The 144,179-nt window shown below is 38.2% G+C and overlaps 2 protein-coding genes across 2 annotated transcripts in view; both read right to left on the reverse strand.

The window, feature by feature from the left end:
- Trx2 (Thioredoxin 2) overlaps nucleotides 1–4,535 on the reverse strand; it is a 7,338-nt gene extending 2,803 nt beyond the window's left edge. Inside the window, exon 1 of the mRNA XM_065231283.1 lies at nucleotides 4,396–4,535. Coding sequence (XP_065087355.1) covers nucleotides 4,396–4,419 — 24 coding nt within the window. The 5' untranslated portion in view covers nucleotides 4,420–4,535. The remainder of the gene's footprint in view (nucleotides 1–4,395) is intronic.
- A 13,742-nt stretch (nucleotides 4,536–18,277) lies between these two features.
- Nucleotides 18,278–120,875, reverse strand: LOC135709081 (protein rolling stone-like). Its single transcript, XM_065231275.1, has 6 exons — nucleotides 120,058–120,875; nucleotides 76,131–76,454; nucleotides 58,625–58,847; nucleotides 41,166–41,285; nucleotides 29,635–29,815; nucleotides 18,278–18,997 (listed from the first exon to the last, which is right to left on the reverse strand). Exons 2-6 carry the CDS (start codon nucleotides 76,224–76,226, stop codon nucleotides 18,721–18,723), a joined length of 897 nt encoding a protein of 298 aa, XP_065087347.1. The 5' UTR covers nucleotides 76,227–76,454; nucleotides 120,058–120,875; the 3' UTR covers nucleotides 18,278–18,720.
- Between the last annotated feature and the right edge of the window lie 23,304 nt (nucleotides 120,876–144,179).

Below are 144,179 nucleotides of genomic sequence, written 5' to 3' on the forward strand. Positions count from 1 at the left end.
ACATGGCTCATCGCTGCAATAATTGTGGCACGCAACACGCACCCGAAGCATGCGAGAGGATGGAGGACGCTGATTCAAAATGCGCTAATTGTGAATGCCAGCAAGCCTTGTCCAAAAACGTGCGGAATTCATGGATATCCGCAAAAGGGCCTCCACGCAGAAACAGCGAGGTCGGAAGAAGGTTCCGGCTCGCAACGAGCAGAATTTCCCCGCCATTATCCAACGGCGTCCGATTCCGATTCTTCCACCGCTTGTTTCCGTCAACTGCTGAGGTGCCAAACCCTTCGGCTAATCCGCGTCGATGCGGCAACGGCTGCATACCCTCCCCTGGGACTATCCTGACGTCGGGATGATGAAAACGAAGATCTGCTCACAACATAGGAACTCATTACCATCATGGCAGAAGCAATAATCATCAAGCGCTCCTGCAGGACAAGAAACCGAGCAGATTCTTGCTGCATCACGTTTCATCGACAATCATGGACCGTGAAGCCTTCCAGATCGCCAACTGGAATGCTTGCTCACTTAAGAGCAATAGCAAGAGCATCGAGTTCGTTAATTTCCTCAACGAGCGTAGTATAGACATTGCTCCGAGACGCCCGAGGTGAACGTCTTCCTTCCCGATTTTCGGCTCGTAAGAATGGTGAGGAGTGGCCATCGCTGCCAGACGGTACAATCGAAACGGAAGTTCATGCAAGCATCGACATCTTCATCAGCAACATGAGCCGCAACATCTCACAACCTGTGGCCTACCAGGAGCTGAGCTCGGACCACTATGGGGCTTATTACGGATGTCACTTCACGGTGAAAACTTGTCACTTGTCGTCACGGTGAAGTGATTCCCATTTGATTTGTACGGCAATCACGGCTCTTATTCTGAGTATCACTTCCTTATCACCGTGTAGTGACACCCGTAATAAGGCCCTATATGATGGTGGCCGAAGCAGGCTTCTCTGCTAACAGGTCATAAGCCTCCCGGCGCAACTACCGATGCGAAACAGTTCCAACGCTGCGTTGACACTGCTGTCGACTATGAGGAACATCCGGACACCCCGAAGACGTTGACCGGTGCCTGAGTTCCATAGAGGAGGCGATATCCCGAGCCAGGGAACAACATGTACCAGTTTCCAGACAGGTGAGCAATACTCTGAATCTTGATGGACCCACTAAAGACATAATAAGACTCCGTAACGCTATGCTTCGTCAGCTCTCATAATCTCGGACTGAACATGGTTATTTCATACGATATTGAAATTGCTGAAAATGCAGCCAACCTTCATCAAATTCCTAACCATTTTCTTGTGGAATTTGAGATTACGGCCGATGAACTGTTGACCTATATGAAATCATCTAAGAACGTGAAGGCCCCAGGTTTCGACCAAATTCTGAATCTGGAACTCAAACACTTGAGTTCCAGATTCTTCAACTAACTGGCACTGATTTTTAATCTGTGCCTTAGACTTAGCTACTTTCCTCGTGCTGGAAGTCAGCTAAAGTCATCCCCACCCGGAAGTCTGGGAAAGATTCGTCTTCACATTTAAGTTACCGACCCATCAACCGGGGTTATCTAAGGGCAGTATACCACCGACTCCTGGCATCTGCCTATGAAAACAATTAATTGCTCGAGGAACAGTTTGACTTCGGTCGATCGACTGTTCACCAGCCAACTCGAGTGACAAACATTTTCTGACGGAACAAGTCTGTATCTAAAACATCTGCCAAGAATGCTTGGACGTTGAAAAATCGTTCGACAATGTCTGGCATGATGGCCTGGTCTACAAATTACAGCGATACGGTCTTCCAATCTTCCTTGGGAAGATCATAAAAAACTATCTTTCGAACAGGACCTTCCGAGTCTCTCTGAATGGCATCACATCGGTGCGGATGTTCCACAAGGAAGCATCCTTGGACCCATCTTTTTCAATCTGTTTACCTCCGATATGCCGTCTCACCCTGATGATGGATCGTTGTCCCTGTTCGCAGATGACACATCCATATCTATAAGGGTTGGGTCATTGGAACTCTGACCACCAAACTTCAGAGAGAGGACTGGATGTCCTGTCTGATTATTTCAACAGCTGGAAGATCCGTATAAACGTGGACCACATTCCATGGTTGCAATTGCTCATTTGGAATAAACAATGTTTCCCGAAATTATTAAAGTTACTTTAAAAACAATCTTCGGTGTCAAAATCTGATTCAATTGGCACTTTGATATATTGAACATTTTTCGAGGAATCAGACTTAGCAACAAAAAAAAAATGTCCCGGAGGTGAGGCTAAAAATAAGAATCCCGTCATGAAGAAATATGGAGAATCCAAAATCTTATCTTATCTTTCTTTATTAAAGAGACTTTCAGCCATCGGCTGGTTCATGTCTGCGAATCCAAAATTGCTACCGTCTATGCATCACCTAAACCCGGTTATTTTAATAATTGTATCTTTTTTAAGTTCAGCACATTTTTTTTAGTTTGACGTAGGTACTGAAAACTTGGTCAGGTTTTTTTTTTTGTTAACTAGTTCATTTATTTGGAAGGCTCAATACTCGCGGCTTACCCGTGGTTAGAGGGGTACATTGTCGAAGAATAGGGTCAGGGGAGTAGCTTGGAGGTGAGGTTTCGTTGTCTCATCAGAGCGTTGTCGCCAGTATGAACGGTAGTGCGGTTCTAGTTTCGTCTGGAGTTCGACTGGCTATGGTAACCAATTGGCGATGATGAGACTCATCGAGGCGGGTTCGTTCATGTCGTTTATATTTTCCTTTTCCTAATTTAGAATCTTAAAATTTTAAAAGTTCGTAATTACGCTGATCGAAAGGTTATTTCCATTTTACGTCACCCGCCCAAAACAATGAAGGAGCTAAATAAAATTTAGCCAAGTTCAAAATCGGCACTTGCTCTGCGCTTTATCATAAATCTACATCTATTTTTTGTTTATTCCCTAATTTTTATAGTACATTATTTTTGTATAGACACTTGTTATTAAATGATTGCCTCTCTTCCCCCGCGCCGGGCTATTTGAGTGACGTCGAACATAAAATAAAAGTAATATTTGCAGCAGCCTTATTGAAAAAAAAACCGATGCATGTGACACAAATCTACGTAGGTAGGTAGGTACACTTTTCAACTTACCAAATTTAGTTTTATGATTCATTCGACGGCCTCACATCGTAAAGAGTGTCGTGTTGTCGGGTGAAACTTGAAATATTTTTTTTGCATGAGATGCGAAATCCCATCATGTAGGACATGCAGGATTATAATGATTATAATGAAAGGCGTGTTATATAATTTTACAGGCGACAGGTTCGAACTCTGATGCGGCAGACAAAACTGAAAGTATCTGTATTGAGTAGCAAGCCCAAAGATACTCTTAGCCCAGGAAGGGATGTTGATAAATTTTACAATCCTAGAAATTCTTTGAACGAACCGCCGTTTGTTAGTTTTGCAGGCACTGACAATAACAAACTTTTACAAACTCCACTTTACGCTACTTGAGGAAAACTTGACCTTGACCTGATAAAAGGTTCTACCAGCAGGGTATCGTAGACTAAATGAATTACAATTACAAAAAAAAAGAAACTTCAATCGATCAGGAATCGTTTAGTTGTGTGTGTCAGAATGTATGCTAATTAGGGTGTTGATTACTAACTTCATAGGAAACTGTTAGATTCAGTAGTTTAACCGCACATTTCTGCAGCAACAAGACAACAACTCAATCACTTATAGACATGCACCCGTAAGCCGGGTAGAAATTCCTACCGTCAAGCGTGACAAACAACACCCCGGTTCAATAAAAAAAAAATATACAATGCATCTAATGCAAAGCGCGGGTTGAAGGTAGTTGTTTGATTCCATGCACTCTGTTCAAACACACACATTTCATAGAGCAATTATTCCGTGTGCCCCGTCGGTCCCGCCTGATGATGCCATAGCAGCAGACTCTGATGTGCCTTCTGCACATTGTACCTAAGTCCGCTGTTATTCGTCCGTCATCGAAATGAACGACCTCGATGTTAGACGACGCGTTAAATGGGCGCGGGGGAACGCTTATCTTAAGTGTGTGTGAACCCAAGACGTGGGAGAAACCCATCGAAATTGAAAACTGTTGCGGTTTGGTTAACCTTGGGACTTTGTACAAATTAACGATTGAAATAAACTAGCTAATTGAATTTTCAGAGATTCTTATGCATCCGATGGGACAATCTCAATATCAATTGACTCCCCCCGCTCCCCTCTTTGCCAACAATATTGAGACATGGAGATTGTGCATGAGCATGAGCTTATCCGAATAAAAAAAAATGCATTCGTCATGCCACGATGTAGCTTTTTGTTCATAATCACCCATAAATTACACAATATATTTTCACCCACTTGATGATTAAGAAAGTTTGAATACTTACAGCATCCTTGACGACGTACACCATTTTAGATTCGGGTGCCACTAGCGTTTGAGATAATAGTAGATAAGTTGAAAAGCACTTTCACTAGACGGCCCTTTAAGGAAAATAACCCACACACGTCTTCACCGGTCGATTGACACTTGACTAATGTTGAAAAATTACGACGACTGACGAAACGGCGAGATGACATGACACAGCGGAAAAGTTTGCGATTCAAGATCAATATTCATAGGTGCACGGTGTATTGATTTGTGTTTGTATTAATGTATTAAAAATCGACTGACGTTGAAAACATTAAATTCAACGCTAGATAGAAATACGAAGAAGAAAAGGAAGGACAAATAAAAAGAATGAGAATGAAGGATAATGAATTATTCATTCAACTACTCAACATTTGCTTTGTATTTCTTATTGTGCAATGATCTAAATTATGCTTTTTTAATTTCCAACCCGCTCAGAACGCAATCATGAAACTATCCTTATATAAACGTCATTGGGTCTCACGCTATCTCCAAAGTACCCATTAATGAGTAAAATTTTACTCATTTTCAAGAAAAGTCAAAAATGGGTATTTTTTACCCTTCTTGCTTTTTCCGAAATGTATGAAAAGTACCCACCTGTCATGTATCCCTTTAAGAAAACCTGAAATCCTATAGAAACAATTCATGCTCTTTATTGGACATAATTATTAGCACAATATCACACAAATAATCAATAGCATCCACTGGGCATCGGTTTACGAGGTTTGCTGCTCATTCAACTGGTTCGGACCCTTCTGTAAACTTCATTTCTTACTCTTTGAAAATCATCGCTAACCTGAAACGGAACACATATTTAGAACAAATTCAGTTTTCATCATAATTGCAGATACAATTCTTTCCTCGTTAGAATCGATATTAGATCATGCTGAGGATCATGCCCCAGGAATGCTGTGCTGTTCTTCAGATTTGTTATGGAAAGTGACGGAAACAATAAAACTCGCAGCCGCAGCATTGTTGTTAAATAAACATTTTCACGTCAATCAACATCGGTCGGCTCGGTTGAAACACAATTTCATACTACGCCGTATCGTCACGTAATAGATGCACGTGAAATTCAAGAATGTTCATAACTTTTGGTTGTTAAAAATGATAAAACACTCTGCGCTTCCAGTTCACCAAAGATGTCGTGACAATAATTTAATGTACATTTTTACCCATTTTAATTGCAGTAGATATGTTCAAAAATGGGGAAAAAGTACCCGCTTTCCGGTTTTCGAAAATACCCATTTTTTGACATTTTTGAATAACTTCAAAAAATGAGTACAAGGTACTCATTTAATGGGTACTTTTCAGTTAGCGTGCATGGGGCAACAGGCAGCTTCCTGGTGTTAGGCCGTTCGCAATGCTGAGTTTCAAAATTGTTTCAAACTACTCGTCAATTCTATAATTTGAAACTGTCAAAAATAAAACTGCAACACGATCAGCGCAACGCACAGTTCTAAAACATGTTTGTAATCATCAAGTTCCATAAACTTTACTGTTCTCTATGAAGTTCTCCGTTTTTTTTGTGGAGCTCTTCGAAACATCTTCAACACATCCAAAGAAATTTGAAACAGAGTTCCATTCGTGTTTCAAACTCGCTCAGAAATAAAACAGAATAGTCGAGCAGTTGCAAATCTGGTGCAAAATAGTGCTCGAATAATGAAACTGCAACTCAGCATTGCGAGAGGTGCCTTTCTGTTCTAGTTTCAAATTGAAACAGTCCTTATAAAATACAACAGCATTGCGAACGGCCTTAGAAGCAAAAATATTGTAAACATTGCTGGGCACTCAAGTGACGACGTCACTCTACCATAACATTCCATGCTGCGAACAGTGAGATTTACGTCACTGCGAACAGCTCTTTCGTGTAAAAAGATAACCATGGCAAAGAAATACGAAACCACTAAACATTTGTACATTTCACTAACACCAATAAGCCTGTTGGCTCAGACCTTATATAAAGGCATTGGTATAGAACAGGTTAACGACAGGTTGACAGAGACCGCCGTTAAATTAAAGGAAAGATGAAGAAGTTACAAGTTACCTGCACGGAGAAAAAACACTACGCAAAATCTGAGTACTTTTACTTAATTTTTAGTTGAGCCTCTCACTTGCACTCGTTATTGTTGTCAATAAGGAACGAAATAGTTCAGCCCAATAAGTTACTTTTTAGTAAGTTGCATGTTCCAAATTTACGTGAATTAAACTTAATTTTGGGTAGAATATACCTAGGAGTATGTTTTTTTGCTGGTGTTAAATGAAAACTACTATATACGATTTTCTCCAATTTGGGTTATTGCGAAGATTGTTGTCTTCGGTTATTGGGCTGAATCCGGAAATTGAAGGAAAATTACTTAATTTGGAGTAGTTTTTCATCTCCGTGTAGGTTAATATTTTTCGAGCTATTGACCAATGCACGGAATGAACTGCATGAAAAAATTTGACGTTTGAGCGGTGCCGTGTTTACTAAAATGAACACATGAATAATACTCGCGCAACATTTTAAAATGGCCTATCAACTTATGTACACAAAACTTGTTAGGCATTTTTCCCGCGAACCGAAGTACGCTCATGTAAACCAACAACACCATCGGGTAGGGTGAATTCTCCCCTTCCCGATAGTGGTCTGGTTTGCGTGAGTGTTCTTCGGTTCGCGAGAAAAGGGCCTAACAAGTTGTTTATAAAAGTTGATAGGACCTTTTCTAAAGTTACGCGAGCATTGCATCATGTGTTCATTTTTAGTAAACACGGCACCGCTCATAAGTCAAATTTTTTTGTGAGTTCATTCCGTGCATTGGTCAATTCCAGGAAAACTTCTCAAATTTGAGGAAAATCGATGAAAATTAATCTCAGTTCAGGAGTATACTACTGAGTGATGTCTCTTTAAATTTTAGGAGCGACCTCGTTTTTGCGAGTGAACGATACTCAAATAAGAGGGAGATTTATTTGCCGTGCTTTCATCTGCTTTGAAGTTATAACTTAGTACTTAGAGCAACCGTAACGGTGGTTGTCATTTGCGCGACTATTTAAACTGCGCATAGCGCTCTCATTTTAGTTTAGTCACTCTTCTCCACACCGGTCGCTGCTATCGCGGTTATCAATTTACTCGCCGTAGTCCGTACCGGTAGTGAGCATTTTGACATTTCTACGAATAGCAACCTTTCTCCCGCGCTGCTAAATTTGGTAACGCGCTTCTCACCGAGAAGCCGACTGCTATTTTAGTTACTCGTATGGCAACCCCCGATACGGTAGCTGCGCTATGATGAAGGCTGCTAAAATGAGTTTAGCAGCGTACCGTTACGGTTGCTCTTAGTACTAGTTAAAGCGCCTGGATAAATTCAGTCTCTTTAGTACTAGTATACTCTCTCTGAGTGAGATTGAACGGTCGTGAAGACACTCTAAGTTGTCAAAATTTACCTATTTTCTGACAGCGGCATGCATGGTTCAAACACGGGTTTATTTTACCCATTAAAAGTATTCACTAACCACCGTGTAACGACCGGTGTGTGTATTGGATAACTCTGCTAAATCGTTCATAAACGATTCAGCAGAGTTATCCAATACACACACCGGTCGTTACACGGTGGTTGGTGAAAACTTTTTAATGGATAAAATAAACCCGTGTTTGAACCATGCATGCCGCTGTCAGCAAATAGGTAAACTTTGACAACTTAAAGTGGGTATTAAAATACCCATTTTATGAATCAATTTCAAAATAATTTTTACCATACCCATGAATCATAAGTTTTTACTGGCCGAATCCCTTGAGTTCATTCAAATTTCAGAAAGAGTTTGTTCGATGTTTAGAATCTGTTTTGTTTAATGTTTTTAGTTTGATTTCTAAAGAATTAGTCTACATATATAAGAGATTTCGAAATCCTAGTGTCTTGATGTATTTTTTAAGTGATTTGTCAAGTCAAGTGAGAGACAAACCTACTTCGTGCTGAATATTTATTTGGAGAAGAAACAATCAAGAGCAAATTTTCATTACGTCGAATGTAACAAAGCTAAACAAAGTTTCATTATGTCGTAAGTAACATTCGCACCGATCCGAGAAAAATAAAGTTTTGCTTTGATGACCGAAAAGTTATTCCTATTTCCAATTAAACACATATAATCTCATAGTGATAGCAATGTTTAACATATTCAGCCGGGTTTTAATCATACAAAGGCAAATCGCTAGCTTTCATGCTAAGAAATACTGGTTTTTGAGTCAAAAGTTATTATACGTCGTTTGGTGGCCCCTATTGTTACTTAAGTCAAAGTGTATTTACCAGGATATTCGGGAGAATTATCAATTACGTCTCCTTACGTGCAGCCCATTCATCATTTTAGGACCACCGAAATCATCTTAGCAACCAACAGTTCGATTTATTCACTTTAATAATGAGAAAGCGAAACGACGAACGAACACTTTTCACGGGTTTCTCAGCGCTGTTACTTAAGGCAAACGGCATCTCCATAGAAATCGGGTGACTTAAGTAACATCGAAAATTATTTTGATCGGAAGGTGATTACGTCAAAAAGCAATTTGACTGGTAAATAAATTTAAAAATGGGATTTGATCCTATATTCGGACAGTATATAGTGTAATAGCAGGAGAATCGATTGACACTGATAGCTCGACTTTTTTTTACCTTTGTTACATTCGACGTAATGAAAATTTGCTCTTGAACTTATCGTCGAACTTCGAACTGAAATTGATCGCAGAGTTTCGTGATTGTTTTTTTTTCACAACATTGATAAACTTAACCACGAAGACTGCAGATTGAAGGTTAAGATCCAACTACAGACCCAGGTAGTTGTCCTCTGGCAGATCCGAATAGCCCAGCGATTTTTTTTAAATCACTTGTTGTGATGCTACATGAATGAATTTGAATCTGGGGCTAGTATGCGTACACTGGTGGTTACGAAACTCTCCTCTGGGCGATCCGGAACATCCATAAAAGTGGTCAATTTGTAAAAATGATCGAAATATCGATCTTCGTATGCTCCTCTTATAAAGGGCATTTTTGGGTGCCCATCTGTATTACTAGATTACATATTTTAGCTTGTGAATGTATCAAAAAATGTTGAAACCTTTTAGAAGTTCTGATTGATAGAAATGTGTTAAAAGATCTTTAAGAGTAAGTTTCGCCAGCTGCAGGGAAATCTAATAGATTTCAGGAAAATTTACTTCAGCGAAGATCAAGAGCTTCAGGGCAGTTCCATTAAATTCAGGAAAATTTAAGCTTAATGTCCTATGAGTAAGTTACGTGAACTTCGGGTAGGTTCTGACAATGTTAGGGCAGTTCCATGAATATTAGGAAAACTGTGAGAACTTGAGGGACGTTCCTAAAACTTTAGTTTCGTTTCTAGAACTTTGTGGCAGTTCCATTTATTTCAGTAAAATAGAGGAAACCATCAAGAAGTTCCGAAAATTTTGAGGATAGTAAAAAAACTTCAGGGAAAGAACTTAAAAACATTAAGAAAGCTACACAGTAGAAGGAATTTTTGAAGGGAAGTTTAAAGATCTTCTGGGCAGTTCCATTAATTTCTGAACAATTCCAGGAACATCATCAGGAGAACATACGGGAAGTTCCGTAAACTTCAGGAAACAAAGGAGATCCTCAGGAGAGTCGGAGGAATGAAAAGAAGTACTGAGAATTTCAGGAAGCTTACAGGAAAACTGCGGGAACAAAAGGGAAGTTCCGAAAACTCCTGGAAATTTTGGTGAACTTCAGGATTTTCAAGTGATTCCAAAAACTTCAGGAAACTGCAGGAATTTTTAAGACAGTTTGAGAAATTCAGGGATGTTCAGAGAACTTCAGAGAAGTCAAAATGATTTCAGAGGCGTGGCGGAAAATTGACATTTTAAAGAACTTCCAAGTATCTCAAAGAAATTGGACTAGAGAGCTTTAGGGAAATTTCAGAGATATTAACGGCACTTCCAATAACTTCACAACTTCGTGAAATTCAAGAAATTCCAGACTTGCAGGAAAGTTCGAAGATGTGTATGGGAAAGGTCCGATGAATTCCGGTCAATTACATAAACTTCAGAAAAACTTCGAGAAATTTTTGACAGTTCTATTTAGTTCAGGGTAATACCACAAACGAAGTTACAGACGACTAACTGGCGAAGAAATCCATTAAAATAATGTGGTTCACTGTAATAGAATTTTCTTGGAAGCTTGTGCCATCATCCACCAGATGGGTTAGTTTTTTTGTTTTGATTTGAACAAAGTTGATTTTGTGTACAATGATTCTTTGACAGTGTGCAAAGAGTGCGTATCATTTTGTCGTTTTTTTATGCATTGCAGTTTTGAGTAGAGTGAATGAGATAGAACCAAAACATTCTAGTACATTTGGTGAAAATGCTAGTTCAATCTAATAGTAGTGTTGCCATGTGGTACAATCCAGTAGTAGTGGTGTTGCCATGTGGTACACTGAAAAATTGCAATAGCAGGTTAGTCAGCAAAGTTTTCGAGTCGCTCCGTCTGTCACTTCGTTTGTGGTAATACCAAGAACTTCAATAGAATTGAGAGTACTTCAGGAATGCTTCGAGAGCAGAAGTACTGATTAAAAGAAACTAAGAACAGTTCGAATAATTCCAAGGAAATTGAAGAATGTTTAAGAAGTTCCAAGAAACTCAGGAAATTTCCGAAACTTCATCATAGTACCAAGACCTTTATTTAAATTTCAGAAACATAAGTGATGTTACATGAGCATCAGGAAAATGTGAGATCATTTAAGGGAGTTCCATGGATTTCAATGCAGTTTAAAGAACTGCAAAAAATGCAGGAACTTCAGCAACGATCAGATTATGTTCAAGAAAATCGCGAGATCTTTTAAAATGTTCAGAAATCTTCACGATCGTCTAGAGACCTTCAGAGAAGTATATAGATTTTTTAGTAGTTTCATTATATTTTGGGAAGTTCTCGGAACTTCGTGGATGATTAGAGATCTTCATATCAGTTTCATTTATTTAAGGGAAATTGTAGAATATTTCAAGGAATTCAAAGGAATTATGGGATATTTCAAGAATTTCATACATTTTGCGATGCTTCAGAAACGATGCGAGGTCTTCAGGAAATTTTATAAATATGATTAAAATTTCCGGAACAATAGAAAAAAAAATGAACTTTAGGAAAGATTCAAAAGCTCACGGAAGTCCAAATAAAACTAGGATTTTTACGCGAATTGTCTAGTTTTGTGGATGTTCAAAATCTTCCAGAGAACCACACCGCTACCTGATTGCACATGCTAGCCCTACATCCTAATTCATACATGTAGCTTGAGAATAAGTGAATTGTGAAGCTCTTGAATCTTTTTTATGAATTGATCACTGCTTACGCATGGTGCGGACCTCCCGAAAGACCGAGTTGTGGCCAGCAGAGTTCGCATGCTAGTCCCAGATCCAAATTCATTAATGTAGCATCAAAAAATTTTTTTTTTAATTATGGAGCTCTAGAGGATCTTTTCTATGAATTGGCCCCCTTTATGGATATTCCGGCACATACTTGTTTCAAATCCAAATTCATTCATGAAGCATAACAACAAGTTGATTAAAAAAATCTAGATCATTTTTAACTCATTTTCCACATTTATGGATTTTTCGGGTCTTCCAGAGGAATGCTTTGCTGTCCCTTGGTTCCACATTTTTGTCCCAGATCCAAATTCATTCATATATCACAATATTCAAATGAAAAACTAAACAAACATTTCTTAGGTAGCAACGCTTGGGCCGGTTGCTATCGTGCTGCTATGTTTGTCGACCCGCTGTTCACCGAGAGGCAAATTGTTATTTCCCGCACTTGAATAGCAACCCCCAGTGCGATTACTGCATTATGGTTGAGGTTGCTAAAATAGCTTTATTTAAAAACCACTAACGTAGAGTGCGCCACGCGAGTTCGAGAAGAAATGTCAACCAAACCGTTTGTTTACATCAGAATAAGTATTTCCCCTAGGGTTACCATATGGTATCCTAAAGGAGGACATGTCCTCCTTTTTCAATAATTTTTCTACATCCTCCTTTTGCCCGAAAATGTCCTCCTTTTTAATCCTTGTATTTTTGCCAGTAACAGATTCTTAAAATTGTTTTCAAAGACCGTTGTTTGCAGAGCTTATTTGTTTAATTATATCGCAACCTCATCTTATCTAGCAAATGCCATTAGATGGTAGGGTAGGACTAAGAGTATACTACAGCCACAAACGAAGTGACAGACGACTAACTGGCGAAGAAATCCATTAAAATAATGTGGTTCACTGTAATAGAATTTTCTTGGAACCTTGTGCCATCATCCACCAGAAGGGTTTGTTTTTTTGTTTTGATTTGAACAAAGTTGATTTTGTGTACAATGATTCTTTGACAGTGTGCAAAGAGTGTATTATTTTGTCATTTTTTGTATGCATTTCAGTTTTGAGTAGAGTGAAAGAGATAGAACCAAAACATTCTAATACATTTGGTGAAAATGCTAGTACAATCCAGTAGTAGTGTTGCCATGTGGTACAATCTAGTAGTAGTGGTGTTGCCATGTGGTACACTGAAAAATTGCAATAGCAGGTTAGTCACCAAAGTTTTCGAGCCGCTCCGTCTGTCACTTCGTTTGTGCTACAGCTGTCAACCCCACTACATTTAGGCTGCGATCCATTTGGTGATTATTTTCGAAGTGTCAGTGAAAATTCATCAAATGGAACACAGTCTGTGTTCCATTTTTCTGAATGCTTACATAAATTTGATATTTCGAAAATAAATTATAATGTTCGAAAATCTGTCTGTTGTTGACCGTGTGATTTTCGAGGTGTTTGTCAAAATTGATTCCTAGGCTGAACATTTTCTATCTGTAAAATTTAAGCTAAAATTCATCAAATGAATTCAACATGTGTTCGATTTTGACGTTCTGGTACTATGGTATTTTAGGTATTTTTTGTTTAGGCCGCTACCATACTAAGAGCGAAGAGGCACGCGAATCGTGAAATCGAATGTAAGGAATAATATCAATAATAGGAACTCTTTTGTATAGAACGCTAAGCACGCCTCTTCGCTCCTACTATGGCAGCGGCCTTATAGTCCTATGCTGAATCAATTGTAAAATTAGCAGGTTGCTTAGATGTTCCATGAACATGGTAAAAATTGGGATGATTCTAAGGCTGTAACGCTGTAGTTTTCATGCAAATCAGCTAGACTAGATCATTAACAAGTATCAAAAATTTATTATGAAGGCTAGTTTGATACATTTTTCAAAAGTATAACGAGAAGATGAATTGAATTGGTAAATACTACAATTTATGAACAATCATATTCATATATTATTAAAACGATTGATATTATTATAACGATTGATAAAAACTCAGTGTCCTCCTTTAATGTTAATAATGGGAATCATTGTCCTCCTTAATCTCCAAGCTTCAAATGAAATGTCCTCTTTTTCAAGTTTTTGATATGGTAACCCTAATTTCCCCCAACGCAAATAACAGCATGTTTCATTCAAAATCTTGCCAATTTCCATCGGTAATTGTCTTATTGTACGATTTTCCACAAATCTGAACTGATTTGCACCTTAACTATTCACACACAAGAAATCCGGAAGATCATAACCACTAAGGCACTTTTCTAATTTTCAATTTTTCTCAACAAAAATATTCCTGAACACCAGCAGGATATTTTCAAAAACGTTACAGAATTAAATTTTTCAACTGTAGATTAAGTTTTGCAGCATCTCAGATGAATCAAGTTATCAGGAAAAGTAAAAAAGTGTTCCGCTTCCTATGTCTCAAGGCAAAAATTTATGCTCACAACACTCTTTTTGACGTTCTCCTATTCACCACCAGAGGTTGAATCGATCGTTTAGTTTCTATTAAAAAGGCCTATGGTGATACAGCTTTGTCACTATATAGGCGAGGAGGTCGCGGGGGGGAAAAGTGCGGTTTTAGAGCAAATTGTAAACAAACTCGGTCGCTGTCCCATACAAAAATCCAACATGGCTGAATCATGAATTTGACACATTAGAACACCTATATGTAGTCACCTTGGTTGTAACTATAGATACTATAGATTTGCTTTGCACTTCATTTTGAACTTTTACGCACGAAACAAAACAAAACTGCACAACGAATAGACGAGTGCATGGATGGATTTAAGTTCACTCACTCGACAAAAAGTGACACAACAGCGGGGCCCTGTTTACTAAAAATTAACACATGTGTTCATTTTTAGTAAACAGGACCCCGCTGTTGTGTCACTTTTTGTCGAGTGAGTGAACTTAAATCCATCCGTGCACTCGTCTATAGCTCTATAGACGAGTGCACGGGTGAACTTTTGTTCATCTACTGAAAAAAAATTGACACAACAGCGGGGCCCTGTTTACTAAAAATAAACACATGAATAATGCTCGTGTAACATTTGAAAAGGGCCTATCAACTTTTGTAAATAATTTGCTAGGTCCTTTTCACGAGAACCGAAGTGCGCTCACGCAAATCAAGAGCACTATCGGGAAGGGGAGAATTTCCCCTACCCGACAGTGTTGTTAGTTTGCGTGGGAGTATTCGGTTCGCGCGAAAAAGGCTTAACAAGTTTTGTGTACAAAAGTTGATAGACCCGTTTCAAATGTTACGTGAGTATTATTCATGTGTTCATTTTTAGTAAACAGGGCCCCGCTGTTGTGTCACTTTTTGTCGAGTGAGTGAACTCAAATCCATCCCTGCACTCGTCTATGATGGCATGAACTTTTTTCACGGATGCCAGTATGATCATTTATTTTTTATGGTTGCCAAAACAAGTTTTTGTGCCTCCGCTTATCTATCGAATCTATAGTATCTATAGTTGTAACTACCCATAAATGGGTAAAATTTTACTCATTTAATGGGTAAATAGTCACAGTTTCCCTCGAAACAGCTTACTTTGTAGTAATTATTTGGTATTTTGCGGTTACCGTGTAGATGAATGTGAAACGTCATTTCAAATATAAGGATTAAGGTGATTCCCTGTAGCGTCCTTTTTCATGTTGAAACATAGTTGAAACTACTACCAAAGACGAATACTGAGATGAAACAGTCGGAAGAAAAACTTTCTATTTTAGTGTCCTCTTTCACGGTCCCTTTCATCCAATGAATATCCCCCGTATGCAAGGTAATTTTGTGGTTTTTCTTCCCCCTCGGTGCACGGTAAGAAAAAAGTGCCCAAAATTAAGTTACTTTCACTCAACACGTGGCTTCAGTGGGGCTACTGTGTTACCTGACTTATAACGAATATACGTTGTATACGAGTACCCCGAATACAACGTATGATAGCATTTGCAATGTAAAATTAGACGAACTATACGTTGTATTCGGGGTACTCGTATACAACGTATATTCGTTATAAGTCAGGTAACACAGTAGGTAAAATTAAATTAAACAAGAAAACTCAATTTTGAGTAATCCTGATGAAGAATCCATTGAGTAAAAAATACCTAACGGTCAATCACATGGAATAGGTGAAAAATACCCAACGTTCCAGCATGCAACCGGTTTTCGTTGCAACTTTTTTTGTCACTACCCCCTATGGATACCACACAAACGATATCATAGATGGCACGACGATACCGCATAGAGTTGGGATGATATCCTGAATTGGTGGTTAGGCGTTTCTTATGTTTATGCGGGATATGTACCAAACACTAACAAAGACTAATGCGAGGACTAATTGAGCAGGAACGAAGGCGATGGAGCACGAACAAATGACAGCGGCAGGTTGCTATGATTTTGATCCAAAATTAAGTTAAAAGTACCCAACGGTGAAAACAAAACGGTTGAGTACTATTAACTGAAAATTGAGTTCTTTCTTACTTTGAATCGCAGCGTGTTTTAGTTAAACGGAATGTATCGAGAAATATTTCAGGATATTATTCGTAAATTACTATACGCAATACAATTTACTAACATGTACATTTTAAACAACTACGGAAAGTACTAATTCAATCAATAATGAAAAATACTACGTTTTGAGCTAAACGATGATTAACAGAAAATTAACTTAAATTTGAGTTCATATATTATTACTCAATAGATGACCTCAAATGATAGAACCCAACGGTGAGTTTTTTTAAACTTAATTGTGAGTATTTTTTTCTTACCGTGTAGAGATGAAATTTTGCGCTCATTTAGATCAAAACAATCACACCAAAATCAGAGATGTCCCATTTTTTAATTACTCGATTAACAACTAATCGATTATTTTTTGTTCGCTGTGCTGTCATGTTTCCACCAATGAGAGTGCAGCACATGTTTGAAACGATCGGTGATGATTCTCTGGAGATGTTAATGCTTATATCGGAACGTTTGGAACCAGTTACATACAAGAATGATCAGTAGGCTGATTTGACAGCACGTCCCCCCCAGGATATAACCGATTACAAAAATTTTACTTTTCGGTTCGTTAATCGATTAATCGATTATTCGAATGAAAATCGGCCATCACTACACTGAACCAAAACATCCGCAATACTTCGAATGATTATTGCATTGCTCGAGCCCTTTAACAATATGCATTCGAAATTCGGATGATTTTCCTATGGTTGAATTCGTCGTCAGATGATGAACATCCATATGATTGTCATCCAAATACAGGATGATTTTCGTTTGAAAATTGGCTATAAAACATACGGCACTCAGAGGGCAAACAGTTAAGAATAAAGTGACATGCAACAAGAGCTTTTAATTAGATTTATAATTTGATTATATAAATTTCCATACTCAATAGCTATTATGGATACAAAAATTCTTCGATGGTAGAGGAAACTTCCTCCACCACGAATTAGCCAGACATTGGTTTTCACGGTTTACCTATGTTTGTAACAGCTCTGACAGCGATGGCTATGCTTCCACCTCGTTTGTCAGCTCAGATCAGCAAATGACGTTCGATAGAATTATTTACATCATCGTTTTGAATGATTTGCGTTATGGGGCTGAACCAATACCATATGCATTTCCATTTAGTATGACAATCATTCTGCAGAGAGCATTACGCATTTCAACTGAAGGCCCTATCCCTTCTCATAACAATTTTCATCCTGCAGTCGAGAGGAGAATCATCTGATTTCAAAACAATCGTTATCCGGTTGCAGCTATCATTCGAAAAAGCGGTTTTGATGTTTCGTTTTGAATGGTCTGAGGTTTCACTCGATCAGAGGATGGTGTTTATGTACAATTTAGATGAATGTGAAACGTCATTTCAAATATAAGAACCGTTCAAAAATAATGATACAATTTGAAAGGGACCGGGACTAATCACAAATTACGTCCCCACGGTAACTGAAATAAACACGAGTGTTCACCGGTTGGAAACACCTTAAGGGCCTTTCTTAAATAATGAGATAATTTGAAAGGGACCGTCAAATTACGTCACCACAACTGAAAAAAAAAAATGAGTGCTGAACGGTTAGCTTTAGTGGTCTATTTGGGTCATGTTAACACAAATTTTCACAAGTGGATTTTCAGTACATTACAAATACATTTCAGTTATCAAAGTTCTAGCATAGAGGCAACTCTAAGACCAGAAGGTCCCGAAGAAGCGTGCTCAACTTTTTGGATCAGCTCTGGTACTATCTTTGGTTCACCCCTCGAAACATGGGAAAATCCACGAACCCTTCATTTTATCAGTCAAAAGCGGATAAAAAAAACATTGTGTAGTACTAGAATTTCGTCTAGAATGGGGTACGTTAATCGATTTGCTTGGGACCAATTGGTTAGTCAAGTAGTGAGCCAATTTCAAATTGATAGTTTCGTATTGATTGTTGGTTCTAGTGTAATTGAGAAAACATAAAATGCTGTTGTTTTCGTCTCTCAAATGTAAGACTCAAGAATGCGTGGTTAGTGGATTAAATATGTTCTATAAATTACATTTAATATATTACGTAGCTGTGAACTTTTATTCGTTTTAATACATTTAATTGACAATACTTTTTTGCTACAAATACACATGATTAACCACTTAAATATGTTCTATATATGTTTCATCTTTCATGCATTTAATCACAGATTCACTTATAAATTTACTTTGCTTGAATTAAATTCAAGCCGACATGCATGCTGACTCTCATTCTCACAATCGTACCTAATTTCTAATTTTCTTTGTGAATTATCTCCGTGCCCCAATCGTTTCGCTACGCACAACAACGTGACTAATGCCTTGTTCAGACTACAGAGTTATAACATGTTACAATAGTTATCGACAAGAAAAATGTCATCAAGATACTAGGCTCATAACATGTTATAACTGCTCAGTCTGGCCAGTGTTTAACCGCATCGGCTGGGGGATTCCTGGTTTCCAACCGAAAATAAAATCCTAATATTTCTCCGTAATGGTATAACCACGATTGTCAGTTCCGTAGACCATCGAAATGCCGTCACTGGATTTTCCCTGATTCAGGTTGATGGTGGAATTGGTCGGTAGGATGGTTTTAGGATTGATGCAGCGCGCATAGACGAAGCTCCGGAACTTGTACATGAAGAACATCAGCACGTGGATGATCACGGCCAGTACGATCGTTCCCACGACGGTGACCATTGCTTTGCCGGGTGAGCGCCAATCCAGCACGTTGTAGATGTATGGGCGGTCATTCCTATGAATGCAAACAAAAAAAAAGAGAAGGGATCAGTTCCAGGCTGACAATGAATCTTCTTGCCAGGCAAGTTGGTGATAATATTTTGGCATGAACTTGAGAAATTATGTAGTTGACAAAAACTTGTTTTCTAGGTCAGTGAAAGGAAACTTGATTTGTACATTCTCGTCTTGCCAAAGTGCTGTTTCAATTATTTGTTAAATTTAATGGCACGGTCGTTCTGGTTTCAAGTATCTGTACCCATAGTTAAAGGTGTTCAGAACAGCACAAAGAAAGTCAAGGTTATTTTACAACATTCGATTTGTTTTCCTGTTCAATCCGGTGCATACAAAATCAGCTGTTTGAAAAAGAAATCGAAACGTAGAATGATCTAGTGGTGAATTTTATGCAACTTCCTATGAACTACTAAGAGGTACCTAATTGCGCTTTATCGTTTCAAGGAAAATGAAAATAAGTAGACCAATGCACTCTTTTGCTTGCGGGTCGTTTCTATGCGTCTTGAGCTGAGCGACTAGCTTTAGGATACCATCGAACTGGTTCGGCCTGGCCTAGTTGCATGAATGTATACATATATACTGTTTCTACTGACATACGGGTGCAATTGCATTTGATATTTGCATCTACAGTGATGCAGGCGCTCTGTGTGAAAATTTCACCATTATACATTGAATCATTATTTCCAGAATGTACCATCGGACATTGTTCAAGAACCAGTATTTTTTCCCATTAAATATTGGAAAAGGAGAACGGAAGTAAAAAAATCAGTTTATATTTAAAAATTGATTTGTATCATGGCAAAAATGTGGACCCGAAAAACCGAAAAAATCTACTTTTTGGTTTTGTCTACACACTCAATCTAGTCTAGTAAAATCTTCAAGAGCCTACTTCCTCGGCATTTACTTTTGCTGATATATCTTTAAAATATCTTGAAGTAATTAAATTGGGTTTTTATTGGGTGCGGAATGCTTAAATAAAACAGCAAAAAAGGGCTATCTTCCTGAAGATAACCATTTTTGCTGTTTTATTTAAAATATCTGTTTGTTAGCTGAGTCTCAGTAAAATAAATTGCAGATCTACTAGGCTGTTGAAATGTCGGCAAATAAATTTAAGTGTGTAGAGTCCAACTTTTTTTCCAAAAAAATTTCATGTAAATTTAGTCATAGATTTTTGATAACTTTTTCCAAAACATTTAAAAATTTGAAAAAGTGCCAGAAGCGGTTTTTTGGATGTGAGCTTTCCTTTAAGTTTATGTTGGAATTGGATGGAACCAGATTTCCTACACAGATAAAACAAATTTCAACAACTAATATAAAATTGTCTTTTTAAATATGCAAAATATGACTCAACTTTTACACTTTTTAATTCGCATCGCATTCGTATTAAGTTAGTTGCACTCATTTGTATTTAGGTGGTAAAAGTCCAAAGACCATTGTTTGGAAGTATTGCCACCACGGTCCGTTACCGTATTTAATAGAGATTTGGGATTGATCTCGGCCTCTTAGATGAAAGTAGCCCTATCTCCAAGAATCTGGAGAGAACTGTCCTGACAAAGTCCTTGCAGCTGCTGAGGATGGGAAGGATTGACAATTGGAAACTTACTTAAGAGCAGTGTCTGTTTTTATCATTTACCATCACATGCAAGGAGTATCGCTTTAACCCAGTGTCGATGAATTGCGTTTGTTTTGAACATCTTCGTAGTTACGAAACGAGCGAAATGAACAAATGAGTTTATTATACATCAACGAATACGCGTTTGTTGATATTCACCAGTGCTCGATTATCAAACCCAAAATTGTCAAAATCAGAAGTGATCCTCAAAAGCAAAATAATCAACGACATTTTGGGCAAAATGATTATTTTGAATATTGTCGACCACACTGCCTAAATCATCGATATTATCATCAGTTCAGCTTGAGGCAATAATTTGCCGTCGACTTATGTCTAAAAACCACGTTCTTCAGCGCTATATTTGTTTAAAATGAAAATAATCATTTTGCATTTGATCCTCAATATCATCCCGACCAAGATGAAGACGAATATCAATATTTACAACAACAGAGGCGATAATGAGAATCCAGCCACGAATGAAGAAAAACAAATGTTATTTTTGATACTCAGAGGTTGCCTAGATCAAGGGAATTTGTTTATATCAAAATTCAAATTCATGCAGGTAGTTGGTCTATCTGTTAAGGTTTTCTTCATTTTCAGCTAAATTGAGTGTAGAAGAAAGGATTTTTATCAGCACTGCTTAAGAGATATGCAGAGAACTCTACGACGTCTCATAAGTGTCACAGGAGTTTGGAGATTTCTAAAGTGGGTAGAATAAGGCATTGTGCTACCGAGCCTGTCAACTCAACATTTACACTTTTTAATAAGAACTGTTCACTTTATAAAACGGACACCGTCTAACCATTCAGGCTGATGTCCTCTGCTGTCCGAAGAAGTCGTCTCCACTCTACTCGATCCATTTTCGCTGGGTTGTCGTCCAGCATTATTACGACGTGCTCAGCCACCGTAGCCGCCCAATTTTTGCAATGTGGACGATGGATGGTTCTCCCAGCAGCTGGTCCAATCCGTGGTTCATTGGCCTCCTTCACGTTCCGTCTTCCATCTGCACTCCACCGTAAATTGTCCGCAATACTTTCCATTCAAAAACAACACGAGCATAGTCCAGGTCTCGTGGCCGTAGAAAACCACCGAGCTAATCAGCGTCCTGTAGATAATAAACTTTGTGCGGTGGCGAATTTTATTCGACCGGGCGTACAAAGTAGGCCCGATTCCCTGCCATAATGCGTCTTTGAATTTCTCTACTGGTATAATTTTCTGTGGTCACGAACTCGTCAGGGTGGGAGGTTAACATTCAATGACATTTATATAAGGTCTGGGCCAACAGGCAGCTTGCTGGTGTTAGAAGCAAAAATGTTGTAAACATTGCTGAACATCTCCGAACAGATAGAAATACGTCACTGCCATCATACTGAGAACAGATAGAAATACGTCACTGCCAACAGCTGATTCGTGTAAAAAGATAAACATTGCAATACAATACGAACACCACTAAACATTTGCACATTTCACTAACACCAATAAGCCCTTTGGCCCAGACCTTATATAAACGTAATTGGTTAACATTGTCTTTCCTAGAACCTCTTCCTCTCATGTCACTATTATCTGCTTGACCGTCAAGCAGTACAGTTCGGTTTCTACTTGCTCTCTCGAGTTGTTGGCTACGTTCGTTTCGATACTGATCGTTCTCCTTTTTCGCCGATTTTGGTAAAGCATCGCCCGACCCCAGCATGTTGACGCGACTGCTATTCCGGTCGGGAAAGGATCCCGAACGGACACCGCCATCACACAATTGGCATCGAAGAAGCTATTGGCCAACAATCGTTACGCCATCCTGGAAAACGGCGATGAACCGAAGGTGGAAAAGAAGGAGAAAGTTCCACCATTCTTTTTAAAAGGATTCCAGGAAGGCTTGCGGGAGAAATTCGACTTTTACATTGGTAAAGGTCTCAAGTGCACCATGCGCTGATGGTTCCCAGCGATGAACCACTACAAGGCCGTTGAGGCGTTGCTGAAACAGAAAAACTTATTTCTACACGGCCAATCATACCAGCTCAGCGACTGAGAATAATTAACTCAGAGAATTTTCTTTCCAAACGAAATTTACTCAAATTTGGAAGAAACTACAGTTACTCATAAGCTATGAGTAGCTGCAGTTTCTTCCAAATCTGAGTAAATTTCGTATGGAAAGAAAATTATTCTCAGTCGTGGAGTTGCTATGATTGGCCGTGTAGTATTTCTCCCACGATATTGAGGCGACCAAGCCGGTGGTATCATAGAGGTAACTCTAAGACCACTGGGTCCCGAAGAAAATCTTTATTATTTTTGGCTCACTCAGTACCAGAACAACGGTCCCAAGCAGTCCCAAGCTATTTCACTCACCCCTGCATGTTCTGCATGAATCCACACACCCCTGATGATATCTGTCAAACTTTCATAGCGAATCAAAACAAACATAGTGTAGTAATAGAATTTCAACTAGAATAGGGTACGTTAATCGTTTGCTTGGGACCAATAGGCTACTAAAGTGGTGAGCCAATTAAAAATCGTTAGTTTCGTATTGATTGTTGGTGGTATTGCGCGGCTTTCCTGACTTCCTGACATGAAAACAGTCACACTGTCAGATGAATTGAAGCAACATGGACTCAAGCCGATCCAAATCTTCAAGATGAATCTTCATGACGCTTCACGTAAGTACCGTGACCAGCTGTATCTGGTCCATATGGAAAGGAATTCAACATGCTTGAAGGAACCCAGAGCATTCGAGCCTCTTTCCACGTGGTGGTGATTTGGGAACAGTGCATGCCAGTCTAATGCGTGGCTTTCCGCTGCAAAAATTGTGGCAAGCAACACGCACCTGATGCCTGCGAATTATTGAAGGAAGAAGACCCCAAATGTGCCAATTGTTATGTATGGTTGTCCGAAGAGAGCGGCATTCATTGCTATCCGCAATAAAGCCCCTACGAAGCATCAACATAGCCGCAGAAGAGTGCCAGAAAATAACGGGCAGAACTTTCCTGCTATCCTACAACAGCGCCAATTTCCGGTGCTTCCACCACTTCCACTCAACAACCGTTTTGCTGGTGCTACATCGGTTCTGCCATCAGCTGGGGTGCATAACACTCCGGTAAACTCAAGTCGTCACCCATGTGTGGCAGCATCCCAAAGCACGTCTCCACCTCCGTGGCTATCGTGACAGTATTTAGGTGCTCCCCCTTCACCAGCGATCGATCGAGAAGGCAGACACTCTGCCTGCTTACATTGGCGGAACTTGTTGCACTCGTGACAGAAGTCATCATGATCCAGCGCACGGGAGGACCTGAATAGAACAGCTTCATCAATAAGTATGGATGGTGGAGCCATCAAAATTGCCAATTGGAACAGTTGCTCGCTCATGAGCAAGAGCATTGAGTTCGTTGAATTCCTTAATGAACGCAACATCGATATCGCCATCATCACCGAAATGCAGTTGAAGCCCGAGATTCACGTCTTTCTTCCAGATTTTCGGCTTGTGAGGCTGGATCGAACCAGTTCCGGGGGAAGAGGAGTGGTTATCGCTCTAAGGAGAAACATCGACTGTCGGTTGCTGCCGAGCTTCCAGATGAAGGTTATCGAAGCCGTAGCTACTCCTGACGGCTCCATCACCATCGTTGTGGTATACTGCTCCAAACAAGCCAACATCAGAGATGGGTCGGCAGCAGACCTGCGAAGAGATATTGTCAAGCTAACACGACGGCGGGAAAACTTCATCATCGCTGGCGACCTCAACGCCAAACATCATGATTGGTGCACCATTCGGCGCAATCAAAACGACACCATCCTGAACAACGACGTGCAGGTAGCGCAATACAGCATCTTGAATCCGGACACTCCCACCCGGTTGAGTAGGTCCGGTGCCCACGCTACCATCGATATCTTCATCAGCAACATGGGCAACAACATCGCTCAACCTATCACCTACCAAAACTCAGCTCGGATCACTATACTTTGGTGGCCGAAGTTGGTTCCTCGGTGAACCGATTCGAAGCTTCCCGGCGCAACTTACATCGTGTCAACTGGGATCAATATCAACACTGCTACGACACAACCCTCGACTACTATGTCCAACCGGAGACGTCCGAAGACGTCTGCAATCCATCGAGAAGGCAATATCCTGGGCCAGGGAACAACACGTGTAAGTATCCAGACAGTTGGGCAATACTCTGAACCTTGACAGATCTACCAAATATGTTATAAGACTCCGTAACACCATCCGAAGGCAGTACCAACGCTCTGGTCTGCCTGTCCATAAGACCAATTGCAATCGCCTTACCAAAATTATCCAAACCAGGATGGTTGATCCCAGAAATAACGACTTTACTAGTAAGATCCGCTCTTTCCCAAATCGTGCTAAGCCGTTCTGGAAACTAACCAAAGTTCTTAAAAATAAGCTTAGGCCCATTCCGCCACTGGAACTGATACCGCTGAATCGTTCCGACGATAGGAAAATCCGCGAACGCCCTCATTTCTAGATCAACAATTGAAATAGGCGGAACAACCAAATATAAACAATGGCTTGAAACGCAAATTCTTCGAGAATCAAAGCACATCCAAGCAATCTAGTACAATCATCTGATAGAGCAAACTTCCTTTATCGAAGCGTGGAAGTGTTTTAATTTTCGAGAATTTTGTGTTTAAAGCCATTGTTTACGTTTGGTTGTTCCGCATATTTCAATTGTTGGTGTAGATTTTATCTGTCAATCTTTCATAGCGAATCAAAACAAACATAGTGTAGAATGTTGACTTGGGACCAATAGGCTAGTTATGTAGTGAGCCAATTTGAAATCGTTAGTTTCCATCGGTTGGTTCTACCCGAGGTTCTACCACCGTCGAACCGACGTGACAGCTCATAGAAGCAGCATTCAAATTCTTGCCCAAAACGCCATATTTGAAATACGTTCACCCCATTTAAATACGTTCTGCCATCTAGTCATCCGATCGCGTCATAACGTACACTCAAAGATAAATTAAATCAAAAAAGCTTTAAAAGTATGAAGATTCCCGCTTCACCTTATTGAGTCCGAGCCATGATTACTTCGGCAGTAGTCATGCATGATATAATTCGAAGTAATCTTTCCAGTATTAAATTTTATTCTTTTCGAATATAAATATATAACCAAAAGAGATTAAAATTCTATCAAAAATTATTTAAATAGAATCAAAAATGATTAAAATTTATTCAAAAAAGATTATTTTCAATCTAATCAAGCATGATTAAACTGGGTTTAATATCAGATGATTATATTTTAGAAAGAGAGTATTAATTTTTAATCATTCGATATGATTAAACTGAGTTTAATGTCAAATTGATTAAATTTCAAGCAAAATGGAAATTGTTTATCAGTGTAACGTGAGCAAGGAGACAAACACACGTAAAATTTGTATTGACTTGGTTTGCGTCTGATCTTGTTTGACATATTTGGTAGTCTGTATGGCAGATAGAATCGCTCATTTGACAATTTGTCGGTTCGTCAGTGATTCTATCATGTTATACTTAAAATTCAAGGCAAATGCTTGATTGTGATTTTGTAAACAAACAATTTGATCGTCGGAAAATTTCCCCTATCTGATGGTATTGTTAGTATGCGTTGGCGAGCTACCAGTTACGCCAAATCGACGATCAAATGCATTGTTTACAAAAGCTGATACGTCCCTTCGAAAATAAAATCGAAAATAGGTCATTTTAAAATCATGATTATGCATGTTAAAACATATAATGTCACGATTGAACTTGATTTTTGCTTAGTTTTTTGGAGTCATTCGAAGAACAATCAAGAATAGTTAGTCTATTGTCACTTCGTTTGTGGTTTTACTGAGATCTCAGCAAACATTTCATTTGTTTGCTAAGATTCAGCTGAGCATTATCCGAGACTCAGCAATCAAATGTCACTTTTGCTGAGATCCCAGTGAAACTTTTTTTTGCCGAGATTTGCACAGCCGAGCTCGGTAGAAAAAACTAAAATTAAAAACTTAATAAAGGGAATTAAATTGTTGAGATATTGTTAAAAATCTAACACTGCTTCTTAACCCCAAACTCCGCCTAATAATTCTAAGTTCGGCCTAACATATTGAAACGAGATTCAAAAGTCTTCAAAAGTTCACTTCGGCCTATCGGATGAAGATAAACATTGATTCGGTCAGAGCACTTCTTTTGATTTTGAGAATAATGGGTGCTAACATTCATATTACGCGTTCTCATTGACTTTGTTCGGTAGCTTTTTAACTAAAGTATCATACCAAACGCATAATTGACTTAACACTACCAAAAATTCATGTAAATTTCCGTGCCCTGAGACCGACACATGCAACCGGCCCAAATGACATAAGAATCAGTTGAAAGAAACGAGAAAATTAATTCAATCAAGCGTAATTTTCGTCGAGCTGCGTATGCTTCGGTTTAGTTACGCTTAATTTTACATGAGATGTTTGTTAACGTTACATAATTTACGTCAAAGATGGATTTCGTCTCGTGTAAAAATAGTTATTTCTAAGTGTGTTGTTAACTCTGAAATCATGGATTTATTTGACGTTTTCCACTCGATAGGCTCAACATGGGCGATTAGGCCGGAGTAGTTCTCTACCCTATCATATCTTTCATCACTTGGGTTTTCTCGTTCTGTATTTAACGCATACGGTCCAATATGTTTCTAAGATACTAAGATACTTGTAATAGAACAGAAAATAGCTATTATGAATCGTGTCATCTTCGATAGCAGCTGATACTGTCGTTGCTATCGCAGCACTACGGTACTGGTTTTCTCGCTCGATTCCCCGAGTTGTATGATGTAGAATAAGTAGAATAAGTATAAGTATCGAGTGCTAGCCCTAGTATTTAGTTGGGCAGTTTATGTCTTCTATTGCCCGAAATCATGACATAATCCTGTGCTTATGAAGTAACATTCCCATTCAAAAAATCAGAACCAATTGACAGAGGTTCGTCGCCTTTTTACATCACGCATCATCATCTATACGGCGCGGCGGTAAAGTAGGTATGACTCTTATTCAATCTACCTCAGTAAGCTCTTTCTTTTCGACTGAATGAATGATTATCTTTTGTTATTTGGCGGTGGCTGCAGCAAGGAATAATGCTTCACTCCTATTATAGTAAATGTCCCATTCATTAGGCTCCCAGCAGCTACATACTGCACACAGCACCGCGCGATCATCGGCCAGGATAGACTTCATTAGACATAATAATGCCACGCTACTTTGCACTCGTCATATCTCCACCATGGAATCTCGGACAAATTTCTCATTACTGTCCAGCTACCCTTTAATTACGTAATGCAATAACCAACATTCTCCGAGTTCAAGCTCTTCATGGCGCTTAGTCAGCAACCTATCGACCAAGTACAGTAGTACACACAATATCAACCATAAAGTACCTCTACATAGAACGACGTACCGACACGCAAAGGTAACACCACAGACAAACGGACATAACTGTCATAATCACATGCATCGCAAATATGGTTTTGGGAATGTGCTCGTATTTGTCATGGTGGCGCTACTGAAACGTTGAGCAAGCAACCACATTTCGAACTTATCAGTGATGTCAGTTCTTTTTCAGGTCACTTTAGTAGATGTCAGCTCTTGAAAATGATAAGTGATCAAGGCATCTTACTGGAGACATATAATATATCTGACGAATACAGAAAAAAAGTTGTTGAATATTGCATCCAAACTGCTGCTCATTGGTCATTTCGCTTGTGTAATATTACGCTGAACGATGTACACAGAATTTGAGAAATACTTCAAGTATCCGCGTACATTGTACAAGTTACACACTTAGAAATACCGAAACACGTGACGGAATCCATGTTTGACATAAAGGATGAGATGTAAACAAACATGTCATGTAAAATTAAGTACTTCGAGACTGAAAAGTTCGTTACTCGACGAAAAGTACGTTTGATTGAGCTGAATTTCGTGTTTATTGTGACTCAGTTTTATGTTAAAATTTACAGAGCACCTTAATTTATATGAATTTTTCTAAGTGTGTAGGTAAAGAAGTGTGCGTTTGACTAGTACTGTTGCATTAATGGCCCTTCGTTCATTGTCAACTTCTATTCAATTTTCATACTGCCATACTCTAGCGGAACTATCTACCTACCCTCTTCAGACCATTCTCTAGCTAATAAATTATCACACTGAAGCTTCATGTTAGATAGCATTTCCAACCAACCAACCTCCCTAGTTTTTTTCCTTTATTAGAGAGACTTTCAGCCGTGGGCTGGTTCGTCTCTTCTCCAGTTATGGATGTTCAATACATCACAATGAATATCATTGATTGATACATATTATATTTGTTTTCTGTGTACACATTAAAGTGATGAGCGGTGGTAGAAAGGACACTGATTAGTGATGCATTACCACGTTTAAAAACTTGTTTCCAATAAAAGAAAAAAGCACACTAAACAAACAGAATAAATTCCTAAGAAAGTTTGAACTTCTGTGTATATCTCCTAAAGATCCGTATTTCGGCGAAATTCAATCAAACCGACATCACTGTCTTGTTTTTATTCAACACAGCTGGTGACAGATTGACGGAAAAGCATGTAGTGTAAATATTGCATGAACGAGTGGGATGTTAGCGTGCCTGCGAAATATGCTTGACGATATTTTTGCAGAATTTCCACCCCTAGAGTTAGGTCTGTTTGTCTGTGGTAACACCTTAAGGCAAATTGCTGCCGGATCGTGGATCTGTACCACTGGCTAACTGGGTTATTAATTTTTACATTGGAAAAAACGTCCACCCGTCTGCTGAAATTAACCGTTTAACGAGAACATCAACCCTACGAGCGCCGGCCCGAGCAAGCGAAGCTTATGGATATCAACCATGTTGCACACAGCAGCAGCGGAGAGGTAGTTTACGGTGTTGTCGAACGTGGTTTACTACAAGCAATCATTAGTCAGCTGATGGTACGATTGTTGTAAAGGTGCAACATTTTAATGCTTCTACTGGATGTTTCGATTCGGTTCAGATAGATAGGTACTTAGTAGGATTGCATTCAGGGCGGTGTGATACTTACTTGCCTGTACCGTCACACAGGTAGTAGATCACCGAAAATAGGCAATAGAACAGTCCGAAGCCGATCGGTTGCACCACGTGCCATATTCGCACCGGGTAGGCCACGATGATAAGATCGATCAGCATGAACATGCAGTTGGCAGCGTGGATCAGGATGTTGTTGGCGTCCACCGGCATCTCGTCTGTGGGGTGGGTATAGGAAATTTTAGATGTTTTACATGTCGAAGAATAGGAGTTTAAGTGTTTAAACATTTACCTCAAGTTTTGAATTTTGATTAAAAGAAGGATTTTTTTGCATACTTCAAAATCTCAAGAAATGGTCAAAATATCTTATTAAATATCTCGGTAGTGTTCCCATGGTGCTCCTCTGACAGTTATTACATAAAACTGTGTGTACCAGTCGATTTGTTAGACCAGTGGTTTTCAACCGAGATTAATTTGGCCGTCATAGAGGGAATTGACCTTCTTTAGCTCAGTCAGTAATTTATTTATTCGTCGTCAATCAAACGTAGACCAGTTTAAGTTATAAAAAACACTTAACATCTATTTTAATAATCTCTGACTAACCTCGAAAAGAAGCGTTTTTTAAGAGAATTTTTGATCATTGTCAAATCAATTGTTTCATAATGTTCATTATAACAAGACATCATTCTATTTAAAGGCGTGTTCCTGGCATAGTTTGTTCTTTGATTGTTGATATAAAACATGTTTATGTTTCTTAAGGAACGAGTGGAAGCATACAAATTTAGATTTTCTAAAATCTCTGTGGCATTCACTTTTTGTGCTACAACATCGTTTATAAAAACTATCATTGCAAACTGTCTTCGCTTTTCAAGTGGATCCAAATTGATCTACATACATTGAGACTCACAAGATGGTAAGGGTTAACTCGTCCAGCCTAACTTTCTTAGAGCATATAATAGAAACTGTTTTTTAACTGATTCAATGCGGTTAATATGAGTATCTTGATATGGAGCCCAGACTATACTACAGAACTCAAGGTGGGACCTAACATATGCAACGTATAATGTTTTGATTGTGTATGGATCATTGAAATGAAAGCTAAACCTTTTAATAAACCCGAGCATGTTTATTTTTATTTATTTATTTATTTATTTAATAAGTCATCTGACAAAGTTGTCTTAATGAATAAACTATTCGTCTTAAATAAGGTTCAGTCTTCTTACTCTATTCACAAATTGAGGTGTAGACATACCAACATCAAACGCGGACTCGACGGATACAAACATAAGAACCATTGCACAAATAGGCTGGTTGTAGCCATAGAGAGTACGATGAAAGCTCGGTTGCATCAGGGATTGCTGACGTAACATCCTACCTGGAGCACGGAAATCAAGCAGTGACAGAAGATGAGAGCAATCGACGTCACCGTTGAGTAATTTAGCTATAAACGTAGCTTGTTGTAGCTTACGTCTTCGATCAAGCATTTCGAGGTCAAGCAGACGGCATCTATCGGAATATGCTGGAAGGTTCAAAGGATCACGCCACGGTAGGTTTCTGGTAGGGCTCAATTCTTAGATTCCATGATACGTCGTTTGGAGCCCATACAACTCAAGCATTTTCTAGGATCGGCCTTACTGCTTTAGACAGTGTGGATCCGTGAAATCCTTGGCAATCTTAGAGATGAAGCCAAGTTGACGATTAGCCTTGGACATAATCGATGCATAATAGGAATGAAAGGAAAGCTTCGAGTCCAATACAACACGAAGATCCGTCACTTGATCCACTCTGCTAAGAACAGTACCATCGATGTGATATTCATAAATTAACGGGTCTTTGGACCGATAGAAGGTCATCACATGACATTTTGCGACGCTGATGACAAGCTTGTTCGAGCGGCACCACTGAACGAACATGTTGAGCAACATTTGCAGGTGACAACAGTCCTCGATGCAGCGTATCACCCACCACATAGATTTTCAGATCATCAGCATATACGAGCTTGCACCAATGTTGCAAATTTTCGCATCAATGAAAACTCAGTACCATTATTTGAGAGATACAACTCACAATGTTCACTTTCCAACCAGGCTCTCACTACGAATAGGACAGAGGCAATAACAAAAATATTCCGACTCAACTCAGTGGGAGAACAGACAAATGCTGAGAATGTGTTCATCTAACCAGACTTTCTCTCTCTCAGTAATTGAGCTTAGTCGTTCTGATTCACCATGCTTTTAACTCGAGGTCTGAGTCAGAGTGTGCTGATAGAGACAAATTGAGTTAGAGTGAGTCTAAATGTTCGTTGAAGCAGATGTACCTGGGTACGTTGATAAAGGGGCAAGGGAAATAAAACAACTTTATAGTAAGCGTGCATAGGGGCGACTGTTGAACCTGAAAATAGATTCAGTGTCATGTCGGGGTCGCCACATTTTTGCAATAAACGCACAATGCATGGATGAGAATGAGAATGTTGAAATTATTCTTTCGGGTAAGTACAGAAACAATTATTTTTAAAACTGAAAAAGAAATATAAAAAAATCTTTTATGATTTGCATTACAAATTATGTAACGTATGTGGGGAAAGGGGGATTTTTCGTTACTTATTATTACATAGGGGGCGGGTAATATAGGGCCAGATGGAACAAGAGTGCCACCGAAATAAAAACTGTATATTTAACATATTCTACATACAAAAATACATATTCAAACGGCGCCGGTGGTGTAGTGGCAAGCGTGATTACCTCTCACCCCAGCAGGCCTGGGTTCAATACCAGTAGGCGCCGCCGGGATTGTGGCTTGTGGCCAAGGGTAGATGCAGCGTCATTGAAGAATAACACAAACAATAACGGTCCCAAATTACTTTCTTGCGGGACACCGGACGTGCTAGCAAATGGCGATGAAACATAAGATCCGTGTTCAACGAACAGCGTTCTGCCAGTCAAGTACGATGACAACCACGACACCAATCGATTTGAGGCTCCCAACCGTGATAGCTTGCAGAGCAACACTTTAGGACCAATTTTGTCAAAAGCCGCCTTTAGGTCCGTATAGATTACGTCAACCTGCGCTTTATCTTCCATAGCCGAAAAACATGTAGTAGTTAGATCCAGCAAGTTAGTAGCAACAGACCTACCGGGAATAAATCCATGTTGATCTGACGAAATGTGGTTTTTTGTAGTGCGTAGAATATAATCACTGACGATAATCTCGAGAAGCTTCGATGCGACTGGTTATCCCACGGTGTTGCCTTTCTTGTAGATTGTGTTATTATAATGTTCAAAAAAGCTTAATTTTGAATCTAGTATAACACCTATATCTCTAACTTGATTTGGACCTTTTAACTCTGTTTGGTCCTATTGTTACATGTTCTTGCCTAATAATTTGCTTTCTTGTAGATGAAATGGAATTACATTTTTTCACATTAAGCTTTAATAAACTTTTTGTGCACCAAGTGTAAAAGTTATTAATTTCTTGTTGAAATACTACAAGATCAGACGTTTCACGAATTTCCAGGAAAAGTTTCATGTCGTCTGCATATATTGAGACATTCAGAATATTCAATATGTGCTCTACATAATTAACAAATAGAATAAACAGTAATGGTCCAAGATGGGAACCTTGTGGCACACCAGATGTTACATTGACTACTGACGACAAATCTCCTTCAAATCTAACTCTTTGTGTCCTACTGGTCAAGTATGACTGAATCCACTTCAATAAATGTTGACTAAAACCTTACTTAGATAATTTGAATAATCCTGATGAATGTGGGCGTCGCGTATTAGTACAAGACACTGAAGAAGTCTGCACATTGTAGACGAAATACGCGTATCTGTCAAGGATGAGTAAATAAGGTAGTGGAATTAAATGGAAATTACTAATCCTTCTCTCTCTCATTATAATTTGAATAGCAAAAGAGAGATATCAACCCTATCAAACGAATTACTGAAGTCAGTATATAGTGCCTCAACATAATGTCTCTTATCCATTTCGTTAAAAAAATGTTACAAAATTCAACAGATTAGTAGTCGATAAAGGTCCTTTAACAAAACCATGATGTTTGCCTGTAATTAAATGCTTAACTTGTGCGAAAATATTTTGATGGCAAGACTAGACTGAAGGCGGCCGGGTTCGATTCTCGGTCTGGTCCACAGAGGAGTAACTGGATCAAAAACCTGGCCAAAATTATATTCACTGGTTTTGAGCAATTTTCTGTTAACTGTAACTTTTAAAATCCATCTACTTAGCAGTGCATATCTGGCCTTTCATCATCCATACGAATAAAAAAAGTAATGGGTTTTGAAACTAGGATTTTTTTATTCTTCTGCTTAATATAAGGATTATTTAACAAAAAGAGTAAAGAAATTATCCAAGAATCATTGCCCTGAAATAAAAAATAATAATAAAAAATAACGAAAGTTTTAATAACATAACTTGCGATTTCTTACGTTCGATTAGTTAGAATCTTCGTCTGAATCGCTGCGAACTTCGTTCTCTGCAGTATTTTGTCCACCTACGATGGCATTCACTTTGAGCATTTGCTGGGTTTCAATGCTGAACGGCTTGCTTTTTTCTGATAGGATTCTCACGACTTGAACTCAAAAAGGGATCCGAACTTAGTAACAACCTATTCAAAATGTCTCGGTTGCATGCTGTTCGCGAGAACTTTCTTGAGAAGTGTTGTCGTTATACTCTAAAATGCTTATTACGAGCTTCAGCGGCTTCCTAATACATTAAACCAATGGGTAAACGTACATGCTCCATAACACTCTTGCCGTGTACCAAGATTTTATGAACAGTAGGTGTCATGGGATGCTAAATGCATAACGATACGTACATCCGGGCTGTGTCAATTGCATATACTGCAAATTTATCAGTATCCACGCTATAGCCACATGTTATTGTTTCAACGATGACCTTGAACCGATAAATCAATCCTTTATCAATCCCGATTATTTCGGCCACTAAATTGACGTCCTCAAAAAACCGCCGTATTACCGTTGTTTGTGTTACCGCAACCTGTTTTTGGTACATCTACCAGAAGTCCTAACTTTGTCTTTATTTCAGCTTGAATCTGCTTTTTTTTTCGATCTGCAGCGATCCTTTTATCTTCTTCCGAACGTGCTTGTCATTTAAGTAGAAGCAATTTATAGCCTCAATAAAGTATCAACTCAAAAAACGAATTCGCGCATGCAAAGTCGACAAACCAAATTTGAAGGTATCTGGATCTTCTTTCTTTAGTTTTTCTAAATCGTTGAAAGTACATGCTAGACGAGGTGTTGGTTGCCGCATTACATACATTGGCGTCAACCATGGTGGGTTGAAGTGTATACTTTATTAAAATAAGGCTTCCATTGGCAGAACGGTATTCTGATCTTGACAGTTGATCAATTTGGTTCTCTACATGTGTGATTTCGTCATTAGTGCTTTCATTAGTTTTACGGAGAAATCGGTCATGAATAGGACGAAAATATCGTGGTGAGGAGAAGGATTCTGCCACAACAATTTATGATTGTTTTCGATATTGGCAAACAGTCTCAGCTCGCTGGCTCATCTGCGTTGCGTAAGTCAATTCCTCAATAAGAACATTTTCCAGCACCTGAAGTTCTCGTTTTTTACTCATGGGAAAGCTTAATAATCCCTTCAGCCATTCCGAATGCTTTCGAACAAAAGCCTCTTTATGATACGCGCAACGAAACCGTTTTTGTTTAAATTCTGATCTGAATATTGTTAACTTACTTTTAGCAATGTGCAACTTATCTTCCGGGCAGTTGAGTTCAGTTAAAAGTTCATTTTCCATGCAGGCCAGTTTTTCATCCAATAAGCCATCCCTTCGTTGCATTAACTTATGAAGATAGTGTCTTGTCAAAATTTTGCAACCTTCTCCAAATCCTGTAAGTTCAAGCACAAAGAGCTTAAAATTACTAACAATTCTGATTGTTATATATACAAGAACATTACTTCAGACTCCAAACAAACTGAGTACAACGCGATAGAAGCATGCAATGTTGAACTTTGATTAACTTACTTTCATCGCTGCTCATGGTTATAAGTCATGTAATTTGAAATTTCATCACCACTTTTCGAGGCGTAAATTTGTAGCTGTTAAAACTATACACTGATCAAACGTTCAAGATTAAAGAAGGACAGAATTAGTGCTCGGTAATTTTGTCATAGGTTTCTGCAGTAAACCGTTGTGTTACGGAAGTTTTCTGGAAGTATGACCTTATAAAGGGATAAAATTTTGCCACGAAATGATGCAAAACATGCCATTTTCAAATGGCTCGCAATCGCCAATCCGGACGACTCCGGACGAGATTTGAATGCCAATGTGTTCATAATAACGTGAACTTTCATTTGTCCATAGAATATATGATCTGATCGCGCAAGATTCTACAACTTTTTCATGTCTGAAACAGCACAAAAAAAACATAAAAAATACATTTTTTTCATATTGTTGAAACAATAAGACATTATTTAAATTTAAAGGTTTTTACCACATAACTTGTTAGAAAAGAGCTCAAAGTAGCCATTTTATTATAACACTTGTCTCTTGATCAAATTGTTTATATCTTGTAGGCGTAATTATTACATGGTTACTTTTTGGAAAACAAGAAGCTTCGAATTTCTTCAGTTTTTGAACACGTCTCAAAATTTGTAAACAAAATGTAACGTTTTTATTCCGTTGCCACTTTATGCTGAATACATTGAAATATATAAAAAAAAATATAGGAGCATGAAAAATCAAGAAAATCTTGTTTACTTATTTTGGCCAGGTTTTTGTTCCAGTTACTCCTCTGTGCGGTCTAGCGATTTGTCGGGTTGGAGAACGCTGAAGCTTGACACCGTTGACGCTAATTTCAAAGAGTTTAGCGACAGTCCAGGCGTGGACCTGCCCTCATGGCAGTAACAGCGTTTTAGTAACAGCACTGATACTTGTCGTGGACATATTTTTAACTCTTCATTTGTTCCAAATTCAAAATAAATTACATTTCATTTTAACCTAGATGCTCCAGTTTCAACAGTAGCTTATCAGCCTTAATTTTTATGATTTATATATCTAAGTGTTTTTACATTGTTCCTGCCTAGGTAATTCAGTATTTTAAACAGGTTTTCTATACCTGCATGTCAGTATAAAAATTGACATCTTAAAACTAAAAACTAATACTAAATCTTATTTAAGTATAAAGGGAATTAATCGTTGCAATTAAAGATTTTTGCCTGAAATTATTGCCTGGTAGTGCAACAACCCTAGTAACACGCTTATCACAAATCGGTTGTTGAAACTCTTAAACGACTTATTTCAGTCATAATTAGGTTGCTGCAACTTTTCACGACAGAAGTGTGCTACTCGGGAACTAGACCATATTAGCCAGCGTAAAGCATGGCCAGTTTAAAAAGTTGTTTAAATATTAGAAGTTTATTCGTCAGGCAAATTTTGGATTTCCTGTTTATAAGAGGATAAAAACATTTTATGTATTTGTTACATTTGGCTTGAATGCCCTCAATGTGATCTTTAAAAGTTAATTTTGCTTCAAGATATTTCACTTGGTTTGACCAGGAAATTGGAACTCCGTTAATAGTGACTATGTGACTACTACTAGGTTTCAAAAAGGAAGCTCTAGGCTTATGTTGAGTCTTGGAAGCGTTGGGAGAAATATGCCATTTTTGAAAATAAGAAGAGAAAATATCTAAACTTTTCTGCAGTCTGCTGCAAATAACACGAAGACTTCTTCCTTTAGCGGAAATGCCTGTGTCATCAGCGAACAAAGGTTTGTGGCAACCCTGAGGCAAATCAGGGAGGTCCGAAGTGAAAATGTTATACAATATAGGCCCAAGAATGCTACCCTGAGGAACTCCTGCTCTAACAGGTAGTCGATTAGATTTGGAATTTTGATTATTTACCTGCAGAGTTCTGTCCGTTAAATAATTTTGAACTAATCTCATAATATTGAGTCAAAAATTAAACTTTTTCAATTTAGCAATCAAACCTTCATGCCAAACACTGTCGAATGCTTTTTTTATGTCTAGAAGAGCAACTCCAGTTGAGCAGCCTTCAGATTTGTTTGAATGAATTAAATTGGTAACTCTTAAGAGTTGATGAGTAGTTGAATGCCCATGACGAAATCCAAACTGCTCATCTGCAAAAATTGAGTTCGTATTGATGTGAAGCATCATTCTATTTAAAAATATCCTTTCAAAAAGTTTACTTATTGAAGAAAGCAAACTTATTGGACGGCAACTAGAAGCTTCAGCTGGATTTTTATCCGGGTTCGAAATTGGAACATCGCATTTTTCCATTTATCAGGAAAGTATGCCAAATGAAAACATTTGTTAAATAATTGTTCCAAGAAACCAAGGTACTCTCTGGAAGGTTTTTGATGAGAGTATAAAAAAAATGCATCATCACCTAGAGCTTTCATATTTTGAATTTGTTTTAGTTATAGATCTTAATTCGTGCAAATAAATCCCTCAAGAATTATCGAACTTATTTTCCTCAGTGAATATATTCAGATAATCCCGAGCAACCTGATTCTCAATAGGACTAGTAAAACTGAAATTATGGGAACTCTCGAAATGCGTAGCAAGTTTCTTAGCTTTTTCTGAATTGGTGATCAAAATTTGACCACCTTCTTTAAGCGTTGGAATAGGCTTTTGAGGTTTTCTCAAAATTTTTTGAACTAGGGTCTAATTTAGAAACATTATTTTCAAAGTTTTTTTCCTCAGGGCAGAGACTCGCTTTTCAATTTGTTTTTTTTTTTACAAATCCCGCCAGATCACTTTCATTACAGGATCACGTGTTCTTTGATATTGCCTCCTACAGACATTTTTCAGACGGATCAAGAGCTGAAGATCATCGTCTTTTATAATAGTATCGAATTTTGGTACTGAGGCAGCTCTTGCTTCAACTATAGAAGTAGTCAGAGATTCAAGAGTATAATCAATTTCATCTTTGGTTTGCAAAGGAATGTTTGGATCAAAACTATAATCCATAAATGTTCGATATTGCTCCCAATCAGCTCTTTGGTAATTGAAAGTAGTGCTGTTGGGATTAGAAATTCTTTCTTGGGATATTTCAAAAGTTACTGGAAGGTGATCAGAACCGAAGTCAGCATGGGTCACCAATTGGCTTAAAAATTGTCATGAATCAGTTAAGACCAAATCAATAGTTGAGGGATTTCTAGCTGAAGAAAAGCATGTTGGGCTGTTTGTACATTGAATAGTGTAATAACCTGCAGAACAATCATCAAACAGAATATTACAATTGGAATTGCTTTGAGCATTATTCCATGAGCGGTGTTTTGCATTAAAATCACCAATAATGAAGAATTTAGACCTATGACGAGTAAGATTCTTAAGGTCAGTCACCCTTGAGAAAATTCTTTTGCTGGCCTACGTATTGGAATGGCAAATAGGCAGCTATAAAAGTAAGTTGTCCAAATTTTGTTAGCCGGCGCCGGTGGTGTAGTGGTAAGCGTGACTGCTTTTCTCACTCCAACGGGTCTGGGTTCAATCCCAGCCGAGGTCGGTGAGATTTTTCTGAGGCATAAAAATCTCTGGTCACGTCTTCCTTCGGAAGGGAAGTAAAGCCGTTGGTCCCGGCCCATGTGTGTTGAATGGGTGCGATATCCTACGCAGGTGTGGAACCTGCCTTCCTGCACTCGATTGCCGTCAATGGATGGCAACCGATGTCCGTCGGTGATTGGCACTAGATTGCGGAACAGAGACCGACGTTGAATAAAGGAAAAAAAGACAAATTTTGTTACGACAGAAACTCCAAAAGTTTCAAAAACTTTGGTTTCTAACGAAGAAATAATTTGATGTTTGATACGTCTATGAACAATTATGGCAATGCCACTACAGGCTCCATCAAGACGATCATTTCGATAAATAAAATAATTTGGGCCCCTTTTAATCTTACGATCAGGTTTAAGGAACGTTTCAGTTATAACGGCGATATGCACATTATGAAAGTTCAAAAAGTTAAATAGTTCGTCCTTCTTATCTTTAAGCGATGGAGCATTCCAATTCGAAATATTTAATGATTTAAAATCGATTACTAAATTTCACAATCATGACAATATTGTTCGCAAATTTAACTCCAGTTTGAATAGCAACAAACATGGGGTTAGTTTTTAACATATCAGTAATCATGGCAATTAATGATTTCTGTAAAATTTCCATTTTAGGAGCAGTAATGCTTGCTAAGTCAAAATTATAAATTATTTCCGTTAGAATTTTGATTTCTACCAGCTGCAATAGATTGATAGAATGGGGTGCAGGTATAGATGAAGAATTTGAAGCAGGTGTGATATTTGTACTTTCGGAATGTAGAATTTGTTCCTCACTGACCGTTGTTAACAGCAGAGGAATTTACACCCATTCGGGAACGAGGAGCGTTTCCTACCTACGCTTAGAACGAGATTGTAGGATCGCTTTGCGAGTCTTACATTCCCAAAAGTTTGACACCACAATTTGAACATTTAAATTTATTAGGATCTTCCTTCACAGGACAGTCGTCCTTAGCGTGAGAGGAATCACCACAATTCATGCATTTAGCTGGCATGTAACAATTTTTGTTCCGTGACCCTATCCCTGGCACTTACGGCACTGAGAGAGGTTTTGGAAATTTCCGCCAGTCTTCCTGAAGTGTTCCCACTTTACTCGGACATGGAGCATAAGGCTAGCTTTTTCTAAGGCCTTAAGGTTGTTTAGTTCACTAGACTTGAAGAAGACGTTTGAATCCATCCAAGATTTCAGCCAATACACGGAATTCACCCCGACGGCCAATTTGAAGTGAAAACTTAAAATGAACGAAGTTCAAAAGTTCCTTGCAAATAGCATGGAAATCGGAAGTGGTTACAACAATAGGGGGAACTTTTTCCCTTTTTGACATTAAGCCAGGAATGTTAAGTGGAATTTTTCCTGGATGACGGATCATTCTCATCATCCGTAAGCATATCTAATAGATTGCTCTATTGAATTTTATCAGAAGGGGGATCAAGCGATTGCCCTTTTCGTTTGCGCTTAGGCGCCATGGCGGCTGAACCAAGTTTCTCCAAATCGACTTCCATGCAGATTACTATAAGAATTCGAAGGTTTGCACCGATATAGGTTGAGATAGATAGGTTGAACACTGAAAAGTGCTATTTAAATTTGTTTTAGCTTTAGGTAGTATTAACACTTCCTTCAGCAAAAAGCAAATAGATCCGTACGGCAAGAGAGCACGATGCAGCAACAACGATACTGATTTTTTTTAAATAAGTTTTTCTTCTAGGGACACCGTGCGCCACTTCCAATATGAATTATCATTCGGTGGGTAAATAAAGTCATCGAGCAATTTTTTTTTGCATGAGAATGCATCGAGTTCAGCGCTCAATCACTCCAAACCCAGATATTGGAACTTGTACTGTTGATATTATTTGTTTTCCTTTGCACGAATACAGTCGTTCAAAGGCCATCATAAAAAAGACCATTGTCTCAGTATAATCGAGAGGTCCTCGAGATAAAGTAAATTCTTCTGTACTACGTTGTCATGCACTTGACTACACCGTAACCTTCACTTACCGTTATGCAATATAGTCCAGTAGACGATCGTAATGCAAATCGATAGGATTAGCGTGATGTTGTGTATCATCCAGTAGATCTTGAAGGCACGCGGCATTTCCTCGCAGTTGCAAATTTTATCTGGAAATAGAAAGAATGCGCATTGAGAGCTGGCAATGAATGTAACGAATAGTGCAATTCAAGTGAATTGCGTCTATTAGTCCAACAAACACTTTAACATGGCATGAGTTGTATTGATAGTTTGCTTGACCTTTAGGCAACACGCGACGAGGGTTGAGTTGAGTAGAAAAATCACTATTCTTGGAAATGTTTACTCTTAGAAGACGGTGTTTCCTCGGAATGCTAACTGCAAAGCGGAAATATAGATAAATGCAAAGTTGAGTGGCTTTAGGTTCGTAAAATGTGATAATTTGGATCTGGAGAGACTGCCTTCAAGGACTTCCGCGGCCCCGCACAGACAACAACGGCTAACACGGTTTCGCTTATACAATGCCATTTTCGCGTTCTTTTTACGAGACGCGATTGAAATCTCCACAACATCAAAGAGATCCATTCATTTGCATCTGGAATGGTACGATCCATGGGCTAATGGATGTGGGGACATATTTCCCATGGCATTGCAAGCACCGTCCGGTCAGGTATCGATACATGGGTTTGGCCTTCGGAGATAAATTGCTACAAGATTCGAGAGCAAATCAAACAGCACGAGCTCTACCGTACGTTCGCCCGTTGTCGTTAAAGGCGAGGTCCAACCATGGTGCGTCATTCTGTGCCCCATTGATTACCGCAAGCGCCATCTCTCATTGTTTACGTAAAGATGCCACGACATTGTTCGGTGACCTTTGGCCACTTGATGTCTATTGATTCGCGTAACCCGACTGAAAGCATTCCTCGGTGATCTTTGCTGGGGATAGTGTTTTTATTAAGTATCTACAAGACCTTAGTTGGTGAGATTTATTGGTGCAATATGCTTTGGATGGGGTCACTACTTGGTTTTGCTTGCGACTACGAAGCAACATTTCGTTAAGATTTTTGAAAGTGCTACTCAGATGTGAAATAAAATCCAGATCATCCATCAACTTAGCCTCCGGCAGTTGCGTAATATTTTTCGCGAAACACTGCCCATTTCCCAGGTGCCATAAAATTAGATGCTTCTAGTCTCTTTCGGTGATAATCTCACCATCAGCAACAACCCAAATGATACCGAATTTGCATAGTATAATTTCAGAGTAACGTAGGCTCAAAAGAGACATTCCCACCGTCAGCATCATCACCAGTAGCATCCAATGAAGCGAAAGCAACGAGCCAGTCCCCAAAAACAGAGCTAGAGTGTGTCAACTTCACCGGAATCGTGACACAGATTTGGTCGATAGAAGTGTGGTCGAATTTTTGCAACTTTGGAAATCAAAAGCCCAATCGATGGGGTGCTTGAAAGTGCTATATAATAAAATATTCTAGCACTAATTTGCAAATCTTGTCGTTATTGGTTGACGAGGAAGAGTGGCAGAAAAAAATCAATCCTAAGCTAGGGGAAATAAAAGATGAGCCATATAGAGCACCGAAGGCAGGCCAGTTATCCTTGACCAGGTTTTGAAAATGCCAAATTAGCAGCAACATTGTGTGTCGTCAATTTATGCAAAAATTTCGATATCCTATCCTATCGTGGCCCTGACTGATTGCATAATCTGTCGTGGCTGTGAGGTTAGACTGAATTCCTGCTCCCAATGTGATGTGGAATCAAAAAAGCAAAAAATTGGTGGGGTTGTGTACAAGACACGACCGCAGGGTTGACGTAGACTACGTTAAGCTGCGTTTTTTTTCTAGATATTGATTTAAAATACAGTAGAAGTAACCTATGATTTCGGTCCTATGTACATATTTTGGATTTCCTACTTAGTAAAACTTGGTTAAATTGAGGAACTCATAAAATGCGAATACATATTCTATTTCATTTGGTTCCTAAATTACAATCAGATATGAGTAAGGCTTTCTTCAGGTGATTCATTGAAGCGTCCAACAATGACCGTCATGATGGCTGATATTCCCTATCACTTCAAGATTTCTAGGACATAAATCTTCGGTTGTGACATCACTCATGAAATTGAAAGTCCTTGTGCACTGGACTGCAACAAACGTGAAGTTCCAGTTTCTTTGTTATAAGTTTTGTGAGAGCTGATATCTGTACTGTTGACATTTTTATGTGGTAATGAGATTGATCCTCAGCGATTCAACTTCAAAACGCTAAAAATAAATGCACACACAAAAACGGAGTGCACAATTTTGCATCAATGTTATGCAACATTTCATAGTTGATCGAGATGATATTAATTAGCTATGAATCCCTCCAATAAGTTCTAGGTACATCTTTTATCTACCAATTGAACAAATAAAAAAATACTAAGGCTGTGTTCCATTTGGAAAATTTTCACTTAGATTTGATAATAAATAAAGGACGAAAAAAAAACTTAGATTTGACACTTCGAAAATAAATTAAGATGTTCGAAAATCCCTCTGTTGTAGATCGGCCGATTTTCGAGAAAGCGTCTGTCAAATTGATTCCTTGTCTATCAGAAATAAGTCTGCTAAAATAGCAGGTTTATTTGAAAAATTTTCATCTGTTAAATTTAAGTAAAAATTCACCAAATGGAACACAGCCTTAATAACTTGAGCACAGGATCGTTTCTTGTTGTGTTTGTCGTATTAGATGCTAGATAAAAACTTCTTTTATCGATATGTGTGCTGAAAATACCTGGGCCGAGTGGATTCAAGGTGAAAGTCGACGAAAAGAATCTTATCAGTCTTACTTAGGACCTAATGCAATGTTCAGCTTGAATTGTTTCGCTGAGCTGTAAACAGAAAATCGATGAAGAGAATCGAGCATTACAAGTAGGCGCTCACTGTCGAATTTCAGAACCTAGCACTGAAAATAAACTCGACGGTACCTCTATTTTTACTAAGAGATAAGCATTGCAAGTCCCTCCTCACAGATACGAATTTTGTTCATTTATATCAAAAATATAAATGTTTATACTCTAAACATATTAATTATTCAAAGTAAATTGAAAACATGTTTAAAACGAAAATATTTATGTTTGAATTAAATTCAAAGGCATGTTTATTTCAACAATATCAAAATCCATTGTATTTGACAGCTTTTGTCACCATGTCTGTGTTTGACTGACGATGATCGGTTACTGTACGTGACGAATAAGAATGGAATCATTCTCCAGTGGGACCTGGTCAAGCGGAAATGGTTGGCGGAAACAATAAAGGTGCAGAAGATGGTAGTTATTTCACTAGGCATTTCGCACGATCTTAAGTTTTTGGTAGTGACCGGATTAGATCAAGAGCTAGACGAAGCGACAATGGAGCTGGACGAAGCGACAATGGAGCTGGTGATACTCTGATTGGAAGAATTCCTATCAGTTATATTCCTGTACGAAAGATAGGACTGGCTCCTGGATGAGATGTTCTACGTGGAGACATTATACAGTCATCAAACGCCGGGTACCAGCATTGATGCCATGTCTCGAAAACGTTGCATTGTGGAAGAATCGCATTTGGTTTACAACTGTCTTCCCAGCTTGAGTGTGTCAAGTTGATCGGAAACGAACGTTTTATTTTATCGCGCATTGATGATTTATAATAATAAATAAATATGTTTTTTTTTCTTAACATTAAATACGTTTAAGATAAACTCTAAAATCATGTTTAAAATAAAAATATTTATTTTTGTTTACAAAGCTGTCAAATCAAACAAAAATATTCACGTTTATTTTCAACTTGAATATTTTTAAAATAAACGTATAATGATTTTTATTTTAAACATTGATATCACATGACTTTGAACATAACGTACGTTTGAATCAATCTATTTTATTTTTGTGGCCAGAACAAACTGAATTTACGTTTATTTTTACCTCAAATATTTTTATTTCGATGATACTTTTTTCTGCGTGTACTTGATGAATTATGCAAAAAAACTGGGGTTGTATAAAACGTTCTATAGTATAATTTTCCAAGTAGGAGGGACTTTCATAGCTAATCTAAAAGCATAAATAGAGGTACCGTCTGATAATTCCGGAGTGATTTGAGATTTGGGCGTAATTGTATTTGTAAACGAACACGTCAATTGCCAGTTTCCCTTGAATAAAAGCTCAATCCCATAAGCAAAATATACCAAATGATAGAGGAATCAGTCCTCTACCTCATAGTGTTATAAGTTTAGCAGCACTGTTTTATAACTTTTCTGATTCAAGCAGCACGATGTGCAACCAAATTGTACTTGATTATGAGGACTGGGTTTGGGGAGAACGTTAATTTCATGAAAACAGTGATAAAATTATCACTTTTTATTTGTTCATTTTAAAAAAAGTTTTTTATGAAAAATTGAAAAAAAAGTTTATTGCAACAGCTTACGAAAGGTATTTCCTATCGATTGGTGTATTCGGATTTTAATTTCATCTATAAATGACAAAGCTTATAGCGTTCAAAAAAATTACAGCTTTTCGTGACGGTCGCAATTTTAGATTTTCGATTTACCCCCAGTACCTTCCCGTAAGACGTAGTGTGCATCAAAAACATGTACGGAAGCAGACATAATATGTTAACAGTTGCGGGAAAGCATTGGCGACACTAAACTACCCGGATAAAAAGAACCATAGACATAACAATTTACGCACCATAGATTCTAGTGTACGTTCTATTGAAGTTTTATTGCTTTTGACAAAAAAAGTTGGAAGGGTTGTATACTAGATACGACCGCAGGGTTGGCGTTGGATAACGTCTGTTATGTGTTGTACTTAATTGAGTATATTATATTTTAGGAATATTCCTTAATAACTCTTTTGCGAAAGTTTGGTGGCCCTGAAAAGGGCCGTTTTGTTGGGCTGATGTTGTTGACAATGATGGAACGGGCGACCTGGTTGGACGCTTATATAGTAGAACAGAAAATATCAGAGGTGTCATATACTCCCATCTGATGTCTCGGTTGGAGAAAGTATAAGAATATAAAAAAATCAATCGATTTTCACCATCTTTAGACAATGGTTTACTTTCAACCATTTTCAATAGTTTACAGAATGAAATCAAAAGTTTTGAATCATTCAGCAAATTGCTAGAAATATTTCCAATCGATTGATGCCATTATCTCGTAAATCTATCGAGAGACGGTTGAGTTATTATCGTAATCTTTTAATTTTTCGTAACGCATCCAAAATGACTGTTTTCAATTTTGTACCCCCGTATGTTGCCGAAAGACGTTATCCAACGTCAAAAATATGGTTGCTACAACAGATTTTATTGCATTGTAACTATTTTTGTATGGCAAAGTTTTATTCGGATGGGAAAAAATACCTGAAAAAGTCGTATTGCGAAAAATGGAAGGCACTGATTTATTGAGTTATTGTACCAACGAAATAAACATGTTTCACCTTTGATAAGCTATAAGCCTCCTAATTGCATAGTTCAAATCCGTCACTAAAAATTGACCCCCGCCATCGATTAGGCCGGATGCTAAGTGTCATCGTCACAGAATTTTATCGATGTGCTAGAATTCTTGCACCAAACAACTCCAATAGTATCCAAGTCGATAATGAAAGAGCGTTGCTCTATCCAACTTCTTCCGTACACCTGTATTGTAGCTACGCCTTTCCTATGCTGCCTACTAATTATCACCCGCCTGGTTCAACTTGAACTTGAATCTGGACGGCATGGTGCATGGTTTAGCTTTTTCCTATAACCTGCCATCAATCGGGGCACACGTTTTGACGTAAAGCCGTCTCCTCCGCCGTTGGCGCGGGGTGGAAGTGGAGTGGTGTTTGGTTTTGTATTAATATTCAGTGGACTACGGATTGGAGTAGAAAAAAAAAATCACAACACAACAAACCGGAGAACGAGGAAAACATTTGTATCTCCATGGCCGTTTTGTCGTCATCGTCGTTCGCTTCGATATCAGCGAAAAGATCGATGGCTTCAAGCACGACGATGTAATTCAATGGCTTCGAGACAATTAGCGGAGAAGCTGGTCTCCGGTACAAGAAAAGAGTCAAGTTCAAGGTCGCTTGCGGTCGTATACAAAGAAATGGATAAAACTGAGCGAATCAAAACAACACTGGGTACTTCTCTATCTCCGCGCTATCGCTAAGTGTAGAAACCGATGAATGGAACGGGGAAAAGTAGATATTGCGCCAATTTAATGCCGTTTTAGCAAAAAGCAACTGGCAGACCGATGTCAATGTCAATTGCACAGATGGTGCTACCTATACGGAAATTTCGTATGCCACAGTTTTTGTTCCGGATCAGAGGATAATTTTACTAGATAGACCTCAACGAACGTGAAGAAGCAAACTCGTTTATGTCTCATACGTCTCATAGGTAGCAAAATCGTTGAATCTGTTGTCGATTTTTTTTCCTTTGGTTTGTTTTTTTCCGTCGATCTTGTTTTCCGTGCTGAGCACCAATGCTACCGACGTGCCAGGAAGGCAGCTCTCCCACACCTGGACCCTACCTATCGACCCATCAACTCATGAACCGGGGACCAACGGCTTTACTTCCCATCCGAAGGAAGGCGTGATCAGAGATGTTATGCCTCAGAACATCCCGACGGCGCCGACTGGGATTGAACCCAGGCCTGCTGGGGTGAGAGGTAATCACGCTTACCACTACACCACCGGCGCTGTCTCAATGTTGTCGATTTAACCAGATAATTATATTATAATTACTTTTAAATTTCGGGGCAGTTAAATATTTTTTGTTCGATGGGACTTTGAGACAAGTGTATTGAGACAAGTTTGTGTGTGTGTGGAATAATGCTTTGGAAATGAAATAAAATCATATTTGATATAATTGTATTTCTTCTTATTATTCTACTTAATCAACGTCACATCAGGAATTTCTCACCCTTCAAATCTAGACCAACAATTGAAATAGGCGGAACAACGAAACGTAAACAATGGCTTCAAATGCAAATTCCTCGAGAATCGAAGCACATCCAAAGGGGGCGACCCAGGCGTAGAGGATAAGATCCATACCTCTCACGCCAAAGTCACGAGTTCAAATCTCACCCCCGGACAAGTCACGAATGACCCAAGAGCGTTAAAGTGACTATAATAAAAAAAAGCACATCCAAGTAATCTAACACCATTATCTGATTAGAGCAAACTTTTTTTTATCGAATGACATTGTTAGTTTGCATGGGAGCGTTTTTATTCTCTAGAATTTTGTGTTTAAAGCCTTGTTTACGTTTGGCTGTTCCGCTTATTTCAATTGTTGGTCTAGAAATTATAGCCAATGGTGCTACAAACAAAGTTTGTGTGACTGCGAAATGTTGTTTAGAGGTTTTTTTTGTAAATAAATTTATTTTTACAGGCTCAATCGAATAAACTGTGCAGAGCCAAGTTATCATTTGCGTTATACATCATTCCTGTCTTAAATCTAAAGTTAAAGGAATTGAACCGAATAATCGCGGTCGTCTCGAGGTTAGTGGAGACAGTTTCAAGGATGGGGAGTGAGAGAAGGAGGTTTGAAATTTGATTTACGATCTAAATATTGCATTATTCCTCAAACATGAACTTATTCCTATTCAACTTGATATCAGCAGTGTAATTAAACAATTATTAGAAAACAAACGTTTAAATGAAACTCACACACACAAAATTAATCAAACTTACAATCTAAGGTAAATATTCTTCAAGAAAACCTATATGAGTTTTATAAACTCCAGATCGCGTTCAGCCAATTCGTCATATTAAATCATACATATTAGATTACTCATCCATGTCATAAAAAAATAATAAACAACAACAACCCACTTTATAACACCTCGACACGAATAGATCCATGCATATCGTCAATCACATCACGTTTCCGTTGGTCATGAAAGCCATTCTAACGATCGTTCTGGTTGAGCGCAATGTGCCAAAATCCGATTAAGAATAATAATCGCTACCGGTGTAGGGTTTACATCTAATGTTTGGCCTTCTAAGCACAACCCGTACTTTACCTATCTTTTGCGAGCGGATTTTAATATGATACGGAATGTTTCTGGCTAGATGACTTCTAAATTTATTTGCCTACCATATTTGATAAAGAGTCTCTAATTGGGTTCTTTAAGGGTATTGAGATAAAGGCACACACTTAGAAAAAACCATGTGAATTTACGTGCTCTGAGACTGACATATACGAGCTTCAATTTTGAAATAAAATTGAGTCATAATAGACGTGAAATTCAGCTCAATCAAACGTACTTTCGAACTTTTCAGTCTCGGAGCACTTAATTTTACATGACACGTTTGTTTACGTCTCATCCTTCTTTATGTCAAAGATGGATCCGTCACGTGTAAGATTAGGTATTTCTAAGTGTGCACACTTAAGGCCCCAGCGTAATGACAGCGGAAGCGGAACGGCAGCGGCAGCGGAAAAGCCCAATCTGAATAAGCCTACTTGTCGGATTGAAAACTAGTTAGAATCAAATCGACTTCGGTTAGGCATCTTGATGCCATTTGTGACAACTGTCAAACTTCCGCTTCCGCCCACATTGCGCTTGGGTCTTTAGAAATAACTTATTTTACACGTGACGGAATCCATCTTTGACATAAAGGATCAGACGTAAACAAATATTTCATGTAAAATCAAGTGCTCCTAGACTGACAAGTTCATTACTCGACGAAAAGTACGTTTGATTGAGTTGTATTTTGTGTCTGTTATGACTCAACTTTATGTCAAAATTGACGCTCGTATATGTCAGTCTCAGAGCACCTAAATTTACATGATTTTTTCTAAGTGTGTGCATATGCGTAATCTGCATTAAAAATGGAACCGTGATTCAAAATGTCATCAATTTTAGTACACTGAGACTATTTCAAATAACTGCGATTACATTAGCAAAAAATCTCCATCTTAGCGCCCCTCGTAGATGGCTCGGCTTTGTATGGAAGCGAGCTGTCAATTTGTTAGTTTACGCACCTAGAAATAACTAATTTTTGCACGTGATGGAATCCATCTTTGACGTAAAAAAATAGACATAAACAAACATGACATGTAACGTTAAGTATTCTGAGACTGAAAAGTTCGTAGCTCGATGGAAAGTACGTTTGATTAAGCTATATTTCGCGTCTGTTATGCCTCAAATTTTTGTCAAAATTGGCGCTCGTATATCTCACTCTCAGATCACCTAAATTTACATGAATTTTTCTAAGCGTGTAGTGTCAAACAATGAAGTTATTTTTTGATTTAAATCTTGATTCAAAAATCGAGACGAAAGTCTATTGGTTCGAACTAAATATCGTTGTGCTCAGATAACGAAGCTCTTGCAGATGATGTATAAAAACCGAAAAAAGAAATCAAAATTAAAGAACCCAATTGTTGATATATTGTTAAAATCTAACATCTTACACTTAGAAATAACTACTTTTGTCCGAGTCGTAATCCATATTGGATTTAAATCATGGAACGTAAACAAACATTTCAAACCGAAATATAAGCAAGTCGACGAAGAGAACGTTTCTCGATGAACATTTCAAAAGGTCCTATCTGCTTTGATCGATTCTCTTCATTGACTTTCTCTTTTGAAAACCACGCCTACACACTACGAAAAAGTAATGTAAATTTCAGTTCCCTGAGACCGACACATGTAAGCGACCCTTTTGACATAAGAATCAGTTGAAAGAAACGAGAAAATCAATTCAATCAAACGTTCTCTTCGTCGAGTTGTTTATGTTTCGGTATGAGAACACTTAATTTTACATGCAATGTTTGTTGGCGATCCATGATTTACATCCAATATGGATTACGTCTTGTGTAAAAGTAGTTATTTCTAAGCGTGTACGCAAACATATTTCGTGCACTTTTTTTTTTCTTTATTAAAGAGACTTTCAGCCTTGGGCTGAGGTATTTCGTGCTCTTTTTGCCACACAGTTTGATAGCAGAAGTTATTGTCTTGCGCTTAGAACTTTGAACACAGCAAGGAACGCTTGTGCTAAATTGAATTATTAACGAAAGAGATAGTCAATGAAGAGAATCGATCAATGCAGATAGGACCTTTTGAAATGTTTATCTAGGTTTGATTTAATTAATTTTTTCGTTTCTTTCAACTGATTCTTATGTCAAAAAGCTGCTTACATGTGTCGGTCTCAGGCAGAGGCCTTACTGGCGGCCATGTTTTTAATGCTATCATCTGCTCTTGTCTTTCTGCTTCTAACACGATTTTCCGTCCCTTTCCACCATGTATACACGCAGGCAAAAGAACGTAAGAATTCCATAAGAAACACTTATGAATTTTAGCCATAAGAAATGAGTGTGAATTTCATTGCTTTGCCTTATGGAAAATAATGTTGGCAAAAAAAAAAAAATAATAAATCGGAGCAGACTGGAACCGGAAAATGGACGTTGAGGTTAGGGGGCCCGTGTGTTGACCACTCGCCTTTCAACGCTTGGGAAAATGAAATGGTTAAAGGCGTTTAAGAGCTACCTCATGTTACCACCCGAAAATCAATCATAAATCACGCTTATGAAATTCATATAAGTTGTTCATAAGTCGAGCCTTATGAAATTCTTAGGTCTATTTGCCTCAGTGTACGTCAGGCAGACCGTATTTAAATAAGGCCCATGATGTTGCCTACTGTCAAACGTATATATAGGATTGATACGTGGTTGCTCGCCTCCTGGTTTCAGGGAATCGAAATTTACATGACTTTTTCGTAGTGTGTGCTTCTTGATTCCAAGTTCGTCGTACGTCCTAACGCAATGAAACGCCATTGGATTTTAAACGTTCTACACGCTATTTGGAATCTACCCAGTGACTGGGTAGATGGCACCCATTCATGTGTCCAGTAAGGAGTTGTCAAAATCTGGGTAAACTAATTTTGTTCTGACGAGTAGAATCTACCCAGATTCTGGGTAAATAGTTCTAATCGAAATTTTCCTAAAGTTAAAAATGGCGCAGGTATGAAAGGGAGATTGGTGCGCTGCCAGTAAAAGTTAAGATCTATAAATCAGATGCTAAACAATATACAGATATGTAACTGTTTTATGGCGAATGCTTCCAGAAGCTTATGTATATTATTAGTTTCTGGACTTTGAACATTTTCCTAATGCTAGGTTATCGAGATATTCTGTGACGCTTTTCTCGATGCCAAATGTTTGTAGTAGTTCCTAATTTATAGATCTCTATTCAAATTGAATCTCAATAAATCGTTAGCATTTGTAACGGTATCGGTTTTTGGGGATTTTATAACTAGTTCGTTTATTTGGAAGGCTCATTTTTGGGTATTTCAATGTCGTATTCCATAGTTTATATTATTCCGACAATACGACATCAAAAATCAATAACAGGCTAGAGGAACTAGTCGGGTGAGGTTATGTTTAATAGAGCTATTGCAGCTGTCATGTCATCTAATTTCTATTAAAATGCGTAAAGCTTACCCTTTTATCAAATGTCAACATCTGAGTAACCGTTACCCAGTTTGTGTCTCAGGTACGTTGACCCAGATTTGGGTAAATGCATGTTTACCCATTTTTGGGTAGGTTCAGTTTTGACCGATCTAGATTCTACCCAAATTTGAGTAGTTTTGAAATAGCGTGTACGAATGAACGTAAAAATGGAATGGAAAAATGAATTCTCTTGGAGTGCTCCTTTTGTTTTTGAGAAAAAAGGGTGTAGGTAAATATTCATTACTTGCACGTTTGAAGACTTTGTGTTGTAGCTTTTGAACTAAAGTACATAGGTACCTGGGGTAACATACACCGTTGGGGCAAGATGCACATTTTTACAACAAAGTAGTTACCATAAAAGTTAAATCTATGTTTGCTTTGGGCACCGTATCAATTTGGCAGCTCTATGTTATCAGATAATGTAAATAAAAACAAAACCCAGTTTGCATTGAATATATGTAGTGCAATTTTGTCATCCACATTATTAAGATTTTTTAGTGATTCAAACATTATTAAGCGTCTGAGAAAGACATTAAGCATTTGATTGAGATTAGAGCTACATCTTTCTGATAAAATACCGGTATATTTAAATATGAATTTTTATTTTATGATCAAAGACATTTTCCTTATCCATTTAAGGCAAGATGCACTCCTAAGTTCGGGGCAAAATGATCCTTTAGTATACAAGCTTTGTTTACGTGCTATTTTTCTTCAGATATGGTTCGCAACATTCCGAAGTCTATCTAGCGGCCATGGACCTTTGAACAACTACGATTGGAACTGGAGTCAGCCAAAAACGAAGACGTTCTCCTGCCACAATTGGTGATGATAATTTCTAAGACAGGCAAGGAGCCCAAGTAACATTTAACGTTTTATGAAGTACTACAAGTCTTCTATAAAACAACATTCATAAAACCCTGGTCAAGAAAGCTTTGCCTTTATAACATCCACCATGACCTCATTAAGACTAGAATCTTTAATTAACAGTTGAGCCTTACAAATAAATTAAATGGATAAAAAAAAAGACTAGAATCTGTCTAGTTGGCCAACCCTGAAGAAGGTTCTAAATAGTGCATTATGGAGACATTTTAAGAATGACTTGCTGCAAAAAAGTTTTATAACCGACAAACCGACATGACACTTAATTCTGACTTATGCCCGAAAATCGTAAACGGCCGATTTAAATGTGCAGTGATCCGAACTGCAGGGCTGGTAGCGATCAATGCTGTCAAAAATAGTGATTTTAGTGACCACGTTGAAAAAATAAGTGACCAAATAGTGACTTAAAAATGTAAAAAAAGTTACTAAAAACCGACCTAAGGAAAGAAAATGGGTCGTTCTGATGGCATACAAAATACATGTTTTATGTTTTAGACTTATTCAATTAGAATCTCATAAACACTTAAATATGTATGTACGATAGGAACCTTTAAAACGAAAGATTCAATAGAAAGTTTATGACTTAACCTGAAAAACCGTAAGTTCTCAGGGAATTTTATTTCTCCTGAGAATACCTGGAAGTCTCAGGAAATCTAATCATTACTAAGGAAATTTTAAAATTATCCACTAAAAATATTTCAAAGAAAACAATGCATTTTAAAACAAAAACATTTGATATTCTTAGTAATTTTCATTCACACATTGAACTTTATAGCTCCTTCATGAAAAAAATATCAAGTTCAATCTACTTTCATGGTAGTTCTAAAGAATTTTAGATTGCATGTGAACCCTGAGATAGTTTTGAACAGAATTTCAAGAAAACCCGGAATTTAATTCGAGATAAATTTTAATGAAAATTCATAGGAATTTCTCCTCCTCTGAACTTCAGAGGAAAATTCCAAGAGCATTCTGAGGATAATTACATGAAATTTGCGAAAGACAACGAAATCGGAGCATAAGTCCTCGTATGTTTTGGTGAATACTTACGTGGTGAATGGGATGCTAAAAGAAGGATTACAATTTAATCTGAGAATAACTCCAGAAGATCTTTAAAGAAATTTGGAAAATAATTCCAGGAGAGATTGGCGAACAAATTAAGCGGATAAATCTAAGGAATTTGTGAAAACAAATGAAAATGAATTTTTAAGAGACTTTCAATGTGAGTAGAATTCCAAGGAAAGGAGTGAGATTAAAATGGAAATCTGAAATGAATTCAATGAAAAATTTGAGAATCTTTCCATAAGATTTCTTACTGAAGAGAATTTCAAGGTAATTCCTAGGAAAATTAAAAGAAAATTGAATTCGGAGAATAGTTTCAAAGACATTTTATGGAATATTTCAAAGGTATTGCGAGAAGTATTCTAACTATATTCTTGTCATATTTTTTTTCCAGAGAATTCAGAGAAGCGTTCCAAGTGAATTTCTGAAATAGTTCCATGAGAGTTACGGATGAATTCTAGCGTAATATTAGGAGAACTTCACGCGAATTTTCATGAGAAATCTCCGTTGAGTATGTAATGAACTATTCTGAGGTCTTTAGAACAGCTTGAAAGTTCCCAATACACCGTGCCCAATATATTCTCATACACCTTTTCATCTTGTCGCAGTGGTGAAGCTACAGTTCATACACTTTATATGGATTGGTGTAATCTTGCACTGTGTTTACACAAACCATTGACGGTTCTGTTTGCTTATTTTCATTCAGTATCCATCTTTTATCAACGATGAAGGAATTTCGTGCTGTGGTAATAAAAAAGTTTTTTGAAGGAGAGCGCCCTGGCGCTATTTTCAAGAGTTTGCAGAATCTGGGAGTAAAGCGGAATTTTCGGTATCGAACCATTAGAAGGTACCGTGAGACTTCCTTGTTAGATGACCGGAAAAGATCCGGCCGAAGACGTTCAGCTAGGACTGAACGAGTGATTAAGACCGTCAGGGAACAAGTTCTACGAAAATCACAACGCTCTGTACGTAAAATGGCCGCTGATCTCAATGTCTCGAAATCGACCATGCACAATGTACTCAAGCAGGACATGGGATGCCAAGCTTTCAAGAAACGTAAAGTTCACGGAGTTTCGGAACCTTCCAAGATGAAACGGCTTGAAAGAGCAACTCTCCTACTATCGCGGCACGCTGGACGAGACTTTTTCTTTTCCGATGAAAAGTTATTTGTCCTGCAGCAGTCTCACAATGTCCAAAACGGCAAGCGCGGCAAGCTACCGCTTGTTTTTATCGAGAAAGGGGTTAAGATCAACGCTTTATATTATAAAATGGAAGTTTTGCAGAATGTCGTGAAACCAAACTTAGAAAGAATGTAGGGGAAGGATGATTACGTGTTTCAGCAGGACGGCACGCCTTCTTATACAGCAAACTTGGTCCAAAACTGGTGTCGAGCAAATTTGACCGACTTTTTGGCCAAGGATGAATGGCCTCCCAGTTGCTGAGTCTCTAAACTTTTTCAGAGAAGTTCTTAAGTTTCCACAATTTTCCTAAGTATCATGAATCTTCTCTAAAGTTTTAACATTGAATTTCTCCTTTTTTTTAATGTATGTAATTTTACTGCTCTGGAATATCTCTCTCTAAAGTGTTTGCAGTTCTCATGAAACTTGTTACCCTGAATTTAATTGAACTGTTCTAAAAATGTTGAAGCGTCCGTGAGCTTCTGGATTTATGTGAAAACCTCAGTAATTTTCTTAATATCTCTAAAGATCTCTGACAATCTGGGAACTTTTTTTAAATTTCCCGCTAATTTAGTGAAACTAATGGAACTGAACTCCCCTCAAATTAGCCTTGTTTTTGGAGCTTTACTAAACTTATTTAAAATGCTCCCGAAATATCTATATAAGTTCCTGAATTTCTCGAATCTTCCCTTAAGTTCCATAGACTTCATGACGTTCTCGAAATGATCCTGGCGATCTCTGTATTTAAAGGGTGATACGGTCAAAATTTGGTCAAGGGAAAACGCGTGTAAATCGGTGAAATCGTTTATTTAAAAAATCAAATTAAATTTCTTTTTCAAGTTCAAATAGTATTAAATTCAGGAAAAATATTCAGTTAGGCTTCCGCTTTTCCAAATCTGAATTGCCGGGCCTTACGCTTGACCCCTGCCATCAGATTTTGTACAGCCACCTTGTCCACCTTCTTCGCCGCAGAAAGCCAGTTTGCCATGAACTGCTGCTCGCCCTTAGCAGTTTTTTTGGTCTTCTTTAGGTTCCGCTTGACAATAGCCCAGTATTTCTCAATTGGGCGGAGCTCTGGCGTGTTGGGAGGGTTCTTATCCTTGGGAACCACCTGCACGTTGTTGGCGGCGTACCACTCCATGGCCTTTTTACCGTAATGGCAAGATGCCAAATCCGGCCAAAACAGTACGGAACAACCGTGTTTCTTCAGGAAAGGCAGCAGACGTTTATTCAAACACTCTTGCACGTAAATTTCTTGGTTGACAGTCCCGGAAGCTATGAAAATGCTGCTTTTCAAGCCACAGGTACAGCCAAACCAGATATTTCTTTACGAACTTTGACAGTTTCATGTGTAATTAAACTAAAACAGATTGTTTATTGCCGTTATAAAGCCACAATAAATCAGAGTGAAAGGCAAAAGGCTGTTAAATTGTTACTTGGGGAGTCATATTTCCCCATTATTGTTGAGCATTTTGCCTCCCAAAAGGGTGCATTTTGCCTCATCACTATGCTGTGTCTTGCCTTTTTGTTGTAGTACATTTCACCCCAGCAAGGGTGAATTTTGCCCCGATTAGTGGCATTTCTAGATTATTTTATTTATTTCTCAAATCAATTTTAAAGGTAATTTTTCAAAGTTTTCATATACAGTTGTGAATATAAACAACTAAATAATGCTTAAGAGAATTTCGGCAATACATGATATTCACTATTAAGGTTAATTTAAACGAGAAAACAGCTTCATTTTCTTAACTGGTGCATTTTACCCCAGGAGCCCCTACAATATCAAATATATAATTAACTCGATAGGCCCAAAATGGGCGATTAGACCGAAGTAATTTTTTACTCTAGATCATATTTCCTCCATCGGCTTATGATCGGTACGGTGTGGCTTCCATCCACATAGTCCGTTATGAAACCCACGTGCAATTAGATTTTCGTATCGTTTCGCAAAGTGAACAATGAAACGCTTTTTGGTTTAGCCAAAGTGGTGCTTTTGGAAGCGTAGAATTCACTCAACAATGTCTGCGGTGACCACCGGGGACCACCCGTCTTGCCATCACTTTTTTGTCGGTCAGTTCTTTAAAAAGCATAAGGCGGGTGATGGTGATGAAAAGTTCCGACAACCGACACCAGTGTCAATTAGCATTAAGGCAGTAAAATATTACGACAATTTTGATTCATGAAAATGAATAAATGCGCAAGGTTAGAATTCGAAGCTGGTTGATTGTTTATGTGGATATTAGTAACTTGTAAGCCTTATGCTAAACATATAGTTGTTCCGGTTTTGGTGGGTTCAGTATCGGTCTTAAAACAAATCTGCTGATATTTAAATTTTCAATTTAATTCTAACTGTTTATTGTACACGATTTCCTAAATAAAATTTGCAAATGATTAAAATTACCCTTTAGAAAATTTAGAGCAGTTATTTAACAAAGAACTTTTAAACACCGTGAAGTATTGTTTTCAATTGTATCAGATGCAATTTCTGCTGCTGTATGGTTCCAGGGTCTTCATGGAAATGAGCTAGGAAGCTCGCCGAATTCATAAAAGCATCGGTTAGTCAACCACTGCAAAATAACAGCAGATTCTCAGAGTTCAGTTTTGTAATTACTGTGAGAAACACTTGCTCGACTCGTTTGCATTGTTGAATTAGTGGCATGGTTTTGCTTTTACAAGGCCGATGAGCAGTGGCCGGCACTTCCCACACTTTCTTAACTGTGTTCACAATAGCAAAATCTACAAGATCAACTTTGCTAGCACTAAACCTGCAAATTGATTTTGCTTATGAAAATTAATTCCTATCATTATCGGTAGGTATTTAAACGCGCGTCAAACGATCGTTTGTACGTGACAAATGGTTAACCTCTGCCACGTTATCTGTCGAACTACAACAATACAAACCAACGGACTCACCTGAAAATTCCGGATGGAAGTACCACCGGGCGACTAGAATGGCTCCCATGACTGTTGTTCCCATGCACATCATGATGCCCCAGTGTGTCAGGTAGATGAAGTATTTTGCCCAGTCCTCGATGCTGGTGCTGACCACGATGGAATTGACGACCACGGCCGTGAAGAAGACGGCAAGCGATAACCGGTACAGCAGAAAGAAGGTTGACTTTGTCCTTGATTGCCACTGTTAGGAAGGGAAAGGGAGAGATGAGGAAGTATGTTAGTGTCTAAAAATATAGAGGTCAATTATCTTTATTTGCTATTAAATGGTTCATTTTTATATTGCTGATTGCATCTGAAAATGGACTGCCCCGAAAATGTAAAAAGTGTGATAAAAGTGCACGTTTCCGTCAAATCGTTTTGGTGCCTTCGCAGCACTTATTGTTTGCATCATAAAGAATAAGTGCACCGAAGATACCGAAAGACGATTGGACAGAAAGTTGTACTTTTTAATAAGTGACAACGCGCTTGTTAGTCCAATTTGGTGTAATAATTGAATGACAATTCACCAAGCTTAGAAATTTAACCAGTGTTTTCCAGAATGTTTATGCAAAAGCAAATTATTTCTGTCAATACGTTTCATATGTAGATTGTCGGACTTAACACAATGTGAGTTGAGAGAGAGAAGGATTAGTATTTTCCATTTAATTCCACTACTTTATTTGCTTATCCTTGACAGATACGCGTATTTCGTCTACAATGTGCAGACTTCTTCAGTGTCTTGTACTAATAGTCGAGTATTAGTACAAGACACTGAAGAAGTCTGCACATTGTAGACGAAATACGCGTATCTGTCAAGGATAAGCAAATAAAGTAGTGGAATTAAATGGAAAATACTAATCCTTCTCTCTCTCATTATACAGGTATTCCACTAAGACGCCCACATTCATCAGGATACCATGTGAGTTATTTGGGTCGCGTTTCGCTTTGCATATTTCGCGCAAAAAATAACAGGCTTGGGTAGTGATTCGAGGACTTTGAGCGATACATTTCGTCACGATTCATTGAAAATAATATTTTATTCATGAATACGTCGTTTCTTCAGCTTATGAATGTTCAAGAACTAATTTGGTGTAGGAATTAGAACTATTTACACGAACCATGCCTAAAAAAAACTGTGGTGAACCGCATCGGTACACGAAAACCGCGTGTTTCTACACGGATTAGCTAATTTCTTCGTCATGCTGGTTTTATTTATCAAGCGAATAAACATAGGATTCATGAAAAAATCCCACATATAAGTGAACCGAGCGATAAAAGCTGTCCTGTTCTCCAACCAAGTCTGAACAATAATACCTTACTATAGATATTCAATAAAATATGTCTTGTGGGGTTGAAACTGTATTACAGAATGTCCTAACAATGTTAATGTCTACTCTTCACAAACCGTGTCTACTGTTCTCCTAAATTTTAAAATCCATCAATATAAGTTACAACATACCAATTTTTTAGCAAAGATTTTTCAATTTTATAAGGTCCTTTGAACAGAACTGGTCCTTTAAACTTAGGTGATTATTTAACCGTTTCATCTGTTTTCATAACTACGAAATCACCTTTATAGTCATCCCATTTCAACTTTTTTTTTTATGTACTATTTTTATTATAAACTTGGATCTTCATGTTCTGTCTTTGAGTATTCTCACGAAGTTCTTGTAAGTTAATTGATTCTGAATTCGGTTGTCTATTTATAGAAAACATTTCAAAATTATGTATTGCACAGTTGAAAGTATTCTGTTGAACTCCGAATAATAAAGTACTTAGATAATTACCAATTGATACATCAGGCTGCAGTTCATCTTTTATTGATTATGCACTTGGAAATTGTACGTTTAACGTTAGCAACATCTTTCAATCTTCTATAGGAGGTGTTAGCGATCATGATTTGATCTGCTTCGATTACAGAGTTAAGGTACCTCATCAACCTCCAGCTGTGTATTGGACAAGAGAATATCACAAGATAAACACCGATAGTTTAATAGCTGGCTTGCAAAGGTACAATCTTGATGCTATTTATTACTGCAACTCAGTTGATGGAAAATTACAAATTTTAAACGATATGCTTTATTCTGTCATTGATGATCATGCCCCGTTGAAAATGAAAACTACTGTTGATCCTAGTGCTCCATGGATTAATCCATACATCAAAAATCTCTTCCAAAAACGATCTGAAGCTTATGATAAATGGAAAACAGATAAACCCAGCGCAGCAAAATGGAATGCTTTTGCAAGGTTGCGAAATAGGTCAAACCGTGTAGTGAAACAATCTAAGTACACTTACTTCTCTCGGCTCCTTAACCCTTCTCTTTCTTCCAATAAACATTGGGAGAATATAAAACGTTTGGGACTTTCAAAAACTCAAAGTAGAGCAGGTGGTGGTGATGTGTGTAACATAACTGCCGAATCATTGAATCAGTTCTTCATGTCAAATCAAGCTCCTATTACTTTTGATGAACAATCTGTGGCTGGTAGGTCCTCGTCGTCTTCTTTTTCATTTAGGAATGTAACGAATGAAGAAGTCCTGACCGAATTCAATTCCGCGTCCAGTGATTCTATCGGCTTTGACCAGTTACCACTCAGCGTTTTGAAAAAAACTCTTGTTGTCATTCTTCCTACCATAACGAACTTATACAATCACATTATAACAACTTCAACATTTCCACAGCTTTGGAAGATAGCACGTGTTGTACCTATTGGCAAAATTGATAATCCAATGAACAACAAGGACTACAGACCGATTAGCATCCTACCTGCTATTTCCAAAATTTCTGAAAGTCTTCTGACTAAACAATTAAACGATTATCTGATTCATAATACGTTACTATGTCCTTTACAATCTGGTTATCGTAAACATTGCAGTACTACAACAGCTTTGATTAAAATAGAAAATGATATAAAAACTGCGCTTGACAAACGTAATCTAACAGTTCTAGTTCTTTTGGATTTTAGTAAAGCTTTCGATTCTATCAATCATAAATTGTTATGTCGGAAGCTTCGTAGTTTTTCCTATCTCGATACAACTTCTGTAAACTTACTTTCCTCATATCTTACGGGACGAACGCAATATGTTGAATTTAATAATACAAAATCGGAACTTTTGAATGTAACAAGTGGTGTGCCACAAGGATCTGTTCTAGGTCCACTGTTATTTTCCATGTTCATCAATGACCTTCCAAGTATTTTAAATTATTGTGCTAACTAACAAAGGGGCGCGCCTTTGGAGGGTGGAGGGGGGGGGGGTTGAGTTTCGAAAGTCTTTGGATACGGTTGTGTTTTAAGTTTGTTCTCTGTTTTGTGCGTGCATTCGCTTTCACAGTTTTCGGCTGCATTTGCCGGATTAGCGCTGGCACTTTGCCTCCCGGACGATTATACATACGTGTGTGAGTGGTGGTTTTCTCGCTTTCCGAGAAGTTTTATAGCGAATTTGTTTATTAGCGGGGTTGGAACCGCGAAACCGAACTTTTTGTCAGTGCGAACCTCAACCTGAGGTGAAAACCAACGATCAAAGTGACGTTTGTCATAAAACAAGCAGAGCCGATTTTGATACCCGATCCAGGTTGGAACTGAATAATAAACAAATTCGCTATTAGAATCGAGAAAGAAAACATGATTCATCATGTTTGCAAGCAACAGAAGATTTGACGCTATCTGCGTTGTTTGATTTTTTTACCTGGTCCAGAAATTTGTGGCATCGCGAGTGATAATTTTAATTTATTTAAGCGGTGATGATGTTGCTTCACTCGCAACTATTTTTGAATAAAAATTAAGTGTTTTCGAACGAAAGTGTACCAAAAGTGCTTCTGAACGTGTTTAGCAGTTGGGTGTGGTGAAATTCGTGCATTCCCGGTTGATTGTGGGAATCCGTATCACAAAATTGCCCACCGATTCCTTCTTTTTTGCCGTTCGACGACGACGGGTGTGCTTTCGCGAGAGTGACGTTTATTGGATCCGTTTTTTAGTATGGGTGTGTTTTTTTATTTTGTAACTAGCGTAAGTGTGCCTGCGATTTGCATTGAGTGTCGGAGATTGTGAGTAAGCTGAAGGATGTCTCGCTGGATACACCCAAGACTGGTAGCTGGTGGCCGTGAAAGGTTCCTGGGGAAAGCACTAGATGCGACCCTCCTCCCAGATGACCATGGCAATACAGGAAGTATTACAACAAAGGTAATTGCTATTATATATATTGTAAACAGTGACACATAGTGGACATGAAGAACCAGTGGAGGTGCCTGGCACAGGTGTTTATCCTAGACAAATGGTAAGTTACATATTCGCTGTTATCGTTGTCGTAGGCGCCGTCGTAGTCGCTGTCGTAATCGCCGTCGTAGTAGTAACATAGAGGTAACCCAAGTAACAATTTTGGTTTTATGAGGGTTCTGTAGACCATGATTTAGACTTGTAGAATGCTATAAAACTGCGATAAAACCTGCAATGTTACTTGGGAACTCTAAGACCAGAAGGTCCCGAAGAAACGAGCTCAACTTTTTGGCTCAGCTCTGGTACTATCTTCGATCGCAAGCTAATCGATTCACCCTTCGAAACATAGGAAAATCCACTAACCCCTCATTTTATCTGTTAAACTTTCATAGCGAATCAAAACAAACATAGTGTAGTACTGAAATTAATACTAGAAAGGGGTACGCTAGTCGATTTGCTTGGGACCAATAGGCTAGTCAAGTAGTGAGCCAATTTAAAATCGTTAGTTTCATATTGATTGTTGGTCGTAGGCAGTACCGTTGGTATATTTAAAATTAACCATCAACCGCTGAAAATATGAATTATCGCGTATTTCTGTTGTTCATTAATGGCAAGTGAAATTCGGGAACGTAGTTTCATTTGAATAGCTTGTTTAACCAGCTCTTAAACAATCGTCACGTCGGTCATAGTTTGTTATGATTGCCTGAACCATGCGTAAAGAGAAAATCGAAACATTGAACGTCGCGTGAAACTGGATCTTAATGAAGGCCTAAGTACTCTTTCTTAGCTTTTAGTTTTAGGATTTCAAAGATCGTCGGTTGCAGTGGCTTGCTTACTGAGCAGAAAAACGCGGTCCCAGGTCCTTTCATATTAAAAATGTATGGTAAGATCGCTTGTTTATCTTGTATTTTGCAAAACTTTTCGTTGTCGTCGGTGCCGGGTTTGAATAGTTATAAAAACTTAAGTGACGTTATAATGTGATATGAGGAACTCGGTGGCCTTAGAGCAACCGGTTTTGCTTACTGAGCAGAACATCATGAGTCTAATCTCAAGCCCATCCACATTCAAGATTCGGCAATCGTTTTATTTGTTATCCAGACTACATGGTAATAACAGCAACTCGATGATTAAAAAGGAGCTCGTGTGCCTAGTGGCAAACGTTTTTGCTTACTGAGCAGAAGACCGTGGGTTCTATCCCAAGCTCCTTCGCCATATATGATTGTTAGGACATCAATTCAGCTTATCGTTTATCAAAACGAACCCTGCTGCAAATCCAACCCTTTTATCCAACATTTCAGTGATTTCTCGTGGAAGTGCAGAGGTGTTCTCGGCTTCCATCAAAGCGAGTGTCACGTCAACACATTCGTACCCCTTCCTTTTTTGACCTGTGTTTGGGCGCGGCCGGCGCTGGTATTGCCTAGTTTTAGATCACCAGTTTTTACTCATTGAGGATGATTGCTAGTCCCAAGCATCGTCTATTGGTTCTCTGTGTAATTACAGCTGGTCTGGCAATAACAGAGTAGCAACCGTGGGCGGTCAATCATGCTCATGCTCATGCTCATAGGGGCGCGCCTTTGGAGGGTGTTTCAACACTCCGAAGGGTATAAATAGCGGGAGCTTTCAATTAGAGTCGGATCCTTGCGATAAATCCAAGAATGACAACTGTAAAAAAATCGAATACTTCATAATTTATCAATAGTGATGGAGTAATACGACATGCACTAAACTAAGGACACGAGATATACTACAATAGATCAAATTACTGGTAGCAGTGGTGTTAGGTCCCGATAAAAAAAAAAGAGTTTTATTCATCCGCTCTACTTGCCCATTTGCTCATAGAGTTTGTGAAGCAGTTTTTAAGTGTTCAATTTCAGGCATATTTATAAAATCTGCAAACTCTTTGAAAGTGTAGCAAGCACCTCTATCAGCTACAATTCGGCAAGGTTTAGTATAAAAATTCATATAACTTTTCAAATTGGAAAGTACTTCGTGTGAGTTTGTTGTTTTAGGATGTGCTTTTGTAAATTTTGTAAATGCATCCACTATCACTAAACTATACTTGAAGCGATTGGAAGAAGGTATTTTTATCGGTCCGTAATGGTCTAAATGTGTAACCATTTTAGTTTATTTGCTTTATAATAAATTTTTACAAAGCCTTCTTTTTTATTTACTGGACTATACACAGAAAAAAATTCTGAATTTTAACTATCGCGTAAAATCTCCCCTCGTCTAATTTTGTGTTACAGTTGGCATAAACAACGAAATCGTTTACAAGCTTGCATACAATATTGCTAATTTAAGCGATATTGCGCTTAAATTTACACGAAATATTGTGTAAATTTATGCCAAATCTAGCGTTAATTTTATGTGCGCTATATCTCGCAGAAAATTACATAAATTTTTCAAACGGTGTAAAATATGCATGTTTAACATTTTTTTTTTTATGATTTCTGATATATTTGCGCACACAATTAAACCAATAATATTTTTAATTTAATTTTTTTTTCACTTCCTATATGTCCAGAAATATCACGAACTATCATTTTAATTTTAATTTAATTTTCTTGTGCTATTAAAATAATTATTTCAATTTCTTATTCACAAAGAACGTGAACAGTTTCACTTACCGAATTATTTTTAATATTAATCTTATCAAATTTATTTTTCATACTGTTTCTTACTTTAAATTATATGCATCTAAATACAATCTACATATTTTGGCATTAATATCCTTTTTAGATAAAGTTTGATCAAAGCATTACAGTCCGTAAATTTTTTGAAATATGTATGAAATCTTTTAATTACATATAAAATCTTTTAATTGCATATACCACTGCAGCACTGCAAGAGTTTCTAGTTCAAAACTGTGTAATTTTGACTCAAACTCATCAGTTTTTCTACTGAAATAACTTACAGGATGAAAACTTGCTTGCTTCACAATGTAGCTATGTTTCAACGTTAGGATCATAAAGTACTAATATTGGACTAGAAATCAATTTGTTCTTTAGAGTTGGAAAATATTTCATATGATCTTCATTAGAAACAAATTTTGGAATATTTTTTTAAAAGGCCATACAATGGTCTCAATTGTAGCAAAATTTTGCACAAATTTCCTGAAATAACTAGCTAAACCTAAAAATCTTTCTACATCTTTACAAGATTTTGTAAAACAGCAAAAAAGGTTATCTTCCATTTAATTCCACTTAATTAATTTTGGTATCCATGACTACGTATGTGTTTGGTTTTGATAAGTTCTTTAGTGGGAATGACACTGATGAAGACTGCACATTGTAGTCGAAATACGTATGTGTCATGGATACCAAAACTAATTAAGAGGAATTAAATGGAAAATAACCTTTTTTGCTGTTTTATTTGAGCATTCCGCTAACAACTCAATTTCATTACTTCAAGATTTTGTAGTCAAAAAATTATGTATACTTTCCACATGCGATTTATTTGATTCATTTTCTGCCAGATTTATTAATTGTATAGCCCAAATAATCTATTTCACCAACCAGAAAACGACTTGTTTCTAAATTGATGTCAAATAAATTTTTATTTAAAATATCAAATACGTTTTCTAAAGTTTTCAAATGTTCCTCGAAAGATACACTAGAAATTGAAATATCATCAATATAAACAACAATTTTACCATCTTCAATCAAACATTTAAACATTTTGTTAATACATCTTTTAAACACAGCTGGAGCATTACACAATTAATTCAATTTGTTCGTTATATTGCTTTACAACCTGTTATGTTTCTGGAATGCACTAGGCGTTGATTTCACTGACTATCGCTTGATAGCTGTGCCTGAAAATAATAAATTTCAATATGTGCCTCCCTTAGATCAGCCGGTTAATCTAAGGGAGGCACATATTGAAATTTATTATTTTCATTGTATTGTTCTACATTTTAGATTACTATTTTCAATTTTATTTTATTTTAAACCATTTTATTAATTTCACTTGAACAGCATATATCCTCATGGACTAACCAACGTTGAACTTCAAGTAAAATAAAAATAATCCATCCATTAAAAAAAAAAAAATAATAATAAATAAAACGCAGAACGTACTTGAAACATTGGATTCATCAATAACAATTATTCATGTTATTTCAGCTCTTCGTAGAAGAAATTCTGAGAACCACTGTATCGTTTTGCTATGGAATGGCTGTATATATAAATATATAAATACAAAAAAATAATTAATTAATTAACTTTCTACAGGATCAACTTAATCAATATTAACCGGATTATTTAAATTTTTAAATTATATTGCATTACTCATCCAAATTAAAATGAAGCTTATGAAGCAGAGCAAGCAACAAGAATACATAAGATTATATACATATATTTATTTTACAGGTTATTTCTCGTCATGCATGACATCATTTAAATGAGATTGGATTCCCTTTTTATTTTTAGTCCTGTTAATTATACATCATATTTTTTGTCATTCTTGAAAAATATCAAGTAGGTATCATTCGAGCAAAAAATATTTATTTGCATAATATAACCTAGACATTTCAGTGTTACATCCACCTTATATTGGGAGCTGAGGAGACATATAGCTGCATCTTATTGTATGTAAAATATTTATTATTTTCATTGCAGAATATCAGTTTTTTATCCATGAACTGGACGATGGTATGATTGACAGCCGGAGTCTAGGAGGGAATAAACACCATAATTTTTTATCCTACCGATTCGATTGTGGTGGTGTGAATTCTACTCCAACAGTTTCAGTGAGATTGACGCGCCCTTCTTAACAAACCATCCTGTAGGAAGCTTAATAAGTATTGCTAATTGCGTTATTCGATTTGTTGGATCGTATCGTTGGAAGGAGATTCCCAAATTCCCGTGGATTTCGCGTAAGTGCGTCTGCTTACGGGTCTACCGCTCCGTTTTTGGCCCTTCATATAGCGATATTATGAATTCAGATCGGTAGCTCAAATTGATCTTGCTATTAAGTGGAGCTGCGTACAAGACAAGACCTTCGAAGGGATGGTTGTTACCTTACATACATACATACATACATACATACATACAATAAATGGTGAAGGTAAATCATCTCTTATAGCATTCTTTTTAAATTTCTGAAAAAATAATGGTATTTAAATCAGTAGCTATGAGGGCACCATCGTTCTGCATGATTCCTTATAATATTGCATGTTTAGTTAATGTTTAGGAAATTTTTGAATTCTTATATTTGAAAATATCGATATGGCTTCCAAGTGCATTTCTAGTAATTGTTCTTATTATATTTGGGTTCCGATTCAGATGCTTTAACCCTTGTGTGAAAAGAGTTTTCGGCAGAAACACCAAAAAAGTATAGATACTATAGATTCCATAGATAAGCGGAGGCACAAAAAGTTGTTTCGGCAACCATGAAAAATAAATGATCTTTCTGGTATCCGTGAAAAAAGTTCATGCCATCATAGAGCTCTTCGTTGTTTTGTTTCGTGCGCAAAAGTTTAAAATGAAGTGCAAAGCAAATCTTTGCAACAATGCGCCTTGACACCAGTCCCGAAGTGACGTTTCTTCACTCACATTTTGACAGTTCATTATGGGGTTTTGCCTTGGAGTGAGAGAATAAGAAAAATTCCGCCATGTTTCACACATAGACTGACAGTTACATATGAGATTTCTCCATAGGAGTAAAGAGTTACAGAGCTCTCGTCAATGCCAATGAACCGAGGAATGGTTTGCTTTATCTTTCGTTCTTCCCTTGTGTGCGAAATAAATCGAAATGTGGAGTGTGGAAAGCGTTTTGTGCTCATAATATTACAATACTCCCCCCTTAAAACAACACCATGATGACGTCATGCTCGTTTGGCTACACGAACTGACAGTTCGTTTGGCTACATTATACTCTGCCTCCGCTTATCTATGGAATCTATAGTATCTATACAAAAAAGATATCTTAAATGCACAGTTGCACCTAAATTTAGACAATTTCATTCAAAATCTCTGGTAATTTTGCGAAAAACCCTACATTCTACCGCAGTTTTTTTTTTAATGATCCGGATTCACTGACACTTAGTTTAGTAAAACATGATACTTGAATGGTAATGACATATCGTTGCAATCCTATGATCGTTTGTTTGGATGTTGATATTTTTTTGTTAGGAAAAACACATCAAGGCAATCATTGGAGTCTCATGATGATATAATTTTAAGATTTTTCATGATGTCTATCACCGACCATGTTATACGCAGTGCTGCAAAATCTCGACAGTACACGGTGATATTGACAATTCTGCTTTGGTCACTCATTTTAGCTAAGAGTCATAGTCTAGGCAAACCATGTCAATTGTCAATCACAATGGTGTCAGTGACGAACATGTGCAGATTTGTTTATTAGCTAAATTTGTAACGAAATTAAATGACTTGAGTAAAATAATTACATGGATCCATTTTAGTGAGCAAGTATCTACGTCCTGAGCTACTTGGATAACAATAATGTGACACAGAATGTACTAAATTACACTTTTTGTTACCAGGTGAATCTTTGTCATTGGCGAAAAAGTGAATGAGATTTTGACGAAGGTTTTTTTGAGGATCAAGTCTGTCAGTGACTATGTGACGAACAATTTTGTCAATATCGTGCGAAAGTCTGTCAATGACAATGACAAATCTCAGCACTGGTTATACGTGACCATTATAAGTGAAACGCTTTGTAATCAATTTTACCACGGTGATCAAATTTCCCCCGGATTACGGTACTTCTTGAACAACCTACAGTCTTGAAAGAACATTGAATTATTAATCAATTGGAGATCCTCAGAGCTTGATCAACCTGAAGTCTTGGAAAAATATCCAGAGCGCTTTACTAATATCTTTGTCTATATGGCGATCTTTTGAATATTTCCTGCTGTCTAGGAAGGATGTCTGAAAGAATATCCTGTAACTTACGTAACGTTTCCTGAACATCTACAAAACTCCCTTACTTCTTCTCCTTTTTATTCGCATTTCAAGCTTATTGCTTAGAATTTGTGTATTGTATGATAAGCACAAGATCTATATGCCCAGGGAAGTCGAGAAAATTTCCAACCCGAAAGATTCCCTTGATCGGATCGGGAATCGAACCCGCCACCTCCAGCTTGGTAATACCGTGCCTTTACGGACTAGGCTATGAGGCCCCCACAAAACTCCCTTAAGTTTTACTGAATTTCCTAAACTTCTACGAAGTTCACTGAATTTATTCCAAATTCCATATTTTGTCAATCTCTCTTAGTTCTGCGAAGATCTCTGAACATCTTTGCACTTCCGGAAAGACACCTATCTACAAATATTCTTAAACATCTGGAAAGTTCCTTAACATTTCAGATAAGTTACATTTCACGAAGTTCCCAAAACCCCCAAGAAGTTCATGGAGCTTTTTCGAATTAAGATCTCTGACAAATTGCAACGAAGTTCCCTATACTGAAGTGAGGATCCCGCAGTTCCTAGAAGTTTATTGAACTATTTTTAGATCTTCTACAAAATTCCCTGAACTTTTCAAAATTCCTTACACATAATTAGCAAAACTTCTACAAAGTTTGCTGTACTTCTACGCAGGCATGACAAATCAGTTACATTCATTTCGTGCATTCATTTACATTCATTTGCCTCTTACTTTTTCCATCAACAGAATTCCGTTAAATGATGTATGAAACTTTTTTTTAAACTTTATTTGTACAGGCTCAATCGAATAAACTTTACAGAGCCGAGTTATCCTTTGCGTTATAGGAACTGGACCGAGTACTCGCGGTTGTCTCGAGGTTAGTGGAGATTTACAATTTTTTGGATGGGAAAAGGGAAGAAGGAGGTTTGAAATGTGGTTTACGATACAACTATTTAATTAATCCTAAAGCATGAAATTATTTCTATTCATCTTGAAAACAAACATTAAAAAAAAACCCACACGTACAAAATACAAACTAAACACAAGGTTAATCAAACTTACAATCTAAGGTTAATATCCTTAAAGTAAACATATATGAGTTTCATAAACTCCAGATCGCGTCTAGCCAAAATATCCCGAACTGGAACATTAGGTTGTCTACCTCGAGCCCGAAGGGAATCATAAAAATGTGATCTGACTTCACGATACTCCGCACAAGACCTGGTAACCTTGTCCACATTCACAGAGATTGCTGTCTCCTAACCCCACACGGAACAAGTGAGCGTTTAGACAATAGTGATTGGACATGAGACGAGACATCACGCGTATGAAGTCTCGACCCAAGTCCAACCCTTTGAACCATGCAAACTTCGACACCTTAGGGATAATTGAATGTAGCCATCGTCCCAAGCTCCCTTCACTCCATTGATGTTGCCAGCTAACGAGCGACTGCTGACGATAAATAGAGAAAAATTCACTATAGGCGATTTGTTGATCATAAATGTCGCCTTCCATAGCACCCACCTTCGCAAGTGAATACGCTTTCTCATTGCCCAAAATTGAGCAATGCGAAGGGACCCACGCGAAGGTGATGATGAAAGAGCGCACGGTTAAAGCACTAAGCAGTTCTCGTATTTTCAAGAGAAAATACGAGAAGTGCTTTACCGGCCTAATGGAACGGATAGCCTCGACAGAACTGAGACTATCCGTAAAAATAAAGTAGTGGTGCGGAAGAAGTGAAGCAATAGTTTCCAAAGTGTAGTGAATTGCTGCCAGTTCAGCCACATACACAGAACAAGGAGCTTCAAGTTTTCGAGAAGCGCTATGAAATTCATTAAATACACCAAAACCAGCGAAATCCTCTATTAGAGATCCATCTGTGAAAAACGTTCTTGCAGAATCAACATGGCCAAACTTTGCAGCGTATAATGACGGAGCAATCATAGGACGATGATGCTCTGGAATTCCGCGGATTTCCTGCGTCATAGATAAATCAAAATTCACTGAATTGCCGGAGAAGACTACACGATTGGGAATATTTCTTGAAGGGCTGACATCCTGTGTTAAATATAGTACAAAGTTATAAAACATGTTTGAGGATTTAGCTCCAGAAGCTTCTCAAAATTTTCGATCACCAGTGGGTTCATTACTTCGCAACGGGTGAGGAGCCTTAGAGATAACTCTGAAAAACGGACGGATAGTGGCAACATGCCCGCCAGCACTTCGAGACTCATAGTATGAGTCGAGTGCATGCATCCTAACGCGATACGCAGACAACGATACTGGATCCGTTCCAGCTTGATGATGTGCGTTTTAGCTGCCGACTGGAAACAAAAACTACCATATTCTAGAACCGATAAAATCGTTGTCCGGTACAACGTCAGAAGATCTTGTGGATGGGCTCTCCACCACGTTCCGGTAATTGATCGAAGGAAATTGATCCTTAGTTGGCATTTTCGTCTCAGATACTCAATGTGGGATCTCCAGGTGCATTTGGAATCGAACCAGACCCCGAGATATTTAAAAGACATGGAATGAGTGATCGGTTTACCCAAAAGTTGAAGCTTCGGTTGTGATGGGCTATGCTTCCTAGAAAAAACGACCAACTCAGTTTTCTCCGTGGAGAATTCGATACCTAGCTGAATAGCCCAAGTAGACAAATTGTCCAAGGTATCCTGTAAGGGTCCTTGCAGGTCAACCTCTTTTGGCCCTGTGATAGACACTACGCCGTCATCTGCAAGTTGTCTCAACGTGCAATTGTCACTAAGACAGACATCAATTTCTCTAACGTAGAAATTGTACAAAAGGGGGCTTAAACATGAGCCTTGGGGGACACCCATGTAGCTAAATCGAAAAGCTGTAGAGTTTCCATGAAAAAAGCTCATATGAAGCAAATTGTACAAAAAATTATTCATTAATGGAGATAATCCACAAGCGTGGAGTTTCTCTGAAAGAACTTCAACGGATACTGAATCAAAAGCCCCCTTGATATCCAAGAACACAGAAGCCATTTGCTCTTTCTTAGCAAATGCTAACTGAATTTCCGAGGAAATCAACGCAAGACAGTCGTTCGTTCCCTTACCCCTACGGAAACCAAATTGAGTATCTGAAAGAAGGTGGTTCGTCTCAACCCATTTGTGATCCGACGCGGGTTTATCAGGCTTTTTAATGGCTATCACCCTTACTCGTCTCCAATCGTCGGGAACAATATTGAGCTCCAAGAACTGATTGTACAAGTTCAACATGCGCCTCTTAGCGACGTCTGGGAGGTTTTTCAGCAAGTTGAACTTGATTCTATCAGATCCCGGGGCAGAATTGCCACACGAAAGAAGAGCGAGTGAAAGTTCCACCATTGAAAAAGGCTGACTGATTTCGTCTACCGAATTCGCGGTTTCGCGAGGAATCAACTGCGACGGCACGGAATCCGGACACACTTTTCGCGCGAATTTAAGAATCCATTGATCCGAGCATTCCTCGCTTTCCTTGTTAGTAGACCGGTTACGCATTCTTCGCGCCGTACTCCAAAGCATATTCTTAGACGTTTCGCGCGACAATCCGTCTACAAACTGCCGCCAGTAACCCCGTTTTTTGGCCTTGATGAGGCTCTTGAGTTCACGTTCAAGAGATGTGTATGCGTCGAAATGCTCGCGTGTTCCGCGTTTCCGAAAAAGCTTAAACGCGTCGGACTTTTTACGGTAAACCTCCGTGCATTGTTGATCCCACCAGAGCGATGGTGTTTTCTTACGGATTGACGATCGCGGCACCGGTCGTGTTTGAGCTTGAAGTGCGCTGTCGACGATGAGATTAGAGAGGAAATTATATTCCTCCAACGGCGGAAGCTGTTCCACTGACGATATTGTATCGTCTATCGCGGATTGGAACTTAGTCCAATCGATGTTACGGGTTAGATCATACGCGACGTTAAAGGATTCTGACGAGTTGAACCCACTGGCAATCGAAATTTTGATCGGCAGATGACCACTACCGTGCGGATCCTGGATTACATGCCAAGTGCAATCCAACGATAGTGAATTGGAGCAAAAGGTGAGGTCTAATCTGCTACCATTCGAGGATGGACCAGCCAAACGTGTTACTTCTCCATTGTTAAGTATTGTCATGTTGAAGTTGTCGCAGAGATCATAAATCAAAGTAGAACGGTTATCATCGTACAGCTCTCCCCAGCCTGTACCGTGGGAGTTAAAATCTCCCATGATCAACCATGGAGCGGGAAGTACCGCACATATGTCGAAAAGTTGTTTGCGATTAACAGAGACTCTAGGAGCAATATATACAGAAGCAATACAAAAGCCCTTACCTTTAATGGTAGCCTGACATGCGACAACTTCAATACCGGGGAATTCGGGAAGATTCACTCTATAGAAGGAATGGCACTTTTTGATCCCCAAAAGTACCCCTCCTCCACGTGAATCCTCACGATCCAATCGAATAATGTTAAAATCATAAAAAGGGAGATCAATTTCTGAAGAGAGCCATGTTTCACAGAGGGCAAATGCACCGCAATTATTGTTATGGACTAAATACTTGAACGAATCTAATTTCGGAATAAGACTTCGACAATTTCACTGTAGAACAGTGATCAAATCCCCGACCTCGTTTGGAAAATTATCCATCGAAGGAGATGATAGCTGCAAGAAGGGGCCATTTTGAAGTCAATTGCTTCAAGAAGGATTTCACAGTGGGAAGCAATGTGAGGACAATGCTTTTCAGAGGATCAGAAATGTTGAGGTATTTGAGAATACCGTCCACAATGTCATCAAATGAGAACAGCCCAGATGAAGAAGGGGTTTCTGTTCTTAAAATTGGGGCATCAGGGGTTTTGGATGTCCCCGGAAGAGGTGGAAAATCCTGGGTATAGTCAGTTCTGCGGAATCCAGGAGGAGTAGAAGTCTTCTTTTTTCCACCACTCCTTCATTTGGGCAAGCTGATTTGGGGTTCTTTATTTGCAACAATCCGCGAACGGATGCGCTTTCGTTTCCGTGCAGAACCTTCCGGAAAACTGAAAGAAGTTCCCTTCTCAGCCAAGTCAGAGTCAGTCTCGTCATCTGACAAAAGAGAAAAGGGATTTTTGTCATTGGTCGATGGCGTGGCTGTCTTAAGCATTTCTGCAAAAGACCGCCTGGAACGTTCCTTAAGGGAGCGTTTCATTTTGTCCCCGAGCTGTTTGTACGCCGGGCACGACGAGAGAGCATGAGGAGGAGTTCCGTTGCAGTACACGCATTTTGGTGCAGTAGCTGCGCAGGCGCCATCCTCATGCTTCTCCCCGCATGTGGAGCAGCGTGCCTTGTTGCCGCAGTGGGAGGCCGTATGTCCCAACCGCTTACAATTCTGGTAGTTCATGACCCGAGGTACAAACAACCGCACAGGAAGACGAAGTTTTCCCAGCTCGATGTATTGAGGAAGGGCAGATCCAGAAAAGGTCACCCGAAACGAGCTGAGCGATACTGACTTCATTCTATGAACGGCCAGTATCTTTACCGGAGGAAGCAAGGGGTTTTTGAATCGGCCAACCGCTTGCTTCTCCAGTATCTCGGGGTTCAGACTCACCTCAGTGACCACGCCTTCGATCTCCACATCAGAGGCTGGAATGACGCGCTTGACATAGATGGTCCACAGCAACTCACGAAGAGCTACTGATTCCGATCAATAGCAGTGCGGCTTCTTCTTCCTTCTATGGATGCTCATGTGGGCTGCAGTTCGCTGCTTGCAGGCAGTCTTTCGTTGAGTACTGGAGAACAATGTTCAACGCCACGCGCCGAAAGCACTGCTGCTGCTGCAGCTGATGCCGACGACCGGACACCACCACACACGTTGATTGGAACTGAATCCGATCAGCGGTTGAGGCCAGCCTTGATAGCTAGCTGCTTGCGGGGAGCCTTTCGTTGTGTACCGGAGAACACCACGGAGACCGGATGAAATTCAACTTTGAAATTTATGTTAGGGAAATCGCTTTTCGCATGCAATCGGTGATAATTTTAATTTTCATAGCTACAGTTGCACATTTGTGCAATTTTCAATAGTGACATTTTGAAAAATGATAATGTCTTAAATTTAGCAGATGCGTAGGAATATTTCTTATCGATTGATGATAATATTATTGAAATTTGTTCAGGGGAAACTGAGTTATTAACGTTTAAAAACTTTCAGAATGTTGTTACGCATGTTCCATTTTCGATTTTCGCAAAATGTACCCCCATATAGAAATCACTGACGTAGTGCTACGTCAAAAAACACTAAAAGTTCTGGGGATCCTATACTTTTCTAGTAAATCTGTAATAGAATCTTACATATCCCGGTTGAGTGTATGAAAATTTTACATCTCAAATAACCAGCATAGTAGAAAACCACCCTGTCTCAAAATTACCTGTGATTGGACAAATTCCTCCGCCGGCAGGTGTCCCATGCCGCAGTTCCGCAGTACCAGCTCATCCTTGCAGGCGCTCGCAAATTTGTTTACCATTTTTGCGGTTTGGTTCGAATATTTCGTACCTATCTTCTTCTTTTCAAACACCGTTCGCTGTTGCTTACACTTCACTCTTCTGACACTTGAAACACGACTCGCTTCGTGAAATTATTTAATTACTTGCACCCGAACTGCTGCACCACCGTCCACGCATCCAGTGACACATCCAATGTAGTAGGTACAACCGCGCCGATCAGAAAACAGTTGTGTCCGTGATTGTAGGTTCTGTGGAATGGAATGGAAAGAGAGGAAAACCAATGGTGAACAATATTGTATTGAACAGTACCGCTCCATAGTTCATAACAAGTGAGCGATTGTGGTCAGTGGGGGAGCTTTCCAACACGTACGATTGGATGGGCGCTTCCCCATACGTGCCGGAATGGAGATTGATTTATCGTAGTCAGTGGATACATTTTTGAGTATTAATTAACGAAGTTGTGTGGTTTCAGTAATCAAGTGATAATTGGATTTTTAAAAATTTTATTGGTCTGGTTTGATGATAATTGAACACCTTAACCTACAGGACGGCATATCTTGCTCGAAACAAATGATTACTCTGTATGATTTACAAGTAAATTGCATAAGAACTCAGTAGATAAGCGACACCATACTTGATAATAGCTGTATAGTTTTTTATCAGCATGTCATTTCCAACCATTTGATTGTTGCAATTCATTTTGGGGGGTACGCTTAACTCACCGTGTAGGTATGACAATCAATAAAAGCTAATAGCTAGTTCATATAACACACTGTTCCCCTGTGTTCCTTGTGCGCTATTCAGGGAAACAGGTTTCAAAAAGGTATTATGTATTTTGTCCCCTGATCAAAATCAAAATGCTTATAGCCCGCATTAAAATAGGAAAGGGCCTATGTGACAAACGTAAGCAGTGACGCCAATTTCTCATGACTGACTACAAAATCGAATATAGTAACCATCCTCTATAAATATGCCGCTATTGATTTGCGATTTAATCTGCGTGATATCGACGATTAAAGTCATCGTTAAGATTTGCCACAAAGGCCAATTTCACATTTTTGCCTAGATACTGTGCTCTACATACGACGAGAAGACCGTGCTTCGAAGCACCCACCTGCATGAAGTTTTATTACATCCGCTAAACAACACTACAACGTCAAGTAAATCGGAATTTGTCCCACTCACTCGAACGTCTTATCTGTCGTATTTACCTAGATGTATCTATTTGTGCTCCATCATTGCGTTTAGATGGTCGTTTGCCTCTGATTCACATGTGCAGAGTGTATTTTTTTTTTCGTTTACAAACGCGTAGCTGTCAACATTTTCAGAGAGTCATGATTATTGCAACCTAACCATTTAAACCGTATTTCCCTTTGAAGCCATCAGCCCCGCACTGAACAAGGGACCAACCCCAAACATTGCATTAATTAATTAGCCATTAACGTGACCGTTAGACGTAGATCGTACACCTCTGCAGCCCACCAAGCTCAACGTAATCGCCGTCAGTATACTGATGCAATTCTGAGGCGAACGTCGTCCTTGTATGGGATGACCTCCCGTCCTGTACCGTGTGAACTATCCTCTGTGCTTCTTGCTCCGCAATTGATGAGGTCCATAAAATGTTGTGCGTCAGCATGTTTATTTGTTTTGTCCATCGCACATGGCATCGATCGCAAGGCGGCGCAATTTAGTTTCATAGCAGATGGGCTGTAAATTTAATACCTGCGTATATTGTCACCGGGGGAGCGGTTAGAAACTATTCAGCAGGAATTCTGGCATGGGCCCGGGGCATGACGCTAATTACGCGAAACCGAACTTTTTGTCAGTCTCAGGTGCTAAGCTTGTGAGGTACACCGAAAATAGTTTTCATGTAGCTTCCATTGGAAACGCATGTGATTTTTTGTGGGACTCGCAGCTATGTGATCACAGGAAAGCTATGTGAAATTCACATGGATTTCATCCATTAGATATGTGATAAATTTTTTGAGTGTAGGTTTTAAAAACAAACGATCTAACCGACGTTTTTCACAAAACAAGCAGATTCAATTTTGATACCCGATCCAGGTTGCAACTGAATAATAAACAAATTCGTTATTAGTGATCCATAATTGGAACTGTATCATTAGTATCATTCGAGGTCGGATACTCTTCTATATGGTGTATGGGGAAATTTTGCGAAAAGGTAATGCAAATTTTGATCATGGTGAATCGAAATGATGCCACGCCACCTCATTTCTGCGAGTATTATAAGAGAAATTTTTAGTGACGAACAGGAACGAACAAAAAATAAATATCAGGTTTCCGCTCAACAAATTTAGCTTTCATTTCTGTCTTGAGATTGTCGTCATGCGAATAGATGCCTTGTGATTTTATTTGGAAGATGTTTGGGATATAGAAACAACAAAATTATGTACCTCCGTTGAAATGCTGGGTGATTGAAATTGCTGAATTTTCAGTATCATATATGTTTTACCTATAGTCACTGTATTCATAGTCTGATGGCAAACTGGCAACTTTGAATCTTTCAATAATAATCTGGCACCCCGTAAAAATGCTCAAGCTTTACGTTTTACGCAACATAATCATTTTTATCTGTGCAGTATCAACATCAATGTTTACTATTTTCTACGGCATAGGAGGAAATGTGATAAAAAGTCTACCTGTAAGTATAATATTGGTCGTTTACGCATGAATCGCATCCATGAAAAACGTAAAAATAGCATTCAGAAACGAATTGATAAATGAAAAACGGAAAAATAGCATTCCGAAACGCATTGATAAATTACCATCTGAATTGATTTCATTTTGGTTCGATTTCATTATCGTCACGATCACAATACTTCCACCACATTGGTCTTATAAGAAACAATAATGCTCCCACAAGTGACAGGTCAAATTGACGCCCATCATTATCTCCGCCAGACTATGAATATGAGTGCGGCGTTTCTCGAAATGGTTTAAAAAAAAATCTAACGATCAGGACCAACACCAAAGCTTACGTCCTTTAAACAGCTTCGTTCGAAAGGTAAAGTAATAGAATCTAAATTTTTTATCATTAAATTAAATTTTAAAGTAGTAAAACAAGTACATCTTTGATGACTGTCCAAATGTATTCATACCAATGAAAAAGCACGACTAATTCATTGCAATAATCACTAATGATTGCAGACATTCTCAACAAAGAAAACTTAAACAACAAAATAACGGGTCTTAAGGAAAGCAGCAAAAGCATATTCGACCGTTAGACTTGATATTGATCAGTTATTTACTTGATAAGCATTTTAAAGCTTATTTTAAACTTTACAAAATATTGACGGAATCCAGCAATTGTAATCAAATAATGAGAAAGTCACGAACGAGTTCTCATGGACCAAAGGTGCCAATTTGTGAGCGGTGTTGAGAGGATGTAAACAAAGGCAAGAAAATGAATATTTTTCAAACTTGAAAATTGAAAGTAATCGACTCCGCACCACTCATGGTTTTATTGAACGGTTTCTGGGCGATTTTATTTATTTATTTATCACCGTTCTCAGACTGAACCATTTTACTTATAAACTAGTGATTATTACTAATTCTATTTCTAAAACCGTTTTTAAAGGGTGTACACAATTGAGCTGTAACATTTTGGCCTTTGGGTTAATTTTAATGAAATTTTGGTGAGATGGCCTCAGCGTGTATTATATACACTGCGTGAGTTTCATTGCACGGTAAAGTGATTTGCTGTTGAATTTGCACTACTTGCCAAACATTGCAGTTCGATGTGCAAATCCCTTGGAAGAGATCATATCGAAGCACGATGAAATCAACAGCAAATCACTTCATTATAGATTGTATTGCACATCGTTGTTGATGTGCTGTGCTTCAAACTCGAAATGTCAACCATACTGATATTAACGATCTATCACAAATTTATCCTTGGATTTATATTTGCTGAAAATAGGATTTGTTAAATATATAGCTTTGTTCATACTGCAAGCCTTGTTATATGTTATTCAGAATATGACCATAGCATATAACTACCCAGATCACATGTTTCCAAGTGATATTGAACAACATTGCCAGGCTTGTAGTAGAACAACGAGACATTGAGCAATAAATTTGCTAAGTTTGACACTGTTTTGTAATCGAAATTATCTGAGTAATACGAAAAATCAATACGAAACTAACGATTTTAAATTGGCTCACTACTTGACCGGCCTATTGGTCCCAAGCAAACGATTAACGTACCCCATTATAGTCAACATTCTAGTACTACACAATGTTTGTTTTGATTAGCTATGAAAGTTTGACAGATAAAATGAGGGGTTAGTAGATTTTCTTATGTTTCGAGGGGTGAATCGATTAGAGAAGAGAGTACCAGAGCTGAGCCAAAAAGTTGAGCACGTTTCTTCGGGACCTTCTAGCCTTAGAGTTACCTCTATGTAATACACTATTATTGACTACAGCAACAATTTCGTATTACTCACGCTCTAGAACGCAAATTATTTCGGGGGTGAGATGGAGAATTATCGCTTCTCTCGCTTGACTTAATTTTTGTTGACTTGCCATCTTCACGAGTAATGTTGGTCATGTGCGTTTTTGACATTACATTCCAAAAGCAAAACTAATCAAATTCAATGGATGAAAACATTGCTGCCAATTCAAATTGAAATCATTTTGATTGAAAGGGGTTATACCATAGAGGTTATATAGTACACATTTTTCAACGACAAATCACTTGGTTTCAAAACGCAAATAACATGAAAATCAATGATAAATCACTTCGATTCGTAGTGCCGCATAACAGACTGAGTCAAGTGCAAGAGCATTTGGATTGGATGTGACAACTTTTTACCGTGTGTGAAATTGGTTTCGAAGGAACAGCGTGTGTGCGAGAAAAATTTGCACACTAACCTCAACAACCCACATCATTCGCACCGAGCCATCGGAAATATGTTGGGAATCCAACAATCTTCTGTTCATCGTGTCATAATACGTTTAAAAGAACGTTTAACTGTCAATCGGAAGTAAGTCAGTGCCAGAAAAAGTGTACCGCGATTAGTTGCTGCCTTCAAACGTAAGCCCAACTAGTATTCCCTTCGGGATGTCGCGAAAAAACTGTACCTGACAAAAAGTTTCGTGCAGAAAGCCAAGAATCGAGCAGGACTACGATCATTCAAGGTTCACCAAACCAACATGAACGAAAGAATAGGACAGCTAGAGCACGGGCACGTAAGCTGTACACACACTGTTGACAAAACTCACTGCTGTATCATGGACGATGAAACATATGTAAAAGCGGACTTCAAACAAATTCCGGGAAACTAGCATGTGACTGCAATAGACAAGTTCGATGTTTCGGAGTCCCTCAGGAAACAGCAAGTGTCGAAGTTCCCTAAAAAATTCATGATTTGGCAGGCGATTTGTCCGTGCGAAAAACAAAGCAATCCTTTCGTAACAACTACAACCATAAATGACCAAGTCTACATGAATGAGTGCCTGAAGAAACGACTGCTACCGTTTCTCAAACCACACTACGTTCCTACTTGTCACTACTCCACGGAAGTTTTGGAGTGGTACAAGACAAATGGGGTCAAACACATAGGAGTTGCGGCCGATCGAAAGATACTGGGCTATAATGAAGCACGAACTCCGTAAGCATCCGAAAGTTGTCACTACGGAGCAGGAAATGTTCAAATCATGGTTGAAAGCAGAAAAAAATGTCGATTCAACCATTGTACAAAACCCTATCGGTGGAATTATGAACAAAATTTATTTAGATTTGGTGAAAAAATAGAGTAAAATAAAGATACGTAAACCAAGTTTATGTACAGTATTACATTCTCTAAAAATTTCATGACAATCGGTTGAGAGACTTATTTTTGGCGAGTACTTCTTAGTGATAAAATTTAACTGTGGACACCCTTTAGTCAAGTTAAAATCAAATTTGTCACATACAACACTGAACAAGCGAAGACACAAGTCGAAAGGGTTGCTGTAGCCGTAGTTTATTCAGTGGTATGGGACTGCTATAGAGATTTTCACGTCCGGTTGTATTGGTGTGATATGTGAGAGCGTGTTAGTGAATATCCGAAAATACATAACAAATCGATGTCAAACTCATTTTGACAGATCTACTTTCATACATTTTTTATGTTAGCCAGAGGAAAATAATAGACAACTTTACACTGCGTTGCCCCCGCTAGTATGCGTGAGTTAAACGTCACTAATCTCTATTAAAGTATTAACTGGTGTCCACTAAAAACTGAGATGATTCCAATACTGTTTTCGAGATACAGCTAAAAAAAGAAAATTTACTTTAAAAAAGTTTGTTTACTAAAATACAAATATCTCCGGTTGTAATGAGACTACATCAATTATTTAAACGCCAAATTAAAGGTCAGAAAATTTAACTATACATTAAATGTCAGTGAGATTAGTGGTATTGTTGCTAGTTAATGGTTTGTTAATTTTTATGTATTTTTCATTTTTCCCAGAAAAAAATAATTTCTGCTATTTTTTAAGCAGTGTAAATAACAATGTTTTTAGTGGCTGTACCACAAATCTCATTGAAAAATGATGTTCAAATAATCGAAAGAAAATTTCATCACTTTTAGTGATTGTTTCATTACAATCGATGATATTTGTATTTTAGTAAAAACATTTTTTCAAAGTTGTTTAGCTATATCTCGAAAACTATCCGACTGATATTTTTTTGGACTACATTTTTTGATTCAGCGCATAATTTTACACGGGAAATGACCATCAGTGTACAAAGTTCAAATATACTGTGAACAAGATTAATTATATGTACAATCTTTAGTTTAAATTTTGCCCTTTTGCTTGCATACATCAATATTGCAAATTCACCGCTAAGTTTGTGGTAGAAAACAAATCAAGTTAATCGATTCTTTGATCGACAAATGGACATACACGCAAACCAAAAATATATAACATTAAAGCAAAGACAACAAATCAAGAAGACTGGCAACTTTGCCAGAACCCAAGCGACAGATACAGTAGCGCTCCGCTTGAGTGAAGGTGGAAGCAACGCAAATAAAAATGAGCAAATACACAAACCCTTCGTCTGAGGATGTAATCTTTGCTATCAAATTCGTTCGAAGCATTTACCTTTGAGCGGCAGATGACGCGATTGTACCTGTCTCATAGCGTTCGTATGAGAAAATGGAAGAGTTCCCAGTTTTCTTGATTTGTTGTCTTCGATTAAAGTCAACATCTTGCAGACGATGCCATGATTTTATTTTATTTTTTTTTTATTTTGTGGGCTGTCGACGCTTTTGACTATACCAGGAAGCTTTTGATTTATATCATTGTAGAACGAAGCTCACACTTGCCTCGATTATCTCCAATTCACGAAAAAGCATACAAAATCAAATTATCGTACTAGGAGCGCTTCTTATTCGCTTTTAGCCTATCCATGTTTCGAAGCATAGAGAAAGCAGTGTAGAAATTACAGGTCTGATAATCGCAACGTTCGAGGTTCGAGTCCATTCGGCAATCTATTTTCCATTTTGTGCGGTATAATTCATTTCACTCACTAATATACTCAACATTTTTCGGTCTCCAATTTTCTTGCATTATCCCGCAACTCGGTATATCTCATCCTCCATCCATGCGGTCTCTACCAATATCCGATGATTTTTTTTTTCCTTTGGTTTGTTTTTTCCGTCGATCTTGTTTTCCGTGCTGAGCACCAATGCTACCGACGTGCCAGGTAGGCAGCTCCCACACCTGGACCCTACCTATCGACCCATCAACTCATGAACCGGGGACCAACGGCTTTACTTCCCATCCGAAGGAAGGCGTGATCAGAGATGTTATGCCTCATAGAACATCCCGGCGGCGCCGACTGGGATTGAACCCAGGCCTGCTGGAGTGAGAGGTAATCACGCTTTCCACTACACCACCAGCGCCGTTAATATCCGATGATGAATCCCTGATAATTGTTAGCAAATCTTTCATCCGCCGGTTGGGTGTAGAATCTATTCAAAATGGACTCCAGAAATACCTCATGCCTTTGTATTTTCTACTTGCAGGTTATGGTTTGCCCAAATATTATAATTTAACAATATGGTCTTCCATTTTCCCCAAGACACGATTTTCCTCGATACTAGCGCCACCAGCGACTACACGGCGAATGAGAACGACCCAAATTTGAGTTTAGTTATTAGTTATTAAAAATTAATTGTTAAATCAACAATTACTGAAGACGGAATTTTTTTTCCAATATTCAGAAGCACATTTCACATTAGATTTAATCTGTTACCTAAAACTTGGCCACAATATGAGAAAAGCTTCGATCATTTTGTTAATTATTTCACCTTAATGATGGGGAAATTTAAGAGGATTTTGAACAGTTGATTTTCCAAGATCGGATGATACTTGTGAATTTATTTTCATGTTGATTGATGCTTTTTAGTGAGCTTTTGGTTTTTATTGATACCAAATTGATTGCAATGATAACATAAATAGGGGTTGATTATCAATGCTTTCATCATATAACTATTTTGAAACAAATCCATTCTGAAGTGCCTCCAACATATACCCTTCAAAACCTTCTCTACACTGATTCTAGCCTTAATGTGGTTTTGGTGGATGTAATAAAGGCAAAGCTGTCTTGACCAGGGTTTTATGAATATTGTTTTATAGTAGCCTTGTACTTCATGAATCGTAAAATGTTATTTGGGTAGCGCTGATTTCATTGTAGTTCATTCAAGATGTTTTTGATGAATAAAATTATATTCGATGCGACCTTTTTATATTCAACCACGAAAAGTCCTAAAAGTGTAAGACAAATGTATCAGAACTCAAACCATCATTCACCCTCTAGCCATACACGGTAACCGCAAAGTACCCAATAATGACTACAAAGTAAGCATTTTCGAAGGAGACTGGGACTACCCATTAAATGAGTTAACATATTACCCATTTATGAGTATTTGTTATTCAAAAATGAACACTTACTACTTGTTTTTGTAGTTGTAATTACTCATAAATGGGTAAAATTTTACTCATTTAATGGGTAGTCCCAGTTTCCCTCGAAAATGCTTACTTTGTAGTGATTATTGAGTAATTTGCGGTTACCGTGTAGAAGCGTGTTGAGAATTGCAGCTGGAGTTATGTAGTACGCTCATAAAATAAATCACATAACCAGTGGAAAATATCCATGTGAATTTCACATAACTTTCATGTGATCCCATAATTGGAAATTGCACCACTAAATCACATGAACGTTATGTGTCCAATGAAATCTATATGATTTCTCATATAGAATTTCTAATGCTATGTCATATTCAGGTAAAAATCATTGTTTTTGTTTTTGGAAAAATACTATGTGCGTTCCTAATAGAAACTAAGTGAAAACTTTTTTCAGTGTAGTTTAATTTTCGTAAAAGGGCGTGTGCCCTCAGAGGGATGTTTTGAAGCATTACTTTTTAGATTTCTAATTCTTCTTCAGCACGAACCAAACTCAACCCAGCGTTGCCAGATATACCGATTTATCGGTATTTACCCCGAACTAGATACCGATATACAGATAAGGTTCGTCAGAATACCGATTTTTAAGATTTTATACCGTTTTATACCTTTTTTTTAATAATCAAAAATTTTATTGCCTGCCCGAGCTCGAATTTTGGGGAAAATTTTTGGGACAGACTTGTATCTTTTTGAATACTTCATATTTTTTGAGCCTTCAAAATTCTAAAAAATCATCTCTAAAGATGACTTATGCTATGACTATGCTCGACTAATGTTTGCATTTCCTCCTTTTGGTTGGCTACCCATCAATCGAGAAAAAGTCGATGGCTCTTTCCGGTAATTCCTAGGGAATCGAGAAATATTTTTAAACAGTATTTAACTTCCGGACGTTTTTATTCATTTCTTTTTTACTTCTTGAAGCTTCATCCAACTTTCCTTGGAATTTTCATCCACCTTACCTTGGAAGCTTCTTCAGCCTTCGCTCGAATGATTCTTTCATCTTCTCCCGCCAGTTTTTTCAACTTTCCCAGAACTTCAAGGATGCTATCAGAATTTTATTGCGGATCCACACTAGCTGCAGGAACATTTAAGAAGTTCTGAAGCTTCAGAAAAGTACAGACTTTTGTGTAAATTTCGATTTATTAAAGACAGCTTCATAAACTTCTGTTAAAATTCGAAATCCCTGAAATTTCAGAAAAGTCCAGCGAACTCCAGCGAACTTAAGCAAGCATCATAAATATTTTGGAAACTTCACAAGTTCAAAGAACTTCAGGGAAATTTAATGGTTTTCAGGAACTTTAGTAAAGCTCAGAGAACATCAGAACAGTTCAATGAATTTCAATGAAATTGCTGAAATTTTAAAGGAATTCCGAGAAACTCAGGAAATTTTCGTAAACTTCAGCAATGTCCTGAGGGGCTCATGCAAATTAAGGAATCGTAAAGAAAGTTACATGAACATAAGAACATTGTGAAAACATTTTATTGGAAGTTGTATGCTTTTATTAGTGTCGATAACTTTAAAAAATTAAAAAAGCGGGAAGATCAGAGAACTTCAATGCTGATGTTACTATAAATTTAAAAAAAAATGTGAGAGCAGTTAAGAGATTTCGTAATCTTCAAGAAAGTCCAGAGACCTTCAAATATGATTAGAGATATTCCGGTATTCTCATTATAATCAGGGAAATTCTCAGCGCTTCAAAGATGACCAGAGAACTCCAAAACAGCCCATAATTTCAGGAAAATTACAAGAACTTTCAAGGAATTTCGATGAATTATGGAATATTCCTAAGTGCATTTCAGGAATGTTCCGAAAAATTCAGGGAAATTGCGAAGTCTTTAGGGATGTTTTTTGAATATGAGGAAAATTTTCTGGATCATTAGAACATCCCCCAGGAATCTCTTTCTTCCGGAATTATGTCCTTGTTTCTTTCGACTGCTCCGTAAGCACTCTGGCTTCTGGCTTTCTTCAGATATTTCTTCCAATCTACCTTAGAAAGTTTCGGCCAGCGTCTCCAGGAAGTTCAATTAATTCTCCCAGAAATTTAATTCGTCTTCTTCTGGAAGTTTGATCATAAGCCAAAGGCCTTTTCCTGGAAATGGCTACTTCTGGAAATCTACTTCGAGTTTCCGGAACTTTTCTGGCTTCTTTTGAATGTGACATACGATTTTTTTTCCGAAAGTTTATTTAAGTTTTCGCCACAAGTTTCTCAATGCAATGTTTTTCCAGCTTTTCTCCAACTTCATCCAAGAGAGCTTCTTTCGTCTATCTTTGGATGTTTTTTCAACTCCATTCAAAAGCTTATTCAAACATTCCCCAGAGTTTTCTTCCGCAATTTTCCGATCATAGTTCAAAAGCTAAAATTTTGCTTTGATTAACGGCTTTCTCAGTCTTAAACACTGCAACGACTACGATGTAATCTACCCGAAATTTCGGCCATGGGTTGTAGCTTTTTTCGATGGAAAATATTGTTTGTCGTTATTATCAATAGATTAGTCGTTGTTGTGGCTGATTTTCCATGTTTTGGTTTCATTTAATGATATTTAATTGAAAAAAAAACTACTTGGTTACAATTTCGATCACCATTTGATGACAACGATAATTTTAAAAATAAAAATAAAAAATTAAATGGTATATTAAGACTGAGAAAGCCATTTAACAAAGCGATTCCTCTAAAGTCCCAGTCGTCACTATTGTTAAAATTTTAGCTTTCAAAAACGGCAAACATATAAGATTAATTAAATAGTAAATACCAATAAATACCGATTTTTTATACCTTCGATACCGATAAGCGTTAAAACAATGTGGCAACGCTGACTCAACCGACCATATCCACCTGACATGTCTTTGATTACGCCATAACCGTTCTGAATTCAATATCCGCTCAGTAATCATAGAAAAATCTAGTATCATTTTCAATCGTTACATAGTTAAACGATGCAATCACATAAGTAAACTCTAATCGTGCCATAATCTGCAGTAGCAATGTAGCAACGGTACAATCTACCGTTTCCATAAAACAGTAAGGCTGCGAATGCATTAAAATGCATCAATTTTCTTATATTACTCACAAGTTTCCCACACGTGAATTTCTTAATGCAACGAGCAGAAAAAAAAGTGCATTTGACCACCGCTTAAAGCACTCGGGTTTGAATCGAAACGAGTAAGCCTTCTCATTCCCAAAGAAATATCCGCCGGCTTAAAAAAAAAATGAACGGAGAGAAATCGCATCTCATTTACCGTGGTTGTGCGATATGGAGGCAATACATGCAAGACTCAAAGCGGTAGGTACCTACATTCAATTGTATGCCTATACCGTGTGTGTGCCTGCCACCGGAGTGCATCCGAATCGCAAGCAAAATTCATCATTCGGAATGAAGCCAACCTTCGGTTCATGATGTAGGTTTGGGTCTCATAGAGCAGCGATAGAAGATCAAATTGTAACCTGTTTGATGCTGTTTTCCGGATGTTATTATTCTATAGTTAGGTAGTAATAATTGCTCATGCAAAACCAATTCAAAATGTTCTGATTTCCATGTAAGATTATCTGAAATGTATCGGCTTCGCACGGTTTGTACTGTAGTAGGTACTGTGCACAAAGGTGCACTGATTACCCATGTCTGTGCACAATATATTGAGACTGACCGTGTGAAAATAAGGTAGACAATTGAATTGATAGCTTGTGAAGTCGATTTATTGAAATTAAATACGAGTTCAGGCTGCACATTGACCGCAACATTTCTGGAAAAAAAAACATTGAGATGAATCGATTTTACTTCTGACGACTAGCAGATTGATGAAGAAAGGTGAGAAATATAAGGTTTCAAGCCATCAAAACAAATTGTTCCAAACTGCACTTTAACACAAAGCAATCCATAAATACCCATTGATACTGTGTTTCAAAGTCCAAATTTAACTCGCAGGTAAAAGTTGAATATAGAAAGTTTTGAATAACTTTACCATCTAAGCGGCTATTTATGACATACAACAAGTTAGATTAGATAATCTAAAACCGGTTGATCGACATCACAGGTGCAACGGCTAAAGTATGGGACAAGGGTTTCTTCTTTCATAAATTACTAACTTTGCCGCTAATTGCTGCTTAAAACTCCGCTCAGAACACAATACCTTTATTCAATTTCAAATGCTTTTTATATTAATTCTACTCAGTAAATCTAACAACTTTCCGCATAACTTCGATCGGTATTTGCTCCAACTTTGATTTTCCGATCACAGAATTATCTCCCTAAACGATTCTTCGGATTTTGAAATCCCCTCTATGATTCCTGAATAGCTTCGGAAAACATTTAATAAATATTTATTGTAAGATATTTTCTCTCTAATTTATACGCATACTAAGTCAGTTATGGCATTTCTAAGACTCCTAATTCCCTGAGCAACTAGGTACAGGCTATTCTGCTCTCGTAATCCGTTAGTTGTCTCCTGCAGATACATTAAACGTTTTTCCAGCTAGTAAAGGGTGATACGGTCAAACTTTGGTCAAGGGAAAACGCGTGTAAATCGGTGAAATCGTTTATTTAAAAAATCAAATTAAATTTCTTTTTCAAGTTCAATTAGTATAAAATTCAGGAAAAATATTCAGTTAGGCTTCCACATTTCCAAATCCGAATTGCCGGGCCTTACGCTTGACCCCTGCCATCAGATTTTGTACAGCCACCTTGTCCACCTTCTTCGCCGCAGAAAGCCAGTTTGCCTTTAACTGCTGCTCGCCCTTAGCAGTTTTTTGGTCTTCTTTAGGTTCCGCTTGACAATAGCCCAGTATTTCTCAATTGGGCGGAGCTCTGGCGTGTTGGGAGGGTTCTTGTCCTTGGGAACCACCTGCACGTTGTTGGCGGCGTACCACTCCATGGCCTTTTTACCGTAATGGCAAGATGCCAAATCCGGCCAAAACAGTACGGAATAACCATGTTTCTTCAGGAAAGGCAGCATACGTTTATTCAAACACTCTTTCACGTAAATTTCTTGGTTGACAGTCCCGGAAGCTATGAAAATGCTGCTTTTCAAGCCACAGGTACAGATGGCTTGCCAAACCAGATATTTCTTTGCGAACTTTGACAGTTTCATGTGCTTGAAAACATCTGCTACCTTTCCCCTTCCTTTTGCCGTATAAAACTCCTGTCCCGGAAGCTGCTTGTAGTCGGCTTTGACTTAGGTTTCGTCGTCCATTACCACGCAGTCAAACTTCGTCAGCATCGTCGTGTACAGCCTCCGGGATCGCGCTTTGGCCGTCGTATTTTGTTTATCATCGCGATTTGGAGTCACTACCTTCTTGTAAGTCGATAGTCCGGCTCGTTTTTTGGCTCGATGCACGGTTGTAGACGATACACCCAGCTTATTTGCGGCATCTCGGAGAGAGAGGTTAGGGTTTCGCTTGAAACTACCGGCAACTCTCTTTGTCGTCTCAGCGGCTTCCGGTTTTCGATTTCCCCCCGATCCAGACTTCCTGGCTGTCGACAAACGTTCCCCAAACACTTTAATTACATTTGTAACGGTTGATTTGGCAACTTTTAGCGATTTTGCCAACTTTGCGTGCGAGTAGCTCGGATTTTCGCGATGCGCGAGCAAAATTTTGATACGCTGCTCTTCTTGCTTGGACGGCATTTTGACAACTGAAGAGTGAATTCCAAAATCAAAATAGGAGCAACATTCTACACACACACACCTTCAAAATGAGGGGTGTTCAGGTTTTTTAAATGCAAAATTGAAAGAAATACGTCAAGTTGATATTGACCAAATTTTGACCGTATCACCCTTTAGGTTCTCTAACTTTCAAGTCCTAAAAAAAGCCATTTTTAAATTGTTAGTTTGGCATGTAAGCAGGTCCACGTGGTTGAAAGGGGACGTCATTTTGGAAATTTTAAAGCAGTTCTTTAAAAATCTGTCAATGAAAATGTGTTCACTGTGTTTTGGTAGGCAAGTAGAAAGCAATGAACACACTTTTTTATTAATGAAAAAAATACTTTTGATTTTTTGAAAATTAATGACCTCCCTTTTCACGTTAGAGACAAAAAGCATGAGTTTCCAATTAAATTGATTCTAATTCGACTCCAGTGTAAAACTGACGGTTTTGCATTGGAAAGTAAACATTTTGACGGCTAAGAAGCTGGGCTTGCGCTATTAAAAATGTATGCACAAACTGACATTACGCTATTTTTACTGCATTTGTTTATTTTTTTGTGGCCATTAAAATTACATGAGATTTTCGACATAATTGAAGTGCATCTTCTTGGATGTAATATTAAAATTAATTTTTTGCTGTGTACATGAAATAAAAACAAGTACTTGCGATAATCCTTTTTCGTTTACATTTATTTTTCTAACCTGCTGTCATGTCCTTGGGTACGAAAGTGTTGGCTTCGTACCACTGCAGGACAACATTTGAATAGTGGCACGAAGCTAGATCCGGCCAGAAGATAGTAGGGCCCTCGTGTTGCTTCAACAGAGGAAGCAGACGCTTGCCACATGAGCAGATCGCTTGCCAAATCATGTATTTCTTGGAAACTTTGAATGTTTCTGCTTTCTTACTTCCTCCGGAACATCAAACTTGTGCTGGGCGGTGAAGAACAGTAGCCCCGGAAGCTGCCGGAAGTCCGCCTTGACGTAAGTCTCATCATCCATGAGGAGACAATGAGGCTTAGCATCTGGGTGTACAGTTTCCGGGTGGGCCCGTGACTTTCCCACCGTATTTTGCCGTTCTCTGAACGAAAGACTTGGACAGATTCAACTTTTGGATTCCGTTTAAACGCTTTCATGACACGCTTGTGATCCTGATCACTAAGGCTCTGAACCATTTGGTGGACTTTTGGTTAAAATTTGACAGATTATTTGATTATTTCTGACAGACAAGAAGTTAAATTTTGACGACCGTGGCTCGAAAACCGGTCGATCGACAGCACGGGGATTTTCGAACATAAGAAATAACTTTCGAAATGTCACTTTTAACTACGAGTTAAATTTAACTCGGCAAATGGTTCACAGCCTAATAGAACGAACATCCATTCTGACCTCATTTCTCCTTCCGTTCGATGCTCAGAGTTTCGTACACGGCGAATAAGAACAACCCAAATTTTAGTTTAGTTCACTCATAATCGCCACAAGTGCAGGAACTCAGCGATGAGTAAAATTTGTCTCAAATTTACTCATCACTGAGTTCCTGCACTTTTGGAGATTATGAGTGAACTAAAGTCAAATTTGGGTTGTTCTCATTCGCCGTGTAGTAACGTTTAATCACACGAATCACCGTTGACTGCACGATTCCGAGTTGTTTTCCGATGTCCCGATGAAGATTTTCCAGCTGCTTGGGGATGGTCCATTAATTATGTCATGCAAATTTGACCCATTTTCAACCACCCCTCTCACCTTTATCACATTTTTTGTATGAACCTTATTTTTTTTTGTATGGATCGTCACAGTTTTCAAACCCCCCCTCCCCTCCCCCCTAAATGTGTGACATAATTAATGGACGACCCCTAGCGCAAAATCGATTTGCGACGTTGCTTTTCGGGTGATGTAATTTTTCACAACTTTTGAAAAACGGACAGCGATAAAAATAAAATGTAAACAATACACTCTAAACTACTTCTACCCAAAGTGAAAATATCCAATGGGTAATTTTCTACAGCGTGATGCAATTTGATGTGGGACACCGTTTACTTGGGTTCGGTTCATAAGTAAATAATTAGTTTGTACCACCGACAAACCGAAATGAATGACCATAGCAAAAACAATAAAATTTCTGACGAGTGCACACTACTGACATCTGGCTCCGTGTTCGCGGGAAATATTTAGCTACACCATGAACCCGCATGCAAAAGATATGAATTGGTCCGTGTCTGATCTATTCTGGACAAATTATTTTTATCTAGAACAAAAAATCCTATGGTTTTGTCAGTTCGGATCACTGCACATTTAAATCGGCCGTTTACGATTTTCGGACATAAGTCAGAATTAAGTGTCATGTCGGTTTGTCGGTGTTTATACTTCAACTATAACTTCTTTTGGTTTCCAATTTTGGTTTACTAAAATCAAACTATATTACATTCTAGTCATAGTGCATTGGAAAAAACACACACTTAGTTAAAAATGCACCAAATGTAAACTTTTACATGCCTAAATTAATTCTCTCGAATTCTCGTTGAGCAGTAAAAGCAACCGGTGGAAACTAACGATTTTAAATTGGCTCACTGCTTGACTAGCCTTTTGGACCCAAGCAAATCGATTAACATACCCCATTCTAGTCGAAATTCTAGTACTACACTAGGTTTGTTTTGATTCGATATGAAAATTTGACAGATGAAATGAGGGGTTCGTGGACTTTCCTATGTTTCGAGGGGTGCATCGATTAGCTTGGGACCGAAGAGAGTACCAGAGCTGAGCCAAAAAGTTGAGCACGTTTCTTCGAGACCTTCTGGTCTTAGAGTTACCTCTATGGTAAAAGCATGCGAAATCAAATTATCGTTCTTTGAGTGCTGCTTGTTCACTTCTAGCATATTGATATTCCGAAGTGGAGAAAGCACAGTTCTGATAATCGTAACGTGCGTGCTGCTTCGAGTCCCAGTCCAGCAACCTTTTTTTAGAAATGATTAATTTCACTCACTAATACCAACAATCAATACGAAACTAACGATTTTAAATTGGCTCACCACTTTAGTAGCCTATTGGTCCCAAGCAAACGATTAACGTACCCTATTCTAGTTGAAATTCTATTACTAATCTATGTTTGTTTTGATTCGCTATGAAAGTTTGACAGATAACATCAGGGGTGTGTGAATTCATGCAGAACATGCAGGGGTGAGTGAAATAGCTTGGGACTGCTTGGGACCGTTGTTCTGGTACTGAGTGAGCCAAAAATAATAATGATTTTCTTCGGGACCCAGTGGTCTTAGAGTTACCTCTATGCTAATACCAACCGGTGGAAACTAACGATTTTAAATTGGCTCACTACTTGACTAGTCTATTGGTCCCAAGCAAATCGATTAACGTACCCCATTCTAGTCGAAATTCTAGTACTACAAAATATTTGTTTTGATTCGCTATGAAAGTTTGACAGATAAAATGAGGGGTTAGTGAATTTTCCTAGTCCTAGTTTTACTAGTCTTATAGCGGTAAGCTCCAACTCGGATTAACTTTTAATACCATCCCTGTTTGGTTGATCTGCAAAATGTTTGCTTAGAGTTATGTTGATTACCTCTGATGTCGACATCAAAGCAGCCGGACATTCTTGATCGGGATTTAATCCGACGATAATACCGGTTGGAGCTTACCGCCGTTAGAGTTACCTCTTTGTTAATACACTCAAAACATTCCACACGTCTGATCGAAGTGTTTAAATACTTGATTTTTTAAATGCACAAACACATTTATATTAAGTTTATTTCAGCTTGGTTCAATGTGTTATACACGTTAGTTTCTAATGTTTTAAACTTTGAAATGTTGAAAATCTTTCACTATCTATTCAAGTGAATTGCACATTTAATCACACTACTGTTCAAAACAGATGGATTTAAAGTGTTTTGCATTTCAATGTGATGTGAATTGCTTGCTCAAAAAGGTAAACATCGAAAACAAGAGATGTGACTTCATCCTATCAACCAGAATAACCGTGGCGCAGTGAGATCGAACGAAGGCAATGGCAGCAGCACACCCCAACAGTGTATGGTCAGACGCATTAAAAAATAATGCAAGCTTTGCCCTCTGGCAGCTTTGTTTATATATTTGTCGATTCATGTTTAGAGTAGATAAAGTCAAAAACACAGTCTGGCGCTAGGGTACTTGATTCTGGTTGGACTTATCCAAAAACTGATGATGGTTGGACCTATTTTTTCAATCGCTAGTTTATTCAATAGTCGCTTTTTTTTTAAAGATCGCTTTAGTATCATAAAAAAAACTCTCTTCTTAAATTTGCATGTAAGTTTTATTGACATTTTTTTTTTTCGAAAGAATTGAGTTTCAATGTGTTTTCAGAACAGTTCACTTTCCACGAATTAGCTCATCATCATGCCTTACTTTCAAACATATAAAAAAGGAACATTATTAATTTTTTTTTAAATTTTCATACAGCATAATAGCATAGAGGTAACTCTAAGACCACTGGGTCCCGAAGAAAATCATTATTATTTTTGGCTCACTCAGTACCAGAACAACGGTCCCAAGCAGTCCCAAGCTATTTCACTCACCCCTGCATGTTCTGCATGAATCCACACACCCCTGATGTTATCTGTCAAACTTTCATAGCGAATCAAAACAAACATAGTGTAGTAATAGAATTTCAACTAGAATAGGGTACGTTAATCGTTTGCTTGGGGCCAATAGGCTACTAAAGTGGTGAGCCAATTTAAAATCATTAGTTTCGTATTGATTGTTGATAATAGCATAGAGGTAACTCTGAGACCAGAAGGTACCGAAGAAACGAGCTCAACTTTTTGGCTCAGCTCTGGTACTATCTTCGGTCCCAAGCTAATCGATGCACCCCTCGAAACATATTCAAATCCACGAACCCCTCATTTTATCTGTCAAATTTTCATAGCGAATCAAAACAAACACAGTGTAGTACTGGAATTTATACTAGAATAGAGTACGTTTATCGATTTGCTTGGGACCAATAGGCTAGTCAAGTAGTGAGCCAATTTGAAATCGTTAGCTTCGAACTGATTGTTGATAATACCATAGAGGTAACTCTAAGACTAGAAGGTCCCGAAATAACGTGCTCATCTTTTTGGCTCAGCTCTAGTACTCTCTTCGGTTCCAAGCTAATCGATGCACCCATCGAAACATAGGAAAATCCACGAACCCCTCATTTTATCTGTCAAACTTTCATAGCTAATCAAAACAAACATAGTGTAGTACTAGAATGGGGTGCGCTTATCGTTTGCTTGGGACCAATAGGCTAGTCAAGTAGTGAGCCAAGTTCAAATCGATAGTTTCGTATTGATTGTTGATAATACTGCTTTAAGATGTAAACAACACGTTAGTATGCCGTTTATCCATTGGTTTTACTAAAATGTTTCAATAATTGACGAAATTCGAATCGATAAATATGATCATGGTTAGACCTACGCATGATGATGGTTGGACATATGTGTTTCTTAAGACAACCGCTAGGTGTGCTTCGGTTTGTTTACATCCGTCATGCACAGTTGATTTGAAATTCGATTCCGCGTGGGCCGAGTGTTAAATTTCTTCGATTAAAAAAATGGCTACAGAAAAGAGTTACACAGCTGAAAATCTTCAAGAGGCTGTGTTTTAATGAGAAATAAATCACTTACCGGGTACCAGGCACAGAAAGGGTACAATATTCCGAAAACGACACTTCACGCATAAAATTAAGGGAAACCATGGCAAGAAATATGGAAGTGAATTAGTGTTGAGTGTTGATTTGGAGAACCAGTTAGGGGATTGGGTATGTATGTGTGCTGCTTCTGGCAGTCCCAAGACGACCGAAGAGATCTTGGAAGTTGCTAAGGACCTTGCGTCATTAAATGGGCGTAAATTTAAAGGAGAGATTTCATCGTCAAGTTGGCTGAAAGGGTAAGCATTAACACTCTTCGAAATTACATGCTACAATATGCAATTCATTCTTTCTTGTAGTGTGATTCCATTATCTAACGTTGTAAGTTCAAATATTCTGTCATTTTAGGCTCCTAAATTCTCCGGGGCACCCAGAACATGCCCAGAAGTGGCCGATGTGGTCCAAGGCACTCAGTATTGTTATTGATCTTGATGTCGAATTGGGAAGTAATGTGAAGTGTCGCATGATAGGTTTTATTCCTTTCATGTTAAATTTAGACCCATGGTCCATATACCGTGGAACTTGTTCCGGTCATATCTCCGGAATCAGTTGACTGATTCCAAAAATATCCGATAGCTTTCAATGGAATCACAATACCTATAGTTTGACGTTACAGTTTTTCCAAATCGGGTCAGTGATTTCCGAGAAAATGAGCCATGATGAATAGCTAATGCGTGGAAAGTGAACTTTTTTAAAAACGCAGTGAAACTCAAATTTGTGGATTTTTTTTTTTAAATAACAAATTTATAAAAACTGTATAAAAAGGGTTTGGCAAAGGCTTTTTGTTGTGTGTACCTCATTACGCATGTTTTTCAACAGCTCAAAACTATCATTACTTTCAATTTTAATCGTGCAAGCGCATAAGAGGAGATGGGTTTAATTTTGGTTAGTTTGATTTTAGTTGATATGTATTGTGCTTATTTTTCGATCATACAAGCATGGAATATTAGTCTTTTCTAGCAGAGGCCATATTTATATCTGCTGATTTGAAGAGCTATGGAATGGCAAAGGATTGGGCTCGGTTTAAGTCTCTACTGTATGTTGTGCTTGAAAAGTTTCGTTGAGCTGAATTTTCGGCCATATTTGCACAATAATTCTCGATGGACTTAAAAATCGAAACTGATGCATGACCTGTTTCAAGAATGATCACTCTACGTACTTATTGAAAAAAATAGAGGAGATTGTGAATTAAAGTGGTCTAAAAAAATTATGATTAGAGTCAAATAGGCCATCTAATTTTTTTTTCGTTTCAAAATGTTTGTCCTCATGCCGAACTATTCATGAATATCTGCATGTTACAAAATATTGCTATGTGTAGCTTTTTTCTGATCTACAGCATTGACAATAATGAAGTATACACATTTTTGTCTCTCCAAAAAAGTTAAAAAAAAAAACTGTGATTTCAGTTTGTGCATCAACACTTTTGGAATTTTGGTTGTCTGTTGACCAACTTTTCTACATTTATTGGCAAGGTTTCGACCTTGACTGGTTACGTTTATTTCAAGTTTGAGCAGTTTAAGTAAAACAATAGAATAACTGTCCTTTTTCAAATTGGTATTTCTTGAAGTACAATGAAGGAGGAGTAGGACAAAAACTTGAAAAAATAATGGTCTTATTAGGCATGACACTTTGTCTCACTTACTTGAAAAGCCATAAATGTAGTTTTTCGTAGCTATATTATCCTGTTTTTTTTTTTTTAATTTTTGTATTTCGTCAAATATTAGTTAATTTAGAAAATATTTTTCAATACCAAATAATACCAAATTTGATTTGTATCACAGGTCCGTCGTCTTCGTTTGATGCGAAGAATAATAAAAAAGCCGTCAACAAATTCAGCGTTTCAAGGCATTCACTACTGACATAAATTGCGCCAAATACGAAAATTAAACTCTTCGCATATTGTAAAATATGCGATAAATACATCAGCTGTATACGTAGCCTTCCCGATTTGACAAAAGCACGGCAAAACTAGCAGCCATTTGACTAAAGAGCAGCAACTGAATGTTCCTGTAAAGGTAGATCCTTTTGTATCCAAAGCTGAAAGTTGATCATTCGCGATTACTTCTACCATGTGCTAGAACTTGTTGAGGCGGACGCGATAACTATTCATAAAGCAGTCACTGTAAAGTTCCAGGAAGATGGAATTCCATATGAAAAAAAAAATCTAGTAGACTTCGGCACTGACGGAGTGAATGTCATGATGGGGGGATCCAATTCTGTTGTTGTTTTGTTGCAAAAGGAATGTCCAAATCTTTTTGTGTTGATGTGTGTTTGTCACTCTTTCGCATTGTGTGCGTCGTATGCATGCAAGCATACTCGGAAAAAAAAATAACCAGACAATTACCATAAAATAATATAAATTCACAACTAAATCTATTGCCAACAATCGGTCTTATTGTATGTATACCATACAAGTAATTATAAAATATTGTTTTTACAATTGATCTACAATACGTTCATACTATACGAATTTTAAACAACAGAAAAACAATAACATTAATGGTAAATGGCTCAAATTTGTTCTAGAAAAAGTGATTTTTTGTACGGTTAAGATACATAACAACCCCCTTGTTCTATTGTGGATTTCCCCATTTACCATAGATTCGATTGTGGAAACAATAAATTCTATGGTTATGCAATCGTTGTTGACAATACAATTTATTTTAAATACAATAAATTTTATTGTATCGTTACAATATACTTCATTGTACCTCTATCGTTCCTCTTTTTACGGGTATACAGTCATCGATAGAATCCGTCTGCAAGGATATTTACGCATTCCTGTCCAACAGTCCACTCCAGACCACAAAATTTGAACAGCTTCAAGCAATTATTGGCTTGAAACCATTGAGAATGCTCCACATGGCTGCGACACGCTTGTTGTCATTAGAGCAGGTGGTGAAACGGATGCTAGTGAGACTTCCAGCTCTCAGAGTATACTTCAATTATACTGATTCGATCAGCGGTATCTTGGAGAACCCCATGGCGGAGCTTTGCTTGAGGTTTTTGGAATATGTTCTACAAAAAGTTAACAAACTAAACCGCTTCCGATCGGAAGCGCCTAAAATATTCCGAATTCTCAGCTATCTCAGACGAATTGTGCCAACCCTACTTGCACTGCCACACTCCTCAGCGGCAGTTGAAAGGATATTTCGTTGTAAGCCCTAAACAAAACTAAACTGTTTAATAGGATGTATGCAACTATGATGCAGGGAATCCTAACGTCCAAGGAACATACAAAATGCCATCAAAACGAAAAAGGATTCCCTGAAATTACAAAAACAGCCCTAATAAAAATAACCATAAAAAAAGCTTAACGACGAGTTCGGGGTATCATCGACACCATTTGTGGGATAGTTTACCCATCCGGGATACAGTTCGTTTATGGTATTTGTTTATTAGGGAGCTTTTTGACTATTTTCAAGCAACATGTATGATAAGACTAAATAATTGCATCTTTTCGGTTAGTTTTGATAATTTATCATTTATTTTTATTACGACAATTTTTCATTTGTTACTTTATAACGTTTTCACTTTATTCCGATGGTTTGGCGCATGGACCTTGAATGGATTTTTTTTCTTTTTAAATCTCGTTATTTCAAACAGCAAAACGCTGTTTAAGTTTTTACTTCGTATATATTGTACTAAGAATGAAAATTAAAAAAAAAAAAACTCAAAAACGTAGTTTTTTATGCATGCTTATTTCAGTTTTGTGCGTGGCGAGAAATATTATAGCCAAAATACATAATCAGCAATGCGGTGATTTTTAATAGTGTACAGACAAATACAGACCTATTTTTAACATTCATACAGACTTTTGAAAAAATCATCTGGCATCCCTCTCTTCTATGTACCTCATTCATACTGCCGAATTTACCGGTGTGTGAGCACCAATGCTTGAGCTTTTAGGTTATTATGATATTACTTCTTTATACTTAGGTTTTACATGTATGAATGTACATTGAACTCCTTCAATCTGTACGGTTGAGTCAGCGAAAGATGAGATTTTGCAGGATCAATTCCTGCGGGGAATGATTGATTAATAGACCGATTGAAATGTGAATATGAAGTGAATTCTCTCAAGCATATCTAATTAATCCTTGTTTGAAATTAGTCATACATACGTAATCATTTGAGTCGTGTTCGACTATATCTTCTGGCTGGTGGAAGACGAGCAGCTTTAGCATGTTTTTTTTAAATGAAAATTCCGTTAGTAGTTTATTGACTAATCTGGTGAGATCTCTTTATATGTCGTTAACTCGCAAATACAGCCTTTGGTTAGAACATCTATATCACTTTTAAGCCTGCCGCTATCGGGCTACCAATATGTTTAGTGCCATAGGAAATCTCTACAAAGACGAACAGACATTCTTTTCAGTGAGAAATAAATATTGCACATGGGATTCGAGTGCAGCATATCCTTATCCATGCTGTAAGTTTTCTTAGTACATGCCAGCAAATCTTTAAGTATTACAAAACATTTCGGTCAAATTCGCACACAAAAAAAAAACTTTAAGGCGAAGCACTGGGTCTGGATATTTAAAGATAATAACATTTAATTTTGACCAATGAAATTCCAAAAAGTAAGGCATAACGTTGTTAATATGTCAATAGAATATGCCAATGTGAGAACCAATATAACAAATCAACTGCACCAGCAGCGTCTACATTAATCAGCATAAGAAAACCATTCCCATCTTCCTAAAATAAACCCCATTTGACCTTCCCGGACTGATGACGGAATTTCTCACATTATTCCAATTAAATCAAATCATTCGAAAACGATGACTTCGTTCGGCACAGTTTAGAACTCAAAATCAAGGCGCGATGACTTTGGAATAACATCGATTCTGGACTCGCAAAAAAAATGTTTCCGTGAATCTAATACACCCATGCGGCTGCTGACGAGGTGAGTGGTATTTATTTACAATGACTCTACTGACCACTTGCAGCTATATTGCTGTAAAGATCGATATGATAGCCTTCGGTAAACATTGGTCTGTTTGTTATTCGTAGCTTGACGTAAGCACTAGCAAATGTTTGATTTTATTAGCTTGGTGAGAAGTCTTGTCATCATTTGTTCTGAACCTTCTCAATTCATCAATTTTGGTATACTATACATCAATTTACATAAATTCTTCACGTTCAGTGGACAAACTCCAGCCAACCGTGAGAAATGAACGATCCGCTCCGATGATGGTCATCGCCCGTCTGGTTCCATTCTAATAGAGCATAATTGTTTCCCATCACGAGTCGATACATGTGCAGCAATGCTAATTCAATCAGCAGTGCGTCTAAGTATATGCTGACACAGGGGAATCGAAAGGTCGTTTCGTTTTACCGGTGGACGAGCTTTCCCATGTGAAGCTTGCAACTGGGTCAACATATACCTATGTCACATGTGTGTGTGTGTTCAGCTCGAGTATGACTTCGATGTTTTGCCTCACCGGGCAAATGTCCATAGTGGCTTTGAAAATCTCCGAGTCATTACAAGTGAGATTTGGTAACGAAAAGTCAACCCGGCCTTGTCCCTTTGAATAATTTGAGGGTACACAACATAGCTATTGCGGTACCTGGTCATTGCGATACGCTCGCAGAAATAGGAACACTCGATTCCACTGTCAAGGTAACGTGCGAAGCCGACAAAAGGCAAATGCGGCAATCGATGATGATCACGGCATATTGTTGTTGACCATGTGCTGCATGAACATTAGGGTGTTTCATTTTGAAAAAAGTGATGAATTTTTGATAGGCCACCCTCCAGTTCGATTCATAGCCCCAAAATATGAACCTGTGCAAAAAATGGTAAAGATTGATGAAGGTTTAGAGGTCGCGCCAATGATTTGGATTTTGTATGGAGATTTTGGTGAATTAGTATGGGAAATTATTGATTTTCGTTTACATTGCTCTAACTTTGGTTGTAGTTGTCCAAACGTTGAAAAAAAAAAATATGTGGTTGTCATGACAATGATCAACAAGCCTGTTGTTGTTGCGATGAAATTGGCGTTGTTGCCTTGTACATATTCATTTGTCAATTTACCCTATTTTGCCATTTTTTCACATTTTTATAATTCTTGATACGCTGCAAAACTGAGCGTAGCAACTGTAGGCTTTTTGTTTATTGCCATAGCAATAACATACTAAATTTTTTCGACATTTGGACAAGTAGAAGCAAAGTTATAGCGATATAAGCGATTTTTTAAATTCTTCCATAGTAATTCCCATACAAATTTCAAATCATTGGCGCGACCTCTAAACCTTCATCAATCTTTACCAATTTTTGCACAGGTTCATATTTTGGGGCTATGAATCGAACTGGAGGGTGGCCCATCAGAAATTCATCACTTTTTTCAGAATGAAGCACCCTAATGAACATCTATCCTCCACAGTAGGTACATTCACATCGATGTTGTTGTTGAAGTATACACATCTCTGGCTATGTACTACCTGCAACATGAGATGGTGCAAACTGAGCGCAAGAAAACCGAGCAACTGACAGTGTGGCAGCTTGCGACGAAACCCGGCACACGGTGAAGCTAGTTGCCAAATTGATGAGTTAGTCTCATGGTACAATGAACTGGTTATTTACTTTCTTCTCTCAACAGTGTCGTTAAGGTTCTTCCTTGTTTTTTATGTTCATGAATAAACCATCATGGTTCGACGGTGCTGTTGGTTGATTGAATTGTTATTTCGATGTGCATAGGTTCTGTTTATTCAGGAGGAGTACACCGATCGAAATCAAAGAAAAACAAAATTAAGCGGTATAACCACTTCAAATAATAGGTTTGTACAGACCCAATATTTACACAAACCCAAAAATATACGGCTCTAAACGGTACAACGTGAGTTCCGTGCAGGTCATAATTCTGAATAAAGAAAGAGAGAAGGATTAGTAGCTTGCATTTAATTTCACTACCTTAATTGCTTATCTTTGACAGATACGCGTATTTGTTCTACAATGTGCAGACTTCTTCAGTGTCTTGTACTAATAAGTTGAATATTAGTACAAGACACTGAAGAAGTTTGCACATTGTAGAACAAATACGCGCATCTGTCAAGGATAAGAAATTAAGGTAGTGCAATTAACTGGAAATTACTAATCTTGAAAATTTCAGTGAAGTCGGTGAGTGAAATTCCGAAAATTTCAACAATCTTCTGAAAAGTTTTGAAAAGTTCAGAAATTTTTCAAGAACTCCTGGAAAATTCAGCGAATTTCAGAAAAGTTCAGTAAATTTTTAGAAAGTTCTGCAAACTTCACGTATATTCTGCAAATTTCAGGAAAAATGTGTAAATTTCAGGGAAGTCTGTGAACTACAATTTTACTTACTTCAAGAAATTCTACGAATTGTGGAATATTCTTTCTTCTTCTTCTTATTATTTGCATTCCAAGCTTATTGTTTAGCGCATATTAGCTTATTGCGTGCTCTCAACTTAGTGTTCTTAATGCACTTCCGCAGTTATTAATTGAGAGCTTTCGATGCCAATACCAATGCATGAATTTGTATATTGTGTGTCAAGCACAATGATACTCTATGCCCAGGGAAGTCGAGAAAATTTCCAACCCGAAAGATTCCCTTGGTGATACTGTGCCTTTACTGACTAGGTTATGAGACCCCCTTCTGGAATATTCAGCGAATTAAAAAAAAAAACGTTCTGCCAAGTAAAGGCGGCGAATTTCATGAAAATTCTGAGAACTTCACTAAGGTCTGCATCCACCAGGAAAATTCTGCGAACTTAAGAAAATCTCTGCAAGTAACAAGAAAATCTGCGATCTTAAAAAAAATCTTTAAAATAATACCAGCTCAACCTGAGGTCTTGAAATGAAATCCTGAGGGCTTCAGGGAAGACTATGATCATCTGTTGCTTTTTTGAAACAATTTCTGATCATTCTAGAATGATGGGTGAACATCAGAGAGACTTAAACTCCACGGTTTATGAGTTGATGGGTCGATAGGTAGGGTCCAGGTGTGGGAGCTGACTCCTTGGTTTCGGTAGCATTGGTGCTCAGCACGAAAAACAAACGTGCTGCCAAGTAAAGGCGGCGAACTATTTACTTCCCACAATTCCAGAGAAATTCTTCCCAGAACTTAAGAAGAAGTTCATCCAAGAACTTTAAAGAAATTCTTCGGAGAACTTTAAGGAAGTACTTCCTCTATAGGAAAATTTTCCCACGACTTCAGGGATGTTCTTCCCTGAACTTTAGGTAAGTTCTTTCCAGAACTTCAGGGATGCTCATTTTTATAACTTGAGGAAAGTTCTTCCCAGAACTTGACGGAAGCTCATCTCAGAACTCCAGGGAACTTCTTCCCAATTCTTTAGGGATGAACTATTCTGAAGTTCTGGCAAGTTCATCCACGAACTATAGAAAAGTTGTTCCCTGAACTTCCAAAAAGTTCTTCCCATAACTCCAGGGAAGTTCTTCCCAAAACTTTAGGATAATTCCAATAATTTTAGGAAAAATTCAGAATTTCGGAAAAATTTCCCAAGCTTCATTGGAGCAACGAGGGCTTAAAAAGCGTTCCTAAAATTTCAACAGAGTTTCCACAAATTCTGAAAACTTCAATTAAGCTCTTGGAATTTTTGGAAAATTCAGCAAACTTCAGGAAATTCAGAAAATTGCAGATAAAAAGTGGAATTTTTAGTGATGTCTGGCAACATCAGAGATGCATGTGAACTTAAAAGAAGTCTGCAAACTTTATAAAACATCAGAAAATTAGACTGGCTTTTAAATTTCAGTGGTTCAGGAAAATTCTACGAATTTCAGAAAAAATATGATACCTTCAGGAAAGTTCAGCGAACTTCAGGGATCGGCAGGAATATTCTGAAAACTTCTGAAAGTTTTATTAACCTACAGGCGATGTTTTTGTAATCCAAAAACTTTTATTAACTCGTATAATTATGGGAGCTTCAGGAAAGTTCAGCATGTTTTTGGAAAGCTCTGCAAACTTTAGATAATTCTTGTAGATTTCAGGAAAACATCTGGGAACTAACTTCAAGGAAGTCTAGGAATTTCAGAGAAGTTTGTGAACTTCAAGGAAGTCTATAATCTTTATAAAACTTCAGAAGATTGTTCAAAATTACCGTGGCAAACCGAAGAAATGACTCAAAATCCGTACATTTTATACAAAACGCCTACTTTTTGTATGAGGTGTACGGATTTAGATGCTGTGGGGATTTCGGCTCCCCCACGGTATAGGAAGTCTGCGAACTTCACGGAAATTTGCAAACCTATGCGAAGTCCGTTAATTTCTGAGAAATTCTGAAAAGTTTTGAATACTTTTAAGAATTACAGGAAAATTATGCGAATTTCAGAAAAGCAAATTTTTGAAAAGTTCATGAAAATTCTAGAAGTCTGTGGGAAGTTCATGAAGTCTGTCAACTTCAAGTAAGTCTACACACGTCAGGAAATTTTTACATAATTTAAGAAGGTCTGCGAATATCTTGAAAATTCTGCAAGTGTCAATAATATTCTGGAAGTTTATCTCAGAAGTCCAGGAAACTTCTTCCCAATACTTTAGGGATGAACTTTTTCTGAAGTTCTGGCAAGTTCATCGACGAACTCTAGAAAAGTTTTTGCATGAACTTCCGAATAGTTCTTCCCATAACTCTAGGGAAGTGCTTCCCAGAACTTTAGGAAAGTTCCAATAATTTCTGGAAAAATTCTAAAACTTTTAAAATCCCCGTAATTTTTGAGAAATTTCCTATGCTTCCCATGGAGCAATAAGGGCTTAAAAAGCGTTCCCAGAATTTCAACAGAGTTTCCATAAATTCTGAAAACTTCGATGGAGTTCCCATAACCTCAATGGGCTCGTCACAACTTCTTCGGCTTTTACAGTACTTTTTAAAACTTGAATAAATTCTTCAAAACTTATAGAACAAAAGCAAACATCCCTGGGCTTTGACAAAACCTTGAGGTAGTTTAATTAGGCTACCAGGTCTCAGGGCTGATCTGGATCTTTACCACATTGGAAAGATGCACACTAGTGTTGCCAGATCAGTGTTGATGCTTACCAAAAGTGCATTTGAACCCGCTTATAAAAGCATATTAACAGATTAATCATCACCATACATTGTTTATTGCTCTGTACTAATAATAAATGATTAAGCACAGCATTTGATGTTTTAGTAGGAATGCTGGATTTAGTCGCAGTGGATATCATCTGTTTTTTAATCCATCCTTGATTGAATTGGATTTATTTCTATGGGTTAGCACGTTTGGAAAGTATCATCACAAAAATTCTGCACTCGGTCTACAGCTTGTGGGCGGGAAGCGTTGTGTTTGTTTTTGATTTTTATTTATTTATAGAGTAAATTCATAGAAATACGAAGCGAAAGACAAATCAAGCATTAAGCACAAGACCTTCAAGAAAACTAACAACACGAAGTCTGGAAATGGCAATGTGGGTGGCGGGTGAGACCAATCTAATTGTATTTAATCTTATTTTTGTGCAGTAGGATATTCAATTGAACCGCTTCGGGTTATTATGAAGCCCTCTCCTTGGCTAGTTTTTAACTTGGACGTTGGTGTTGGAGACGGTTGGTTTAGGTCCGGCATCATTGGTTCATGCAGTGGCAAAATGGTGTCATGAGCATGCGATGAGGATTACTGAGCTTCCCCTCTCTGATGAACCATTGCATGAGAGAACCAAAGTTCTAGTCTGAAGTGATATTATCACACCAGGTTACTCCTTTTTTTAAAGAGCCGCGTCGTGGTACGCTTAAGGCCCACGCACATTAGATCCGGATCGGACCCGACAGCCTAATGACATTAAGTAGATTAAAAAAGGAGTTAGGATGCGGGGGGTCCGCTTAAGGAGGCTACTAGCCTTTTCATATATTGTCTGTTTATTTTGATGGTTGCTTTAAAATACCAATTTGGTATATAAGTGAAAGGATGAATCAGTGGGAGATGGATTTAGGGTTTCTTTACATTTTGCAGCACAAATCTAGTATCTGGTGTCATTTCCTCAAAACCCCCCCAATAACCAACCTCTTCAATCCCTTCCTTTTCCCATGGCGTTCAAGTGGTCCGCATAGACTATTCCGCCATTACCCTTCCTTTATTCTCGGCTTTGGATTGACTTGCGCTCCCATTGCCCCATCAAACGCTGCAAAGTGAAAATGAAAAAAAAAAAAAAAAATGAAAACTTATAGAACAAAAGCAAACATTCTGCAAATTTCAGAAATTTTTAATGAACTTCTTGAAAGTTTTGAACCATACAGAAACATTTCAAGAACTCCAGGAAAACTCTGCAAGCTTCAGGGGAAAGTTCAGCAATTTTATGGAAAGTTCTGGAAATTTTCGTTGACTTCGGTGACGTTAACAGTGTGAATACGATGGAAACCTATGATAAACTATAAAAATCATGATGATGTGTGTGCGCATGTAACCAGCTTAAAGCAAACTAATTTTGTTGTTGTCAGAATTCCATGCAAGAAATGTGCTTTTGGCAACCATAAATGCTGGTACTATTCCAGTATTTTGGGCTTCGATATTCCAGTAAAGACGCCCACAGTCATCAGGATTCAGAATTCTGGCTTTTGTTTTGACAAAACTCCATTAGGGAATATATCCGGTTTAACCATTTTGTTGACATTTCTGAACATAGATTACGTCCGTATTGATCCTGTCCAAGAGCAAGTTTCGCTAACTTAATTATACAGTGGTAAATCCCAACCATACATATGTGCAGGGGGGTAATCCAATCCATAAAAAGAAAGTGAGTAAGCAATAACACCCTAACCTAAATGCTCAACCATTATTGTGGTGCAGACAACGGCAAACTCTGGCGCATGAATGAACGAGTGCTCAGGAAAAAAAATCTAAATGCTGACAGCTGACATGGAGATAAACAACCAGAGGAGCTGGATCGTTAACTTTTTTTCTCATGTTAAGAAAGGTAATGCAATTTTACCTTTTACGTTGACTCAAGCTAGCATACAAAACAAAACAAAACAAGAAAAGAGAACAGGAAACAGAAACAACCTTGATAAGGCGAGTAGTTGAACTAATCAAATATGAAAAACTCAAAACCAGTAGGTATGCAAAATTGCTGGTCAAGTTATTCGCATTGTTTGGATTTTTACTTTCTCTCGTTTATTTTGCAACGCTGGTGAGATAGGTATATACATATGCTTGTCGTTAGCTTGACCCGGTTATAGACTGTACCAGAAATATTCAGCACTTCTATTTTGAAGTGGATGAAGGCTTTAGTCCACTTGAAATAATGCCGTTTGGGATAATGGCATAGTAATCATTTGTCATAAATGATTTTACTTATATCGATAAATTGATATTTCACCATCTGGGCTGAACTTCAACGGAATAAGGAGAACAGCTCAAAATAAAATAAAAGGAAAACAATTACACTCGATTCTGCTATAACGAAATTTTATATTTTGTTATTTTGTGTTATTTTTATTGCCACCAAATTTTTGATTGTTTTGCAGTTGTTGTGATTATTTGATGCAAGCTGCATTAAATTTAGTTTTTAAATTTGAGATCACACTATTAAAAATAGAGACTAACAAATCGCGTAAAAAAAGGATTTAGTGTGGTATTTTCTCTTTAAGGGATGCCAGAAGGTTTAAGAAAAACTACAAGTGGCAGTCCTAGTTGACGTTGGACTACGCTACTGAATGTAAACTATTTTGAGTAAAACATTATTTCTTGCAAGCTTCTAGATCCATTTGCCGCGCCTTCATATGCAAGAAGAAGTCAACTACCAACAGGCTTGGCAGATGGTGGATGCGACTGATCGGGATCTGCAGTCCAGCGAGGTTGGAATAAACCTCTCCTGTGGGTGGTAGTTGTTGTTGAGTAGAGTTTAGGTGATGCGTTCACCGACCGTTCTCTTATATAATGGCTGCTGGTTGACTGCAGTCATGCAAAAAACTGGTTGGTACAGTATATTGAGGTCTCGGGGTAGGCATGCATGCTCGTGAATAATTGGTTCTATGATTTACACGATGATTGAGCCGATGAAATACGTACTGGGTACTTCGGAGTCAATCTATTTTGTATTGCAAGCCAAGAAATGGTCACTAATAACAAATTATTTTGCTCCTCTTCAGTTGAATCTTATTATTATTGACTCTGTAGTGCTCAAGCCCCCATGACTCTCATAAAGCTTGTTTACATTATTGTTTCGCCAGGCAGTGTTCGGAAAAACTCAAAACTCAAATCTCAGCATGAGTTTATGCGGCTCTGAGTTTTACCTTCCAAAATTCAACGTCGCAAAAATCATCGATGAGTTTTTCGGGTTAAGATAATCAATTTCTTAATATGTCGGCGCTATTCATTGTTATTACTATTGCTTGTGCATCAGCGGTTGGGAAACTAAGACAACACGCAAAAGCATGCTATCAATTGACGTTTGAGCGATTTTTGTGAGAATTTCAAGCGTAAATTTTGATTGCCACATTCGTACGCGAGTTTATTCTCGTAGTTAGACTCAATGAATGAGATTTGAGAATGATATTGCGAACCTTGCGCCAGTATGGTTTATATGAAATGTAATCAATTTGTGACATCGAAGCTTTATTGGTTTTTAAACTTATGTCAGTTTTTGGTTTCTGCCTTTGAGCTTACACGGAACCGAAAAATTACCCAAAATTAAGTTCTTTTCATTCATCTCCCATGTTCCGTTTAATAAGCTAATTTTCAGTTTACCGCTTATAGTATTTTACATTTGACTACGGCAAAAATAATTACTTACTTGTAAGTATTTTCTACCCAAAATTAAGTTCAATTGGCTCAAATTTGAGAATATCTCATATACTATTTGAACGTTAATATTTAGCTTATTGAACGATAGTCATGAGAAAATCGAATCTCTCGTTCGAGTGAGAGTAGGATGCAAAACTCAAAATTACCCAAAATTAAGTAAAAAGAACTTAAATTTAGGGTAATTTTTTTCTCTGTGCGCAATCAGTAATATGCTATGAAAAAGAGCGGTTAATTTTTTTATGAGATAACGACAGTTAAGAAGAGTAACTACATGTTTGGCTTTTGAATGTTCAGCTCCCGTTTGGCTCTCAGTTGCCATGCATATTGAGTGAGCCCGCATACCGATCGATTGATGCAAAAATATTGAAAATGTATCATGAAATAGCCGAGTTATAATCGTTCAAAACCGGACATGTTCATTTTTCGTACTTGCAAAGTGTATCCTCATTCCTCATATAGAAAACGCAGACGTAGTCCTATGTCAAAAATCTTCAATAAAATCTAAGAAATATCTTCAAATGTTTTCACCACCACTTTTTTATCTTAACTTGATAAATAAGTCACGGGACTCAGAGGTGACAGGTAGATACATTTCCCCTGATTCCATCATTAGTTTAGACATAATTAATTTTCAAAATTAAAAAAGCAATTGTTTTGTTCGAAACCAAAATAACGTTCATGAAAATGTTATCTACTTGCTTACCAGAACACAATAAACACATTTTCATCGACAGAATTTCGGTTTTTAACGGAAAAAAAAACTGTTTTGAAGTTTAAAATAAATAATGACGTCTCCTTTCTCCTTAACATATTTATTTAGAATTTTGAAAATTTCATTACTAAGGGGCTGTACTTAAGGGGGTTAGATTTTGATAAGTTCTTTAGTGGGAATGACACTGATGAAGACTGCACATTGTAGTCGAAATACGTATCTGTCATGGATACCAAAATTAATTAAGTGGAATTAAATGGAAGATAACCTTTTTTGCTGTTTTATTTAGCATTCCGCTAACAACCCAATTTCATTACTTCATTCCAAATGAATTATAAGGATATTCAAATATTCTAAAAGTGGCGCCAGTGGTGTAGTGGTAAGCGTGATTACCTCTCACCCCAGCAGGCCTGGGTTCAATCCCAGTTGGAGCCGCCGAGATGTTCTGAGGCATAACATCTCTGATTTCGCCTTTTTTGTATTATTGTTTCCTTGATATGTTTTCCGTCGCTCTTGTTTTCCGTGCTGAGCACCAGTGCAACCGACGCCAGGGAGGCAGCTCCCACACCTGGACCCTACCAACTCATGAACCGGGGTCCAACGGCTTTACTTCACTTCCGAAGGATGGCGTGATCAGAGATATTATGCCTCAGAACATCCCGGCGGTGCCGACTGGGATTTAACCCAGGCCTGCTGGGGTGAGAGGTTATCACGCTTACCAGTACACCACCGGCAACGCTGATCATGCGTAGTTGCATATACATCAATTAATAATATTGGACATCTTAAAATACTTTTGATTGTTGTGCATTTTCTAAGGATATTACCAACCACCAAACTGTCACTGTCACGCCTGCTAAAACTTGTTCTTCGGGTATATCCACAGTTGTAAATTGAGAGCTATCTAAGCATGTACTATTCTTGCATTAGCATATTGTGAGATAAGAACAATAATATTCTATGCCCAGGGAAGTCAAGAAATTTATCAACCAGAAAAAAATCCTAAGCCGGATCGAAAATCGAATCCAGACGCTATTATCATGAACTGAGGCAGACTCATCGATCAGAAGGGCATAACAAAAGTAAAGCACAATTCTAGATAGAGCTGGAATTAGGGTGTAACAGCTTTTGTAAACAATTACTTCTTTCGATGATTTATTGAAAGGTAAGGCTCGTTAACGCAAATCAACATCACCATCGGACGTTTATGTTGGTTTGCGTGAGCGTGCCTTGAGTTTCTAGAAATCATCGAGAGAAGTAATTGTTTACAAAGGCTGTTACGCCTAATTCCAGCTGTATCTAGAATTATATCAATGGTTGATATTTATATCAACGTGTGTTATATTTTGATATATTAGTGAAAAGTGGTTTGTGCGAAGTTTCTCATCATATTAGAGTTATACCAAAGTCAGTTATATCAATACATAAAATATGTATTAATGAATCCAAAATATAAGTTTATCCACTATTTTCTGTTTCTATTTGTGGATAAATAGTAAGAAATGATAAGATTTTCGAATGATTGTCACAGATTGTTAAAATCATAAATTTCTTCAGCAATAACCGGTGTCTCGTATGCAGCTATCTCTTTGATTATCTGATCTGCTGGCCTAACAAAGTAACAAAAAAGTCCGTTTTTTATTGATACACAGTTTTCTACAGGGCATAGAGGTTCAGGTTGTGCAGCAGATTCATATTTTAAAATAAAAACGAATGTTAGTGTGCTATCATTGTTGAACAAGAAGACGACATACCCATAATGACAATTCACACAAAAATAAATCCTTTCGGAGCTGGGAAAATGGTAAAGCTTTCGGGAAAAGTTTTGCCTATGGTGAAAACATTCAACATTTTCATAAAGTCTTCCAATCCTCCTTGGGTAGGTAAGCTTGTGCCTTATATAAAAATTCAGTGCCATTAACATTATGTCTTTGACACGAATGTTGTCATGAAATTTTGCCGATTGATCGTAGCTCGAAGGTTTCTGAAAAAAGATAGGATGTTCTCGGTCTTGTCTATCTTGATTAATAAGATAATAAATACCGATCCGGAACATCGTTCATCGTATCCTTCGAAGAATTCTGCTTGTATAAAATGTACCGATTTTTCTGATTCGTCATCGGAAAATATTACTGACTGCGATCTGAAATAGATTGGCTGCCTACTGTTTTTTTTTGTTTATTATAGTCACTTTAACACTGTTGGGTCATTTGTGACTTGTCCGCGGGTGAGATTTGAACTCGTGACTTTGGCGTGAGAGGTATGCATGTTAACCACTACGCCGGGGTCGCCCCCGACAGGGCCTACTGCTTCTGAACCAGATGATGAATGAAATTGCATCACAATAGGAATCTCATGATTTGATGGAAGATTCTTTAACAATCCACGTGGAAGACCACGAACGACGGCAACCACGCACCGGGCTCAACTGCCACATAACACAATTAAACGCGTTCCACTTGAACCGGAAAAAGTAAAATATGTGCGAGGTTACCTTATTTTTCATTCATTCATTCAGAAATACTAAAACAACCAATTTTCTCTCGGATCGGTTGTTGGAACTCCGCATTTATCGGGGAGATAAATCAGCTGCTGCAAAATCTTTGGCTGATAAAGCACCACACATTATGAAGCGAATTCTGGCATATTATGGGAACAAGAAGCCCGGATAATGACACTTAATTAATTAAAATGACCTACAGTTGATGAAGTCCGAAAAAAATAAACTTTATTTGCAATTATTTATTTGAATATGATTCGAAAAAATGTGAAAAAGAAATGGCATAACCATTACCAGATATATGACAAATTTTATATCTAATTTATAACAACGGTTGTTATAGATGCATATTTTTGAATTCGATGGATTATATCTAATTTTGTAATATTTTGATACAATCATATCAAGATTTGTTATAATTTTGTTATCACTATACGAATTTTTGTTTTGATTTTTATTATTTTAACAACTAACCAGCCAATGTTTATAACAAATTATGTTCCATATTGTTTTTGAAATAAATAACTCCAGTTGTGATAATTTTGTTATGGTTTTCTGAATTGATCTATACTCAAGTAACCATCAAGCTCACTAATGCAAACAAAAAAGCAACATAATGCTGATATAAGGCTAATATGAAAATTTAAAGTCGAATATCAGCCTTACATTGCAAAAAGGGCCCTTACCGGGCTATGACCTTGGCGGTTTTTTTTTTGGCAAACATACTTTTGAACATAAAAACCAATAAATGATCCATACAATATTGGAAAACGTTCCATAAAAAACATCCAAATGATCCATAAAACTTCGGAGAAAATCCTTAAAAAAAGTGTGAATGATCCATACAAAATAGCAATATGATCCATATTTAATGTAAAATTTAGCAACACAATTGTAAAAATATACCGCTATATTTCTAAGGAATGAACATTGAAATTGTACGAATTACCCATAAACATATTGCAATTGATCCATAATACATTCAACAGTGAACCTTAAACTAAAGAAAGTGATCCATAGAAAATCATGTTTGCGCACTTAAAAAATATAGCCATGTTCGTATTAATGAAAGCAACTTCCTCAGAGCAGTCTCGTTTTGGACAGCTTGAGGCTGACATAGGTTTTATTAAACTAATATAAAATCAAAACCAATCTTAATGCTTATAAGGTGGCAAAAGGAACCAAGAAGTCTGTCCCAAAGAAACCATCTAGCAGAAATAATAGAGTGAGGAGTGATGCCGCAACCGAATCTGGAAAAGGAAGTACCAATGAGGTCAGCCTGGAAGAATCCCTAGACCAGTTGCTGCAGGAGAAAAGCGCAAATAAGAAAGCGCTGGAGGAAGAGAAATTCCTCCATGAAAAGCGATAGGAGGCTGAACGGGAGATTTTCAAACCGAGAGTTATCTTCCGTCACTCTTTCAACAAAGATTTGGCTAGATTTAGCATTTAGGGATTCAATTATTATTTTAGTTAAGCACGCAAACGATGTAGAATGAGCTACTTACTAGTTACTTAGGGTAAATTATGTATATAGCGTTTAGGAACAAATTGTAGGTTACCAGATTTTAGGATCAAATTGTAGTATCTAGATTAAGCAAATATAGGGTTATTAAATTCAATATTTGCACGAATTCCACCTCCAACTAACCTACTTCAGTAGCTACGTAGAGGTAACTTTAAGACCAGAAGGTCCCGAAGAAATGTGCTCAACTTTTTGGCTAAGCTCTGGTACTATCTTCGGTCTCAAGCTTATCGATGCACCCCTAAAAAACACGAGAAAATCCACGAGCCCCTCATTTTACCTGTCAAACATTCATAGCGAATCAAAACAAACATTGTGTAGTACGTTAATCGATTTGCTTGGGACCAATAGGCAAGTCAAGTAGTGAGCCAATTTAAAATCGTTAGTTTCGTATTGATTGTTGGTAGCTAGTTCACTACAAATAACTACAATTTAATTAAACGATAGGTATATTAATAAATTTAGGCAATTGAAATAATTTAGCTGTAAAACGTTTTTTAGATGGTTTGGAATAGTATCTTGTTTTCCTCTTTTTTTCTCGTTCATACTCCGACCTATCTAAGGTTTGGTTCAACGGAACTGTGAGTTCACAGTTCCGTTGAACCAAACCTGATGTATGTCATTTCTGACAGCGACCGTTACCGTAGCTCTCTGAATCCCCCACAGGGTTGTCACTGGGCTTGGCGGTACAGGGATATCCCGATATTCCGAACAGCCATGATCCATAAATTAGACGTATATTATTCACGTTTTGGACACTGTTTTATTAATTTTGATCCATAAACCATGAAAAATTGCTCCATTACTACTTAACTACTTAGATTTACTGTCCTGCCGTGTTTTTAGGTAGATGTGCGAGCGATGGTCTAGCGTCTAGAATTAGCTTCCAAAAGAAGCTTCTATAATAATCTTCTTAAGAAAAAATGTAAAAAAAATGTTAATTTTATGGATCATACCTAGGGTAGGTGTTCCAGTTGTTGGTAGACGTGCTTATTTTGGTGTGTCCCAATTATAGTCTATATCTCGGTCTATATACATATGTTTTTTAATTTGATCAAAATAAACCTTGGAAAATTGCTACATTACTGCGTAGCTACTCAGATTTACTGTTCTGCCCGTATTTTTTTTGTCAGAAGAGCAGAACGATGGGCGAGCGTCTAGAATAAGCTTCTTAAAAGGTTTCTAAATGAAGCTTCCATAGGAAACGTCTTAAGAATATTATTATAGAATCTTCTTTTGAAAGGTAATTCTAGACGCTTGCCCGTCGCTTCGCACATCTACCTTAAATACACGGGTAGGACAGTAAATCTAAGTAGATAAGCAGTGGAGCAATTTTTCAAGGTTTATGGATCAAAATTTAAAAAAATAGTGTCCTAAACATGAATAATATACGTCTAATTTATGGATCATGCCTATATTTTTAAGTGTGCAAACTTGATTTTTTATGGATCACTTTTTTTAGTTTAAGGTTCATTGCTGAATGTTTTATGAATCAATTGCAATATGTTTATGGGTAATTCGTACAATTCCAATGCTCATTATTTAAAAAATTAGTGGTACATTTTTACAATTGTGTTGCTAAATTTCACATAAAATATTGATAATATTGATATTTTTTATGGATCATCCACACTTTTTTAGGGATTTTCTCCGATGTTTTATGGATCATTTGGATGTTTTTAATGGAACGTTTTTCAATATTTTATGGATCGTTTTATCAATTCTAAAGGTGCAAACTTAGGGCTGCCGTTTTCTTCCTTGATTTGTCTTGTTGTCGTGCTGAGCACCAATGCTACCGACGCCAGGGAGGCAGCTCCCACACATGGATCCTACCTATCGACCCATCAACTCATGAACCGGGGACCAACGGCTTTACTTCCCATACTTGGCGTGATCAAAGATGTTATGCCTCAGAACATCCCGGCGGCGCTGACTGGGATTGAACCCAGGCCTGCTGAGGTGAGAGGTAATCACGCTTATCACTACACCACCGGCGCCGCTAGCTTAGCAATTATTCACATTTTTGCTGAAATTTGGTCATTTTGGAAATTGTTAAATGTTCAAAATGGCATCCTTGAAATTTTTCCGAAAATGGTAGCATGGAAACGGCATTTCTGATCGAAATATCGTTTGAGAAAAACAATGTCTTTCTGGGAAAAATAAACGAAAATGTTTTTTTTTTTAATTTTTCCTTTAAAATAAAAATTAAAAACCCAAATAACTCACCCAATTTTTGAAAAGAAAAAAAATCGAATAAAGTTTATTAAAAATAGATTGTTTTAAACCAAGGACACTTGCAAACTGTCAAGAATCGTAGAACAAGCACTTATGGTCTCAAACATTGTTTTTATCAAGAGTTCCACGCTTACATGCTCAAATTCTTTAGATTTCGATGAGACAATGACTTCCGAATTAAAATATGATGAAATTACGATAAGAACTCCACCACCTGACATTCTTTGAGATAAAACAAAATCGCGGTCATCTTTGAAAGCATTATAATCACTACCAAAAATTTCCTCACTTTTAATGGAATCATTCCTACTTGTTTCAGTTCCCATTGTAACCGAAAAAGAAGGTGATGATGATGGTCCCACCTCTTACCCATACAAAGGTATGAGCTGGACGATTTATCTTTAATATAGTTAAATATGGCATTTTTACCAGGTTAGCAAACAAAATCGATCTGGTTACAGTTAAAGATATAAATTCCCTCTAGAGTTTACAGTTGCTTCACACCGATATAAATGTGGAAAAGCTCAGGCGTGCCCCTCTTAGTTTGCCTTTTTGTCTACCTAAAATATTCATAAGTTTTACAAGCAATCAAGATTAATGAACAATCAACAAAGCATCCTATTACACTAGCAATCTGATGCTATGATAATTTTCGAAAAGGTCTGGAATGCTCACAAACCCCCAACATTTGCTAGAAAACTTACTACTAACTCAAGGTATCTTCCAAATAAGCTTCAAAATTGCATTTTTTAATCAAACTTTAAATTCAGTCCTCTATATCCGTAATAAGCGCGCGAGACCTTTGTAGACTACTTTTTTAAAATCTACTACTATTAAATCAAATATTAAAAATCCATCATCACCATCGTCGCAAACAGAAATAGTTTTTGCAGTGAGGCTGCAATAATTATTAAAAAGTCGTCATTACAGCTATCCATATAAAATAATCCATTAGAGATAACTTCGTCAAGATACATAATTTGTAGATTCATAAAAAAATCACTGGATAACAGTTCAATAGACAGTTTTAACGTGTGAAATGCAGTGTTTTTTTTTAATTCTGTTAGTGTTGCTGAACGTTTGATATGTCTAGGCATCGAATTGAAAACATTTATTCCTTTATAATGTAATGAATTTTGTGAAGCACAAGTTAAGAAATGTGGTGTTCTTATTTCAACCGCGTTTCTAGTACAGGGTGCGTGACGAATTTTTGCAGTAAATGGCATATTTGAGAAAAAATACACCAGTTAGTTATTCTAGCAATGCATTTTGTGCGATTTATTTTCTTTCGCAACATATGGAAGTTGTAAGTAAATTTATTCAAAAAACATTGCCTTCCCTTTCGACGACTGTAGTTAGACGCTTCCGGAAACTGTAGTATGCACGTTTTAAAATGTTTCGATCCATAGATGTCATCACTGCCTTGATTTTAGCTTTTAGCGACTTAAGTGTGGTGTGAGGGGTTCTATTGGTATCCCGTTGGACGACGCCCTATACAAAATAATCCAACGGATTGATATCGGGACTGCTTGGGGGCCAAATTTCTTCCTCCCAAATTTACGAAATATTTTCCGTAAGCCATTTCTGTGCTTTATTAGCAGTATGAGCAGGTGGCTCCGTCTTATCATTTTCCCAAGATTTTTTTTAATTTTATACACTGTTATTTCAGACACATTTACCGACCGAATTATTTCTTTCATGCATACTCCGGCGCGCAACAAAGCGACAACGGCTGACAGATTGCTCTCTTGTTTCGACATCTTTACGTTTACTCAACTTTGTTTGTTTAAATCTTACACCTAACAGTATAAGCTATCCAGTGCTGCCAAATATATCTAAATCATGATGCACAAGCATGAGAAATTACAATTTGAAATTTACTGCAAAAATTCGTCACGCATCCTGTATTATATCTATGAAAGTCACTTCCTCTTTCAATTCGATCATACACATATCGAGGCAGCAAACCGTTAACTTCTTTAAAAATGAACACCATAGTTAAATATACAATTCTTTGCTTCACCGACAACCATTGTAAGGCGTCTAGCATCAAAGTTGAGGAAGTGAATCTATTACATCTCAAAATCAAACGCATTATTTTTTTTCTGCAAGCGCTGTAATCTCGATATTTGTGTTGCATTGGCCAAAAATGAAAGCTGTATTTTGCTGGCAATAGTTGAATCGTTTTTCAATTGACATAGAATTCCATACTTCTTGGCAATTTTCTTGATGACATTGTCAATGTGAGAGTTGAACTTAAGTTTGTCGTCAATAATCACGCTCAATATATTCTCAATATATACTGCTCAATATATAGAACTGCCTATACTGACTGATATGCTACTAAGGACAATTGCTAGTCGTGGTAGAACTAGTGTATTGAACGATTTGAACTCCAGTGCGGTTTTGGAGATCCTAGAATCATGGACCTTGGTATACGATAGAATTGGATGTGAATATACTCCGGAAAAGTTTTGCCATTGTCCAGGTCGTACTTGATCTAGTAGGTCATTTTATCTTAACTCAAAGCTGATTTGAAGTACCTAGAACATCTTATATGTATACTAATTCAATGTTGTCGATGCGCATTTACTCTATGAGCCAAGCTTTGTCCCTAAAGACATCGCAATGAGAATGAATGTTGAATGATTAATCTAGATTTTACGACCATCATTGGGCACACATCGTTGGACCAGTGCACTTGTCTGTTAGAAATGCAGTCAAGGATTAACACTTCAGGATAGTGGTAATATGTCTTGCTTTGTTTGTGTCATTTTTGATAAAAGTGCTAGCCCGTATTCAAAATGTAAAAAAAAAACATATTTCCCAAAAGTCATGTCCAATTAACTTCAAGAATCTATTGTTATGTACCTGACAATTCAGCCAAAACTGATGTGGAAGCCTTGAACCGCCACAATCTGTGCAACTGCCACCAGCCCTGACGTTTAGCGTCACTTCTGTTGATATTGCACCAATTGCAATCAGCCACCGGCTGTGTCAGGAACGCCGCCACAGACACAGCGATTACACATATGTGGTTCTTCGAAATTTGATTGAAATTTTACCGAAGCACTTTTCCGATTGCCGCGCAATATTACCGAAAAATAGCTTGTAATTGCGCTCAAAGTGATTGATATCTCGTCTGAAAGGCTTCACCAACAAACACGCAAAACAGGGTTTTTTTCCTCCAATATCGCTCAAGATCGTTGATTGGTTCCTTCGGCAAGCGGTTCGAAACGTTGTTGATGGATGTTTGCAGGTAATTTTCGTGCACTTGTACCACGGTTATTAAATATTTCACACCTCACAGTTCGATTTCCATATGCATGCTGCTCTGGGGGAAAACACGTAAAGAAATTGCTACTTTTGTATTTTTTTTTCTCTCTCGCAGACTTTTGCTCAAGCCCACCAGTCAATTCAATGTATAACTGCCGAAACGCACACCAGAAATTGTGTGCAGTTGAGAAAGAGACGACGCCAAAGAAAGACGCCGGTTGCAATGGAGTAATTATGCTGCACTGGGCGCCTCGTGCAATGATGATCCTTCGCCACTTTATGTATCAAAGATTTTGTTTTGAATATCGCGAAACGACACACGGTTTTCGTATGTTGGCGCGCCCAAAACCGCGTGCGACGGGAATATCTGCGAGCGACCGAACACGTTGAGCGATGAGCGAGCACTAACCGGAGAGGCCGTTGCCAATCTAGCTGCTACCTGGTAGCTGGCGTTGAACCTAGAAGGCTTCTTCAATTCCAGCGTGCTTGCAACAACTGTCGCCTCTAGAGCCGATTCGAAGTCTGTGCTTGTGTGGATATATGGTATAGTGACCGAATGGAAGCGGACGGTATAATAGCTGCCATAAAATAAAAACGATCAGTTGAAGGCGTCTTGAAAGCTGTTCCATCGCAAAGCTTTTCAGTAGAAATATACTTGTACTCAATGTTTCGAGCAAGTTTCAAGCAAAGTACGTAGCTGAGGAGTTGAAATCATTCGAAGAATTTCAATGATTATAGTTTAAATGTCCAAATTTCGTGCATCTGCCTTGCCTTGGGACCAGCTATTATTTTTATTGATTTCATTGATATCTCTGTCAGAGCTTCATCGCAACGAGCCCCTGGGTCTGCCTGAGATTCCAAACTAGTGCATGGTGAAGGATTTTTTTCCTTCACACAAAACAAATTTCTCTTACATCCAATGTAATGTAAGGTTGGATTTATTACATTTTCTGCATATGTAGATTTTTTTTTTTAAATTACCGAACAGGTTTGGGTCGAAGGCTCTTCGATTTCTATGAAACTTCTCAAATAACAATCTAAATGCTTGGAAAATTTATTCTTATTTTATCATTGTTTTAACATAGCGTCCATTGCAGCCTATGATTAAAATATGGTTTTATGTGGTTGTTATAAAATTAGGCTGACAAGTAGTCTTTAAAACTATTACCAATATCAATAAAAGAAAAGTAAAGAAGAATATTCGGTAAATAATGGATTAATCAACGCAAAAAAACATTCATTCCAGATGCCGAGAACACAGAGCTGGAAAAAAAAAACGATACCTTCAGGACTGACGTTGGCACTGATGTGGACGCACATAAACAAATCGATTCATATTTAAGAAATTAAAACCCCTTCAGTGCTTTTGAACACGATGAATATGAGACGATCGCCAATATGAAACTCCTGGAGGATCTACAGTTATGGGGTCTCTCAAATAACATAAGGCACAGTACGGTGAAGGAGCTCTTAAAAATATTGAAAAGGTGGCTTTCCGATATACTTCTGAAAAATCCACGAACACTTCTTAAAACTACACAGACAGTTTCCGGTTGGAAATGGCCAGTATTGGCATCACAGCTTTAAACCTTGTATTGAAAATGCTTTTCGTGGAATGGGGAGCCAATGAGCATAATTAGCCAAGAGAAAATAGGAGGATCGCTTAGAATGTTGATTTTTTGACAGGTTGCCAAGGTTTTTGTTTTATTTTAATTCGCTGTACCTAATAAAACCAGCAAGCTAGCTTTAGAGCTAACATACATGTTAACGCGCTCAAGTTGGACTAGGAAATGCTAAGATACAACCAATAGTTTTATGTTATGCTTTAGAATTCCAACCTACACTCATAAAAAAATAACACGTCACTCACATGTGTTTCACTTCTAAATTTGCGCAATTTGGCAAACACATCAATTTCAAGTGTGAATGTTTTGAAATAAACTATTTCTTATCACTATAAAAACGCTTGCGACACACACGGATTCCATATGTCCCGGTTGTTGACTTAAAAAATCTGACACATAATTTTCAATCGCTCTACACTTGTAAGTGTGATGTCAATCATATCGGATTAGTATGTCATGTTTATTGGGTTTTAATTATTTATCACACAAATTTGTTAGACAAATTTCAATTTTATTTAAAAAATTTACATTTTAATATTGTATTGCTGCTTTCCCCAGCTCGACCTCGATGCCAGTCATCCTGTACAGGAGCCATTCGTGACCCAATTAAAGTAAAGAGGTTTACTGTAAGGATAGTACTGAAAAGAGAATGCTGATAAGATTTTAATGCTATTGGCAGTACAATAGAAGTTACTCACCTTTTCGATTAAGTTTCTAGTTCGATAGACATGGCTCCCAGAATATCCTCCAGAATCAATCCCTCAGAAGAGAATCCACGTACTACTCCATCACTGCAAACAATCCGAAAATAAATCAGATAAAATAATTTCATGCATATCATATACCTCTCCTTGTCAATCCACACTTCACTGAACCTATCAACTCGAAACACCGGGCCACGGGTGTATAATCATCTTCCTTTACCACTGTTTTTTTTTCGGTTTGTAATGATCTCCTTCGGAAATTTTATCTAGCATGAAAATCACTCTTGGCCCTGCTATCCACGAAACAGGTTCTTCGAGCATAATCTTCGGGAATTGTATAATTTGCATACGGTGCAGCTGTTTCCCATGGCAACGCCATTTTTACTTGATTTAGGATGAAGTTGACAGGTGGAAAAAAATTTATTCCTGTTTACCTTTGAGAAACAAGTAATTCGCATCGTATTGAAATGCTAATCACTTGAAAGCGATTTGTTTTGAACAGTGGTGTGGTTTCATAAGTTATTCAATTGGATTCAACGTGAAATACACTTGAATTGATGGAGTAGGATTTTTCATCAACCCAAAGTGTAAAGCACTAAAACAACACTTTGATCCAATGTGGAAATCCTTGAAAATCAATGTGGATGTGCATTTGAAAAATCAAGAGTTCAAACATTTGAATCAGACGTGTACATTTTTTTTGAGTGTAGAAGAATACGTTATATTGGGGCATTTTTAAGGAGCGGCAAGTTATAACGAAAAAAAAAAAATAATTGATAGGCGATAAAATACTTTCATATCACTCCACTGCGTCCTAGCAAGAAGTACGGTCGACTTAGTTCGCGCTCCGCTATTTTGGAAGTTTTCTCGATATTCACTTGATTTAAATTATCAGTTTTTCTCGCTTAGTGTTTCCTGACATAGTTCCCAGTTAAACAATTAACTAAAAGTGAGTTTTTTTCTGAGAAGAAAGTGTGTTTTCGGCATCATCGGAAGGAAAATTGTTTTGGCGATTGCCAATTCGCCAACCATTTTGCGCACCATCGGTGCGTGGTAACGCATACCTGCACACGGATCATCGTCATCGAGTGTCAGCATCTGCCTCCGCATTTACACCGCTCATCTATCATCGTGTGTTCAGCTGAGTGCCGACCCTCATACAAGCACACACCAACGAAGACCGCCCGCACACGCTGATCGAAGATCATCCACGCTGCGCGTCGCTCCGCTGCTGCTGTTTAAACGCTCGGTGGTAGTAGTATAGGATTATCAGATAAGTTTTTGTTCTTGTTTCTCTCTTTCGCCCATCTGTTAAATTTTAAGTTTGTGTTCTGTGTTTGTAGTTTTTTTTTGTGTATTGTGTCCGAGTGATTATCGTTTCAGTGGTAGAGCGTTTTTCGCTCCCACTAGTACGGTAAAATGGACATTTTGTCGCAAGACGAAATGGACGTTTTGTCGGAAGATGACACCACTTTGCCACGCGATGGCAAGAAGGGTCGAAAACGTACGTCATCTCAGAAGAAAGATGATGTCATCCCTGGTTCATCGTCTCAGTCTGGCAAAGGACAGGCTCAGATAAACCCCCGATCGCGAGCCTATCCAGATGACTCGACTGGCCCATGGGTTGTTTACTTTCAGCCCAGAAACAAACCTTTGAATGTAATGCAAATTACGAATGATCTGACGAAGCGATACTCGGCCGTGACTGAAATCACGAAGGTTAGGCACAATAAACTTCGTGTCTCCGTCTCTAGCCTGAAGCAGGCTAACGAGATTGCTGCCTCCCAGCTCTTCACGCTCGAGTATAGAGTTTACATCCCAGCTCGTGATGTGGAGATCGAAGGTGTGGTCACCGAAGCGAGTCTGACCCCCGAGATCTTGGAGAAGCAGGCGGTTGGCCGTTTCAAGAACCGTTTGCTTCCCCCGGTGAAGATACTGGATGTCCAAAAACTGGGCTCAGTATCTGTCAGCGAGGGTAAAAAGAGTTTTACCCCCACAGACTCGTTCCGTGTGACCTTTTCTGGTTCAGCCCTTCCTCACTACATCGAGCTGGGAAAACTTCGACTACCTGTGCGCTTGTTCGTTCCCCGGGTCATGAACTGCCAAAACTGTAAGCAGTTGGGACATACGGCGTCCCACTGTGGCAGCAAGGCACGCTGTTCCAAATGCGGGGAGAAGCACGAGGATGGCGCCTGCACAGTCACTGCACCAAAATGCGTGTACTGTAAGGGAACTCCTCATGGTATCTCGTCATGCCCGGTGTACAAACAACGCGGGGAGAAATTACAACGCTCACTTAAGGAACGTTCCCGGCAGTCTTTTGCAGAAATGCTTAAGACGGCCACGCCATCGACCAACGACAAAAATCCCTTTTCTCTTTTGTCAGATGACGAGACTGACTCTGACTTGGCTGAGGAGGGAACTTCTTTCCTTTTTTCAGCACGGAAACGAAAACGCATCCGTTCGCGGAAAGTTGAGAATGAAGAACCTCAAATCAGCTTGCCCAAATCAAGGAGTGGTGGAAAAAAGGAAGTTTCTACTCCTCCTGGATTCAGAAGAACTGACTATACCCAGGATTTTCCACCTCTCCCGGGGACATCCAAAACCCCTGATGTCCCATTTTTAAGAACAGAAGCCCCTTCTTCATCTGGGTTGTTCTCATTTGATAAAATTGTGGACGATATCCTCAAGTACCTGAATATTTCTGATCCTCTGAAAAGCATTGTTCTGGCAATGCTTCCTACTGTGAAGACCCTCTTAAAGCAATTGACGTTGAAATGGCCCCTCCTTGCAGCAATCATTTCCTTCGATGGATAATTTTCCAAACGAGGTCGGGGATTTGATCACTATTCTACAGTGGAATTGTCGAAGTCTTATTCCTAAATTAGACTCTTTTAAGTTTTTAGTTCACAATAATGATTGTGATGCATTTGCTCTTTGTGAAACTTGGCTCTCTTCAGATATTGATCTTCCTTTTTATGATTTTAACATTATTCGACTGGATCGTGAGGATTCGCGTGGAGGAGGGGTACTTTTGGGGATCAAAAAGTGCCATTCCTTCTATAGAGTGAATCTTCCACAATTTCCAGGTATTGAAGTTGTTGCATGTCAGGCTATTATTAAAGGTAAGAGCCTTTGTATTGCTTCTGTTTATATTCCTCCTAGAGCCGTTGTTAATCGCAAACAACTTTCAGATATATGTTCGGTACTTCCTGCTCCACGGTTGATCATGGGAGATTTCAATTCCCACGGTACAGGCTGGGGGGAACTGTATGATGACAACCGTTCTACTTTTATATATGACCTCTGTGATAACTTCAATATGACAATACTTAACAATGGAGAAGTAACACGTTTGGCTGGACCATCCTCGAGTGGAAGTAAATTAGACCTCACACTTTGCTCTAACTCATTATCGTTGGATTGCACGTGGAATGTAATCCAAGATCCCCACGGTAGTGATCACTTGCCGATCAAAATTTCGATTGCCAGTGGGTTCAATCCGTCGGAATCCGTTAACGTCGCGTACGACCTCACCCGTAATATCGATTGGACAACGTTCAAGACCGCGATAGAGGAAGCCGTGTCGTCGGTAGAAGGGCTTCCACCGTTGGAGGAATATAACTTCCTCTCCAATCTGATCTTGGACAGCGCGCTTCGAGCTCAAACTCGGTCGGTTCCTGGAACGTCTTTGCGTAGGAAACCTCCTTCCCCTTGGTGGGACCACCAATGCACAGAGGTTTATCGTAAAAAGTCCGACGCGTTTAAGCTTTTCCGGAAACGTGGAACACCCGTGTATTTCGAAGCGTACTCGACTCTTGAACGCGAACTCAAAAGCCTCATCAAAGCCAAGAAACGCGGATACTGGCGGCAATTCGTGGACGGATTATCGCGCGAAACGTCGATGAATACGCTGTGGAATGCGGCGCGAAGGATGCGTAACCGGTCTTCAAACAACGAGAGCGAGGAGTACTCAGATCGTTGGATTCTTAAGTTCGCACGAAAAGTATGTCCTGATTCCGTGCCGGCACGGATGATTCCTCGCGAAACGACGAATTCGGTAGACGAGATCAGCCAGCCCTTTTCAATGCTGGAGCTCTCACTCGCGCTCCTTTCGTGTGGCAATTCGGCTCCGGGGGCTGATAGAATCAAGTTCAACTTGTTGAAGAACCTCCCAGACGTCGCTAAGAGGCGCATGCTGAACTTGTTTTGTCAGTTCCTGGAGCTCAATATTGTTCCGGATGATTGGAGGCAAGTGAGAGTTATAGCCATTAAAAAGCCTGGAAAACCCGCTTCAGATCATAACTCGTATCGTCCCATCGCGATGTTATCGTGCATTCGAAAATTGTTGGAGAAAATGATCCTTTTTCGCTTGGACAAATGGGTTGAGACGAACCACCTACTCTCAGATACTCAATTTGGTTTCCGTAGGGGCAAGGGAACGAACGACTGTCTCGCGTTGCTTTCCACCGAAATTCAGTTGGCTTTTGCTAAAAAAGAGCAAATGGCTTCTGTGTTCTTGGATATTAAGGGGGCTTTTGATTCAGTATCGGTTGAGGTCCTTTCAGACAAACTCCACGCATGTGGCCTTTCTCCATTAATTAATAACTTTTTGTACAATTTGCTGTCAGAGAAACATATGAGCTTTTCTCATGGAAACTCTACAGCTTCACGATTTAGTTACATGGGCCTCCCCCAGGGCTCATGTTTAAGCCCCCTTTTGTATAATTTCTACGTCAGAGAAATTGACAATTGTCTAAGTGACAACTGCACGCTGAGACAACTTGCAGATGACGGAGTTGTGTCTATGACAGGGCCCAGAGAGGCCGACCTGCAAGGACCCTTACAGGATACCTTAGACAATTTGTCTACTTGGGCTATTCAGCTAGGTATCGAATTCTCCACGGAGAAAACTGAGTTGGTCGTTTTTTCTAGGAAGCATAGCCCAGCACAACCGAAGCTTCAACTTTTGGGTAGGCCGATCACTCATTCCATGTCTTTCAAATATCTTGGGGTCTGGTTCGATTCCAAATGCACCTGGAGATCCCACATTGAGTATCTGAGACGAAAATGCCAACAAAGGATCAATTTTCTTCGAACAATTACCGGAACGTGGTGGGGAGCCCATCCACAAGATCTTCTGACGTTGTACCGGACAACGATTTTATCGGTTTTAGAGTACGGTAGTTTTTGCTTCCAGTCGGCGGCTAAAACGCACATCATCAAACTGGAACGGATCCAGTATCGCTGTCTTCGTATCGCGTTAGGATGCATGCACTCGACTCATACGATGAGTCTCGAAGTGTTAGCGGGCATGTTGCCACTATCTGATCGGTTTTCGGAATTATCCCTCAGGCTCCTCACCCGTTGTGAAATTATGAACCCACTGGTGATTGCAAACTTTGAGAAGCTTCTTGAGCTAAACCCCCAAACTCGTTTTATGACATTGTACTACGTGTACATAACACAGGATGTCAGCCCTTCACAGCATAATCCTCATCGTGTATGCTTCTCTGACTTCGGCAATTCAGTTAGTTTTGATTTATCTATGACGCGGGAGATTCGTGGGATCCCAGAACATCATCGTTCCATGATTGTTCCGTCAATTTACGCTGCAAAGTTTGGCCAAGTTGATTCCGCAAGATCGTTCTTCACAGATGGATCACTAATAGAGTCGTCCGCTGGTTTTGGTATTTTTAACGAATTTCATAGCTCCTTGTTCCGTATATGTTGCTGAACTGGCGGCAATACACTATACGCTAGAAACGATCACCTCACTTGCACCAGATCACTATTTTATTTTTACGGATAGTCTCAGTTCTGTCGAGGCTATTCGATCCATGAGGCCGGTAAAGCACTCCTCGTATTTTCTCATGAAAATACGAGAGCTTTTAAGTGCTTTATCTTTAAGATCTTTTGTCATCACCTTTGCATGGGTCCCATCTCATTGCTCGATTCCGGGCAATGAGATGGCGGACTCACTTGCTAAGGTGGGCGCTATGGAAGGCGATATTTACGATCGACAAATCGCCTACAACGAATTTTTCTTCATTTATCGTCAACAGTCACTCGTCAGCTGGCAGAATAAGTGGAGTGAAGGGAGTTTGGGACGATGGCTATATTCGATCATCCCTAAGGTGTCGAAGAGTCCTTGGTTCAAGGGGTTGGATGTGGGTCGAGACTTCATTCGTATGATGTCTCGCCTCATGTCCAATCACTATTCGTTAAACGCTCACTTGTTCCGTGTTGGGCTGGGAGACAGCAATCTCTGTGAATGTGGACAAGGTTACCAAGACGCCGATCACATCCTTTGGTCTTGTGCTGAGCATCGTGGAGTCAGATCTGAGCTGTGCGATTCCCTTCGGGCTCGAGGTAGACAACCTAATGTTCCAGTTCGGGATATTTTGACTAGACGTGATCTGGAGTTTATGAAACTCATATATGTTTACTTTAAGAATACTAACCTTAGATTGTAAGTTTTATTAACCTTGTGTTTAGTTTGTGTATTGTGCGTGTAGTTTTTTTTTAATGTTTGTTTTCAAGATGAATAGAAATTAGTTCATGTTTTAGGATTAATTAAATATTTGTATCGAAAACCACATTTCAAACCTCCCTCTCCCTTTTCCCATCCAAAAAAATTGTAAATCTCCACTAACCTCGAGACAACCGCGAGTATCCGGTCCAGCTCCTTTAACTTATATATAATATAAGACATCAATAATGTATAACGAAAATGATAACTCGGCTCTGTAAAGTTTATTCGATTGAGCCTGTACAAATAAAGTAATTAATAAAAAAAAAAAAAAAAATACTTTCATACATCTACTAATAAAAAATGGCTATTGTTCAACAGTAGTGACAGATTTGTACCTTAATAGATAATCTTTTATTGATTCTTTAATGTATGATGCTTATGTAGACAAGTTTAAAATATCCCTATATTTTAGTATTTATATGACGCACTGGATTTAGCTCCTATTTTGTATAATAATCACCATAAATATTGCACGGCATGCTCTGAAGCATATACAGATTGGTTAAAAAATGTAATAAAGTAGTCTAATTTTCAATATAGAACAATACCTGTTATTATTACAAACTGACATTGATCATTTATTTTTTATTTTTTATCTAGTTCGTTTATTTTTAAGGCTCAATCGCGTTAGGTTTACGGAGCCGATAATTCATTGTTCTTTGTTTGTAACAAAATTCACTTAATTCTATGTCTAGTAGGAGTTGGGCCGAATACTCGCGGCTTACTCGAGGTTAGAGGGGTACATTGTCGAAGGATAGGAAAAGGGGAGGAGCATGGGGGTAGAGTTTCGTTGTCTCATCAGAGCGATGTCGCCAGTATGAACGGTAGTGTGGTTCTGGAGTTCGACCGGCTATGGTGACCAGTAGGCGACGATGAGACTCATCGAGGAGACGGGGGACAAGACAAACAAAAACTAATAAGAGATACAAAAGACAAACGAATTAAATTCTTATACTAGACATTTGCAGAAACACATAAATCGACTGTGATCGATGTCATCGTAACCGTTTCCACACCGACAGATGTTGCTGTGCACGAGGTTTATTCTATTGAGATGAGCATCTAGCGAGCATCTAGTGGTTGGACATAAGTCTATTCATCACGCGAATGAAGTCACGACTTAAGTCCAAGCCTTAAAACCACGCTCTCGAAGAAACATTAGGAATAATTGAATGTAACCACCGTCCAAGATTTGCACTGTCCCAATCGGTTTTCCAACTCGAAAAACTCTGACGCACTAAATGGTAAAATTCACCGTGTGAAATTTGCCTGTCATAAAATTCGCCTTCCTGCGCGCCCACCTTTGCGAGAGAGTCCGCCTTCTCATTGCCTGGGATTGAGCAATGTGAAGGGACCCATACAAAGGTAATCATATATGATCTTTCGACCAGCACACTAATCTGCTCCCTTATACCCCGGACAGACTATGGCTTATATCATGTAATATAGGCTGTCTTGCAATGAGCACTCATACATAGGATTTCCAATGAAAACTAGATGTATGAGTGCTCATTGCAAGACAGCCTATATTACATGATATAAGCCACAGTCTGTACGGGGTATTACCATAGAGGTAACTCTAAGGCCACTGGGTCCCGAAGAAAATCATTATTATTTTTGGCTCACTCAGTACCAGAACAACGGTCCCAAGCAGTCCCAAGCTATTTCACTCACCCCTGCATGTTCTGCATGAATCCACACACCCCTGATGTTATCTGTCAAACTTTCATAGCGAATCAAAACAAACATAGTGTAGTAATAGAATTTCAACTAGAATAGGGTACGTTAATCGTTTGCTTGGGACCAATAGGCTACTAAGTGGTGAGCCAATTTAAAATCGTTAGTTTCGTATTGATTGTTGGTATTACCTTTGAAAGGAAATAACTTGATAGAGCTGGAATTAAGGCGTAAAAGCTTTTGTAAACAATGACTTCTCTCTATGATTTCTCGGAAGTCATGGCTCTCCCTGACAAATCGACATCACCGTCGAGAAGAGGAAGACTTCTCTTACCGGATGGATATGTTGATATGTGCAGGTGTGCCTTGAATTCCGAGAAATCAACAAGAGAAGTCATTGTTTACAAAGGCTGTTACGCCCTAATTCCAGCTCTATCTAGATAAGATGAGTGTTTACTTGGATTCATCGACCGAAATAGCCTCAATCGAACTAAGACTATCCGAGAAGATATAGTAATGGTCTGCGGGCATGTTGGAAATCATCCCCATTGCGAAGTTGATTGCTGCCAGCCCAGCAACATAAACGGAACAAGGTTCCTGAAGTTTGTGGAAGGCGCTATAGTTTTCATTGAAGACACCAAAGCCAGTGGATCCATTAAGACGTGACCCGTCTGTAAAATATATTTTCACGTAATTGACGTGTTGGTACTTTTCAGTAAAAATACGCGGGATAATAATAGTTCGAAGTTGATCTGGAATCCCATGAATCACTTGTTTCATGGACAGATCATATTCAATTGAGGAACTGCGATTGGTGAAGTGAGAACGGTCTGGAGTATAACAAGGAAGACACATATCCGAGGATACGTAGTGGTGGTAGATTCTCATAAATCGAGATTGTGTGTTCAACTCAAAAAATTCTTCAAAATTTGCAATCATGAGTGTGTTTGTCACTCCGCATTTGATTAGTATCCTGAGAGAGAGCTCTCAGAAACGGTTCTGGAGGGGTGTTACTCCTGCCAGAACCTCGAGACTCATGTTATGCGTTGAGTGCATACAGCCAAGAGCAATACGCAGACAACGATATTGAATTCGTTCCAATTTTACTAGGTGACATTTTCTTGCCAAGAGAAAGCAGAAAGAGCCATACTCTAGAACAGAGAGAATAGTCGTTTTATAAAGCGTTATGAGGTCTCCCGGATGAGCACCCCACCATGTGCCGCAAATTGAACGGAGAAAGTTGGTCCTCTGTTGACATTTTGGTTCAAATACGTTATATGGGTATTCCAAGTGCCCAAAAGATTAAGTTGCATTTGGGCTGGGTACCGCTTTCGAGTAAACACTACCAGTTCAGTTTTCTGCGGCGAGAATTCGATCCCTACATTCCTAGCTCAAGAAGACAAGTCAAGAGCAAATTTTCATTACGTCGAAAGTAACAAAAGTAAACAAAGTCGAGCTATCAGTGTCAATCGATGCTCCTGCTATTACACTATATTCTGTCCGAATATAGGATCACATCCCATTTTTAAATTTATTTACGATCAAAATAGTTTTCGATATTACTTAAGTCACCCGATTTCTATGGAGATGCAGTTTGACTTAAGTAACAGCGCTGAGAAACCCATGAAAAGTGTACGTTCGTCGTTTCGCTTTCTTATTATTAAAGTGAATAAGTCGAACTGTTTGTTGCTAAGATGATTTCGATGGTCCTAAAATAATGAATGGGCTGCACGTAAGGAGACGTAATTGATAATTCTCCCGAATATCCTGGTAAATACACTTTGACTTAAGTAACAATAGGGGCCACCAAACGACGTATAATAGCTTTTGACTTAAAAACCAGTATTTTTTAACATGAAAGCTAGCGAATTGCATTTGTATGATTAGAACCCTGCTATATATGTTAAACATTGCTATCACTATGAGATTATACGGGTTTAATTGAAATTATTTTTCTCGGATTGGTGCGAATGTTACTTACGACATAATGAAAATTTGCTCTTGAAGTTATCTGTGTGGACCTCTTACGGAAACCACACCGCCATCTGCAAGTTGTCTAAGCGTGCATTGTTCTGCCAAACAGTTGTCGATATCTTTGACATAAAATTTACAAAGAAGAGGGCTGGGACATGAGCCTTGGGGCAGGCCCATGTAGCTAATTCTGGAAGTTGTCAGTTGTCCAAGGGAAAAGTTTATTTGCTTTTTTGACAACAAATTGTACAAGAAATTATTTAAAATTCCAGAAATTCCACATCTGTGCAGATTGTCTGACAGGATTTCAATGAAAACTGAATCAAAAGCCCCCTTAATGTCCAAAAATATTGAAGTCAATTGCTCCTTGTGCGCAAAGCCAGTTGAATATCTGTGGAAAGCAGCGCTAGACAATCTTTTGTTCCTTTGCTCTTGCGGAACCCAAACTGTGTATTTGATAGCAAGTGTTTTGTTTCGACCCACTGATCGAGTCTCCGAAGGATCATTTTCTCCAACAATTTCCTAATGCACGAAAGCATCGCAATCGATCGGTATGAGTTATGGTCAGACGCTGGTTTGCCAGGTTTTCGAATGGCTATTACTTTGACCTGTCTCCAAGTCTAGCAAGCGTCTTTTAAATAGTGATATCTGGGAGATTTTTCCGAAGATTGAATTTAATCATATCGCTTCCCGGTGAGGAGTTGTTCGATGAAAGAAGAGCCATAGAGAATTCCAGCATTGTGGACGCTGCCGCTCGGAGACGCTTCTCGAAGAATGTGTTGTGCTGGAGCTGAGTCCAGACAGACCTTTTTAGCGAAATCGAATATCCTGTGACTAGATGAGACTCATCCTAGTGGCTCAACTAAGACTCCCGGATAACTAGCTCAGTAGCATGAGACCCCTGAACTGTGTCACAGAGCCGGCATGCTACTGGGTAATTCGGAGGGATACGCGGAACAACTTGTGCAGAAACTGTGGGATTTCTAAAATGATGATGAAATTAATTGGAAGCTAAAGTGTGGGTGGAAAAAGTCTAGAAGTTTATTCAAATGGAAATATGGTGCGGATGGTTTTATTGGGCTATTATGGGGTGTGTTCTATGGGTTTTTGCTTCCTTGGTACGTAGCGGTTGTGTTTGCTGGACGATGGCGAGCGCTCGCTGGTGGTGATTATATTGGGCAGCTGTTGTTTGGCTTGATCACTCCGTCGACAATGGCGGATCGGTGTCTTCAACTGGTCTGGAAGATGGTGACTGGAGCTGTAGTCACTACAATGGTGGATTTGAGGCTTGGGTTTGCGCGTTGCGATAGCGGTTCGCAACCAGGGTATATAGCAATCCCTGTGCAGCTACCGAAGTAGCCTTTTCGGTGTCAACGGCGTCTCCCTTCGTTGGCGAACATCAGCTGACCGTGACAAGGCCACCTTGGTCGAGCCGAGAAGGGTCTTCCTCCTTAACAATTAGGACTTCCGAGTCCGATGATGCTCTCCTTTCTGGCAGTTCGAAAGTTCGAAAGTACGTTTGATTGAGCTGAATTTCGCGTCTATTATGACTCAATTTTATGTCCAAATTGATGCTCGTATATGTCAATCTCAGAGCACCTAAATTTACATAAATTTTTCTAAGTGTGTACCTAGCTATTTATATTATCTATATTATCTATAAAATCAAATTAACGGCACCGGTGGTGTAGTGATAAGCGTGATTTCCTCTCACCCCAGCAGGCCTGGGTTCAATACCAGTCGGCGCCGCCGGGATGTTCTGAGGCATAACATCTCTGATCACGCCTTCCTTCGGATGGGAAGTAAAGGTTGGTCCCTGGTTCATGAGTTGATGGGTCGATAGGTAGGGTCCAGGTGTGGGAGCTGCCTTCCTGACACGTCGGTAGCATTGATGCTCATCACGTAAAACAAGATCGACGGAAAAAAACAAACCAAAGAAAAAAAAAAATAAAAAAAAAAAATCAAATTAAATTATATTAAAATCAAGGGGTCGGCCGAGTTGAAACGTCTAAGTCAAACGATCTGGTTGACATTAATAGATGTTTCGGGTGATCGTCGCCACTATCTATACCTAATAACACCTTTTAAAACCGTTTTTAGGTATCGATAGATAGATATCAAGTTGAACATATCATTAGGTCTCTTCGTTGACTTTCGTCGTTAATAACTTGAGCACATAAGCATTTCTTGTTGTGTTTGTCATATTAGATGCTAGATAAAAACTTCTTTTATCGATCTGTGTGCTGAAAATACCTGGGAATGTCTTTACATGACCATGGGGATGCAAAGAGAAAGTCGACGAAGAGAATCTGTCAATGTTACTTAGGACCTAATGCATTGTTCAGTTTGATATTGATGGAAGAAAGTAGTGCTTTCTTGAAAATCAAGAAAAATTAAAAAGGTTCCCCTGGACCTGGGGGTGCTTCGATCGGCACAAAAAATTGGATTCATAAAATTTAGACCAAAATAAATAAACATCTCCTCCAAATTTGGTCCAAATCGGAAGAGGGCCATTTCACGTGCCTCGGATACTTGGCGCGGAATGACCCATATGTATAATTAAATAGTGTCTTGTATGCCGCCGTCATGGAAGAACGGCGAAGCAATCGGTGCGTTTTACTTTTATCTGTCTCCAAGGGGTGTTCAACACTGCACATCTCAATCTGTGCCGAAAGCTGGGTCAAGCGTTGTGTCGAACGTGCCGAAGTATGGCAATCAGTCTCAGTATCCCGTGAGTTTGGCGGAAAAAATTAAGAACAGTGTAGATAATATATGTTGATAATAAATTAAAAGTAATAATAGTTCTAGTGTATTCAAATAATAATAATGCATGTGATAATAATAAATCGTGTGTAGCCTAGTAGCCTGCTACCTCAAACAGAATGTGAATAAAATAAATAAAACAAAAGCACTTAGCTCTCAGAAACGCGAGAGTGTGAGAGTGAAAAGTAGAAATAAAGCAAAAGCACTAATCTCTCAAAAGCGCTAGAGTAATTCTAGTACGTCTATGAGAGAAACATGTAGCTAAAGCATCGCAAACAGGAAAGCTTCCATAGAAATTGAGAGCTGTAATTGTAGTACGTCTCTGAGAAAACACGTAGCGATGCGTAAGCAAACGGGAAAGCTTCCATGGAAATTGAGAGCTGAGAGAGGATAACTTGATCAGTTTTGAAACAGACGTGAACAAGAACAGTTCAGTTCAGTTGTGTGCATCAATTTACAGATTGAAAAGATAGAGAAATCTGGGAAATCCGACAAACAGAAGTTTTAAGAAAAATTTCTATATTAAACGAACTGATTGCCAGTCATTCGCTTCAAGGAAGTGACACTCGAAATGCAGCCCCTCCGTGAGAATGAGAAGTGTGACTGATGACAGAAGCTGGAGCAGGAGAAGAAAGTTATGAACCATTCATCGTTCTGGCAGAGGTTTGCCGAAGTACATGTACATTGTCATGCAGCTTCTCGGGAAATGATTCAATCTAAAAATTGGTGGGGTTGTGTACAATACACGACCGCATGGTTGACGTAGACTACGTTGAGATGTTTAGTGAAGTTCTGGTGCATTAATCTTGATATTTATTAAAAATACTGTACACCCAACCGGTGGATGTAAGATTCGCTTACAATTATGTGGGATTCATCATCAGAGGATGTAAGTGGAGACCGCATGAACCGAGGATGCGATATACCTGCGGTCCAATGCAAGAAAATGGGAGACCGAAAAATGTAGAGTGTATTAGTGAGGTAAATTAATTATGTCGAAAAAAATTGGAAAAAGGTTGCCGACTGGACTCGAACAACGAACGTTTGATTATCAGACCTGTGCTTTCTCCACTGCTCTCTCAATGCTTCTGAATAAGGATAGCCTAAAAGCAAACAAGAAGCGCTCATTTCCTCTCACACTCGACTTCGTATGCTTTTTCTGCTGGAGAGATTCGAGGCAAGGATGTGCGTCGTTCTACCATGTTATACATAAAAATCAAGGCAAATGCTTGCTTGTGTAGGTGAAAGCACAGACAAAACACGAAATAAAAAAAGGCAAAAAACCATTACATCGCCTGCAAGGTCAACTTCTAACATTCGCTGCGATGTTCATGAACAGAGGATGATAGGAAATGGAACTAACATTCATTGTAATAGATTTTTGGTAACTCCATTTTTTTTCCTTGACATGTCAATTTCCTCACCCTTATTAGTTATTTTTCTTTCTGCTTCTGGACTTTCCGTTAGGGATATTTCCGCATATGAAACACTTATCTTTAATCGTTCGTCAAAAAATATATTCCCCGTGCACACTTCAATGCCCATCCCATCCCCGTTGAACATTTGTTATGTTTAACCAAACGCTTGATGGCAGTGAGAAATCGTTCACAAGCATGTAATGCACATCCCAGCCTAAGTAACATTGTAAGTTATATTGTGGTTTTAGAGTACTCTACAATCATGGTCTAAACTACCCTCCTAAAACCCAAATTGTTACTTGGGATGTAACCAATAAGCCCGCTAATTTGGATTGATTTTGTTATATAAAGCTAGCATACGACTAATACCCTCCCCTTGGCTAGTTTTTGCACCTTGCTGTTGGTGGGCGGGCTTAATTTCATGCTAGTGGAGTGTTGGAGACGGTAGGTTTATGGCCGGCGTTGCTGGCTCATGCCGCGATAGAATGGCGCTATGGGCAGGCAATGGGGATTACTAAGCTTCCCCTCTCTGATAAACCACTGCATGAGAGAACCAAAGATCTAGTCCAGCAGTGATAGTATCACACTTGTTACTCCTTTAATTGAGAGCCGCGTCGTAGTACGCTTACGTATAGGCACTGACGTTGGGTGTGATACTGGCGGGTTTTGCCGCAAATCCCTCTTATTTTATTTATTTTTACGCAGATAGATTTATTTGAGTTTGCAAGGGAATTATACCAACAATCAATACGAAACTAACGATTTTAAATTGGCTCACCACTTTAGTAGCCTATTGGTCCCAAGCATACGATTAACGTACCCTATTCTAGTTGAAATTCTATTACTACACTATGTTTGTTTTGATTCGCTATGAAAGTTTGACAGATAACATCAGGGGTGTGTGGATTCATGCAGAACATGCAGGGGTGAGTGAAATAGCTTGGGACTGCTTGGGACCGTTGTTCTGGTACTGAGTGAGCCAAAAATAATAATGATTTTCTTCGGGACCTACTAGTCTTAGAGTTACCTCTATGATTATACTATTGAAATATTTCAGTAAATGCCCAAAGGTGCTCCTTCTATTTGCGTGACAAGCTTTCATTGTTGTTTTCATTGAAGTATTACTCAGAAAACAATGATAAACACCATTTTTGTACATGGTATTGTAACTAATCTTATATGTGCTTCATTTTGATTTGGGATAAGTGTTTGAACTATGGCTCTGGATTTCCACTATGGCATGCTTCTATTGTGACATACCTATACGTAATGTTGTGGGACGACATAGTGGAAACGTGTGAGCGTAGTTGGAGCATATACCCTATATAACTTAAAAATCAGCTAGGAAACTAACTTCAAAGTGAAGCATTTTAGTCACTTGAAGGTGTCACCTAGGACGAACTAATCAAAGTCAAAAACACGTTAAATTTTAGATTACATGCACAAGCATGGGGTATAGTTGATTAGATAGATTAGAAATTTCAATTATTTATTAAATAAGGCTAATGAGATATCATAATCATCAAACGAACTCAGATAATAAAATCTAGACAGCCCAATAGCATTGAGTAGATTAACAGGGGAGTTAGAATGCGGGGGCTCCGCTTAGGGAGGCAACTGGCTTTTGAAGCAACTTGCAGGTAGCCTTTTCATATATTGTCCGTTTATTTTTAAGGTGGCTTTGAAATGTCAGTTTGGTATATGTATGAAGGGATGAATCAGTGGAAGATGGATTTTCGGTTTCTTTACATTTTGCAGCACAAGTCTCGTACTATGTGTCTTTTCCTTAAAACCCCCCAAAATTGACCTCTTCAGTCCCTTCCTTTTCTCATGGCATTCGAGAGGTCCGCATGGACTGTTCAGCCATTACCATTCCTTTATCCTTATCTTTGGTTCGACTTGCGCTCCCATTGCCCCAGCAAACGCTGCAAAATGAAAATGGAAATGAAGGCCAAAAGTACTTGAAACACGTCAAATTTTAGTTTACAAGCATGGGGTATAATTGTGTGGGTAGATTGGACGTTTCAGCAATTTATTAAATAAACATCAAATGAACTTCAATAAAAGGGTTCAGAAAGTCAATTAACTTAAGAGATAGGACGCGGAGGGTCCGCTTAGGGAGACATCTAGCCTTTGGAGTTGTATAATAAATCTTCCTATATAGTATATTTATTAATTACAGGCAATGCCAATAGCGAAAGTCATATCTTCAGTCTGGCGCCTGCGAATAAGTGAGGTTTTAGGAAAGATGTTTTAAATATGTTAATAGGTTTGAAATAAGAATTAGGAATGTTATACTTTAGTTTTCGGTAAGGTATGATGTGTCAACTAGACCCTTTTGTGCAATTCTTTAAAAATCAAATTGACTGAATGATTTATTGACTTCATTGAAACATCGCGTTGTGCTAGAAAACAGTACTCTTCTCTAACAAAAATTGACAAATCATATTCCTAACATAATAGTAATAGCAGTGTCACATAATCTAATCACAATTGCTGCAAATAGTGCTGGAGGGACCGGCAGGGCTGTATGCGGATCAAAATGATCCCGGAACTAACACTCATCCAATGCACTTTTGGTTGCATATTAGTTTTGTTTTCATACTAATTTATCTATACTTCTTTCTATTGTTTGGATCAAGTACAACTAATACTAACCTGCCTTTATGTATGCTTTTCTCCCTTTTAACCCATTACCTTTATGAATGATGAATCATATAATACGAGACACGTACAAGCTGGAAACCAAACAAATAAAGCGATTTCAATGGAATATGGAAATGGAATAGAATTTCTTCAAACAGGATATCAAACAAATTCAGGACCAATCCATTAGAGACCAGAAATCAACAAGCCATCTGTGAGTTATATACTCGGAGAGGTAATCGATAAATAATCCAAAAGTGGTAAGTAAAAATCATAGTGGAGCCAAGGATCATGAGAGGTAATTGTCAACAATTCATTAATTAACAGAAATAACCATATTATCCTATAATTGATTTTACTATTTTTATATTTTATTTTATATCTTTATCATAAATAAATACAGGTGGCATCCTAATGACGTTTTATACGGTTGGATTACAAATTTATGCAATGAAAATACAAATAAAATGTTAAAAACATAATAGATAAAACGTTATTAATGGATGTCACCAGTATATTAAGACTAACGATCAATACACTGCATTATACAACAGATAAATATTATAATAAGTGCAGTGTTATCGGTGATATAAAAAAAAGATACAGTAAACAATGGAACATATGTATTACAACAGTGGAACGGTGCTGGTGAAGAAGATTCCAGGAGATGGGCATTGCCTCTTCTCTACTATTGCGTATTAATTCTACCGAACAGAAATAGGATCGCAAGAACATCATAGTCGAATAATGGAACTACGAAATAGAATAGTCGACCATATTGAGAATAATCTGGAAGATTATATAGTGTCATTACGAGACACAGTCAGCGAAATGAAGCATTTAGGTGAAGAAACAGAAATAAGAATCGAAAAACTATTGAGGCGAATAAGAGAAACAAATGAATGGGGAGGACAAGAGTCGATTGCAGCGGCAGCGAGCATTCTGAATCGCAGAATCGATGTTTATTACGAAAATGGCCCATTAATATACTTCAATCGAGATGCTGTAGCAACGGGAGTAATAAGGATGGCATATCGTCTAACAAGAAATAGGTCAAGAAACGTGAATAGGAATCACTACGATAGCGTTATACAAAGAATAAAGACAGAAGAAGAGAGTGCACGATCACAAGACCAGCTGAGAATACCAATCCTACGAATAGCAGAAATACAAGATAACATAAGGACGAACGCGTCGCAAATAGGCAACATATCGAAGGAAATAAATGACTTGGGAACCGGTACATTTCAAAGCAAGGATACGCTTAAGATAGTTAATTGGAATGTAAGGGGGTGCTCGGAGGAGATTAAACGCAACGAAATGGACTTATACTTTCATCAGAGTGGTTACATGGTAGTAGCACTTCAAGAAACAAGAATGGCCCAATGTACACTGGAATCACAAAATTACTTCTGGTTCAATGTGAACAACAGCGAAGAAGTCAGGACGCGGATAGGAGGTGGTACGGCGATTGTTGTATCAAAAAGTATTTATAAAAGCGACAAATTTAGGAAAATAAGCCAAAATGCATGTTCCTATTTATGCGATATATTTGGAGAAAAGATCTTAATAATATCAGCATACATAAGGTCAGAAACACAGGTGGAAAGCAGGGAATTTGTCAAGATATCAAGGTATATTATCAAAATACCTTCCAGACTAAAATTCAACATCATTATAACCGGAGATATGAATGCCCATATTGGGAAGCAAGACTTGTCGATTGAAGACCATCAAATAATTGGAAACAGCCTTCATCACCAGTTCTGTAACCCGAACGGATTAGGTCTTAAAGAGCTCATGCATGGTCTAAACCTGAAAGATTATCTTACATTTAGCAAATCACCATCGGTTGTTACAACATGGAGCAATGGAAAGTCGACATCGCAATTGGATCACATCCTGATGTCAAAAATGGATTTTGTCAAGATTCCAAGCATCAGAGCATATTTTCTACCCCACCTAAAAAGCGACCATAAAATGATAGAATGTGTATTGAAAAGAGAAACAAGAGAACGTGCTGCTAGCCATTGTTCTCGTACGACCATCCCGCAGGCTAAAAAGGCAAGATACGACCTGGATTTGCTAAAAAATGAAGAGGAACGGAAAAAATACCAGGATAAAGTTGACCGAAATCTGCTTGTGACAACGATAAGTGATAATGTCAGCGTGGATGAAAAATGGACTAGGATCCAAGCAGCAATAACAAGCAGTGCAGAGACAGTGCTTAAGGTTCAATTTACTTTGATTCTTTGTGGAAAATTTCAAAAGCAGTTTTTTCCGACGCATTATTTCAGATTGCAAAAAGCTCGCACTATTCTATTCCTTTTGATATTTTACACAAAATGACGCGAGTTTTTTGCAATCTAAAATAATGCGACGAAAAAAACTGCTTTTGATTTTTTTAAAAATACATCAAAGTAAATTGAACCTTAAAACCATGGGATCCCCACCGACTCCAAGAAGAAGGGAAGCATCGAAAAAATACTTCCTAGCAACGCAAAGGAGGATGGCGGACAAAAACAATCCGGATTTAAGAAGGGAAGCAGGGGCGGCAAGAGTTGAAAAGAAGAAGGCATATGATTTGCATTTCACCGAAAAAGTAAATAAATTTCTTGGAGCAGTTGAAAAAGAAAACGAGTTAGCCCAAATGACAAAAACGTTCAGGTTTATAAAATACCACAAACGCAATAAGGAAAGCAAGTCGCGAAAATATATACCAATCCAACATTGGGAACGAAAAATTAAAAACACATCAATTGACAAAGAAGGAACATCGCTGAATCCACTCGAAGAAGATGATGGACGAGAGGCAGGACCGGCGCCGACGAGGGAAGAAATTCAAAATATTATATGGACAAATAGGAATAATAGCGCACCAGGACTGGACAACCTTAATAACGAGTTGATAAAATATGGATCGGAAAGCTTAATTGATAGCATAGTGGAAATAATGAAAGAGGTATTCCGTACAAACGTAGTTCCAAAGGCATGGATCGACACAGTACAAGTACCAATCCCAAAAATTTCACATCCTCAAAGCATGGAGGATTATCGATGCATAACTTTATGCAATAGCCCGTATAAAATATATGCTAAACTATTGCTTAAAAGGCTGCAAGAACAAGTAGACCCATTGCCGGCATACCAAATGGCTTTTCAGAACAAGAGAAGTGCTACAGACCAGATTTTCGTTCTTCGGAGGATTCTTGATGAACGATGGCGCAAAGGTTGCAAGACGATACTAGTTGCTATCGACCTGAAACAGGCATTTGATAGGATAGATATTTCCAAAACTGCGATGATTTTGGCAGAATTGGGAGTATCTAAAGCACTTATAAACCGGATTGTCACTGCTTGCTTACACGAAAAAACCTCCATACAATGGTTTGGACAAAGGACATCAAATGTTACCAAAACGAAAGGCATTAAACAAGGATGTCCAATAAGTCCTCAAATATTCATTCTTATGTTGCATCATGTGCTATGCACGCTACAAGAATTCATCCCAGAATTGAGATTAACACAAATCCACGATATAAAACTACCTTGCATTCTGGGATATGCAGATGATATAATGATAATTTGCAAAAGCGAAGAAGATGTGGAAAGACTGCTTTCAGTTCTGGAACCGCTACTCGCATCAATCGGGCTTGAAATTAATATGAAGAAAACGAAGGTTTTATATCGTGATCCCGAAATCATAAACAATATAGAGTCGGAGAAAATAATGAAATTTGGAAAGTACGAATTGCCGGTAACAACCATCCTGAAATACCTTGGAGCGCAAATCACCAGCAGCTTAACTAGAGGTGCAACAACGGCAGACAGGATAAGAAAAGCACAGAAAGCGTTTTTCCATTTATGTTCATTTCTTAAAGAACATCGCCTTCCGTGGGATGTGGTTAAAAGATTGTACCACTGTCTAGTGACTCCGGTGGTGACTTACTCGATGGAAGTATCTACACTCATTAAAATAAATAGGAATACACTCAGAGCCATGGAACAGGAAATGCTTCTCACGCTCAAAGGGTTAAGTGATGAGAAAGCGGAAGCTGAAAATAACACTACAAAAGTAGCTAATCCTAGAGAAGATGAACAAATAACGGAAAACGACAACTCACCATATGATGGAATGGAACCCCAGCAAAACGAAAACAATCCATATATACCTCAGAATTAGCTCAACGGTTATACAATAAATAACAAAATCAGAATTGCTAGATTGAACTACTATGGACACATTATTAGAAGTGAGGATAACGGCATCCTAAAAACAGCACTGGAATACAAGATAGACAAGGAGAAGAAAGTTGGAAGACCAGCATACACATGGAGGACGTGCATAAGACAAGACATCGAAAGAAGTGATATCAAT

This window comes from Ochlerotatus camptorhynchus, unplaced genomic scaffold (genome assembly GCF_037179485.1).
Source record: "Ochlerotatus camptorhynchus isolate MF236.1 unplaced genomic scaffold, CSIRO-AGI_Acam_v1.1 ptg000349l, whole genome shotgun sequence".
NCBI lineage: Eukaryota > Metazoa > Arthropoda > Insecta > Diptera > Culicidae > Ochlerotatus > Ochlerotatus camptorhynchus.

Excerpts from the sequence above, each read along its gene's own strand:
- LOC135709081 (XM_065231275.1), bottom strand. The coding sequence starts at position 76,226 with ATGGTAAACAAATTTGCGAGCGCCTGCAAGGATGAGCTGGTACTGCGG. Across the intron at positions 58,848-76,130 it reads AGGAATTTGTCCAATCACAG|TGGCAATCAAGGACAAAGTC; the intron begins GTAATTTTGAGA and ends CCTTCCTAACAG. Across the intron at positions 41,286-58,624 it reads CTTCCATCCGGAATTTTCAG|ATAAAATTTGCAACTGCGAG; the intron begins GTGAGTCCGTTG and ends TTCTATTTCCAG.